The sequence below is a fragment of the Canis lupus genome, chromosome 5, assembly GCF_011100685.1.
Source record: "Canis lupus familiaris isolate Mischka breed German Shepherd chromosome 5, alternate assembly UU_Cfam_GSD_1.0, whole genome shotgun sequence".
Taxonomy (NCBI): domain Eukaryota; kingdom Metazoa; phylum Chordata; class Mammalia; order Carnivora; family Canidae; genus Canis; species Canis lupus.
Genome location: NC_049226.1, coordinates 68,210,249 through 68,353,212, shown reverse-complemented (window position 1 = coordinate 68,353,212; position 142,964 = coordinate 68,210,249). Strand labels below are relative to the sequence as shown.

The window sequence follows — 142,964 nt, the reverse complement described above, 5'->3', positions numbered from 1 at the left end:
ACACAGGCAGAGAGAGAAGCAGGCTCCATGCAGGGAGCCTGACGTGGGACTCGATCCCGAGTCTCCAGGATCATACCCTGGGCCAAAGGCAACACCAAACCGCTGAGCCACCCGAGCTGCCCTGGGGGAAGCATCTTCTATTGTGGATCTCGGCTAAAAGGAAAAGGAGCCTCAAAATTGCTAAAACTTGACACAGACAACAAATATATACTGAGTGTGACAAAAAAATAGGATACATGAGTTTTGCCTTCTCAAAGTTTATGGTGCAGTGTAGAATTTAAAATAAAGCTGCCTCAGTCACCTGGTGCCAGACACTCAGCTCAATGCTCACGGGTTTCTGTGTTCTCCATTAGAAGCCCATTGTTCAAACCAGGTTGTGTTCTTCCTGTACTCACCCGCTGCCTCCTCACCCCCAGCCTTTGTACCAGCTGTTTCCCCTGCCTGGGGTCCCCTCTCCTCCATCACCTGCCTACTGAGCCCCCACTTATCCTTGCAAATACCTCAGTTTGCTATGTGTCAATCCTCAATTGCTATGCGTCCTGAGCAGGCAAGCTTTATCTCAGGGGGGCCAGAAAAGTTTTTGTATTTGTACTTAGTATTTGAAAAAACAATTTTTTTAGTTCCTGAAATTTACCATGCCAACAGAGTGAAAAAAAAAAAATCTCCGGGGATCCTGAGATGATGTACGTGTGAGTGACAGTATCTGTGAACCAGTGTCTCACACTTACTACAGCACCCCAGGCACCATGCTCAGCCCTCCGCATGCAATAACCCACTAAACCCTAGGCTCTGTTGTCAACCCCATTTCACAGAGGAGAAAAGCAAGGCACAGAGAGTCTTGGTAATTTGCCCAAGGTCACACAGCTGGCAAATGGTAGACACAAGAGTTGAACTCCAAGGCTTATGCCAGGTATCATTACTACATGCTATGCTGAACAAATGATTGAATGGATCAACAAAACCAAAACGGCATAAGATCCAGAGAGAGAACAACCCTGCTGATGCAGGCAGGACCATCCAGGTCAGTATATGCAGGGGAGGACGGAGGGACAAGGACAGGCTGTTCAGAGGGTCTGGCTGGAGGCTGCAGTCCAGGATGTGCATCCCTGCCATGAAGGAACCCAGCATTCCTTCCTCCCCTGGGTCCCACAGCACAGGGCCACCTCCACCCTCCCCTTATCTTATCCACATTGCAGTTGCTTGCTCACATGTCTGTCTCTCCCACTTCAGATGCAGACTGGGTTTCACTCAGACCTTTTTTGGCCAGGACTTATTTGCCTTGCCTAGAAACAATCCACTTTTCTTGAACAATAAAGAGGAACAGGATTCGAGACCCCAGGAGCCCTGTGAGAACAAGGCCAGACCCCATTCGGGGAGGCAGTGAAGCAAGAGGCCCATTACTGGCAGGAGGTCAGAGGACCAGCTGCTCAGCTGACAAGGTAACAACCGGGCACCTGCTCTTTCTCCTAAGTAGGGGCAGGCCTGGGCCTGGAGTCTGAGCTTCAACAGGACATAAGGGGTCCCAGGATTGTGGGAGGCCAAAAGGCTTGTAGAAAAATGCAGAGACGATTTTTGAACAGGGTGATGTGAGTTCAGAGAGAATGTGTCTGAGAGTACTCCCTGATGCACTATTCCTAGGAATCCCATAGGAAAGTCTGGGCTCAGTGGAAAGTGTGCTGTGATCGATTAGCAATGTCTGCCATGGGTATAGGATAGGAGGTGGAGGTCTGACTGCTATGTATTTACCATCCCGGTTAGCAGGGCTGTGGGAGAAGGGAGCTGAGAAGATTACTAGTAATAAGAGCAACTTCCATCTATTAAGTGCTTAGAATGTGTCAGGAACCAGATAAAGTGTTTTTCCTGCTGTATTTCATTTGACTCTCAAACCAACTCCAGGAGGTAAGTGTTGTTTTGCCCCTCCTTTAGACGGTCAGTTGCAAGGGGTGCCTGGGAGCCTCAGTTGGTTGGGCCTCTGACTCTTGGTTTCTGCTCAGGTCATGATCTTGGGGTCATGGGATTGAGTGCCACATCTGCATCAGGTTTTGCTGCTGGGCATGGAGCTTGCTTGAGTCTCTCTCCCTCTGCCCCTCCCCCACTCTCTTCCTCTTTCTCTCTCTCAAAAAAAAAAAAAAAAGTTCCATGAGGGCCATGATTTTATTTATCTGTGTTGTTTAGTGCTGTATCCCCAGGCTCTGGAAGAGTACCAGGCAGGCACTCAATTAAGCATTTGCTGTTAAGTGGATTAACTCTCTTTGCAGATGAGAAGACTGAGGCCAGAGTGGTAAGTAACTTGCTCAAAGTCATGCAGCTAGTAAGTGTAACCTAGTAAGTCATGTGGCTAGGACAGTGTGCGTCTCTTGTAGAACTTTCTGTGATGATGGAAATGTCCTATAACCTCTGCGGTCTGTAACAACAGCCACGAAGGTGTGTGGCTGCGAGGTACTTCAAATGAGGCTCAAGCAACTAAGAAACGGAATTTTTAATTTTATGTAATCATAGCTAATTGAAATCGAAATGGCCACATGTGGCTGTCGGTGACCATTTTTGCACAACATTGCTCTAGAGCTTGAGGGCTTGCTCAACTGCCCTGGAATGATACCAGATGCCATATTCAGAACACGGTCCAGGTTCTCCACAGATGCGCAGAAATACACTGGGACAGTTTCAGCTATAATTCCATCAGGGAGGGCAGGAGTGTAACCAATGAGTGGACCTCCAAGCAGCTACATTTGTGCTCTTCCAGCAACAACAATTCCGGGAAGGCTTTTTTTCCTGTGTTGTCTAGTTTTACACATGAGAAAAGTCTGAAGATTCCAGAGGAGGACACGGCACACTCAGGGTTACCTGCTGGCCTTGGACCCAAACCAGGTTCATGAACCCCAAATACCAAGCATTTTGTTTTAATGGTTGGCAGAATGAGAAGGACATGGTCAGTCTGGCGTGCCATCGAGGAGTCAGGCTGTGGGCAGTCAGCTTAGTTAGGGGCCTCAGTGGTCAACGACAAGACCCACAACAGTTGGCTCCAGGTAAAACCATGACACATGAGGAGCTTCCTGTCCATCTTATCCGTGGCAACCGCTTCCCCTGTGGCCTTGCCCTACTTCTGTCCGGGGGCTCGTATCTTTCTTCACCTGTAATCACAGCATGATCTTGAGAAAGTGTCTGAAGCTGATGAACACTAAGGTGTACATGACTAATAGGAAGCGTCCACTTCCCGACAATTTCTATTTTGACAGGAAGCAGAGGCCAGCAGAGTGTCCGGCATCATCAGCAAAAGCTCTATGTATGCAGCTTTATGTGGCAGGCAGCAGAGGAAGTGGTGGTCATGTATGAAGTCATTTAACTCTGCTTCGCCACGCGAAAGGAACATGTGCCACCCCATTTGCAGATGGGGAAACCGAGGCACGCTGAAGTTAAGTAGCTGTCCAGTTCACAGCTGGCAGGTGGTGGGGAGGGCGAGGGGGAATAGCCAGGCCAGCTTCAGACCCAGGCAGAGCTGGGGAGAAAAGCATTGGGGATGAGAGGGAAGGAGGAAGCAGCAAGCACCAATTGTAGGGAGGCCTTTTTTCCTGCAATCTGAGATTAGGTTGTGACGACCCATGGGCTGGGCCCAGGCTCCTGCTGCACTCTACCCATTGGCTGGCCTGATCCTCCAGAGGCATCTGTTGCTTCTGGTCCTCTCTCTGGTCTAAATAGTTACAAACTTACAAGAGTGAGCTGGCCAAGAATTCTGCTTGAGGATGTGATCCAGGTCGGCCCCTGGGCCTGCTCTTTTATGCTGGCCTGCGATTTTTTGAGATTACTCAGCCTTTGGGATGGAAGCTGGGCCAAGGACAAACCCTTGGTGAGAAGAACAGACTGTTTAGGGAAAAGGCCCACCTCCTCCGCCCTCTCTCCTCCTCCAGGAGGCCAGAAGCCTTGCAAACCCCCTGCAGGGGGCAGGCCTGGTGGCAACCAGCAGCCCCCCCCCCCCCCAGTCTGCCACTGCCAAGTGCAGCTGTTCTTGGGGAGCCTGGCTGGCACCTCATGGACACCTTTCCCTGCCTCTCCTTCTTACTCGCTGTGACCTCCTGGGCACCAGAAGGTCAGAGCCAACTCAGCAGCTCGAAAGGAAAGCAGCTTGCAGCCCTTCCAGTGAACCTTCTAACGTGCTGGTTAACGTCAGGCACTGGCACACGGGAGGCACAGGTGCCTCGTCCTACGTCCTGCACTTACTAGTGTGAGATGAGCATGAGCTCCTTCAGAGCCTCTGCTTCCTCATCTGTAAAGTGGGCATAACACTAGCACGGACCCTGAAGGCTACCATGAGGATTACACAGGCCACTGCCAGTGTGTGGTGCAGGGCCTGTGCATCACCTGCCATTCACTTGGGCCTCACTTACCTATGCCCCTCCCCACTCACCCACCCCTACCCCATTTTTTGCCATTTTGTGTATTCAGATGACATGTTCTTTACAAGGGGCACTCTGCTGTGACGTGTTTTTGTAATGAAGCATTGAGAATAGAAATAACATGGGTCTTGCATGTCCCTCCTTGGTGACAATTCCACCTGCCCCATCTGGCCAGCAGTCTCACAGAGCTCCATGCTCAGGCCTCCCACTTGGGGGTTTAATGCCCTGAGATGGTTGTCTTAAAATCCTTAATAACTATTTTTTGGATTTGGATTATGCAAGCGAGGCTGAGTGGGACAATGGAGCATGTGCTAGTGGGCTTGGTTCACAGGTTTACATCACTTTTACTCAGTAGGGGCCTGGGCACAGGTGCAGGAAGGCTTAGAGCCAAACCTCTGGGCCCTGCCCACCAAATTACATGATCCCAGGGGCAGCGAGGCTCTGCACATGCCCCACAAGGGCTCAGGGCACACAGTACATAAAAAGCACCAGGACAGATCAAGAGAAACTGCAAAGAAAGGAAATTGTTTTTTTTTTCCTTTTTGAACAGGGAGCCCCATGTTTTCATTCTGCCCTAGACCCTGCAAATGATGTAGCTGGCCAAGATTCCATCTGGTGCCCAAGTCTCAGAAGTGTCAGGGTGCCGAGCCACTGCCAGGGGGCACCCACTAGGACAGCCTTTGAGGGGTTGATTAGAGCCTAACAAATATGTACTTCTCTGGCACAGCAACTCTGCTTTATTGTTAGAGATGTGCACAAAAGTGTGTGTGCAAGAATGTTCACCTGGCATTATTTATAACAGCAGAAACAGGCAGACGCCCAGCAGTGAAGGAGGGTCAAGCGCACAATCAGGATGGAGGGATCAGATGCCACTGGAGGAGCATATCATAGAGAATTCACTGGCATGAGAACTCATGATATTTGCAAAAGAGGGAAAAAGGCAGTTAGGGAAGGGCCTGTACCATGTGACTTCATTTGCATAGAAGCGTGGGGAATATATACATGGGGAACATACTGGGCCGATTTACACTTAAGTACTGACAGCTGTTCTCCTTGGGCGGGCAATTTTTTTCCCTTTCGTGGGTGTCTGTGTCTCCAACTTCCAACTCATTTTTACCATTGCATAGAGGCATGAGGGTGCAGAGGGTAAAGTTAGTTTAGGCCTATGGACCAGACTGCCTGGGTTCAAAACCCAGCTCTGCTCCCTACAAGCTCTGTGACCTTGGGCAAGTGATGTATCTTCCCTGGGCCTCAGCTTCCCCATCTGTAAGCAGAGAAAGTAATACTGCCTTCCTCAAAGAGACAAGGAGGGGAGATGAATTAGTGCAGAGAGCTCAGCAATGCCTAGCACACAGGGAGCTGTATGTGGTGTTGTTAGCATTATAAAGAAATTAAATGAGAAAAATCTGGAGACACAACAATATTAACAATGATTATTGTGGGATGATGTTGAAGTGAAGTGGTTTGTTTTTCCTTTCAGACTTTTCTGTCTTTCCCAAGTGAAGCATGAACGTTTATGATTTGAGAGAAAATATTAGAGGGGAAAAACCTGAAAAGGTGGTATACTAAGTGTTGGGGAAAACAGGATGAAGTCGGGTGAGCCATATCTGCATACTTTTCAGGCCAAGGTCAAAGGTGGATTCCAGGGCTTGTTCTAGGCCCTTATTCCAGGCCTACCATCAGGTTGTGTACCTTCTCATTCATAAAGGATCCAACACCTGATGGACAGATGTCAATGCCAAAGTGTAGGCTCTCACAATGAAATAGCTATGGCTAAATCTCTCAGAAATATATCCATATACACATAGAGATACGTACGATGTTGCTCACTATCTGTATTATATCTGTCCATCCATCTACTATATTTATGTGTATATATAGAGAAGGAATCTTTACAGCTATAAAAAAAAGAGTAGTTCCCACTCACAGTCCCCAAATATAAGCCTAACACTAGACTGGCCATGATATGGTAATTACTCATTTACTTATTTGCCTCCCTCCCTGAAACTCCTGAAAATGTCTTCTTTCTCTCCATAGCACATACCATGGTGTCTGGCACGTAGTAGAAGTCCCTAAAAGTCTGTTGAATGAATGAGTTCAAGTAATAACAGAGATTCACAAGTCAAGATACAGACATAGAATGAGATTTGGGATTAGCTTTTTGGGGGGTGGAGACGGGTCAAGGGAGGATCAAAAATGAGCAAGGAAGGCTCTAGAGTAAAGATGATGCCTGAATAAAGTATTGAAAGGTGACCGGGTGCTTGTCCCCACAGAAGAGGGGAGAGAGGTGAAGAGACAGTGAGCATAGCACTCAAAGGATCCTCCAGGTGGTTCCAGGGTTAGTTTTACCCTCATTCTCTTTAAATTAAAAAAGAACTTTCTGTACTTTTGTTTCTTAACAAACTAGTGACATTTAACACAAATCCCAATTACCAAAAGTAATTTTTAAAAAGATTGTATTTATTTCTTTGATTGAGACAGAGACAGCGACATAGATAGAGCAGGAATGGGAGAGGAGAGGGAGAAGCAGGCTCCCCACTGAGCAGGGAGCCCAATGCAGGACTAGGGACTCATCCCAGGACCCGTAGGAGATCATGACCTGAGTAGAAGTCAGATGCTCAACCAACTGAGCCACCCAGGCGCCTCCAAAAGCAATTTTTTTATAAGTCCCATAAATGTAATGCTTTTCAGAAAGAAGCAGGGTGTGAATGTGCAGTGGGCTGAACCAGGGAGGGAAGGGCAGGCTGGCTCTGCTCTCACTTGACCCCATTCACAGGTGAGGAAACAGACTCAGGATGTGACAGGCACTCAGGAGAAAGTGAGTTTACCCAGTCCATTCTGCCCCTCCTGTAGGCATGATTCCTGCAGTGCTCCTATCACTGCTGCACCCTTACTTTGCACCAGAGGTGAGTGAGGGCCACACACACCCCCACCCCAAGGGCAGGTAGCCTCTGGGGAAAGGTGCATGATGAGGGTGGGACAGCACCCTGGCCCAGGCTGCTCAGGGGCCACAGGATACCTTGCTGGGAATTATCTGATGGAAGGGGCCTCAGTCATTGTCACGTCTAACACAAAAAGAACAAAGACAAGCCTTGAGTATTTGCCTGGTCACACTCCCCATCCCTATTTTTCTTTTCTTTCCTGGCCCACCTTCAGTGGCTGTATGTACCCATGCTTTATGCAGCCCCAAAAGATGCTCTGAATCCTTTCCAGAGAAGGCAAGGAATAGAAAAACAAGGACAGGGTTTTTTCCCCCCTTCTTTGTTTGGTTTTGTTTTTTGTAACAGTTTTATTGAGATATAATTCACATACCATAAATTTGCCCTATTAAATTATAAAATCCAATGGTTTTTGGTATACTGAGTTGTGCAACCAGCAATATCATCTAATTTCAGACCATTTTTATCACCCAAGAAGAAAACCCTTATACTTTAAGTTACCCTGTATCCCCCCAAATCCCCAGACCTAGGCAACCACCAGTCTACTTTGTCTCCGTGGACCTGCCCGTTTTGGACACTTTGTATACCTAAAGTCATACAATATGTGTCCTTTTTGTGTCTATTTTCACTTAGCCTAATGCTTTCCAGGTCCATCCATGCTGTAGCATGAGATAAATCTGACAATTCACAGATTGCCAGGGGATTAAATTCATTTGTTCCACAAATACTCAATACTGAGCACCTACTATGTGCCAGTCCGGGGCCCAGCCTGGAATTAAACCGACTGTAAACTCTGTCCTGGAGGGTTTCTAGCGGGGGAGAGAGACAATAAGCCAAATGAATAAGAAAGTGGTTTGTAATATTCGAGGGTGCTAAGAGTAAGAGGTACAGAAGCGCAAAGCTGGAGGTGGGCAGAACGGGAGGGGGGGTGGCGTGACCCTACCTGGAAGGGCCGGCAGACGCCTCACCTGAGCGTGAGCGCAGCCTACGGCTGGGCTAAGACTGGGAGCGGGAGGGAGCCGGGAGGCCGCCGCGCGACCCCTCTCAGCACTCGGGTCAGTACCAGCGGGCGTTTCCAGGTGCAAGCCTGGGGGGCCCCGCGTGCCGGGGAGCCAGCTGGGTGACAGAAGGAGGCTGCGGCCCAGGGTGGGAGTCCTGCCGACCCCGCGCACGGCCCCCTCCCGCGCTGCCTCTCCCCCCGGCGCGCCGCCCCCCAGCTTCGGCCCGGCTCGCCGCTCCCCGCTCCCGGCCGCGCGCGCCGCCCCCTCCCACCGCGCACTCCCCTTCCTCCCTCCCTCCCCACGCACCGCTCCCGGCCCCCTCCCATCGCGCACTCCCCTCCCTCCCTCCCTCCCCACGCACCGCTCCGGGCCCCCACCCCCCGCGCCCTCCCCTCCCTCCCTCCCCACGCACCGCTCCCGGCCCCCTCCCACCACGCACTCCCCTCCCCACGCATCGCTCCGGGCCCCCTCCCACCGCGCACTCCTCTCCCCACGCATCGCTCCGGGCCCCCTCCCACCGCGCACTCCCCTCCCCACGCATCGCTCCGGGCCCCCTCCCACCACGCACTCCCCTCCCCACGCATCGCTCCGGGCCCCCTCCCACCACGCACTCCCCTCCCCACGCATCGCTCCGGGCCCCCTCCCACCGCGCACTCCTCTCCCTCCCTCCCCACGCACCGCTCCGGGCCCCCACCCCCCGCGCCCTCCCCTCCCCTCCCCGCCCTCCCGACGCACCGCCCCCGGCCCCCTCCCCCCGCTCCCCGGCGCCCCCCCCGGCGCACTCCCGCCGCCCCCGCCCCTCCCCCCGCGCCGGCTCCCGGCGGGCTCCCCGCCGCCTCCCCCTGCGCGGCCCCCCACCTCCGGAGCGCAGGCCCCGCCTCGGCGCCGCCTTGAGCCCACCTCCTCGCGGCAGCCGCCATTGGCCGCGCGCGCCGCCTCCGCCCTCGGCCTCGCACTTCCTGGCGAAGCCATGGCTGCGCAGCCGGCCGGTCCCGGGGCTCCGGCGACCCGGCCCCGCCGCCGCGCCCGCCCGGTGCCGCCGCCGCCGGGGCTCCCCGCGCCGCTCCCGTAGCGCGCCCTGCAGGTGGGGGCCTCCGCGCGCCGTCGGGTCGGGGCCGGGGGCTGGGCGGGCGCCTGGAGGGCCCCAACCCCGCGAGCGGCGACCCCGGCCGCGCCACCCGTACCCCCTCCGCGCCCCTGGGTGCGGGGGTCGCGCGGCGGGAGGGGGACCGCAGGTGAGCCAGGTGCGGCCTGCGCGGCCCGGCCCGCGCGGCCCAGGTGAGTGTCCCCGCGTCCCGCCGCGGACGCCGGCCCGGCCCGGCCGCGACCCGCCTCCGCCTCCCTCCGCCTCCCTCCGCCTCCCTCCGCCTCCTCGCTGCCGGCTCGAGCCTGCCCGGCGGCCGTTGTGCGGGCGGTTCGGCCCGGGGTGCGGGCGCGGGCGGCCGCGGCGGCCGCGAGACCCGCGGCTGGTGAGTGGCGGCGGGCGTCCGAGTCCCTTTCCCGGTCGCTGAGGTCCGCTGGGCTCAGGGTAGAAATCGGGAAGCAGCTCCGGGATCAGGCTCCCTGGGGACCCTCCGTCCGGACGTCTCCCCTGTTCCCCTGTTTACTAAAAGACCCTTTAACGCAGGGCTGGGGATCGCCCCTGCCCGTGCAGAGATGGCCCTGACCCCTGCGTCCGCCCCCAGGAAGCACCGGAGGCGGCTGACACCCAGCGCTCCTGTGCACCTTGGCCACAGACCACTTGCCCTGAGACAAAAGGGAGCTTCCACCAGGGGGAAACTCTCTCAAGAAATCTTGGCCTAGAAAAGAAAGCTTTTCAGCGCTGAGAGCAGACCTGAGCCCTGACTGGCTGCAGGGGTGGTGGAGAGAGGGGGACATGCTGCTTTCCGGAGTGTGACCTTGGGCAGGCCTGTCTACCACCTGAGCCTAGGCATCAGGGAGGATGGTGGCACCTGTCTCAGGCACTGCATGAATATGGGTCTCCTGCCCTTCCCTCCTGAACCCCCTAGCAGCCCCCAGGACAGTCAGAAGGAACAGGGGTAGCTCCAGCTGGTCTTTGTCACAAAGTTGCTAGTTTGTCAGAAATCTCGGTGATGTTCTTTCCTTTCCCCCAGGAGCTGGGCAGGATGGGTTGTGCCCAGAGTACTCCCGTGGGAACACTGGAGGCACTCCCCACCCCCGTGTGACACCCCGTATCATTGACACAGTGCTTATTTCTTGTGATACTGCTCTTTATTAGCCTGGGCTGTTTGTTCAGTAGGTAACAAATTGACTCTTCTCAACTCAACAGGGGAGGAAAGTTCCTCCTGAAACCCAGTATGTGACTGGTGCCCCCATAGCTAGCTAGTGTGGTCCTTCTTGGGTGCTCCCATCCTCCCAGGTTCCCTAAAGCCTGGCTCTGTGCTATTATTAGTGAGTTAGTTGGCATTTCAAAGCTGGAAGAAACTTTAACATTGCCTGATACACCAGCCCATTCCATAGATGTGATTACAAGGTCTAGGGAGGTGAACATAAGCATTCGTTTTTTTGTTTGTTTGTTTGTTTTTTAAGATTTTATTTATTCATGAGAGACACAGAGAAAGAGGCAGACACATAGGCAGAGAATAAGCAGGCTCCCTGAGAGCAGGGAGCCTGATGCGGGACTCGATACCAGGACCCCGGGATCACAACCTGAGCCAAAGGCAGAGGCTCAACCACTGAGCCACCCAGACATCTCTATTATTATTATTATTTTTTAATGACCAGGCATGGTAGCTTAGGGGTTGAAAGCAAGGAAGCCTTCCTGGATTACAGTCCTAACTCTGCTGCTCCTTCCTGATTGTGTGACGCTGGGCAAGTGACCACATCTGTATCTGCTTCCTCCTCTGTAAACTGAGCAGAAAGACAATGCTGGCCTCCTGGGGGTTTTGTGGAGACTAAATCAGTGAAGACATAGGAACGCACTTAAAGGAAAGCCGTGTCTAGAATGGTACTGTATTTTATACGTGGCAGTTGATCCCTGCATCACTTCCTTGCCTTCATCATGATATTTTAAAAGTAAGAAACCTTTACGTACTGAGCTACATTCAGCAGAGCTTCCTGGTAAAGGGCCAGCATCTGCCTCTTTGAAGCTGGATGGGCTCAGGTTTGATTCCCGGCCATTAACTAGCTCTGTGACCTGGATCCCAGCATCCTCATCTGTACAGTGGGATGTGACCCTAGCCTGGCTGTGCAGTTGCGGGGCTGAGATGAGATCGCATATGTGAATCCCTCAGCCAGGCTCCTGGGTCATAGTCTGGGCTTGGAAATAACTGTTGTAATTTTGATCTAGCCAAAGGCTTCAAAGAAGAAGACTTCCTTGGGATCAAACATCAAAAGGCAGATATTTATAGGAGGTGGACTGAAAGACATGATGTCAGGTTTTAGTTCACAAATGAACAGCGTTAGGTGTTCTGATTCTAAGCTGGTTTTTAAAATCCACATACGAGAGTTCTTGACAGTATACAGTCTTTTCTCCCTCTTTCCTTCACGTGACTGTTTTCATGCTGGTTGTCATTGATGTCTGCCAGCAGAGCTGTGATTCATGAATGGTCTAGGGTTTATTATTCACACACTCAGAGATCCTGTTCTTGTCTTAGGGCTGCGGTCTCTCTTATGATGGAGGGAAGCCGACAGACGCGAGTGTCACGGCCGTACAAGATCAGCGAATCATCCAAGGTCAGTGAGTGGTCGGTCACTCGCCACCTGTGTAGGTTGCCTGGGAGTGTGCTGTTTTTCTGATGAGTTGTTTTCCTAACGTACAGACTGCTTTTCTGTTCTTGGCGGTAGTGTTAACCTCCTTGATGAACGGAGAGGTAACACGGGCATGGAATGGAAGACATCCTCAACTCAGAGGGAGGGGCGACACCTTGGCTCATTTGTTCTCTGCCCTCAACTTGAGGAGGTGGATAGGAGGGAAGAAAAGCCACGGGATTTCTGTCCCCACTTGGGGACACGTCCGTTGACAAGCCAGTGGCTGACCTCATGGTGGGAGCAACGTGTTGCATACCTGGTTGTTTAAGGACCCAGAGTCATCCCCTAGTCGTGACTTTCTGGGACCGTAGGAGCAAGTGAGGGTGGGTTCCCCAGGGCTAGGCTGCCAAACTGTGCCTCACTGGTCACATCGGGATCACCCCGGGGGGGGGGGGGGTTCATAATTAGAAATGCATATGCTCCGCCCAGCCCCAGACCTGCTAAATTAAAATCTGAGAGCAGGACCTGGGAATCTATACCTTCAGCAGACTCTTCAGAGGACTCAGAGCAGCCTGTCGCCCAAGCTACTGGAAATAAGGACCGGGGAACCAATTTGCAGGACAGGCCCTGTTTACACCTGTCCATCTATAAATGTAAATAAATACTAATAACAGCCTGTTTTCCTTAAAAGTGGCCCTTTTGGAGATGAAATTTTATGGTTATCTTAGATCATGCATTTTCAATGGAGCCAGTATTGCCCCCTTGGGGCCAATACTGGTCTTGAGGGTACAGAAAGCCCTTTTTTGTGATGAGAGCATGGCTATACCTACAGTTCATGCACAGATATATGGAATATATGTGGTGTTAAAATTTCATGGGAACTCTTAGGAAAAAATATTTTAAGAGAAGATTGAAAAAAAAAAAAAAGATTAAGGAATACCACTGTAGATAAGGGGAGTTGTGAGCAGCCTGTAGATTTGAGGGGAGAGGAGGGACAGGTTCTACAGATGTGCATAAAGGAAACTGGGGTATAGTTTGCAAGAGAGGTTGGTTCTCCAGAGAAACGGGCTCCTGTTTCCATCTGAGTTACAGAGAAGGCGCTTGCCAAGCCCAGCTTTATCTGCTGTGAAAACCCAGAGAGGTCTAGCGGCTGTCTCAAAGAGGCTTTGTTTCGGACCCTGGCTGCAGAGACAGTGTAGCTTTCTCAGTGTGATAGCGCTAGAAATCTTTGTCCCTTACAGCAGCCGCACTCTGAGTTTGTTTCTGTCTGAACCTAGCCCTTGGTTAGATTGTATTTATGTTTCCACTTTTTTACCTTTTAAAAGCCCAAATGGTAAGCGTATCCTCGATTTCCTAGCTGTTAAATACATCCATATAGCCAGTACCAAGATTACAAAAGAATATTACCAGAACCCTGGCCCCAGGCTCCAGCTTCAGGACTGGAGTTTTGCCTGCCCTTGAACTTAATGTAAATGGGACCAGAGGTGGATACACCCATGTGCCTGGCTCCTCTCACCAATTAGTATGGTTGGTGTTCACTCCTGTTGGTGTGTGTAGTGGGAAGTAGTTCCTTCTCAGTGCACTAGAGTCTTCTATCGTGTAATGGCCACTCTTTGTTTATCTGCTCTGAAATGTCTTCATCCATTTTGATGGTGAATTTTTTTTTTTTTTTAATGAAATACGCCATAACTGTTGTATTCTGACTAAGGTTAGCTGCTGAGCGCCTGTGTTCCTTCACCCACCTTGCTTCGCCTCTGATGAAGGCACTAAAGTAGGAAATAAACGAATGAATAGGTTTAATACCATCAAAGAACGTTGGGGTTGGGGCTTCTAAATTATAGGAAATGCTGTGAGACTGTTAACTAATGTCCCTTTGAGAAATCACATTTGTCTAAGTTTTCACCTTTGCAGCTACACTGAAATAACCAGAAAAGGGTTATAATTAGAGCCCCAGGTGAAGACTGAAGCATGCGTACTTAGCATGGAGACCCAGTTTTAGAAAGAGTGGCTGCCCTTCTCCCTGCCCTGGCTCGCTGGAGCAGATGGTCCCCTCTGCAGCTGTCATCTGGGGCTGTCCCCACCCCTCACCCCCCCCCCCCCAGGGGTCTGTTTCTCTTTTTACACTGCAGATGAGGGTCCTGTGTACACCCATTTAAGTGGTGGTTCCACATTCTCCCCAGCTTAGAGCCAGCCAGGGGCCTAGGATTGGCAGATCACACACTAGGTGCCCCTCACTTCTCAGGACTTTGAACCTTTGCTATCGTAAGGTAGCCTGCTGCCGTACTGCTCTTATATCCCCTCCCTTCAGTCCACATGCCAGAGTGAGGGGCCCCAAGCCAGAGTGTGCTGGAGCCCAGACCATTTCTGCTTAATTAGAAGCCCAAACCAGGCCAGCCTGGCTCTCGCTGCCAGTAACCAGAATAGATGGAGAGATCCGTGTCAGGGACCTCTGAGAAACCATCCTGTAACATAAGAGCTGAAGAGCCTGGCTCTCAGCACTTGGAAGGGAAGGAAGCTTTGGGCACTATCTGTCTGGTGTCCTCATCAGAGTGTGAGAACGTTGCCTGCACTTGTGATCTAGATGAGGTGATTGGTGTTGGAAGTGGCCAGACCAGGGGGGACCAGAGGGAAATAAATACCACAATCACAAATGTGTTGGAGGCAGAAAGCAAAGAAGGTGATGTAACCCATGCAATAGGGCACAGGTGGAGAAGTGACCTGCAGGAACCCGGGGACCTACTGGGCTCTCAGCCCATCTCCCCCCACCTGCACCACTTCTTGCGGGCTTAGAGCCCAGCCAGCCCTTTCTTCAGACTTCTTCAAGTAGGCCAACAACCTCGTGGATGTGTTTGGACAGTCTCTGTCTCCCTGTGCTGAATTTCGTGGTGTTTCCAAGGCAGATAAATCAAGCAGCGTGCAGATCCTCAACGCCCAGAGCCTAATCTGTCTTCCAAGGATGAAGGAGCTGGTGTCTTGGTCTGGCAGGTCTTTGCATTCTCCAAAACACATGGCAGGTGTACAGCCCTCAATAAATGTCTCACCCAGCCTGAATTGCTTGAGTTGATCCTTTTAATTTTTCATATTAATTGATTTGTTAATTCCAGTGCTGTATGGCGATTAAAAGTTTCAGTTCTGGAATCAGACCTAGCTTTAAATTCCAGGCCTAGGGATCCCTGGGTGGCTCAGTGGTTTAGTGCCTGTCTTCGGCCCAGGGAGTGATCCTGGAGGCCTGGGATCGAGTCCCACATCGGGCTCCCTGCATGGAGCCTGCTTCTCCCTCTGCCTGTGTCTCTGCCTTTCTCTCTCTCTTTCTCTCTCTCTGTGCCTCTCATGAATAAATAAATAAAATCTATTTAAAAATATATAAGCATTACATTTAAAAAAATAAAAAATAAACTCCAGGCCTGCCACTTAGTCACTGTGGGACTTTGGGCAAGTTTCCTAGTCTCCAAACCTCAGTATTTGTCATCTGGGAAATGGGCATGGTAACAAACCTTCCCTTGAAGAGTCATTGTAACCCTTGAATGAGAGCGCATATCCAGTGCACAGTGCAGGATGCATGTAAGCCCTGCCCTGGGAAAAAGATCACGTTCCTGCGCATTTCGTGATTTCTTTCTTTTAATCTCAGCAATGACTAGGGAGGCCCTTTTTCTGAAAGTAGGAGCCCCAGAGCACCTTTGTCTAGATGAGTGCAGAGTGTCTGGGACCTGCCACATCCCTGGACCCATTGGTAGAAATGGGATCCTCTGTGGCATGGCTGGGGGCTGAGCACTTTCTGAGACCCAGAGAGAGCAGTGTGAGGCCTTGGAACTCCAGCTCTCCTGGGGCCAGCTCTGTGCCACATTCTGTCTCCTTAACCCCCTTCCTCAGTGGTAAATGCCCACATCCTCATTCATGAGGCCAGAGAAAGGGGGTTGAAAGGCTTCTTGTGGCTTTCCCAAGGTCACACAGCTAGTGAGTAGCAGCGCTGGGATTCAAACCAGATCCTGTGAGTGTAGAGGCTGCACCTGAGCAACTTCACCGTCCTGAAAGGATGGCAGTTTTTATTTTTATTTTTTATTTTTTTTTATTATTATTTATGATAGGCACACAGTGAGAGAGAGAGAGGCAGAGACACAGGCAGAGGGAGAAGCAGGCTCCATGCACCGGGAGCCCGATGTGGGATTTGATCCCGGGTCTCGAGGATCGCACCCTGGGCCAAAGGCAGGCGCCAAACCGCTGCGCCACCCAGGGATCCCGGATGGCAGTTTTTAAACCTATTTGCTCAGGACCCACAGTAAGAAAGAAAGGGAGCAGGGAGAGGAGAAAGAAAACTTTGAGCAATTCTATTCTAGAAAGAAGAGAGGAAGGAAGGATGAGAGGAAGAGAAAGTAAAAGTCTTTAGGAATTGTACTTAAAAGGAAGGAAAGTAGGGGTAGGTAGGAAGGGAGATGGTAAGTTAGATTTTCTTTTTAAAGGCTTTTTTTTTTTTTTTAAGCTCTACACCCACCTTGGGGCTCGAACCCACAACCCTGAGATCAAGAGTCTCAGGCTCCTCCATCTGAGCCAGCCAGGCGCTGCTTTAGGATTTGCATGTGAAAAGAAAGAAGGAAGCCTACAATACACACAGGAACACCCTTATTTCCTGCACTGCCATCTGACCCACTATCCCCTGCTATCCTCTGTTCTCTTTCGGTTGTATTGTATTTATGTGCTGGTGCTGGGGCAGGAGATTGACCCCAGGACCCTGCTGTGGGGCACAGGGCTGGGTGGGGGAGGGGGTTGGCATGCTTCAGCAGCCCTTGCCCCCCCACCCAGCCCTCTGTGAGCCAACCCCTGAGCCGTGCTCTCTGCCACAGGTGTACCGCTGGGCCGACCACTCGACCACGGTGCTGCAGCGGCTGAATGAGCAGCGCCTCCGTGGGCTTTTCTGTGACATTGTCCTGGTGGCAGACGAGCAGCGCGTGCCAGCCCACCGCAACCTACTGGCCGTGTGCAGCGACTACTTCAACTCCATGTTCACCATTGGCATGCGTGAGGCCTTCCAGAAGGAGGTGGAGCTGATTGGCGCCTCTTACATCGGGCTCAAGGCCGTGGTGGACTTCCTGTATGGCGGGGAGCTGGCGCTGGACGGCGGCAACATCGACTACATCCTGGAGACGGCCCACCTGCTGCAGATCTGGACGGCGGTGGACTTCTGCTGTGAGTACCTGGAGCAGGAGGTGAGCGAGGACAACTACCTGTACCTGCAGGAGCTGGCCTCCATCTATAGCCTCAAGCGGCTCGACGCCTTCATCGATGGTTTCATCCTGAGCCGCTTTGGCACGCTGTCCTTCACGCCCGACTTCCTGCAGAACATCTCCATGCAGAAGCTCTGCGTCTACCTGAGCAGCAGTGAGGTGCAGCGGGAATGCGAGCATGACCTTCTGCAGGCGGCTCTGCAGTGGCTGACGCAGCAGCCCGAGCGCGAGGCCCATGCCTACCAGGTGCTGGAGAACATCCACTTCCCGCTCATCCCCAAGAACGACCTGCTGCACCGCGTCAAGCCGGCCGTGTGCTCACTGCTGCCGCGGGAGGCCAACTGCGAGGGCTTCATCGAGGAGGCCGTGCGCTACCACAACAGCCTGGCAGCCCAGCCAGTCATGCAGACCAAGCGCACGGCGCTGCGCACCAACGAGGAGCGCCTGCTGTTTGTGGGTGGCGAGGTCTCCGAGCGGTGTCTGGAGCTTAGCGATGACACCTGCTACCTGGACGCCAAGAGCGAGCAGTGGGTCAAGGAGACGCCCCTGCCAGCCCGGCGGAGCCACCACTGTGTCGCTGTGCTGGGGGGCTTCATCTTCATCGCTGGTGGCAGCTTCTCACGGGACAATGGAGGGGATGCAGCGTCCAATCTTCTTTATAGGTATGACCCCCGCTGTAAACAGTGGATCAAGGTGAGATTAAAGCCAGATTATTTCTTTATTCTTGAGGACTTTTGGTCTCTTAGCCTAGCCCCAACTGCCCCCCTTCTCTCAGGCCTCAGCCGCTATCTTGCTTCTGCACAAGGTGTGACGATAAAGTTATGAGCCACGTGGTTCATGCCTGCACCCTGACCGGAGTGAGTGCAATAGAACTTTCCACGGCAGTAGAAATGTTGTACACCTGTGCTGTCTGCCATCCTAGCCTCCAGCCACGTGTGGTGATCAAGCACTTGAAATGTGGCCAGTGGCACTGAAATACTGAGTTCTCGATATTATTTCATCTTTACTAATTTATGTCCGAGTGTAAATGGCCACACGAGCTAATGGCTGCTGCTGGGTGGTGCCGGCCTAGAGATTTGATCCGGGTTAGACAGGGTTCAAACGCTGTTCCCCTGTCTCAGAGTCTCCCTGGAGCTCTCTTTTTTGGAAGGGTTTGGAGCTCGTTTACGGAGGTCACAAAGGCTCACACCTGGTGGTAGCTGTGGCCCTTTGGCAGGTGTGGCAAATTCTGGGAAGCGTGAGTCTTGGCGCCAGACCCGAGTCCACACCCGAGCTTGGCTAGGTTGGAGCTGGGGATTTCAGACTGCTTCCTTGCTCTCCAAGTTTTGGCTCCCGTCTCTAGAAACGGGGTGGGGAGGGTATTGACATTCTGAAGTGAGGGGATGTAGCTCATGGTGGTTGGCCGACACCTGGCATAGACAAGGTGGCTCTTTTCCTCACAAAAGCCTCCCCAGGCCACCACCCTAAAAAACCGGTCTGTCTTTATACTCACACCTCAGTGTTTTTACTTAACTTGATCAGGCTTTATTTTTTTGAGCACAAAACTCAGAATGGACTCCGATGACCTTTCTGTTTTATTCTCAAAAACTAAAAAGCGCCCTCAAAAGTGTAAGTCCCACCACTAGAAAGAGGCTCCCAGCTTTGGAGCTTTGTGGCTGTGGCAGCTAAAGGTATGGTCTCCTCCGGGACTGTGTTCATTTCTGTGTTCTGCCTGAATTATTTTTTAAAAACTGGGGGGGGGGGGGGGGGGAGTCTTCTGGTTTTTAGTTTCCCATTGATTGCTGTCCACACGATAGTGTTAATAGGGTCTGATGTGGGGAGGAGCGAAAGGAAGATGGATTTTTATTCCGGGAAACCACTAAACTGGCAATTCTGAACTGTACTGTGGAACTCGAGTCCACGAGGTCAGCCACATGGCCAGCCATGTGGCCAAACAAGTTAGGGGAACTATGTTCTCGATCCCCTTCTTGGGGACTTGCAACACCTCAAGGGTCTTGCAAGCTCTGAGAAGTCTCATCTCAAGAGCCCCTCTTTCTCTGAGTTTGACTTCCTTCTCCCAAACACACTTGGCCACTGCTTGACCTTCCTGGGCTGTGTGTTCCGGAGGATGCATTTGGGAACTCAGTGCTAGATGTTGATGTTGTCTGAGTATTGAGGAGGGAAGGTACAGGTGTCCCGCCTCCACAGGTGGCCTCCATGAACCAGCGCCGTGTGGATTTCTACCTGGCCTCCATTGAAGACATGCTGGTGGCCGTTGGTGGCCGGAATGAGAATGGAGCTCTTTCTTCGGTGGAGACTTACAGCCCCAAGACCGACTCCTGGTCCTATGTGGCCGGCTTGCCAAGGTGATTGGGGGTGGTTTGTCATGGACTCCTCAAATGTGATGACTTTGTTCACCTCATTTTCTAGATATTTTGGTCTCCAATTCCAGGGGGAAGAAAATCTCCTGGCTTGTAAATAACCATGGGTAGACCATGGGGGCAGAGGGCATGGTGATGACGAGTCAGGGCTCTGGTTTTAGACCATCCAGGCACAAGAGTCAGCTCTGCTGCTAAGGCAAATGTCCCCCAGTTTCTGAGCCTGTTTACTTCCAGAGTTTCAGGGAGAGAGTATTCAGCAGATAGTAAGGCTTTCCCTAGAAATGTCTCTGAGTGTGGGCCTGGGTTCAAGAGATGATGGATCTGTGAGCCGAGCCAGCATTTTCACTCTGCTCTCTTACTTCATCTGTATAGCAGACATGGTAACACTTGCCCTATAGGGCTGTCAGTGTGATATGTTCCTTAGGAGCACCCTCCCACCCACAGCACCCAACACCTGGGGAGTGCCCTGGTGCTCGGAGCTCCTCAGTCTCCCTGCATTGAGGTATGCACTTGGGACCACTGCTCATCATCCTGGATCTAGCAGAAGGTGCTTGCTGTTTATTTTGCTAGTCCCTCGATAGCTGAACCTGCAAGCACGCTTCGTGAACCAGTCTTATGGTGGAATGCAGGCAGCTGTCTTGCATGTGTCCCCAGGAGCTAGAAGGGCATGTGATGTAAGCATTAGATTGTGAATTCTGGTCCTGTTGCTACCCTCTTCGAGTAGAGGTTCCAGGAAGTGGATGGAGTAACATCTCTGACAATAGGCATAGTGGTTCCAAATGGCACGCACCATCCCTGGGCCAGGAGTGACGAGTCCCTTGAGGCTCACAGTGACCTGGTGGGGTGGAGGTAGGCTCCCATATAATTTGTCTCCCAAACCCGGATGGCAGTGAACAGGGAAGGTTGACAGTGTAAATACTGACCGTGTCATAGGCAGACCAAGACCTTTGATCTCCCTGGATTTAGTAGTGTTTTTTATCCTCCCATTTCGCAGATGGAGAAGGGAGCCTTAACGGTAGTGGTAAGAGTATCTGCTGCTCTTTCTCTGGGCCAGCTGGTGGGACTTCCATCCCTAAATACTCCTAACAACCCTGGTTTTATCTTTCTCAACGAGCCTGAGGTGTACAAGGTTGGAGTAAACATAGCCCGAAATGCTATGATCACCAGTGGGTGCATGAACCTGCAGCCTGACCTGAGAGCGGAGGCGCTACACGGTGCCTCCTGGCTCCCTGGGGCTGCCCTCCCAGACATTCCCCACCTGCAGCCACTGCCCACCTCCCCTGTGACCCGCTCTGCACTTAGGTTTTGTAATTTTCTTTTTTGTATTTATACAAACTGCACTTTTCAGAGAAAATTGAAAATCGAGCAGAAAGTATAAATTGTTCCTGTAGACCTTCTCAGAGCGTATTTCCCCCCATTGTTAACATCTCGAAGTAGCCACGCTATGTTTGTTACAACTGATGCACGCAAGTGGCCACGTTGCCCTAACGGAGGCCCAGGCTGAGGGCTCGCTGTCCGTGCTGTATGTTCTGTGGTTCGGGACAGATGTGTGGGGACGCTCATCCACCCTTCCTTACAGTGTCAGAGTAGTTCCACGGCCCTAAGAATCCCTTGTACTCCTCCTGTTCATCCCATCCTCACCACAGGCTCCGCCCACCCTGCACCCTTGAACATTTCACCATCCCTATAGTCTTTTCCAGAATGTGCACGGAGTTGGAATTGTACTTTGTTTCCTTCCCTTTGCTTTATAATTGGATCAGGTGCCTGTGTGTGCCTCAATCCCACAGTGTCCTTGTTTTCAGCTCTTATAGGAAGGATCAGCCCCACAGTCACTGCCACTCCCGAACTGGGGGAGAGTGGAGGTGGGGCTGGGCCCAGGCGGTGTGACTGCTGAGCTGCATACACGTTTACCGCACCCCCCACCCCAACCCCGACTCTGCCATTCTTACCAGCAACAGCTGCTGACCAGTGTGCATGTGGTCTCATCAGATCCCCCACAGCCCACAGCCTCCAAGATTGCAGGTTGTCTCCCTTTCACAGGGGAGAAGCACAAAGCCTCGGCGCCAGCCTGGCACGGCCTTGAGCTCCCTGTCTGTCTCTGTCTGTCCCGCCGTCTCCCCGCAGGTTCACCTACGGCCATGCAGGCACCATCTACAAAGACTTCGTGTACATCTCGGGAGGCCACGACTACCAGATTGGCCCCTACCGCAAGAACCTGCTATGCTACGACCACCGAACAGACGTGTGGGAGGAGCGGCGGCCCATGACCACGGCACGCGGCTGGCACAGCATGTGCAGCCTGGAAGACAGCATCTACTCCATTGGCGGCAGCGACGACAGCATCGAGTCCATGGAGCGCTTCGACGTGCTGGGTGTCGAGGCCTACAGCCCGCAGTGCAACCAGTGGACCCGCGTGGCACCGCTGCTGCATGCCAACAGCGAGTCAGGGGTGGCCGTGTGGGAGGGCCGCATCTACATCCTGGGCGGCTACAGCTGGGAGAACACAGCCTTCTCCAAGACGGTGCAGGTGTATGACCGTGAGAAAGACAAGTGGAGCAAGGGCGTCGACCTGCCCAAGGCCATTGCTGGTGTGTCTGCCTGCGTGTGTGCCCTGAGGCCACGGCTGGAGGACAAGAAGAAGAAGGGCAAGGGCAAGAGGCACCAGGACCGGGGCCAGTGACCGCCCTTCTCCCCCGCTTCCCCACAACCCCGTCCCGCCTGCACCTGCGCCTGGCTGGGCTCCGCTCCCTGCCCCCACCCACCGGAGCGTCTCCACCAGCCACGACTTCGCAGCATCCTGGAACCATGATGGACTTCTTAGCAGCTTTTTTTTTACTTTTATGATTCTTGGTCTTTCTATGATATCACAGTAACTGATTAAATATTCTATATAATTTTACATATCATCTTGCTTGAATAATTAAACCCGGGCCCAGGCAGGAAATATCCCCTTGTATCTGTGTGAGGCTTCCTCCCTCATTATGAGTCCCTGAGGGTGCCCCCGCAGCCGTCCTCCTGAGAGTCTCCAAGGGCAGAGGATATACAGAAAGTTTTGTAAGTAAAATGAGGGGGCTTGGTGGGACAGTTCCCATCCCCAGTTCCCGCCTCCCTCAACTTGGCTGATCTTTTAAACATACAGATTCCTGGGCCCCACCTCAGAATTATCCGTCCTAAAACTACCAGGAGCAGGGGCGGAGGGGGCGGTGCCTGGAAACTATAACCAGTTCCCAGGATGACAGCATGAGCCACCTTTGGCAATCCTGGGCAACGTCATGTGCTTTTGTGTTTATGTTTGGGGACACGGAGACCCCGGCAGGGTGAGTGGGTTGCCCACTCCCTGGACAGTCAGGCAAGACCTGAAACTTCTCACCAGAAGATGTTCCCACCAGGATTTCCTGAAACAGTGACTGTTGTTTCTGAGTAGTCCCATTTTCCTGATTGGTTATCTTCCTGAGTTCTGAAAGGGTCTAGATAATCAAGGAACTTAAAAAAAAAGGGGGGGGGGGGGACATGAAGCTCTTACATTTTTCTGTTATTTGTGCTCTTTTGTTGTTTTTTTTTTTTTCCCCGAACTTACTTCCTTATGCTACCGACATACTGAGCCCCCAAAAATCTATGTTTGTTTCTCAGGAAAGAAAAAGTGGGCATCCTAGAATTTGCCATTGTTTTCTTTGGCTTGGCTCCACAAAGCCCTCAAGAGCACCTCCATGAGCAAGCCGAGCACAATGTGCTCCTGAAGGAGGATGTCAGGTACCCCCGCCCCCCCGCCCAACTCAGCCGTCTGCTGCTAAGTCGTTTTGTCGTCTGCTGAGCAAATTCTTCACCAAGTCCTAGCTGTTCCTCACTCATTGAGCAGTTGGTCAAAGCCACTGCCTCCCAGGGCTCAGCGAGCTAATTCAGTACATATAAGCTATTAATGTGTGTTTGGCACCTCCTTTTGCCATGTGTGAGCGCCATGCGCTGATCTCTGTAGGAACCCCTAGTAGCATGTGCCCTCAGAGGCCAGCTGGGGACTCCTGCCCCAGCTGCTGTGGACACAGGGACGGGGGAGGTGTTCGTGATCTCCATTTCGACAAAGATCACATAGCAGAGAACGCTTCAAGATCTCTTGTTAACCTTGATGTTAGACTATGAATCCCAGTTAACTTATTTACTTTTTTTTTTTAAACTATCTCTTTACTTCTTTTTCTTTCCTTTAAGGGATTACTGTGATTTTGAGTGGAGGGGGCGTTGAAAGCTTCAGTACCTAAATCCTTGCCCTCTGTTGTCAGCGGAGCAAGGGTTCTGCTGACTGAGCTAGCTTGTGCACATGGAAGTCCCTAGAGGTTCTGCAAGGCATGCCAACAATCAAACCAAAAAGACTCTTGGAGCTCTACAATACTCGAGTGTATTAAAGGCTCTGAGAAGTCCTGCGGTAACTTAACAGTTAACCTTCTATCAATCCAGCATTTCCAAACTTCACTGAGCCTGAAACTTTTTTTATTTTTTGGTCTCATACCTTGTCCAGCCCTCCACAAACCATGTTTTGCAGAACTTCTGCCAACTTTGGTATAGCTTACCCTCTTCCTATTCCAGGAAAGATTTTATTATTAGAGGACCCTTTAGAAGGCATGGTACCTGTGATCTGTTCTAAGTCACAAAGAGGTGGTTGTTGAATCAGAGTCTGGGGCAGGTGGGGAAAAGCACACAGATTCCATGTGTGCTTTGGGGAGCAGGATGGCTTTGACCTCGGGAAGAGGAGAGCCTTCAGTTTTTAGCCGAAGCCAGCCATTGTATTTTTGACTACCGTGACCTATCCCCAGATACAGGTGCAGTGCTGGTTGCTATTCAAATTTTCTTGTGCCTTGTGAATTCCATACCATGTCCTGCACCTCATACTTTGTGGTGTCACTCCTGCCACTGTGAAGGCAGTTTGTCATTTATGTGGCTTGGAATCTAATATCGTTAGGGTTCTTTTAAAGGTAAGGTTGATGAGTTTCTTCTCATGGATGAGCCTCACGTAATTGGAGGTGGTTTCCCCATGCTAAGAAAGGTTTTTGAGCTTATCTGTGTTGATGGAAAGGAACATTGTGACTGGTGAGCCGCATTTGCACTGTGATGGGACCCATGATGGGTATCTGCTGCCCATGTTGTTAAGATGGCAATCACTCTGCTGTGCTGTCCAACTGAGGATGGAAGGAAATGCTTCTTAACCCAGATGGGCAGAACTTGGGGCTGTACTCTTGGAGGTGGCCATTTGAACTGAAGAATCCTGGTAGTGGTTTCCAAGCCCAGTGACAAAGATTGGGTTCTTACGGGCCATCATCTTGAGACGCAACAGCACCATTTTGCTGCCTTTGAGAACTTTGAGAACACCCAAATCGTTTCTTTTGATCTTTCAGAATAAGCAGAGTGGGCTTTCATTCAGGATTTATTTTTCTCTCACTTTTAAAGAACTAGAGTTGTAGCTTCGCATCCATTGTATGCTTGGAGTTTGATCGTCACCCAAGTTGGAACCCTGTTTGCTTAAGACATAAATGTAATACCAGAAGGGAGGAGACTAGAAAGCTGGGGAGTCCTTGTTACTTAGAGTGGTCTTCCTGCTAAATATACAGAGGTTGTCTTAGCAACTTGTGCGTATGGCTCAATCGGCATTTTTAACATCTTAGATGTCGAGTGTTAACATTTTAGCATTTTAGACTGCCAGGTAGGACTTTCAGATCTTGATCTGAGCAGAAAGGCTTGTGTGTGTAATTATGTTCTAAATGCCCCTTCACCTTGCTCTTTAACGATAAGGGGACCTCACGGTGACTTAGTAGAAACTCCAGAAGCTAACCCTAAGGGGTTTTCAGTTTTGGGTGGAAGCCCAAATGCCAAAGGGAATGGGGTCCCAGTCCCTGCTCTGAGGTCCAAGGTCCCAGGTCCCACGCTGTGAGCTCAGGTGTATTAACCTGCAGTTCACAATACCTGGCCCCAAAGCCAGGGTGACCTTTCAATGGTTTGCAGCAACGCCGGAAGTGAAAGACCTCCACCCCCACCCCCTTGTAGAGTTATCAGCCTTTATCTTTTCTGGTTCTCCATGGCATGTGGCTTAGCCAGCACCTGCCTAAGGAGTACCTCACGGGCTTTCTGTGTCTCAAAGCTTTTGGCTGGAATCTCAGACCACCACCCCCACCTCTGGAGGGCCAGCTCCATCCTTGGCATCTCCATGGATTCCAAGTATCTTCAGTGGAGTGAGGAGCAGAGGGGGCCGTGTTCTGGCCTCCAGAATAAACCTCTGGAGTGCAGGGCAACTCCCTGGGCACTTGGAGATCCCTCCCTATACGTCTGCCGAGCCTGGCAGTTTTTAAAGTTTTTTGAAATGTTTTGATACTTTTTGATACCATTTGCTAATAACAGTTTTGTAGGTTGCTGCCAGGGTTTTCCACTTCACCCCCCTGTCCCCCACTCCACCCCCTTGAACTTGCACTAGACAGCAGGTGCCCTGTGGGTCTCGCCCGCCTCCAGTGGCTTTGTCTTGGATCTCACTCCCTTCTGTGGCTGTGTTCTGATACAACTCTTAAATTTTGTAAGGTCATGCGTGGCCCCGCGTGGCCTGTGACTCTGACCGCCTTAGGCCCCCAACTGAGCAAGAGGCCACTGATTTGCCAAGATGACGTTCTCATTCCCTTAAGATACTCTGCTTTTCTCCCGAAGCTCCTACCTCAGCGGTGTGTATAGAGGTGAAACCATCCCTGAGGACTGACCCGTGTGTCACCTTTCTCATACAGGTCACTGCTCAACCCAGGGCTTGCCGGGGTCTTCATCCACTGCCATCCACCCCCTCTAGAGACATTTCAACACACACTCTGTAACAGTGAACCATCCCACACTTTACAGAATTCCTGCCCTCAGCTTGGAAGTTAATTCCTCTTTTTTAACAGGAATGGAATTTATGGCTTCTGAGGGTGTGTTGGGGTCTCAAGAAATTGTCTTTTGGTTGCCTTAGTTAAAAGAGGTAAACGAATGTGCAGATGTGGTGGTGGGGCAGGGCTGAGGGAATCAACCTTCCGGGTCAGTTTTCTTTGAGCAAAGGAACACTTTGCAAAGTGACTCGATGCCACCTTTACAGGTTTGCTAGCAGCGGAAGGAAGACTCAGATCCTTTGGGGTCAACTGAAGTTAATCATCACCACCAGCCCCCCACCCCCCTTTCAAAATCAGTAAGATATTTGACAAGTATGCAATTCACTGAGTATGTTCTGGCTACTAATGTTACCAAAACCTGTAATTGTGTGTGTGTATGTGTTTTAATTTGTTGCTTTTGTATTTGTAATTTTATGACACTCGAAGGTTTTCTGTGTCTTACCTCTTTTTAATTAATTTTCTGCACGTTGATTTTTTTTCTTTGTTTTTAATTCCATACAGAATATTCAATCCTCAAAACACATTAAAATGATTTGCCTGCTAGGGTATGGTTTATTTTATAATTACATTCCTAGTCTTGTGTGGTTATTGTAATGATCTTCAGGCCTGTTTTCTCTGCCCGAATGAAAAAGAACCCTTTGCATGTTGAGCCCAAATATAATTTGGAAATTAACCAGACTGCCTCTTAGTGCTGTGGGAGGCTGGGACATTTCGAGGCTGCTTTCATTGTGCTTCTAATTACTATATTTTGCCAGGAATTTCATTCAAATCCTTGATTGCAGCCCAAAGTTCTGTGACCTGAAATGAAGCTATTTGCTTAAATTTGTGTCAGTTGGGATAATTTGATTAGAGAAGAGACACAGAAACCAGGGGAAACTTAGCTTATGACAAGCAGTTTATGATCTTTATCAGAAAAACAGCATAACATTTCTATAAGAACAAAGTTGGCTCCATGTCCCATGGGGGCAAAGAAGTACATATGGCCCCACTGTGCCCTGCAGGGGTTTCACAGCGACCCCAGCAGACAAGCCTAGTCACAGTTGGGACACCTTTTCCCTATACCTTTAGCAGATCAGCATCGGGAGGACGATGGGCAGTTCCTGGCATGCCTATTGTGTGTGGAACCTGGACCAGAATTTGCCTCTGAGCCAATAGCTACCCCAAACAGGACCCTGGCTACCAGATGCTGAATTCAACAGGATTCTTTCAACTCTAGAAGCATCTTGGGTTAGAATTGGCAGTCTTCCCATTTTCTGAGTGAGGCATCCAAGGCTTGGGTTACATTATCTTCCCTAAGTTGAATTACCCTACCTACACAGCTGGTCAGTGCTTGTCTTGCTTGGGTTCTCTCAAACCCAGGGCTTTAGACAAGGCAGGTGATTTATATGGGGAGGTGGTCCCCAGGAAGCTGGAGTGAGACAGGAAGGAGGAAAGGCTGATGAGAAGCTTTATCTACAGCTGAGTAAGAAACCACTCCCAAGCAGTGGCTGTAAACGATAATAAGCAAGTTCGTGTTGATGAAGGTGACACATATTCACGAGGCTTCTGCCCTGAGCCCGCCAGGCACCACTGCAGGGGCCGGGAACACGGCGGTGCTCAAACCCCAAGGGCTTACATCCTAGTGGGGAAACAAGGACCAACAAACACGGGTCAGGTAGGGACACACAATCCGAATGTACTAATCGAACTCTACTCTTTAAAGGGGTCACTTTTAGGAGAGACGAATTCTATGTCAACAGAGCTCTGCATGTTTTGAGCTCTGCATAGGGAGTGTGCATGGCAGGTGATGGGAACCAAGGCCCTGAGCAAGGTAGGAGGTGGTGAGGTTTGGGAGCTGGGGCCTGCCCAGAGGGCTTGAACAGAGGAGGGAATTGACCTGACCCCTCTGTTTTCCAAGCAAAGCCTGGATGTGGTGGAGAGCAGGGCCACAGGGGGAAGGGGAGGAGGAGGAGCCAGCTGTCTGCCTGTGTGTGGACAGTGCTGGCTGGGGAGACTTCCTTGACAGACCTGCCCCCCTCACCTCCGTCCCAGTCCGCCCTAGGGAAGCACTGCGGCTGCCCTGTCATCTCACACCCTGAAACAAACGGCATGTAGACGTGGTGGCTCATGAGGACAAGTTAGTTGTGCCCTACAGCCCTGTGGGGCAGGAGGGTGGCCAAGGCCCACCGAGGATGTTCTACTGCTCCCCGCAGCGGCGTGGCCTTGGCCGGGGACTCTTGGGGACACGGCCTCACTCCACACCTGCTCTGGATGGGAGGCTGGCCTCTGCGGGGCCTGCCTACCACACCCCTGCCCTTTCCCACTCAGAGGTTTCACCTGGGGGCTCAGGCCAACCGTGTTCCGAGACGGGGAGTGGAAGGTGCCTCTGTTTTCTAAAAACTAACATACAGTAAGATGTACTCTGTGTATACAGTTCCACGAATCTTAAAACCAATCAATTATTTCCTGCAGCAATGAAAGCCCAGCCTTGGATGCAGCGATAAACAAAATGGGCTCTAACCATGCAATGAAATGTTACTCGGCTGTACGCAGGAATGAAGCTCTGATCCAGCCACAACACAGATGAACCTGGCCACCACCCGCTGAGTCACAGAAGGCAGACACAAGGGACCCCATCCTGTAGGGTCCCATTTACACACAAGGGCCAGAATAGGCAAATTTAGAGAGCCAGGAGGTAGATTTAAGGTTGCTTAGGGCTGGGGTGGGGATGACAGGGATAGGGAGCTGTAGCTAACAGGTACTGGCTTCCTCTTTGCATGATGAAAATGTCCTAAAATCGATTGTGATCATGGCTGTGCATACCTATGACCCTGAAAAATCGTTGAATTGTACACTTTAATGGGGCAAATTGTATGGAATGTGAATTATATCTTGATAGAGCTGGTTAAAATGTTAAAGCAATAATTCAGCCCATTTTCTGAGATCTGAGTTTTATCTCCAAGATAGCTATAGGCTGAGAGCTTTTCCCTCCTTGGGTTCTAAAATAGGGGACGAAATGATGAGAATAGAGGCAGCATTCATTCTAGGCCTGTGGTACAGCCACTCTGCATGGGAGGGGGGCCTCAGGGCAGCCTCCAAAAGTACCCTAGAGCATAGTCCTCAGACTGTGATCCCCATCACTATCCCAGGACACTTGCTCAGCATTCAGATTCTCAGGCCGCACCCCAGATCTGCTGAATCAGCTACTTCGGGCGTGGGGCCTGGCGATACATGTTCTTGCAAGCCCTCCTGGTGAGTGTAATGCATGCTACTTTGAGGATCACTGCTCTCTAGAGGTGCCTGTCTTCGGTCTCCTGTCTCCTGTCTCCTGCCCCAGGCCTTCCTGGGCTGTGACGTCTTGCCAAATCAGTGACAGTTGTGCCCGGTTGGCTCTGGCCAAAACCCGAACCATGGGGCTTCTCTCTGGTTAAGCACAACCCTGTCTAGGGGTAGCTGAGCTTCCAGCTTCAAAGCCTGGGAAAGATCTTAGAGCAAACTTTCTGCAGGGTCCCACACCTGCTGCATCCCAGAGAAGGGGACCTCCTCTTTGGGCTTCCTGCTGACGTGGGCAGGAAGCTCTGCTGTGGCCCAACCCTTTGAATGATCTCCAGCCTCTTCTGGCTCAACGGAATCATTTGACCAGGCACGCCACAGGAGTGACTCATCCTCCCCGGGGGCCACGGTCTCACTCCTGCAGCCATCTAAAGGCGCTAAAAATACAGAACTCGCATACGCAGCTCCAAACTTCTAAGCTCTAGGCCTTTTTTGTCTCAGGCCGAGGTTCAAGAGGTCTGGATTCTACTCCAGTGTCCATAACAAACGCACCTCAACCAAGGCTCTGCTCAGAATCTCCTGTTTGTAAAATGGGGACTAGATCACATCTCCATGATGTCCACAGAGCATGGGCTATGAGTCAGGAACAAGGATTTGAGCCTTAGGTTTGTCACATAGCCGCCGGACAAGGCACCTCATCTTAAATCTTCTTGGGCCATGAGAGGAGATGGTTGGAGGCAATTTGTGTCTCTCTGGTGTGACCTGCAACTCCCTAAAGGAGCTCTGTTTGCACAATTTTGAATTTTGCTAATGCTCCATGAAAAGGTCAGATCTATGAAGGTGACTAAAGTTACTCATGGGTTTTTAAAATGAATGAATGAATGAATGAATGAGTTCTGGAAAGGAAAAGTTTGGGAAATCCTGGAGATGATATCCACCTCTTGGAGATTCACACCAGGGTCTTCATTTGTATATCACAGCCTCTGAAAGTCCCATCAGATGCCCATCTAACTTTGCTCAAACCAGTATTTTCCAAGCTTGGTTGCCCCTGGCCCCCTCTACTAATAACGGCAGGGACTGTGTGTCAGCACGTCACCGTTTGGGAAATGGGAAACTGAAGGATTTCTGTGTCCCATTAACTCTGACAGTCAAAGATCAAGTGATTGTTTCATCACCCACGTTGGAAAGATGCCACGAAGATATCAAAGAGATGGTCAGCTGACTTTGTAAGACATATTCCTCCACGGGGGACAGGGGTTTGGTGTGGTTACTATGTTTTAAGGTCTGGCTTTCAATTTTGCAGGTCTAGAATCTTGATTTAGTTAACACATCTGTGCCAGTTAATTTTTATATGTAAACTCGGCTGAGCCACAGTGTCCGCGTATTTGGTCAAATGCTACTGAGAGTTTCCACAGGTGTGTTTTTGGATGAGATTAACACTTAAATTGGTGAGCAGTAAGTAAAGCAGATTGTCCATTGTGTGCATGGTCTTTGTCCAATCAAGTGAATGCCTTAATAGAACAAAGACTGAACTTCCTAGAGCAAGAAGGAATTCTCCAGTGGATTGTCTTCAGGCTTGAATTGTGTGACACCAGCCCATCCCCAGGGGTCCCAGCCTGCCAGCCATCCTGCGGATTTGGGACTTGCCAGCCTCCATAATCATGTGAACCCATTCCTTCAAATAAATGTCTGTCTCGGGGCATGGAAAGAAAAAAAAAAATTCTATCTCAGTATATACACACCCTATTGTCTCCTTTTCTCTGGAAAACCCTAATATAATGTGATAACTTGAAACGTAGAGACGAACTTAAGTGTGAAGACATTCACTAATATTCATAAGCATGAACGATTAAAGCAATACATATACAGGAAATGAGCATAGGACATAATACTGTACAATCACTTAAAATAATGTTTATGGTTTTTCTTTTCCTTTTTAATAAAATGGGGAAAGAGTTGCATGGGAACAGCCAGGATAAAAAATCAGATATCCAATAATAATAATGTTAACATTTATTTCCTGAACAGTCCTAAGTGTCAGGCACTATCTTGGATGTTTTCTATACACCTTTGAACTCAATGAAATTCTCACTATTATGTTAAAAAATATAAATATTTTTTAAGAGGTTTGGAGACTATGCACCAAAAAGCCAATAGCGTTTGTTTTTCTACTTAGCTTTACCCTGCTTATCACATCGAGCTTGAATTGCCTTTATGATTGGAAAGAAGTAGAACACACTGGATTTTTATTTTTATTTTATTTTTATTTTTTCACACTGGATTTTTAAAGGTAGGATGGAGTCTCAATCTCTCGGCTCTGGTTCTTCTTCCTGTTAATTTGAGGTCACGGCACAGCAACGGCAAGTCACAGGGACCCTTCTCCCTCTTCTGGGAGGCTACCATCCCCAGAATCTACCTATGAAGTTAAATCAAAATTATTGTATAACTAATGTACCAGTGCTAACAGGAGCAAAATTATCTTATATGCAAATCACTTTTATTTAATCCTATTAGCAAGCACAGCATAGTAATTACCCATTAAATGGTAATTATGCTTTTATTATTTTTTAAACTTCCATTTAAAAAAAAAAAAAGCATCTTAAATTGGAGAGGAACAATCCATGTCAGAAGCCGGTTAGTCAAAAAATGTTTGTCTGGAGCGCCTGGGTGGCTCAGTCGGCTAAGTGTCTGCCTTTGGCTCAGGTCACAATCCTGGGTCCTGGGATCGAGTCCCTCACCAGGCTCCCTGCTCAGTGGTGAGTCTGCTTCTCCCTCTGCCCCTTACCTCGCTCATGCTTGCTCTCTCTCTCAAATAAATAAATAAAATATTTTAAAAAAATGTCTATCTGCAATTCCCGGAATGATCATCATAACACCCAGCCTCTGAGGGGACACTTACCACATACCAGGCACCCGTGCAAAGCTGTTTGCATTCAATGCCTCAATATGTGTTCCTCACTGCTGGAGATTGATCTTGTTACCTCAAGATTATAGATGAAGAAGCAGGGCCTGAGTAAGTCAAATTGCTTGTTGTGGGGGCAGAGCTAGAATTTAAGCCCAGGAGCATTTAACTCAGAAGCGAGGCACTCTCAGCCACCATGCTGTTGCCAGTAGCGGTGTATTCTTAACTTCTGCTGCAATGTTCACAAAGCTTGTTGATGGAGATGAAGAGTAAGACAAGACGTGTATACAGTGACTTTGAGAGGAACACTGTCATTCCCCTGGCTTATGTTTCTCTCTCTTATCATTTTGAAAGCAACTAGAGAGGTTCTATATGCAGTTAAACACCTCTTCCTGGGCTGCCCCATATACCCACTCCAACAAATCAAAAATATGGCATTTGGATACCAGTGCCTAACTCTCACCTTGCACACCAGTCGTTGGACACCATTACCTCAGTATCTTCCAATTCTGTCCCCTATTCCCCAGCTTCTCCCCAGCATCCTATTCAAGATGGTTTAATTGGGAAGTCTATGAATTTTCCCTAGCTTCAGGTATGGCTGTACCCAGGAGTTCACAAAGTGACTCCAGCCTGGAATTTAGTTACAGGCTCTTAACTAGCTACAAGTCCTCTCACCTTTTTGTGTTCCTCTATTCTCACCCCCTTCCCACCCCTACCCCCACTGATTTTTTTTAAATTTTATTTATTTATGATAGTCACACAGAGAGAGAGAGAGAGGCAGAGACATAGGCAGAGGGAGAAGCAGGCTCCATGCACCGGGAGCCCGACGTGGGATTCGATCCCGGGTCTCCAGGATTGCGCCCTGGGCCAAAGGCAGGCGCCAAACCGCTGCGCCACCCAGGGATCCCCTACCCCCACTGATTTATATGATAATGCCTGAGTTATCTTTCTAAAATGAAAATTTAGTCACTATTCCTGTGTCAAAAGCCTTCAATGCAGGGTAATAGCTTAACTTCCTACCTTGGCACAATCTGCCATCTGCCTAGCTCCCCAGTCTTACCTCCCACCATTTTCCCCCATATGCTATTTAAAGAAAAATTATTCCTGGGGCACTTGGGTGGCACAGTCAGTTAAATGTCTGACTCTTGGCATCAGCTCAGGTCATGATCTCAGGGTCCTGGGATTGAGCCCTGCCTTAGGCTCTAGGCTCAGCAGAGTCTGCTTGAGATTCTCTCTCCCTCTCCTTCTGATCCTCCCACTTTGTGTTATTGTTCTTTCTCTCTTAAATACATAAATAAGCCTAAATCTTAAAAAATATTATTCTAAACTTGGAACACTGAATGCCCTTTAGATGTCATGTCAGACTACTAAAGCAACATCCTTAGTTCTACCCAAAGGTCACCTGATTCTCAAAGGTATTAGAATCTGGAGAGTCGGGGATCCCTGGGTGGCTCAGCGGTTTGGCGCCTTCGGCCCAGGGCGTGACCCTGGAGTCCCGGGATCGAGTCCCATGTCGGGCTCCCTGCTGGGAGCCTGCTTCTCCCTCTGCCTGTGTCTCTGCCCCTCTATCTCTCTGTGTCTCTCATGAATAAATAAATAAAATCTTAAAAAAAAAATCTGGAGTGTCTGCTTCTAGAGTTTTTGACTCAGTGGGTCTGTATCTGAATGAAGCTTGAGTATTTACATTTCTAATAGTACCCCACTATTGTTGCTAGTAGTTCAGGGACCACACTTTGACAACCATAGTTCTAGGCCAAGGGCCAGGAAACTTTCCTGGAAAAGATCAGATAGTAATGACTTTAGACTTGGGGTGCCTGGGTGGCTCAGTCAGTTAAGTGCCTTCGGTTCAGGCCATGATCTCAGGATTCTGGGATGGAGCCCCGCATTGGGCTCACTGCTTAGGGGGAAGAGTCTGTTTTTCCCTCTGTCCCCGCTCCCGCTCCTGGCTCCTGCTCCTGCTCTTGCACAGGCATGCATGCTCGCTCACTCTCTCTCAAATAAGTAAAATCTTAAAAAAAAAAAAAAAAAAAAAAAAAGATAGTGATTTTATGATTTTAGACTTTGTGGGTCAGAGTCTCTGTTGCAACTACTCAATTCTGCTGTTCCAATGGGAAAGCAGCCACATATAATATGTAAATGTGTGGGCATGACTGTGTTCTAATAAAAGTTTATTTATAAAAACAAGCAGGGACCTATTCGGTCCATATAAGCCATGGCAGTTTATTGCTCTAGGGAAATACACTAGACTCTGTTTGACTTACTGTTTACTCTTAGGGCCTCGACTCTTCGGGTGAGATGTTAACTTGTAGAGCATTAGTAGGTTACCAATGACTTTTGTCCCATAGAGATGAGAATGATTTACATCTGGAAGAATATGTAGCCCCACCTGTTTGCATCTTACTGTCTCATGGGGCGCTGACCATTTTGCACTGGCCGTTACCATTTTCCTTCCTTTCATAAACTTTATCTACTACACTTTCTTGTGTCCTCCCCTGAACCCACTTCCCATTCTACTGCTTCCCTCACTCACAGGCTAAATGAACCTCTGACCCTCCTCACCATGTATTTTTGCATGAGGTCACAGCTTTAACTTTCCAGAAATGATACTTGCACAATAGTAACAGCATATTTAGGGCATTCGCTTAGTGGCAAGTGACAAGATCCTGATCCAAAGTAGCAAAAGTTTAAAGATATGGGGTGGGAGGGTCTCAGTTGATATGGGAATCTGAGTTGTCTCCAGTTTCAGGTGGGGGTACGCGGGGGCTCTGGTAACATCATCAGGCCTGTCTTTGCCTCAGCCTCTTCCCTCCCTCCCCTCCTTCTCTTTCCCTCCCTCCCTTCCGTCTATCTCTCTGCCTCTCCCCATCTTTTGCCTCTGCTGACACCTGCTTGGCTTCTTCTAAAGCAGGTACCTAACACGACCACACTAGAAGCCTTGGCATTGAGCATGTGACCCAATTAGAGTGCTCACCTCTCTCAATGGCTCTGGTACATCCTGGGAGGAGTTTGACTGACCAGTTTGGACCAGGGGCCTCCATGCACTGAGCATGGAGCCCAGCTGATGAGAATCATCCTCTGATGAGCGGGGGCCCATGCCAGTGGAAGCCACCCACTGGAAGGAGCAAGATTATTCTGGAAAGGGGATGGGGTACAGGGCAGACCAGCATCTTCCTTCTGCTGTGACAGACTATTACTCATGTTTACTACTATGCCCACCACAGCGACAAGTACTCCTCCCTGGCACTATTTCTCTCTTGTGTTGATTGAGCTTATGCTAAGGACCCAGCACTGTGCCAGATGCTCGACACAAACAGCTCCACATAATACCCCCTGGCATTAGCTCCATTTCGTGGATGGAGACACTGAGGTTTGGAAAAGTGAAATACTTTACCCAAGTTCACGCAGTGAATAAGTGGCAGGGCTGTGACTCTCATCTACCTGAATCCAGAGCTTGTGTGGCTTCCAGCAATGCGGATGTTAGGATGCATGTGGTGAGTCAGTAGGAGTTTGCTAGCCTGGAGGGATTAGGGAAGGGTGTTTTAGACAGAGAGAAGGGCACTGCTAAGCTATAGAGCCGTGAGAGATCATGTTGCATCTAGGGCCCAGCTACCCGGTGAGGCAGCGTGGCAAGGCCAGAGGGCCCAGGCAGTGGTTCTCCATTCAGGCTGCCTGTTAGCACAGTGTGGGGTAGGATGAAGTTCATAAAACACCTCTGCCCAGGCCCACACCTGGGGACTTCGATCCATCTAGGATTGAGTCTGGCGTCAGCGTTTTAGAAATAAAGTAAAAACAAAAGGCAAAACTCTTTATGATGTTATTTATTTATTTATTTTCTCAGAAGTTTTTTTTTTAAGATTTTATTTATTTGTTTTATTTAGAGAGAGAGAGAGATAGAGAGTGTGAGTGGGAAGGGTGGAAGGAGAGGGAGAAAAGCATATTGATTGCCCGCTGAGTGCAAAGCCTGACATGGGGCTCGATCCCATGACCCTGAGATCATGACCTGAGCCGAAATCAAGATCATGACCTGAGCCGAAATCAAGATCATGACCTGAGCCAGTTGGACGTTTAACCTACCTGAACCACCCAGGCACCTGTTTTTGTTTTTAAGATTCTATGTATGTATGTATGTATGTATGTATGTATGTATGTATGTATTTATTTATTTGAGAGAGAGTGCAAGCATGAGTGGGGGAGGGAATCTCAAGCAGATTGTGAGCTGGGTGTGGAGCACAACTTGGGGCTCTGTCTCAGGACCCTGAGATCCTGACCCTAACTAAGATCATGACCCCAGCAGAAACCAAAAGTCAGACACTCAACTGACTGAGCCACCCCAACACCCCAGGAATATGTTTTTATATGCATTTTAAAGATTATTTGATGCTATGGACTGAATGTGCCCCACTCCCTACCCCAAACCTCTATGTTGAAATCCTAACCCCCAACAAGGTGGTACTAGGAGTTGGGCCCTTCAGGAGGTGATTACATCATGAGGGTGGAGCCTGATGAGTGGCAGCAGTGCCCTTATCAGAGAGACCTCCCCCCACAAGAGAGATCCCTTCCCCTCCATCTGTGAAGACCCAGAGTAAAGATGCCATCTATGAGCTGGGAAGCAGATCCTCCTGGGACACTGAATCTGTCAGTGTTTTAATATTGGACTTCTCAGACTCCAGCACTGTAAGAAATGCATTTCATTTTTTTTATAAGCCATCCAGATTATGGTATTCTGGTATAGCAGCCCCAACAAAGCAGAGCATTTTATTATTTATGACTGTGTAACAGATCACCTGAAATACAGTGGCTTAAAACAACCACCACGAATTATCTCTCACAATGTTGTGGGCTCAGCTGGGCCATTCTTTTCTATGTGTGGCAACAGCTGGGATTGCAGGCATCTGGGGTCTCAACCAGGTTGGGGGACATCCCAGGTGGCTCACACACGTGGCTGCCAGTAGATGTGGCTGTCGGCTGGAAGCCCAGCTCAGGGTGGGGGCAGGAACATCTCATCGTCCCCCACATGGCCTCTCCATGTCACTTGGGCTTTCTACACCACCGGAGGTAACACTCCAAGTACTGGAGAGAAAGGCTCAGCCTTAGAACTAAGACAGTGTCACTTCCACTATATTCTGTTGGTCAAATCAAGTCACATGGTCAAAAATTCAAGGGGAGGGAAGCAGGCTCCATTTCTCAATGCAGAGTGTCAAAGAATTGGCAGGCGTCTGTAATCTTCCACACAGATGGCTCTGGGGGTGTTAGCTCAGGAAGAAATCCCCAGGGTGACTTTGAGTGTGGTGGAACCAAAGGCCAGCATGCTTTGGAGCACATTTCAAATGAAAAAAAAAAAAAAAAATGTCTTGGAACCAACAGATGAGTAGTCAAAATCTTAGAGCTTCGGGGACATCTTCCATATGTCCCTGGAGAAGACCCCAGATGAAGAAAGTGACTTGTTGCAGCTCTCAGGAGACCCCATTTGGGTTCATTATCAAGCACTTAATTAAATCTGCACATATTTATGGAACGCTTACATGACAGGTGCTTGTCCTAGGCTCTAAAGATATTGGAATGAACAAAATATAAGTATCTCTGCATTCATGGAGCTTCCAGTTTAGGGGTCAAGACATACATTAAAGAAAACTTATTAAATATAGCCATGTGAGTGATATGACCTAAAGAGAAAAAAGAAACAAAAAAGAAGATAAGCAGGGTTTTTTTTGGGGGGTTCCACTTTATTGAGGGCAGCCAGAGAAGTCCTTGTGAGAGAGTGAGGGAGTAGCCATGGGCATGTGGGGAGGATATTCCAGGCAGATGGCTGAGCAAGTGCTAATGTCCTGGGGCAGGAGGAACAGAAGGGAGGCCAGTGTGTTGGAGCAGAGAGGTTTTCAGGGAAAGGAGGAGAAGATGGGGGAAGGCAGGACCAGATTGTAGAGGGCCTTGTAGGTCACTGTATGGACTTGTACTCAGAGTGATGGGGGCCAGTGGAGGGACAGGATTAAGTGTGAGTTTTAACAGGCTCTATGGCTGCTGTGTGGACAGTGGACTGAGGTGGCAGGATGGAGCGGGAGGATGTTGCATTAGTCGGGCATTGCTATCATCCAGGCAAGGTGTGAGGCGCTAATTTTTCTGTTTCTAACTAGCTGGGTCACCTTGTTATGTTTAGAAGACCTAGTTGATCATGAATCAGAAGAAAGAGAATCTCTACTCTGGAGAAAACGTGAGGGTGGGTTGAAAGTTCGAAGCTGTTGCCTCCCTATCCGGAGACTCTAGCTATGTATGGTTCGAATATTCTTAGGGCTCCATTTGTTCATTAATTCACTAAATATTAGTAGAACACTCACCACATGTCAGGGATTATGCCTAGTGTTGAGGTTCTAATGGGAAGCAAGGTGTGTGTGGATCTCACTTCCCCAGAGCAGACTCATAATCATTGGGGCAGAACGGGGAAACCTTGTGGCTTTGGCTGATCAGCGTGCAATAGGGCAAAAACAATCCAGCTCCTGCTCAGTGTCATCAGCTCAGTGACAGGATTCAGCTCTGGATTCAGCTCAGTGTCAGGAAGTGGCCTCCTTTATGGGGTGTCACACCTGCCAGGAAACCCTGGGTGATCCCCAGCTGGAATATATTCACCAGCCACCAAGTGATTGCTTATTCAATTAATAATCAAAAATAAAATCAGAAGGAAATGTAAGAAACCCACATTTCATGGCAGGGTTCTCAGTGACAGTGAAACGCTGGGAACAGCCTACAGGGACAATATGAGATGAGAACATGGGTGTATTGGGACATCTGGGCAGCTCAGCGGTTGAGTGTCCGCCTTCGACTCGGGGTGTGATCCCAGGGTCCTGGGATCGAGTCCCACATCAGTCTCCCTGCAGGGAGCCTGCTTCTCCCTCTGCCTATGTCTCTGCCTCTCTCTGTGTCTTTAATGAATAAATAAATAAAGTCTTAAAAAAAAAAGAACTTGCATGTATCTGTATATAGAGTTGGTAAATGGATACATTGTTGTCACTCTCCCTCCATCTCTAGCATCTAAATTAATACTTGCAAATGGTAGCCGCTCAATGCACTCTTGCCAAATGCATAAATACATGAATAAATGATGAGCTAATGCATATAAAAAATTTAATCCGAGTGCCTAGCACACAGCCCTCAGTACATGGTAGATGTCATCATATGGTATTATATACCACCCCCTTCCTGTTTTTCTCTGACATTCCCTCTGCCAAGACTCTCTGACAGTCCAGCTCCGTTTTCCAGGTACTGTGTAGACTCCTTTAGTTTTTCCTGGCCCGAACTCCTCCGCACCTGCTTATGCCCTAGCACAACCCTTACAGGGTCAGTTGGTATCGGCTGCTTGGGTGCTCCTCTCTCGGATCCTCAGTTTACCCCACTATAGCCGATTTATATGATTTCATTTAATTCCACTGACCATGCGAGAAAGGAAATAGAGGCTTCCAGCAGCCGGCTGGCTGAGCAGATAGCTGGGAGCTGAGCTTAGACCCTGGGGACTCCAAATCCACTCTGGAGAATCCCGCTCCACACATGTTAACCACAGATTTAGGAAGAAAAGAGAAAAAATATCTTTGTGTCAGAGTGCTGGGGTCATGGATTATTCCCCCCTGCCCCAAATCTCTCGATTTTGCTGTAATAATTAACCTCGCCTTTAGAGTAGAAAAGATACTTATTTTTATAGGCTACGGGAGATTGGAAGAATGTAGTTTTTTCTCTCCGAGCTGTCTGTCTGGCAGATAAGAAAAACCTAAGTTAGCTGAAAGTCCATGAAAAATAAGCAATTCTTGGCTGAGTGGGAAAAGGAAGGGAAAGCTTGTAAGGGGGACTGGACCGAGACAAATGAAAGGCATCAAATTGCAAAGTCTCCACTTCAACTTATTACTGATGCGAGTGCACTGCAGTTAATGACTCATTTTACGAACTGGAGTCGTGTTCGTGTCTCGGCTGGTCGTGGGATCCATCCTCTGAGGCTGCTGGACACGCGGCCTTCCCTCCTTACCCAGGACCCGAGCTAGAGAAAGTCAGCGGTTCCGCCGCGGTCTCAGGGTGGCTTGTGCTCAGCCCAGAAGATGCAGTCGAGACTAGCGGTGCTTCTCAGCCCGTCTTCACTGTCACTCCCCTGGCTGTGGGGGCGTCCTTGTCTGGAGCTGTGTCAGGCCCCGGCCTGGAGGTCAGGGATGAGGACATACGGACAAGGTGTGAGCGAGGAGCTGCGTTGGATGGGTACCTAAGACACTTCAACTCTAGGAGTCCCGCCACCAAACACAAGAGGGAGAGCAAGACAATGAGGAGCAATAAAAAGGTGAGTGGACTCGATCAGGATGTCACCGCCAGTGCACGGGGTGGGAGGTGGCAGTCTGGGTCCCCATGTGCTCCCAGGGCCTGTGGCCGAGTGTGGCCTGTTTAGCACCAAGCAGGTTTCACATAATGTGTCTTGCTGAGTAAGCTGCAATCGGGCTCAAGTGCACACTCTGAGGTTTCATGGGGCTCGGGATGAAAAGTCCTTGTTGTTGTTGTTTAGATTTTTTTTTTTTAGATTCTTTTTTTTTTTTTTTAAGTTCATGAGAGACACACAGAGAGAGGCAGAGACACAGGCAGAGGGAGAAGCAGTCTCCATGCAGGGAGCCCGATGTGGGACTCGATCCTGGGTCTCCAGGATCAGGCCCAGAGCTGAAGGTGGCGCTAAACTGCTGAGCCACCAGGGCTGCCCCTCCTTGTTGGTTTTATTAAGGGACTCAGAGAGAGTCCCAGAGCAGGAACCACGTGACATCAGAGGCAGAGATGGGAGCCATGCAGCCCCAATCCGAGGCGTGTCAACAACAGAGGCCGGAGAGATGCCTGGGGCAGATTCTCCCCAGAGTTTCCAGAAGCAGCCTCCACCTGCTGCTCACACCTTGATTCCAGACTCTGGCCTCCAGAGTTGTGAGAGGACAAATCCATGCCTTAAGCCCCTGGTCTGTGATACTTTGTTACAGCAGCCCTAGGATGCTCCTACTAGGCAGGTTCTTTCCTGAGAGACAGGGGACCCCTCTGATGGGAAATGTGGCTTAGGGGCTCCTGGATTGCCCCACAGAAACTTTCAAAGATGGTGAGGTAGTCAAAGACTACTCCTACCCAGTCCTCGTTGGTCCCCCTCTGCTCCCAGGGAACAGCCCCACAGCCCAGTCTGATGGCTCTCCCGCCTAGGCCAGCTCCCTCCCATTCCCTGGGCAGGAGGTTCCCTCCAGCACATCTTCATTCTAGCTTCTCAGAGGACCTGAACGGACACACCCACATCTCACAATCAACAGCTGCCAAAAGTTTGGCATGTTTGCCTCATCCTTCCCTTTCTTCTTTCTGTGTTTTCCTCAAATATTTTAAAGCATCATACATTGCATATTGCACCTCTACATACTTGAGCATACATCCCTTGAAACCAGAAGGGGTATTTCCCTTCCTTTCTTCCTTCCTTCCTTCCTTCCTTCCTTCCTTCCTTCCTTCCTTCCTTCCTTCCTTCCTTTCTTTCTTTCTTTCTTTCTTTCTTTCAGATTTTATTTATTTATTCATGAGAGACACAGAGAGAGAGGCAGAGACATAGGCAGAGGGAGAAGCAGGCTCCATGTAGGGAGCCTGATGTGGGACTCGATCCCAGGATGTGGGGATCACACTCTGAGCCGAAGGGAGACGTTCAACTACCGAGCCACCCAGGTGTCCCAGAAGGGGTATTTTCGAACATAACTGTGATGTCACTATCACACCTAACACATTTATCAATAAGTAATTCCATGGTATCCTCCAGGCCTTCCTTATATTCTCACATTGCCCCCAAAATGTCTCTTTATGGTACTTGGCTTGACTCAATTTCCAAATAACATCCCAATTCTGCATTTGACACACCCATGTTTTTCATCTCATTCTGCCCCACTTCTTAGAGGTGCAAGTTTAGGCAGGTCACTTCTTTTCGGTTTCCCCAGCCCTAACACGGGGAAGCCAATAGCATCCACCTCACTGGGGCTTGTGAGAATTAAATGAGACCATTTATTCATTCGTTCAACAAATATTTATTGAGAGGATGGAAAATGTCTGGAACTGTTATAGATGCTGGGAAAATATCAGGGAATGGGACCAAGCACTGGGCTTCTTGGAGCTTAGGCCCCTAGGGGAAGAAACAGATGATCACACATAAAGTAAAGATCCCACAGACTGGCAGCTAGTGGTAAGTGCTTTGGAGAAAAATAAAGCAGGATAACAGGTGGGAAGGTGGAGAGGGGGCTATTAGGGCCAGAGTGGCCAGAGACCTCCTTTCAGAAATGGTGGCCTTCAGAGACCTGAGTGAGCAAGGGGAAAGAAACTTCCAGCTAGATGAGCAAAGCAAAGAGGCAGCCTGCCTAGTGTTTGGGAGCTGTCACTCTCACACTTCCTTGCATTCTTCAGAATTATTGCTGACCTCAGAAAAAAGCCTTTGTTTTGTATGTTATGTCTTATTTACCACTTAGGAATAAACCCTGAGACATTTAAAAATAAGTGTAGTAATGTATTAATCACAAACACATTGTATGTCAACATAAAAATAACATTTTTAAGAGGTTTTGAGACATTGCACATCAACATAACATTAAAAAAAGATTTTTATTTATTTGAGAAAGAGAGAGAGCAGAAATAGGAGAAGCAGAGAGACAAGCAGACCCTCCACTGTGCAGGGAACCTGACTTGGGTTCAATCCCAGGACCTCGAGATCATGACCTAAGCCGAAGTCAGATGCTTAACTGACTGAGCTACCCAGGTGACCCATAACATTGTTTTTTTAATGAAAAATAACTATTTTCCAAAGCAAGTAATTTTGGTGAGAAGAGTGGCATTATGGTAGATTTTTTTTTTCTTAAGTAGATTCCACACTCAACATGGAGCCCAATGATAGAGCCCAATGCAGGGCTTGAACGTGTGACCCTGAGATCAAGACCAGGGCTGAGATTAAAAGTTGGATGCTTAATAGACTGAATCACCCAGACACCCCATATGGTGGATTTTTATAAAGCTCTCTAATGTCTGGCTTAAAGGAAAACAGCCGGGTTCTCACATCTCACATCTGTCACTAAATTCAATCTGTAGCGATACGTTGCTTTGATTGAGGTATATGAAGAAAATCCAGCTTTGTGGTTAGGAAAGGCAGTTAAAGTTTGCCAGGCACCATATTCCATGTCCTGAAGCATTACTTTATTTCTTCCTGACAGCATGCTTGCAAAATAGGGGATATTATGTCCTGTGTTAATTTCCTATTATTGCTGTAACAAATGACCTCAAATTTACTGATTTGCAAATGATAATTTTACAGCTTTGCATGTCAGAAGTTTTACTAAAGTCAAAGTGTGGGCAAGGCATGTTCCTTCTGGAAGAAGTAGGAGGAAATCTGTTTCCTTGTGTTTTCGAGCTTCTAGAGACTGCCTGCATTCCTTGGCTCCTGGCCCCATCCACTCTCCACTTTCGAAGTCAGCAGCACAGCATCTTCAGGGCAATCTCTCTGCCCCCCCACTCTGCTTCTGTTGCCACTTGTCCTTGTCTGATTGTTTGCCTCTCTGACCTCCTCCCTCTCTCCCTTATAAGGATCCTTGTGTTTACATGGGCCCACCCAGGTAATCTAGAATGGTCTCTTCATCTTGAGTTCTTTAATGTAATCCCCTCTGCAAAGTCCTGTCATATGAGGTCAGGTATTCATAGATTCCAGGCATTAGGACATGGATATTTTTGGGATGGGAGGAGGGCTGGTATTACTCTGACTGCCATGCCTCTTTTTTACAAAAGATTCACCGAAAGGTTAAGTAACCTGCCGACATTATATAACCAATGTGTGAAGGAGTCAAGATTTTAATTCAGGCCCATGTTGACTCTGGGTTCTTCAAATGCCCCTAAATATAGCAGGGCCTGCTCAGCACTGTGGGGCCTGTAGTACTTACTGATCTTTTCCCTTTACCATCTATCTCCTTGTATTGAAATCATGTATAAATATCTCTGTGATTGAAAATTTGAAAAACTAGGTCCTATTTAATTTTAATGTTTTGTTCAAGCACCATTATGATAAAAATTAGACATCAACCACCATAAGACACCAGTGGGTTTTCTTTTCTTTTATTTTTTTTAAAGATTTTATTTATTCATGAGAAACACAGAGAGGGGCAGAGACACAGGCAGAGAGAGAAGCAGGCTCCATGTAGGGAGCCTGATGTGAGACTCGATCCCAGGTCTCCAGGGTCACTCCCTGGGCCAAAGGCAGGTGCTCAACCACTGAGCCACCCAGGCGTCCCCAACACCAGTGGGTTTTCATATGCCTTTGTCTTCATCCACATGCAGATACAATTTTTCTGTTGTTGTAACCATAGCATGGATACAATATTATACTGTTTCCCAGCTTTTTGTTATATAGTTTTTAAACATACAGAAAAGTTGAGAGTATCACTTTGATTCAATTGTTAACATTTGCCTCATTTACTTTCTATGTAGAGTTGCCTGTCTTTATACACTTTTTTGTTGAACCATTAAAAAAAAGTTTCACAGGCATTATGACATTCATTCCTAAATTCTTCAGACATTCTAACAATAAGAACATTCTCTCACATGTGCACACTATCATTACAATGACCATTGTGTACCATTACAATGACCAATAACTCACTGAACTCACCTATGGCTTGGAGATTTCTCTGATTGTCAAAAACACACCCATCAAGATCCCATCAAGATTCACCATTATATTTGGTTACATTTTTAGCTCTTTTATTTTAGAGCAATTTCCTCCCTCCCCTTGATATTTTTTCATGGTGTCCTATTTTTGAAAAGACCAGGCCCCTTGTCTTACAGAATGTAGCAATGGATCTTACTGTTGACCTTTGCTGCTTAGCACAGGGTCTGGCAATAGTAGGCTCTCTGTGTAGGTTTTTTTGAACAAGTGAAACCAACGATAAGGGGTGTGACTAATAATCACAGTAGCTACATTTTTTCTTTCTTTCTTTCTTTCTTTCTTTCTTTCTTTCTTTCTTTCTTTCTTCTTTCTTTCTTTCTTTCTTTCTCTCTTTCTTTCTTTCTTTCTTTTTTCTTTTCTTTCTTTTCTTTCTTTCTTTCTTTCTTGGCTGGCTCTTTTGGCCAATTTGTTCACACTCATCTAACATCCCCACAGCAATCCTTTGAGCTGATACATTGCATTAGTCTCATTCGCAGGTGAGGAAAAGAAAGCTGAAGAAAGAGAAGTAACATGTCTGAAGTCACTCACCAGGAAAGGGGACCCAATCAGAAGGCAAACTGCGTGGTCAAGGAGGGAGCTCCGTGTTTCTGGGGTCAGTGACCGCAAAGTTGACCTGCCTGCATATGCGCAGGTAGGTGTGCAATAGGTGGCCCTTCCTGAGTGCTTGCTATTTGCCAGGCCCCCCTCGCCGAGCTCTCGACGCGTGTTTTATTGGAATTTTCTGCACCGCCTGGCGATAGGCGTGGCGCAGAGTGGGCGCGCAAGGTTTGTGGAATGAGGAGTGACTAAAGGAATGAATGGACGGAAGGGTGTTCGGCACCCACAGGGGAGGGCGCCCGGTGGCCTTCGGCGCTCCCCTGGGAGACCCGGGTGCAGAGAGACCCTGCGGCTCCCGCCCCGGGCGAGCTCAGGTGGCGCCTCCAGGCTCCGGACGGTCCCGCGTCTCGCCCAGCACCCGGGTGGCCTCCCGGCAGGTGAGAACCCCGGGCCGGCCGGGCGCTGCGCGGTTATCAGCGCCGTCCCAGCCCCTCCGCCGCCCGGGGCCCCGGGCCCGAGGCCCCCAGCGCCCCGCCCGCCCGCTCCGCCGCGGGGCGCGGACTCGGTCCTCCAGGCCGGCTCCCGCCGCGCACGCCCACCTGTCGGCCGCGCATGCGCAGCACGCGCCCGGCGCGCCCGGCCTCCCCGCGCCCCGCGGCGCGCGGCCAGTGCGCAGGCGCGGCGGCCGATGCGAGTGTGTATGTGCGGGCGAGAAGATGGCGGCGGCGGGGGAAGCAGCGTGAGGAGTCGGACGAGCGCCGAGGCTCATTGAAACGGGCCGCCATGGCCCTCCGCAACCCGCAGGTAGCCGGCGGCCCGCGGCCCGGGCGGGAGCAGCCCCGGGCGTCGGCGGGCGGCGCGGGGGCGGGCGGGCGCGCCCTGCCCGGAGCGAGCGTGTGGGAGTGGGGGAGGGCGCCGGGACACGCTGCCCCGGACTAGGCCCCGCCGCCCGCCGCCGCCCCGCCGCCCGCCGCCCCGCCGCCCCGCCGCCCCGCGCGGAGCCCCGGGCGCCCGGGCCGGGGGGAGCGGCGGGGGCGGGCGCCGGGCCGCCCGCGGGGGGCGCCAAGGGGTTAACCCCGGGGGACCGCGCGGGAGCCGGGGGCGCGGAGGGGTCCCCGGGCGCCCCCAGGGAGGCGGCGGCGGCGGCGGGGGGGGGGCGGCGGGGGGGCGGGGGGCAGGGCCGTGCGGGCGCGCGGCGGGACCCCGAGGCGTGGGCTGCCCCGGCCCCGGCCTCCGCCCCCGGCCCCCGCCCCGGCCGCGGGGGGCTGCCTGGCGGCCCTGGCGTGTGCGCCCCACTCGCCGAACAGCAGCCTTAGGTCACTGTTGCAGAGAGACCTGGAAATCGAGTCCCCGGGACGGTACTTTGACTCGCATCGGAGTGACATCTTTTGCACGAATCCATTTCAGCCCGGCTGACACCGAGGCGCCGAGTCACAGCCGCAGCTAAAGTTTAGGGGCCGATTCTAATAACGCCGTGGGGGGGAGCGCTGTCGGTGCGGACCTGAGCCCCCACCCCACCCCCCACCCCCCACCCCCGGTACAATTACTCAGGCGGTTATTATCTTTCTAGTTTGCACTACACCCCTGTTTTTTTTGTTTTTTGTTTTTTTGTTTTTTTTTTTTTTGACCGCTAATCCCTGGAAATGACTGCACTTCTTGCCCTCCTGGAGTGCTTTCGTGTTAAACATGGCAAAGTGAAACAAAGTAGCTCCTGGGAAACCTGGTGGCGGATACACACTAACCCTCCGTAAGCTGTTGGTTTTCCTCGCTCTTTTGGAAACGAAGTCGCTTTTAATAGCTGTTGTATGTAATTCATGTGTCGGGAAATGGTAAAACGCGAAAACCGTTTTTTTTTTTTTTCTCTTTTCTTTTCTTTAAATGAGATCCTACAGGAGGCTGGAATTTTGTGAGATATTGATACTGCATTCCGCAGTAGAAGTTTCCCCCTTTAACTTTCTGTTCGCTCTCGTGCATCTACTTTTGTGAGTGTTTAGTATGGTTCTTTGCACACGCAGAAAGGGGCTTCGTGTTTGAATGATCTCTACACATGTATAATCGAGTTTCTCTTCTTAAGAGACTTAGTATTTGCCGTTGAAGTATTAACGTGAATAGTTTGTTAAAATTAGTGAGAACGGCTACAAGATTCATTGTGGACTAACGTGTAATATATTCATAGTGATTTTGGGAAACGAAGAAAGCATGTTTAGGGATAACTCATTCAGTCCATTGTTTCTTTTTTCTTTTTTTCCCCAAGATTTTATTTTTGTAAGTAGCGTCTGCACCCACCGTGGGGCTCGAACTCACAACCCTGGGGTCAAGAGTTGCAGGCTCCACTGCCTGAGCCCGCCGGGCGCCCCCAATTCAGCGCTTTGTTATAAGCACCCGTAACAATGCCAATTGATTGAAATGATAATTAGCACCGATAATACGTAAATTTATTTGTGATTTCGTTTTTGTTCATTGTCCTGGTACTTAACGTTTTATACTACGATATTGCCTACACAAGTCTTTAGAAGTTCAGTGGCAGAAGTCAGCCAAACATAAATGTTAGCAACTCTTTGAGTTTATTCTTTTGTTGGGTTTGTTTTTTAAGAATGATTTAACTGCTTTTAAGTTTTAGCATGGAGAACGTGGCAGAGGATTAGTTTGATTTCTCATAAGTTTGTTTTTAAAAGAATAGTAATGAAAACAAGTAATGACATCATGTGACAGGCTTTCATGATTGTGTCCTCCTTGAGTCAGGCTGAGCATTTTAAGAAATTTGCATCATTCAGTTACCTTCTGTCCTAAGGGTCCTGCAGCATAAGTAGTCATTCATTCATTAATTCAACAAATAGTGATCACTTACCACCTGCTAAAGCACAGTGTTACAGGTATACTTGTTTACAATTGGGAGTAACAACCACAAATTAACAGTAAGGATTTTATATTAAAATTGATTTGTTACGGTTATAATTTTGAGAATTTATATAGAGTATATTCAGTTTCCATATTATTGATTGAACTCTGTTCCCTGGATTGAAGTGAACCAGTTCAGAACTTGGAAACATTTCTAATGCTGATAGCTTTCAACATTTTAACAGAGGATGAACTTTGACAATTGAAGTAAGTACATCTCTCATTTATGAATATATGTTGTCTGATGAAATGACTTGGGGTAATTAGTTTGAACTGAACGGTTCTTCCTTAAACCAGAAGAGATTTTTGTGGTCATTGAAGTTGTTTGTATAGTGAAATTTCCTCAACAGCGCCTCCTACCCGTCATTTGGCTCTCAGGTGGCTGCTCCTGTCCTGGTCCTCTGAAGCCAGCTCACTTCAGTCTTCATTACCTCGCAGTAGTGGAGCTCCTACATTTTATACTATGGAATTTCTTGGATCCAATTTACAGCATATGGCAAAGTGTTACTGTGTCGTTGAATATCTGTTTATAACTGACAGCTATATTAGTAATTCTCAAAAGATACATTTTTATCGGAGTCTCACATACTAAGCAGCTGAAGTAAATAAGATTATTTGAAATGCAGGATATTTGGAGATCTTGATTTTCCTTTGCATAGTAACAGCAAAATTCGAAACATGTCCTAAGACTAGATATGCCATTTAAAGTTTTGAGTTGATGGTCACCACAGTGTTTATAGAGGGTAGTGCAGATGAGGGGTATCTAGGGCCCTGCTCATGCTCTTGATCCCATCTTGTTGGGACCACTGTTTACTGAAATGACAGTGAATGCTGAGCGGACCTGCCTCACTCCAAATTCATCTCCAGAGCAAAAGTTAGGACATCCATTCCAGTGCACTTTTATTTGGAACCTGTGTGATTTCAATAGTGTTCATGTACGAAAACTGAAAGGAGGAAAGGATGACAAGGTTTAGTTATTATTTAAGGACAAACCTAGTGGCATTTACTTTGTGCCATGTTCACAGTGTAATATTCAGGTAAATGCGAAAGATGGTATCATCTCTACTTGAATTATTAATTACATCAAAGATCATTTTTGTGTTTTTACTGATTTCAAACGTGTGAGTATTTGCTCTTAGTGGATCTGGTTTTTCAAGTGGATTATTAAAGGTGGTAGCTGAGGACACTTCTTACTGATAATATACTACAGTATGAGAAATTGTAGGAAGAGCTTGCTTTTGGATTTGTAATTAGACTGTTATATTTCTATTTACTGCCTCCCATGCAAGAATCACAGTGGCACAAAACAGATAAATCTGTTTGCAATGGAATTTATTGGCCTTGGGCCATTGGATTACTGTCATTTGTCACTTTCATGCTACTTCAGCAGTGTAGATGTTCATTTCCAAAGACTTACATGTGCTTGGATTGCAGTTTGCCTGTTTATTGAAGTGATCTCCCCCAGAGGTCTTTATGTGACCATTTCTGTCACTACAGGCTGGATTAAGAACTAGTGTAGGCAACATAAAGGTAGCCCGTGGGGTATGTTCATAATATTTGTTTCCAGGATCAGACATTGTAGAGCCCATCGTAAACCTGAATGTGTATCTTCAAAATGTAGACTTTTCATGAGCTGGTGATTTTTCTATTTGGAAGCTCCTCGGTCGTGACCCCATTCCAGCAGAAGACCTTAGAAATCAGAAGCTGTTGGCCAGTAACTCCATTCTGCCCTTTGTCTTGACATACAGTTCTCCTGTTGTCCTCTCCTGGGAATAGAGTAGGTGAGGTGCAGAGAAGATAGAGGTATGGGTTAAGGCTGGGGGAGAGTAATGTAGTGCAGAGAGGATTAGAGCATATTTTCCCAGAGTTTCCTTTTCTGTCTTACTGGAAAATTGTTAGATGGTAGTGTGCATATAGTGTTAACCCAGTGCCTGCCACCAAGTGTCCACCCTCATGCTGACTACTCTTGTGATCCATTGGCCCCTCACTTTTGGTTGTCTGCAGTTTTATTGGTTGTCATTCTTCAGATTCTTAATTTATGTTTTTTTGGATCGGCCTGAGGGACATTACCTAAACCTACCCTGTCTGATTCAAGAGTCTCTTAACTGGTGTGCTACAGGTAAAAGTATGTCCTAGTAGAAAGGCCGGGTAACCCCACTCTTGTACATTTGGTACTTGATTTTTACATCTTTTTCCCCCTCCCTCCATCTTTTTTTTTTTTTCTTTCTTTCTTTCTTTCTTTCTTTCTTTCTTTCTTTCTTTCTTTCTTTCTTTCTTTCTTTCTTTCTTTCATTTATTTTTACATTTGTTTTATTTAAGTTTGATTTGCCAACATATAGTATAACATCAAGTGCCCTCCTCAGTGCCCGTCACGCAGTTTCCTCCCTCTTTCTTTCTCCCTTTCTTTCTTATCATCTATGATGGTAGCAGATTTTGTTTCCGCATTTGTCCCTGTTTTTTGAGAAAAAGTTTTTTGGGGTGCTTGGTGCAGTTGGTTAGACGTCTGACTTGAATTCAGCTCAGGTCATGATCTCAGGGTCATGAGAGCGTGTCCTGCATTTCCTCTTTCCGCATGGAGTCTGCTGGAAATTCTCTCTCTCCCTCTCCCACTCATGCTGTGTCTCTGTCTGTCTTTCAGAATCTTTGAAAAAGAAAAATTTTTCGTCTCTCTGTACTGTGTGCAGACAAATTGCTGATTGGGGTGGGAAGGGTGAAATGCCTTGAATGGTGCACCTCCTGGAGCTGTCCTTTCGAGATGAAACCTGCTGGTTGTGCTAGAATTGGTAGTGACAGCTTTCCAGACCATTTTCTCTATTTCGTTCTCCTCACTATCCACAAAAACAGTTTTGCACTAATCTGAGTACATGTCAAAAATACTGGTTTGTAAAATGTATCAAATAAAGCTAGATATCTTTATAAGTTACATTTGCAAGACATAGACCTTGTGAAATGAAACTGCTCAAGAGCATTTAAGATAACTCTGTGTAGAAAATTTTGATTTACCTTTTGGTCTGATGGGTTACAGTCTACATTGTTTACTTGTTCTCACATAAATATGACGTCTTTTGCCCTGGATATAATGAGTGCATTTTAAGTTTTATTATATTCATTTAAATTTAGTTAGGACCATATAACTTGTGAATTTATTTGGTATTCTAATAACTGTTAGGATTTCGAGTGTTTTTTTTTTTTTTTTTGAGTTTTCTTATTTGAGACATTTTATAACTGGAGGAGTGAAGCAGTGCTTCTCGAGAGACTTTTATGTCATTAAAGTACTCTCCTTGTTCTTTCTGAAAGTCTTATTTTTTTTTTTCCTTTTGATAGGACATGTTGAAGCTTTAAAGGAAATAGAAGAGTATTTGACAGTAAAAATTAATTCTAGAGGTGTTTTTTTTTTTTTTTTTTTTTTTCTTTTTAAGATTTTATTTATTTCAGGGCAGTCCCGGTGGCTTAGCGGTTTAGCGCCGCCTTCAGCCCGAGGTGGATCCTGGAGACCCGGGATCGAGTCCCACGTCGGGCTCCCTGCATGGAGCCTGCTTCTCCCTCTGCCTGTGTCTCTGCCTCTCTCTCTGTCTCCACGTCTCTCATGAATAAATAAATAAAATCTTTTTTTAATTTTTATTTTTTAATTTATTTCAGAGGGAGAGAGCCAGAGTGAGTGTGTGTGGGAGAGCACAAGAGCAGGGGCAGGGAGAAGCAAACTCCCTGCTGAGCAGGGAGCTACACGGGGTTTGATCCCAGGACGGTTCATGACCTGAGCCAAAGGCAGTTGCTTAACTGACTGAGCCACCCGGGCATCCCTATTCTGGAGTTTTTTGAGAATCTTGCCCAGTGTTGTAAAGTATGTCTCTCGATAGTTTAAGTAGTAATTCCACTTTAGATGGCTGCCAAGATGGGTATACTTATTTGAGACCTGAAATTAGGCTAAGTAGATCCCATAGTTGGACAAGGAAGAACATAATAATAAAACATTAAATCTTGCAATATTTAAGCATTTGAGAAATGTTGTGCAGTGCATAAGCTTCATGGTTTATAAAGTGCCGTAGCTTGTTTGATCCTTATGGCTACTATGCAGTATGTTATTGTCATCACCATTTTACGAATGAGTGAAGTGAGACCCTGGCAGCTTGTGACTTGAAGTCCCATGGCTGTTAAGTGCGTGATCAGGGGCTTGCAGGCAGGATGCTTTGTTTTTTTCTGCTTTGCCAAACTGCTTTTCTACAAGAGACTGGTAAAGGCATAGTGCTTCACATGGTGACTTTGCCGTAACACTTCCTCAATGAAGGTTTACGGAATGAGTGAATGCATGAAATAAAAATTGAACTGTTTGAAGATGTTCTTTATTTATTTTGAGAGAAAGAGAGAGGATGTATGCACACGAGTAGGGCGAGTGGTAGTGGAAGAAACAGACTTCATGCTTAGCATGGAGCCCAATGCCAGGTTTGATCCCAGGACCCTGAAATCATGACCTGAGTTGAAATCAAGAGCTGATGTTCAAAAGACTGAGCCACCCAGACGCGTGCCCCCCCACCCCCCATTGAAACATTTAAAGATTGCAATCTTACTAAGAGTTAAAAATATGTTACTCATTACTAAATTGTGTGTGTGGCGTGTCCTTGTTGATTTTTTTTTTTAAACACAAACTACAGGGGTGTTTGGATGGTGAAGTCAGGTAAGCATCTGATGGCTTGATTTTTGGCTCAGGTCATGATCCCTGGGTCCTGGGTTTGAGCTCCTTGTTGGTCTCTGCACTCAGTATGGAGTCTGCCTCTCCCTGTCACTCTGCCTTAATCTTCATTCATGCACTCTTCCTCTATCTCTCAAATAAAGAAATAAAAATAAGCACAAACTATAGGGGGCATCTGGGTGGCTCAGTGGTTGAGCATCTGCCTTTGGCTCCGGTTGAGTCCTGCATCGGGCTCTCTGCAGGGAGCCTGCTTCTCTCTCTGCCTCTATTTCTCTCATGAATAAATAATCTTTTTTTTTTTTTTAGGATTTTATTTATTTACAGAGAGAGGCACAGACCTAGGCAGAGGGAGACTCAGGCTTCAAGCAGGAAGCCCGATGTCGGACTCAGTCCTGGGACTCTGGGATCGTGCCCTGAGCTGAAGACAGACGCTCAATCAGTTGAGCCACCCAGGTGTCCCAAATAAAATCTTTTTTTTTTTTCCAAATAAAATCTTAAAAAAAAAAAAATAGACACAAACTACAGATGTGCTCTTTCTAAAACATATGAACAACCCAGAAGTATTGAAAGTAAAAAGTAGAAGTCATATTCTTTCTGGCCCTTAATGCTCAGTTTGATACATGTCTTTCATGCTTTTTTCTGCTGTGTGTTTTTGTTGTTATTCCATTGTATGATCTGTTTAATCAGCTCATTCAGGTCACTGAGCTGAACCTTTGGAGCAAATCTTGTTTTAAAATTATTGAAGGCATCTCTTCAAGCATACTGAGATTAATGAAACATATTTTGGAGGTTAAAATATACTGAGAACTGTGGAAGTGCCCTAGAAATTTCTGAGTAATAAAATGCCCACTTAAAAAAAAAAGATTATTTATTTGTTTGTTTGGAAGAGAGCACAAACAGGGGGAACAACAGAGGGAGAGGGAGAAGCAGGCTCCCTGCTGCATAGGGAGTCTGATGTGGGCAGGACTCTGGGATCATGACCTGAGCCAAAGGCAGATGCTTAACCCACTCAGCCACCCAGATGCCCCAAACACTTTAAAAAAAAAAAAAGTTATTTTGAAGAATTCAAACCCTCAGTTACAGCAGCCATGCCATCTAGTTTTTATATAGTAAATTGAGAGGATGAGTGAATAGTGGGGGAATTGGTGGTTAACTTGGGTTTTCCCCTATCTTCTACTAAAATCAGGTTTTCTTCTCTTTCCCTTTGTTTTAATCAAAGCACTACAATGGCAGAAAGTAAAACACTCCCATTGCCCACCTCAGGTCCCTCTCCCCAGAGACAACCACATTCAACCACTTCTGACTCTAATAAAATGCAGAATCAGGTCTTCCAAGGGTAGCACTCTGTATCATTTGGAATTAATTTGTAGGCTATCAGACACTTTTATTCAGAACCACATATAAAGGTCTTTGTATCTTTTGTGATTGTTCAAACAAAAATTTTTGGTGCCTGGGCATTAGGAATATGGAGCTGAAGGGAGTTGCTGTGCTTTAGAAAAAGTTCACAGAGTAGTAGAGGGGAGAGAGACAGGCTAATTGGTGAATCCTGATTTAGGGGGGTAGTTCCTGTAACAAGTGTGAAGAACATTGTCAAAACTTTCATTCATTCAGCAAATAGTTATTGAGTGGCTTCTGTGTACCAGGCACAGAGGACGGGGTGACAAGCAAAAACAGGCATTGTCCCTCCTACCAGGGAGCTTACTGTCTGGTGAGGGAGAGTTGCTGAACAGATAATCACAGTAATGCATGTGTCATTCCAAGCTGAGAAGCACGTCCCAAAGGAAGGGGACACGGTGTGTTGGCATGGCCTGGGGAAGTCAAGAAAGTATTTCCCTGGAAGTGGTGCCTTAGCAGAGATGGACAGTGTGAGACAGTGCAGACGGCCTGTGCACTGGCCCTGTGGCTACAGGGAGTTCAGAGCACTTAAGAGAACTCCAAGAAAGCCTATATATGCAGAGCTTAGTGCTGGAGAGGAGAGGCACACCTGGGTCTGTCCAGCCTGGTAGGCTTTCTTAGGTGATAATGTCTTTATCTTGAGAAAAACATGGAAGGAGGGAATCATGCAGTATGTAGGCATGGACCATATAATCACGTTGCAGTGTGTGCTCACTCTTTGACCGCCCTGTGCAGAATAGATTTGTTATAATGGGGTCACAGTGGCCATTGGAAGATCACATAGGAGGATTTCTGGATTTTGGTTTAGGGGAGAGTGCAGTGGAGAGAGTGCATGATTCAAGAGATGTTTAGATGTAAGATGGATTGAACAGGAGAATGTAACTGAGTGTCAGGGGAAGCTGGGAAGATATCTTCTTAAAGGGTGACATTTGGGCAGAGAAGCATGAGGACAAAGGCCTATGGGAGAGTGAGCGTGCAGAGGAAGAAGTCTCAAAATCTGAGGCACATTTGGGGACCCAGGAGAGGTTTGTGGCTGGAGTGATGTGTAGGGTGAAGTGGTGGGGCAGGAGTCAGGAGAGGTGAAGGGCCCTGAGAGAGTCCAAGGTGAAGACTGCCTTTAATCTTGTAAGCAGCTGGAGGTCTTTGGGAGCCCACAGTTTTTTTGTAATAAAACCACAGGTTTTAAAAAGTGGTAGTACCAGGTTGTGTTAGCATTGCTTGGTGGAGCTGGTTTCCAGGGGGCTAGTTGAGGTACTTCATGGGCTGTCAAAGGACTATATAACTCACTCTTTTGGCTGTCCTCCAGATCTGGGAATGTATTCTCTGTTCACTTCAGCACCCCAGGCATCTTAAACCCCAAAACTTTGAGGGAAAAAAGTAGGGGATTCTTTTGGGGACATCTGAGGTGGATTAATGCAAGGCAAGTAGCTCTTGACTGTCCTTAGTGATAATTGGATAGATTTGTTAGAAAAGGCCATTTGGGGCCACTAGTCCCTTTATTTTTTTGGGGGGGCGGGGGAGCAGGCACCTATAAGAACAAGTATTTGTTCCTTTGTTAAATCCTAGGAAATAAAATAGAAGAAAGACATGTCACCCATGGTGTCCCACAACCCCGAGGTGACTTCTGAGATTAATAATTTGAAAAGCTTCCCTTTGGTCCTTTTTATCACAGATATTAGAAATTTGGAATAATTTTATTTTACAGTATTTTCTTAGGTTGTGACCCTTGATCATAGTTTTGTCGTGTGGGAATCATCTTGCACCTTGATGGCCATCAAGACCTCCTGGGTATAGGGCTTCTTGTGGGTAGGCCCCCAGATCTGGGTTTTAGGCAGTTCTCCCTGGATACTGCAGCTACCCTCAGGTTTCAGAGCCACCACATGGCTTTATTTCCAGCTTGTTTCACTTAACCTGTTGAGCACTTTAACCATGATGAGGATTAACTAAATCATATTTTGGATACAAATTTTTAACTTGTCTAGGTTAGATGTGAACAATAACAAAGATACATGTATGTACCCTGCTGTGAGAGGCGCTATTACTTAACTTTAGCACTGAGTGGAATGAGTTGTGGGAAAAGAACCAGCATGAGCAGCCTGAAAATTTTACCCTTTAGAAGGTCTGTCACATTGGGTTTTCAGACTGAGATTTCTGATTAATTCCATTTCAGCAGCATTTGTCCAGCTCTTGCTGTATGCCGGTGCCTGTATTGGGGTTTGTACATTATAAAACACAGTTACAAAAAATATCTAAGTACAGATACATTCCCCAGAGCCATAGAGATGCCCTGTGTGTGGCCACTCTACTCTTGTGTTGCAGGTAGGACCTAGTGGTGGACAGTGTGGGAGCGGCCCAGACTTCAGCATGGCTCATTCGAATGTGACATGACCATTGATGTCCTAGAGAGCTGGGATGAAACTTTTTTTTTTCTTTTTTTAAAAACAGATTTTATTTATTTATGTATATAGAGAGTGTGCACAAAAGTGGGTGGAGGGGCAGAGAGAGAGGGAGAAACAGACTCCCCGTTGAACAGGGAGCCTGACTGGGAGCTTGATGCCAGAACTGTGGGATCATGACCTCAGCTGGAGGCAGACGCTTAACTCACTGAGCCACCCAGGCGCCCCTGGGATGAACTTTCTAATTCATCCTGAAGCCTGACTGTAGTCAGAGAAATGAGGTACAGTATTAAATCAATTTGTTTTTTAAAATTCTTGCCCTTAAAATAAATAAATAAATAAATAAATAAATAAATAAATAAATAAATAAATAAATAAATAAATAAAATTCTTGCCCTTTTTTGTTGCTGGTCATAGGTTTCTCAGTTTAGGAAATCCTTGCCCCCAGTTTTCACAAACATGTTCAAAAAATTATTTATTTATTTATTTATTTATTTATTTATTTATTTATTTGTTTATTTAATTTATTTTTTAAAAAGATTTTGTTTATTCATGAGAGACCCGGAGAGAGAGGCAGAGACATAGGCAGAAGGAGAAGCAGGCTCTTTTTTTCCCTCCCTTTAAGGTGTGCACTTTATTGAACTGGCCTCAAGTCAGTGTACTGGTAAGCCCTGGATGCCTCCATGCCTCAGCCCCACTCCCAGGGAGACCAAAAGCCTTCATAAATTGGGGGGACAAAAAACGGGGGCCGTGATGGCAGACCATTCAAAATAAAAAAGAACAACTATTAAGGCGAAGATTAAAAAAAATTGGACTACATAATTTACACAAAAGGAATTCTATCACCCTCCCCTGTGTGGACTCGGGTGAGGACAGGCCATTCTCTGCAGGGAGAAATGGGGTGGCTTTTGGGAAGGCAAAGGACTTCCTGTAACAAAACATCTCAGATATTTGGAATGACTATTAAAAAAAAAAAAAAAAAAAGAACAATGTACAATCAATGTCCTCGCCACATTGTAGAACTTTGGGGATGCTCGCTCCAACCCACTGCTGTCACCTTCACCATTCCAGTTTTGAAATCCTGAGTCAAGTGCCAAAACAAAACAAAACAAATAAAAATAAAAAATCCAAAAACAAAAATTAAAAAAAAAAAAAAAAAGCCATGCCAATCTCATCTTGGTTTCTGCGCAAGTTAGGTTTTGTCAAGAAAGGGTGTAACACAACTAAAGTAACAGTCTGCCTAGAAGCATTTGTGGTGGACGATGGAGGGGCTGGACTCGTCGTATTCCTGCTTGCTGATCCACATCTGCTGGAAGGTGGACAGTGAGGCCAGGATGGAGCCCCCAATCCACACAGAGTACTTGTGCTCAGGGGGTGCGATGATCTTGATCTTCATTGTGCTGGGTGCCAGGGCAGTGATCTGCACCCTGTCAGCGATGCCGGGGTACATGGTGGTCCCACCAGACAGCACTGTGTTGGCATAGAGGTCCTTGCGGATGTCGATGTCACACTTCATGATGGAGTTGAAGGTAGTTTCATGGATGCCACAGGATTCCATGCCCAGGAAGGAAGGCTGGAAGAGAGCCTCTGGGCAGCGGAACCGCTTGTTGCCAATAGTGATGACCTGCCTGTCGGGCAGCTCATAGCTCTTCTCCAGGGAGGAGCTGGAGGCTGCGGTGGCCATCTCCTGCTCGAAGTCCAGGGCCACATAACACAGCTTCTCCTTGATGTCACGCATGATTTCCACTCGGCAGTGGTGGTGAAGCTGTAGCCACACTCCATGAGGATCTTCATGAGGTCAGGTCCCAGCCAGCCAGGTCCAGATGCAAGATGGCATGGGGGAGGGGGCATACCCCTCATAGATGAGCACTGTGTGGGTGACCCCATCACTGGAGTCCATCACGATGCCAGTGGTGTGGCCAGAGGCATACAGGGACAGCACAGCCTGGATGGCCATGTACATGGCTGGGGTGTTGAAAGTCTTGAACATGATCTGGGTCATCTTCTCACAGTTGCTCTGGGGGTTCAGGGGGGCCTAGGTCAGCAGCACCGGATGCTCCTCGGGGGCCATGCGCAGCTCGTTGTAGAAGGTGTGGTGCCAGATCTTCTCCATGTCGTCCCAGTTGGTGACGATGCCATGCTCGATGGGATACTCAGGGTTAGGATGCCCCTCTTGCTCTGGGCCTCATCGCCCACGTAGGAGTCCTTCTGGCCCATGCCGACCATCATGCCCTAGTGCTGGGGGCGTCCCACAATGGAGGGGAAGACGGCCTGGGTGGGGAGCTCTTTGAGGGAAGCCTGATGTGGGGCTCAGGACCATGCCCCGAGCCAGAGGCAGACGCTCGACCACTGAGCCACCCAGGTGTCCCAATAATTACTTTTTAAAAAAAAGATTTTATTTATTCACTTATTTTAGAGAGAGACAGACAGACTGGCTGAGGAAGGGGCAGAGAGCAAGGGAGAGAATCTCAAGCAGACTACACACAGATGTTGGAGCCCAAAGCAGGACTTGATTGCAGGACCCCAAGATCATGACCTGGGCCAAAATCAAGACAGATACTCAACCAACTAAGCCACCCAGACATCCCTGAAGTAATTACTCTTGGTTCGGCCTTCTTATTGAACACTTGGTTTTCCTGTGCAGCAACTGTACATTATGGGTTAAGTGCCACAAATTTTAAATTTTAAAATTTAACTTGACTAGTGTTCAGTGAGAAAGATAAGAGAAAGGTGTTGTTTTGTTTGGATCAAGAAGCATTCTGTATAGTTATGGCTGAAAGCTTAGCTGACTATAACTTGAACTTCATACACAATGACACTGTAGCAATATCCTAGCAGTGACTAGTCTTGGACACAGAATTACCACAGCTGAGTTTGGAAAGAGTTGGCCTCTTATCCCATAGCACATGTTGAACAAATAGGCTTTCTTTCTAAGGTAGACAGAAAGTAAAATACATTGTCATTTTATCTCTTTGATATTGATTCTTTTGGCTGCAACATAGATCTGAATTAGTTTTGTTAATTAGTCCTTCACTTTCCTATGAAAAAGGAAAGGAATGCCCTGTGTGTAATGTGCGCAGTGAGCTTTGGGGCCCCTGTGAACTTTGATTCTGTAGATGCCCTCCCTGTCTTTCCTCTGAGAGTCAGCTATTGATGGAAGGAAGCCTGTAGCATTCTGGGCCCTCCATGGGCGCTGTGCCCAGAGAGGGCCCTGCCTGGTGGAGTGAACACCACACACATGGTTGTCTAACTAGAGCCCTGGTGGGTGTTTTTGAAGTAATCATAAGGATCCTGGGGGTGATCTGGTGGCCCAGGAAGTCTTTCTTGAGGTCTGGTCTTCTCCAGCACCTCCATTGTCAGCACAGCATCTTGCTTCCACAGTGTGTGCAGTGAATAAGTTAGTTGAGGGAGGGACCTGTTGGAGGAAACAATAAAGAAAATACTTGTTGTCATTCAGTTTGTTCAGGACCCGCATATGGGTTTGTTTTGGTGTTTCTCATTCTGGAAATGAAGATTAGGATCACAGTGTGCAGAACCCTGAGGGACAGATTTCATCCTCCGTAGAAATACCTTGTAGTAATGAGATCTGAATAAGAAAGATAGGCTGCCCATGAAGTATTCAGATTGATTATAATTTCTTCATTAAGAATGAGTGGGTGAGGGGCCCCTGGGTGGCTCAGTCGGTTGAGCATCTGCCTTTGGCTCAGGTGATCCCAGGGTCCTGGGATCGAGTGCCTCTGCATTGGGCTTTTTGCTCAGCAGGGAGCCTGACTTTGCCTCTGTTGCTCCCCCTGCTTGTGTGCACACACACTCTCTCTCTCTGTCAAGTAAATAAAATCTTTAAAAAAAGAAAGAAAGAAAGAAAGAAAAGAAAGAAAGAAAAGAAAAGAAAAGAAAAGAAAAGAAAAGAAAAGAAAAGAAAAGAAAGAAAACGAAGGAGTTGGTGGAGCACCTGGCTGTCTCATTGGTGGAGCCTCTGACTCAACCTCAGGGTTGTAAGTTCAAGCCTCATATTGGGTATAGAGTTTACTTTAAAACAAAACAAAACAAAAACAAAGAATGCATGGGTGACCTCTAAGCTTCTTTTAAGGTTTTTGATGTTCTCTGTTCTCTTTATCTCTGTTGTATATAGTTTCTTAAATCCAGGTGACTGACCTGTGTATCAGATAATAAGGTTTCATTTTCTGGGTTGTTTCTCAATAAATGTAATCCTGAGATCAGAGGACAGTTATTGACTCCAATACAGTGCTTTCAGCCTTCCTCTCCCATGCCCTGTTAGTAGGCCATGGCAGCCATCACTTGTTGACCTGGTCAGAGTAAATGCCTTTAATTCCCCCAATTCTCAAGAGCTAAAGAGCTGTCAGCCTTCCCAGGTAGAGAGCCTAATTGTATGTAAGAGATGAGGATAATCACTGATACACCCCCAGGGCCTAGAGCATGATCAGTGCTCAATAAGTATGTATTGATGAAAAAATTGGTGAAAGATACAGGACAGTCCATTTATTGAGCAAGTTCACAGTTGAACGTGGGAGAGACTAATCAACTGTTAAAATCCAGAGTAAATAATTCTTTTTTTTTTTAATTTTTATTTATTTATGATAGTCCCACAGAGAGAGAGAGAGAGAGAGAGAGAGAGAGAGAGAGAGGCAGAGACATAGGCAGAGGGAGAAGCAGGCTCCATGCACTGGGAGCCCGATGTGGGATTCGATCCCGGGTCTCCAGGATCGTGCCCTGGGCCAAAGGCAGGCGCCAAACCGCTGCGCCACCCAGGGATCCCAGAGTAAATAATTCTGCAGGTTTGTTGGGAAAATGGTTGGTAAAGTGACTGAGTTCTATGGTTTGAGAAATCAGCCAGCCAGAGAGAAGGCCACTGGTGCAAGAGACCCAGTGTGCACAGCTATGCAGAAGAGCGCAGAGAGCGCTGCGGCCTGGGCTGTTGATGGGAGGTCTTGGCTGATGAGTCTGGAAAGGTAGGTAAGTGCAAAACCCTGAGCTCTTATATGCTCTGCTGGAGCCTTTTCTTCTGAAGAGTTGTGGAAGGCTGTTCCTAAGGACCAAAATCACATTCCCATTTAATTTTAATTTCAATTTTTTAAAAGATTTTATTTATTCATTAGTGTGTGGGTGCACACGCCCAAGTTGGGGGTAGTGGCAGAGGAAGAGGGAGAAGCAGACTGCTCGTTGAGCAGAGAGCCCGAGGCAGGGCTCTATCCCAGGGCTCCAGGATCTTGATCTGAGGTGAAGGCAGATGCTTCACAACTTAGCCACCCAGGCACCTCTAATGTTTGGATTTTATTTTATTTATTTATTTTTTTTATTTTTTATTTTTTTAAAAGATTTTATTTTTTTAATTTTTATTTATTTATAATAGTCACACAGAGAGAGAGGCAGAGACACAGGCAGAGGGAGAAGCAGGCTCCATGCACCTGGAGCCCGACGTGGGATTCGATCCTGGGTCTTCAGGATCACACCCTGGGCCAAAGGCAGGCGCCAAACCGCTGCGCCACCCAGGGATCCCTAATGTTTGGATTTTAAAACTGCATACTGATTTGATCAGGGGCAAGTGGGAGTGATCTTACTTTCTATGAATCCCCTGGTTGCAGCTACTGAACTTGGAACAAGACTTTTATCTCCTTCATTGCTCACTTCATTCGTGTCTTAGGATGCCTTTGATAACATGTAAAAGAAAGGCCAGCCCTGACTGGCTTGCACCATACACGAGAGATGAGTAGTGGCTCATGGAACTAGAAATCCCAGAAGGAGGCCAGGCTTTAGGGATGGTCTGCTGAATCAGTGTCTTTGAGGACCTGGTTTCTTCTCACTTGTGTTGTGTCAGCATTTTCCTAAGGCTGGTTCTCCTCCAAATGACACAACGGTCACAGCAGTTGCAGGCTTCACAGTAGTGTCCAGCCTGCACCATGTCAACCAGAACAAGAGAGTATGTGTATGTTCCAGAGTTTTTGTGTCTTGGGGTTGGTGCCCTTTTGATCCACCCTTGAACCAAGCACTGGGGGCAGGGGTGGGTGGCATGCCAGGTCGGGCTCCTCTTTAGAGCTGGGAGTGGGTGTGTGTCAGTTTTCTGAGCTGGGTAACCACTCACCAACAGGGGAGGAGGAAAATGAACTTTCAGAGGATGGCTGCAGAGTCCTTTACAGTCCCATCCGGGAGCATCATTCTTTCCCACTCTCCTTTTCCAGGTTTGTCAGTTCCTCCTCTTCCTGGACTTCTGTGACTTTTTTCTTGGCAAGTCATCCTGTACAGTCTAATGGCATTCTACTGTATTTCAGTCTTCCTTTAATTTTATTGTACCATAACTGTTTAGGTAAATATCAATATATATTTACCAGATTCTAAGTATTGTGCTTAAACACTTAAGTGGTTAGGATCCAGAACTTGAAAAGACACAAGGAGATCATAATTCATTTCCAGAGACATAGAGGTGAATGAGCAATTACCATGAGATGTGATGTTGCTTTGACAGAAATAAGGAGTTGGGAATACTTCTCTGAGGAGGTGTTGCCTGTGTTGACCCTTGACAGGCAAGCAGTAGTCACAGCAGTGGGGGAAGAGGAAGCTGCTTGCGTGAAGGCATCAGGCCAGGAGAATAACTGGGGTTTTAGATGCACAACAAGATGAGGCTAGATTGTTTAGGCAAGGATGGCCATTATACCAGGCTAAAGAGTTTAGATTCCATCTCTATATACTGTACAATTAGAAATTGACCATACATCCTGGTTTTACACCTGTTGTTCCAGAATAATTAATGTGATTTTTAACAAATATTTTATTTATTTATTCACAAGAGATACACAGAGGTAGAGACATAGGCAGAGGGAGAATCAGGCTCCATCCAGGAAGCCTGATGTGGGACTCAATCCCAGTACTCTGGGATCACGTCCTGAGCCAAAGGCAGATGCTCAACCGCTGAGCCAATGCTGAGGCATCCCAATTAATGTGATTGTTTTACTTGAACTGTGCCTCCAGTTTGGATGATAAATGGTCACCTGACTTAAAGCAGTTGTTCAGAGCCATGTGATAGCAGTGTACAGGATGCAGTACTTATCTGGGATTACATGAAATATAGCATACTTCTCAAACCTAAATTACAGAAAAAATCAGCTGGGGATCTTTTTGATGGCACATTTAGCTGCAGTAGGTCTGGGGTGGGGGTTGAGAGCTGCATAAGCCCTTGAGTAGTGCCACTGTTGCTGGCCTGGGGATCACCCTTTGAGTAGGAGGGTAGTATAGGACATTAGGAGTGTCAGAGGGTCTCTGAGGTCCTTAGAATCATACGCCAAAATGTGGGTGTGTGCCTTCTTCAGGCTGTGGGCCTAATTTGCTTACATCAGATTCTCAGGGAATCTGCTACCACCCTAAAACAGTTAGAAGTCACTGCCTTTTAGAAATAATGTAATGATGAAATGACATCTATATATTAGATGTCTTTAATGAAGTGCCTACCTCGTGAGAGTAATTCAGAATGCATTCTTCCTTCCCTCCCACTTCTCCCCCGGCCAAGTTCTTTGAGGCAGGAAATGTTGCTTAAACATTTAAAACAACTTTTTAATATTTATTATACTGTTAGCGATCAAGAGACATCTATTTGGTTTGATGACGAACTCTGTTAGGACCGTTAGCCATTCTGACAGCATTTGAGGGTCCTCTTAGGTGTCAAGTATTTTATTAGGTATTTAGAGGTTGCTGTTTACTCTTGCAGATCGCCAGGCTTGGAGGGAGGGTCATCAGGGCTTAGGGTGGATAGTAAAAGAAAACGGCAGGATTGAGGGTGGCTCAGTCAGTAAAGCATCTGCCTTCAGGTCAAGTCATGGTCCTGGGGTCCTGGGATCAAGCCCTGCATTGGACTCCCTGCTCTGTGGGGAGTCTGCTTCTCCCTCTCCTTCTGCTACTCCCCCTGCTTGTACACTGTCGTGCTCTCTCTGTCAAATAAATAGATAAAATCTTAAAAAAAAAAAAGAGAGAAACAGCAGGATTGAAAAGATGAATCTATTTTTATAATAATATTATTGAGATATAATGTATGTTCAAAAAGTTCTCTTGCGTTTGATTCATTGAGATACTGTTCTCTGCGACTCAGTCGTGTGGGATATCAGTAGGCATCAATCAATTAGAATGCTTCTTTCACTTTATGTAGTTGCCATGTTTTTGCCAAATAGAGCTTTCTGAACATTTGATATTTTGTTGATGTGTCCCAGAAATTTGGGATGGAAACCGTACGTAATTTAAGATAATCTTCAAAGTTTCTCATCTAGGAGGTTGGCAGAACAATGAAGTGTGTTTTTTGGCATAAGCATAGAAGCTGGTTTTGAGAAAATAATGGACCTTTTGAGTTTAAGGTTAAACAAGAATATAAGAGTGAAAGTATTGTGGGGTTAGCAGCCTGAAAAATGGAGCTGGAATATGATTGAACAATTCACACTGAAGATGTGAATTTGGACTTCAAAACAGTTGAAGCTGAGAGAGCAGGAGAGCTTCTTGTGGGGGATATTGATGGGCCACCCCAAAGGAGAGGAGCAAGGGGTTTGAAGCAGAGTCCAGTCTTGCAGGGTGCAGGATCCACTGACAGAAAACGTGTGTGTGAGAGAGCTCTCGATTTTAACAGATTGATGGTTGATCTAGCTGGATGTATAAAAGGATGCTGGATTGGATGGGAGGTTATTTCTGAAAAAGAGTGTTGGAGGTGAGTGTTAGATTTCGGTTAGTTTAGAGCAAATGGGAAATGAGCTCAGTTATAAAGATTGTTTTTGTGGAAAAGACACGTCTAAAAAGTTGCATGGGGGGTGCTCCTGGGTGGGTCAGTTGGTTGAGCATTCATCTCTTGGTTTCAGTTCAGGTCTTGATCTCGGGTTCTTGAGATCAAGCCCCATGTAGGGCTCTGCACTTGACAAGGAGTCTGCTTGATTCCTCCTGATCATGTGTGCACTTGTGTGCGCGCATGCTCGCTCTCTCTCTCTCTCTCTCTCTCTTTCAGATAAATAAATAAAAATCTTTAGGAAGTTGCATGGGAGTGGAAGTTTTTTACCAAATTATTTCCAGTTGCATGATAGTTTTCTTCTGATTGACATTTAGGTTTGTTACCTTTAAGTTGTCTGTGGTTAGTAAACCTTTATAAGCACTAAAAGAGTCCCCATTTTATTATTTATTAATTAGCAATAACTGCGCCTCGGATAAACCTCATTGGCTATGATACTGCCACTGCGCAAAGCTTACTTAATTTTTAAAAATATTCGTGTGAGAGAGCATGAGCGGGGAGGTGGGCAGAGGGAGAGAGAGAAGCATACTCTCCTGAGCAGGGAGCCTGATGCAGGCCTCCATCCCAGGACCCTGGGATCATGACCTGAGCAGAAGGCAGACGCTTAACCTACTAAGCCCTTGAGGCTCCCCAAGAGTTCCCACTTTAAAAATATCTGCCCTGAATGTTGTTCATCAAGCAGTAGGTCCTTTTATAAAGTGAATAATAGTCTCAAATGGTTTCATAGTTGTTTCTGTCTGGCTTGGGAGCAGAACTGAGTATGAAGCAGTTCTGCTCACCTATCCTCCTGTTTGCTTTTCTCTCCCACCTCTTGATTGCCTATAGTGGTAGAGCTTTTTCTTAGGTCAAGGGAACACCCCTACACAGTGATTCTGAACCCTAAGTGCTCATCAGAATTACACAGGAAGCATTTAAAATGTTGCCTGAAGCCTTGGGATCCCCTTACCCCCATGAACCCTGAAAATTTTCAGGTATAGCCTGAGGATCCTCGGGTGGTTCTAGGGGTAGCAGGGGCTGAGAACCACTGCCATAGGCCATTAACCTGCCTCACTGACTCTGCTTCCCTGTTAGATGAGCCCCACCAGCGGTTGGTTTTCTGCTTCTATGGAGAACAGATTATTGTGAGCTCTTTGGGTGAAATACCTCTTTTCCAGGATACTCAAGTTTCAAGCTGCACATATTTACAACAAGGGGGACTTGCTGAAGCCTCAAGTTTAGTTTACTCTAATAAAAGATCTTTAGGGGCTGCTGGGTGGCTTGTTAAGTGTCCAGCTCTTGGTTTTGGCTCAGGTTGTGATTCCAGGGTCATAAGATCAAGCCCCACTTTGGGCACTATGCTCAGTGCAGAGTCTGCTTGCGATTTTTTTCTTCCACTCCCACTCATATGTGCTCTCTCTCTCAAATAAATAAATCTTTTAAAAAATATTTTAAATCATAACATGAACTTAAATACATAATTCGGTCTGTTGTTTCGGTTGGTAAAGTAAACCATTTCTGCATAGTTGCAGTCTTGTTTTCAGCAGATTAGGTGGAAGTAAAGCCGAAAAAGCAAGCAGTGGACTCGGCTGGCCTTAGCTGACAGCACCTATTCTTGTGTTCTTGTATTTTCAGCAGATCATAATTTAGCAGCTTTTACTGCTTGGACCAACTCTTCTAAGTAACTTGGTTGTCATTAACACAACCAAAACAACTCATTAAGGGGAGCATTCTGTATTTCCTCCCTCTGGATGTATGGGATACAGGGGGATACGTTAGGCAGTCCTAGATCTTACAAAATGCTTAAGAAACCATTGGCAATGGCTAGCAAATTAGAAGAAAATCATTTATGTAGTAACACTACTTTTTCCCAAATGTGTTTAAACTTGAAGCTCTGGTTTAGTGATGTACTTTCCTTTCTGGCAGGTGGCCTTCAGTAGCCGAGCTTCTGTTGGTTTAGTTCCAGCATATTTCATTAAGTAAAAAAATCCTGTAGAACAGATGCACTTACAAGTTTCTGCCCATGTAGCACTCTGTTTAATGAAACACTCCAGGTTTGACTCAGTGTTATTGGCAGTAATTGTCTGTGTATGGTGTGGGGTTTGAGTAGGTGGCTGGGGGATCTAGGCAGTAGAACGGCCAAGCCAGACCAGAACAATCTGAGGTATAGTGATGGAGGAACTACAAGAGTGGGCAGCAAAATACAGATGGGTGATGGTATATTTTCCCAGTAAGAGTCTTTGGACCAAGGAACATGAAATCTTTAAAAAAAATCCTGATGTGTGGATGTTTACAAAAGGAGTGTTTAAGAATTCTGCTTATGTAAGTGAAAGATTAATACTGTGGTCCCTGGTCTTCAGGAGCTGCTTTTATAGTACAGCTGCCTTATCCTCCTTAGTTGTAGATGTGCGCTGATTGTGCATTGATTTTAAAAAATCATTTTGAGGTGTAGTTTAATACAATAAGTGTACTCATTTTAAGTTTTCAGTTTGAGTTTTGATAAACACCTGCCGAGGGAACTACCAGCACAAACTGTTGCCCAGAAAGCTCCCTCGTGCCCCCTGCCAGGAGTCTTCACCCTGTCTGAGGGTGAACCGAGGCATTACTGATCTGCTTCCTGTCAGTCGAGGCTATTCTCCTTTTCTAGAATTTTATTTAGGTGCAGTTCTACGGGGTGTACTCTTCTCTCTGGCTTCTCTCACTCTGCATAACATTTTGAGATTCATCCGTCCTGAAAGAATTCTCTCCCTTTTGTTACGGAGTAGTATTTCATTATATGGATGTGCCAAGTTCTCTCTTTAGCTCTTGACGAATGTTTGCTGTTTGGGTGTTTGTGAGATTGAAGCTGTGGTCTTCAGTCATATGCAAGTCTTTGATGGACATGGTTTTTCACTTCATGTGGGTTAATAACTACCTGGAAGTGGAATTGTTGGGTCATGTGGTAAGTGTGTGTTTTATTTTATAGGAAACTACCAAGTTTCTTCAAAGTGGCTATGTTGTTGACACATGCATCAGCAATCATGAGAACGCCCCTTCCTCTGTATCTTCACCAGCACTTGGTGTTTATCAGTCTTGGTAATTTTATTGTGCATCAATTTTAAAAGGGAAGAATTTTTTGTCCACATTTATGACAGAAAAGGGACACTGCAGATAGGTCATTCTTAGTGAAATACATTTTTTTTTCTTAAAGTTTAAGCCAGAAAGAGAGAGGGACAGTAAAGACTGAGAGTCCCCTCTTCACACTGGACACAGGTGATTTATTTGGTAGGCAAGGATAGTAATACTGCCCTAATCCTTTCTGATCACGTCCATGGTGTGTTTTGGTGTGTTTTACCCTTTTTTTTTTTTCTTTCTGGATTTAAAATGGGAACGTTCATTTTTCTTTAGTTGGAGAGGCCACATGATAATTGTGAATGGTTTTCCTCTAGGTTAAAATATATGCCTTTAAAAAAAAAAGATTTATTCATTTATTCATCAGAGACAGAGAGAGAGAGGCAGAGACAGAGACATAAGCAGAGGAGAAGCAGGGTCCCTATAGGGAGCCTGATGCGGGACTCAATCCCTGGATCACACCCTGAGCCAAAGGCAGACGCCCAACCCCTGCGCCACCCAGGGGTCCCAAAATACATGCTCTTAATAAGTTTTCTCTAAAGCTTAATTCAGATTGTTTTGGTTGTTTAAATGTGTATTTTTTTTTAAATATTGTATCTTAAAATTAAAAGTTACACCTTGGTTATATTTAAAAGTGAAAATTGCACTTCTGGGTGGAGCATCTCTGATGATCTTAAAAACAGGAGAATAAAAAACCAGTCAGAGCAGCCAAGGTGATTTGTCAGCACTGACATGTGGGAAGTTCCCTGATGTGGAAGATGGAGAGGCTCTCATTCTTTATCCCTAGAATTTACATTTGTGATAGGGTTTTCCCTTTATCTTCCTCTTCCTTTTGGTTCAAGAAAGCTTTTTTTGAGCACCTGCTATTATGCCAAGTACTGCATTAACTGCTGGCGATACAAAGATGAATTTAACTTGGTTTTGTTCTTTTAAAAAAGACCTTTATGGGGGCATAATATATGTGCACTGAATTTCACCCTTTTAAAGTATATATGATGAATCTTGACAAATGCACACATTTGTGTAATCACCTCCATAGGTAATATACCTTTCAGCCCTTCCTGTGGTTCTCAGAACATCCCCATATGTCTCCTGCAGCCTGTCCTCTTATTCACCCTTGGCCCCAGCAAAAGTAGAGCTACTATTAATTTTTTGTTTATTGGAGTTCTGCGTGTTTTCCCTTATCTTTTTTTCCCCCTTTCTTCCCTCCCGCTCTCTCACCAAACCTTCCTTCCTAGATTAGCACATAGGTGATTGTAATGAATATTAAAGTAGGTGGAATCTTGAACTTCCTCTAGAGCTATCCCAGATTATATGCACTAAATTTATTCCCTAATAATTTATCATCTCTTTTCCATGTGATAAAAGTTCTAGATAGCACGTTAGTGTATAGTGAGGACTCTTTGATCTTGCTGTTTAGTATTAGTTGAGAGCAAAGCAAGTTAAAATTTAACTGCCTTTGTGGAAGTTAACTAATTCCACAATGTAGATGCAGAACTGAAAAGTTGGTAAAAAATGGATTTCTATTAGATGAATCATGTTTTCTAATTTGGAAATGCATTTGGTGGGGACAGGTTTTAGCTGAGAATCTCCATTACAGCACTTCGTATACAGCCAGTCTGTTACAGATCCTGCTTAGGAAGGTGAGAGGCAATCTTCTGATAGAACTTTAGTAGTCACATAAAATACACAAAACTAGACAGCACACCGCACTGTTCTGATGGTTGAATTGTAAGAAGAGGGTTATGCCTTTGGGAGTGGCTTTGTAACACAGTTTGTCCATTCTGTCCCCTTCTCAGGACCTCTCTGCCCCAAGAAAGTAAAACAGAGTTCTGCTCCAACCCAGTCCATTGAGGAGCAGGCCTTCCTCTGCCTCCGTCTTTGCTTTGCCCTTTGTAAAACTCACTGCAGCTTGCACTCCACTCATGCTGTGACAAAACTGTAAATGTGGTGTCCTGAACCCAGTGTCTGTTTTATTTAGTTTATTCTTATAATCTAGCACAACTCAGTGTGGATAGTTGGTGCTCAGTACATATGGTTAAATCAATGCAGTTCCTGCTGTGCATCAACTGCCTGTACAGTGTTATCGCCACATGTCCCCAAACCACCTACAGCACTTTGTAGAGTTGAAAGTGTGCTGTGAACTTTCAGTAGATGTCACTTAGTATTCATCAAGTAGCAGGCATGATCAATAAAGTTTAGTAAAGGGGTGCCTGGGTGGCTCAGTCGGTTAAGCATCTGCCTTCAATTCAGGTCATGATCCCCACGTCCTGGGATTGAGCCTCCTGTCAGGCTCCCTGCTCAGTGGGGAGTCTTTTTGCTCTGCTCCTTGCCCCACCCATTTTTTCTCTCTCTCTCTCAAAAAATCTTAAGAAAAAAGTATAGTGAAGAAATTAGACTTCTTATGCAAGCACTTTTCTTCTTTTACTTTGTTGAGATAAAATTTACATATTTAGAATTCACCTATTTGATAAGAGTACATTTCATTGATTTTTAGTGTGGTCACAGAGTTATACAACCATCACCAAGTCAATTTTAGAACATTTCGTCACTCTAAAAAGAACCCCTAGGTCCAATAGCTGTGATTTCCCATTTCCCCTTTCCCTGAACCCCTAACAACTACAATCTACTTTACACCTCTAGAGATTTGCCTCTTCCAGATATTTCACATGAATGGATGCTACAACTTGTGGCCCTTCGTTCTTTTACTCAGCATGATGTTTTCAGGCTTCATCCATGTGTAGCATGGATTTACCTGAGGATGTTTCCAGACCCTTGTTTTTTTTGTCCTTATTAGATCCAGGATCTACTTTTGGAGCCAGGGAGAGCTCTGGGGGTTTCTAGTTCAGCACACCCTCATGTTAAAGATAAACTTAAGGCTCACTTCACCGTCGGAACAGTTTGTTAGTCTTTCCTGTTTCATCATCTCTCCCAAATTCATCTTTCTTGGGTTGGGAAATGAGGGAGGAGGAGGCTTTGCGCCTCTTAGCCTCTTGTTTGCGGTGCCTGCTTCTGTCCCTGCGAGGCTCAGCTGGTGCCTGGGCGCAGGAGATGCTTCTGGGAGCTGGGCTCCAGTTGCCAGCCTCATCGCCGGCCTCAGGAGACTGAGGGGGTCCGTGGGTGTGCAGCCACACGTTCACTGCACTGCCTTTATCTGAAATTTTTCCTCTGAGGCCGATCTCCTATTTCCATGAGTCCCTTTGAAGGCAGAGAATATGCTTCGGTGGCACCCTACATACGTCTTTGTGCTTTTAGAGATGAGGTTTTGAAAGTTGGACTGGAGGCATGACATGCTGTGTTCCCGCGCCCCCTAGTGCTGCACTGGAGTGCTGGTGCCCTGTTTCTCCTGGCTGCCGCTTCTGGAGATCTGTGCACAGCCAGCTGTAGGTGGGGCGGCGGTGGGGCCTTCCTTGCCCTGACATTGCACCTTTGCTTTTCCTGTAGCGTGAACATGGTGTTTCCAGGTTTGCCCAACCCTTTCCCCAGGGTTTACGGAGCAAGACCCTCTAAGGGCCATGGCTTTGGGTCTCCAAACGATGAGACCCAGAGTAGCCACATCCTGGTGCTGCACTTCAGTGAGGTGTCTTGTGTTCATCCTGTGTTGTGGGCTTGCCCCCTTTTCTTGCAGCACTTCTATTTTTGTCATATCGTCTCTGAAAGGATAAAAAAATAATCAGACATGTGAACACTAGGAGTTCTGAAAGCCTGAGCTGGGGTTAGTTGGAAATAAGGGGAAGTCAGCTGTGTCCCTGGTAGTGGGCAAGAGTCTCTACACCTCACAGGCTTGTCTCTGTAAGACGGGAATGGAGAGGCTAAAAGCCCTTGGGGCGTGCCCTCTGACCACATGCCTTTCCTCTGGGCATGATGGCAGCTGGGAAGGGAGCATCCCATTTTGCTTTCTTGTTCCTTATGACTCCATTATTCATCCAACTCTGGTGGGGTTTGCTTAAAACCTAGAGGGAGGGATCCCTGGGTGGCGCAGCGGTTTAGCGCCTGCCTTTGGCCCAGGGCGTGATCCTGGAGACCCGGGATCGAATCCCACATCGGGCTCCCGGTGCATGGAGCCTGCTTCTCCCTCTGCCTATGTCTCTGCCTCTCTCTCTGTGTGATTATCATAAATAAATAAAAATGAAAAAAAAAAAGAAAAAAAAAAAAACCTAGAGGGAGTTTCCAGTTTTGCCTTATAGTATTTGTGATAGCTATTAGAAGAGTGAAATTCTAAATGACAATATAAATGTTTTTGTAAAAAAAATAAAAAAAATAAAAAAAAATAAATGTTTTTGTAATGCATTTGGGCCGAAAGAGGGCCTTCAGGCATCTTCTTATGTTTTATCCTCACCAAACCTGTGAATTGAGCATCTATGCTGGGCCCTGCACTGGGCTTTGGAAATGCAAGAAATAATGCACTTGTTCCTACTGTTTCTTCTCCCACGCAGACTCAGTTGCCCTGTTTTATCTTTTTTTTTTTTTTTTTGCTCTAATAGGACAAAACTAATTCATGCAGTCTGTGACATTTTCTTCCCCACTAAATTATAAATAATGTGAAATCAGGCAGAATCATTTTTATCTTTTTTAACCCAGGCTCCTATAATATTTTTTCCCTAAAAAAGACTTTACATTTTTTAAAAACAATTTATTTATTCATGAGAGACACAGAGAGACAGAGACACAGGCCGAGGGAGAAGCAGGCTCCATGCAGAGAGCCTGATGTGGGACTCGATCCTGGGATCCTGGGATCACGCCCTGAGCCGAAGGCAGATGCTCAACCAATGAGCCACCCAGGCATCCCAAGCCACTCAGGCATTCCCCTCTGGAGGATTATTAATACATGTAAAGTCTTGGGATGCCTGGGTGGCTCAGTGGTTGAGTGCCTGTCTGCCTTCGGCTCAGGTCGTGATCCTGGGATCCTAGGATCGAGTCCCGCATCAGGCTCCTCACAGGGAGCCTTGCTTCTCCCTCTGCCTGTGTCTCTCCCTCTCTCATGAATAAATAAATAAACAATTAAAAAAAAAAAAAACCTCCAGAGGAAGGAGAATGTCTTATACTCGGAAATAGTTTCAGATTTACAGAAGTTGCAAAACTAAAAGTAGTATGAAGAACCCCCCTCATTTACTCCTTTACCCAGATTGACCAGTTAAGATTTAACGCCCTTTGCTCCATCGTTGGCATGTGCTTGAGTTCTCTCTTCACATACACACATACTCCCAAACTCATGCACACATGCAGACACACACTTTTCCCTCTACCCTCAGATTTGAGAGATTATGCACCATGATCTTTTACCCCCATATGCTTGAATGTGTTTCCTAAGAATAGGAATATTCTCTTACGTAACCAGTAAGATAGTTTACTGCTTTCATAAGTCTACACTGGTGCAATACTTTTTATAACCTGTCCATATTCTAATTTTGTCAGTTGACCTAATAATCTTTATAGCATTTCCCTCCAGGATGGGATCCAGTCTGGGGTCAAGCACTGCATTTACTTGTCATGTCTCTTTAGCTTCTGTCATTCAGGACTTTTCCACAACCTTTCACAACACTGATTTTTTTTGAAGAAAACAATCCTGCCCTTCTCTGACCACATTCTTCATTTTGCCAAACACGTAGAATAATTTGTGATTGAAAATTAGGAAGGCCTTTGGAGAAGATACAGAACCTGAACACGTTAGTGGCATTTGGCCATTGTGAATTTCTGTGACAGACTCTTCAGCATCACAACGCTGTGTGGCTTCGACCTTTCGTCAAGCATATTAAGTTAAATACTTGTCAATAAAATGCAGGACAGTGTTCTCTGTCCATGCACTGGGATTGCTCTCGAATAAATATTTGACCTTTGTTTTTGTCGATTTTAACAGGACATTTAAAAATTACCTTTCTTCCTCCCAATGATTTATGTAAGGTTTTTTTTTTTTTTTTTTTTTTTAAAGATTTACTTATTTATTCATGATAGAGAGAGAGGCAGAGGCACAGGCAGAGGGAGAAGCAGGCTCCATGCCAGAACCCGACGTGGGATTCGATCCCGGGACTCCAGGATCACGCCCTGGGCCAAAGGCAGGCGCCAAACCGCTGAGCCACCCAGGGATCCCCATAAGCTAACTTTTATAAGCAACTCTCCTATTTGCCTTTCTGGAACAGTGTGAATAATAAATACTTATTCTTGGTAATGGTTCTTGTGGTAAGTTTTTAATGATGCAGGTGATTTTGTTAAACTCTGAAATGATGTCATAGCCTCAGAGTTTTTATGGGATATTTTGTTATATCGTTCCAAGTGAACATTTGAATGGTTACCAAAGAGGTATTTGTTACTGTACCTAGAAAGAAAGATTTGTCCTTTTTGTTGCATGCATTGTGAAGGGTGGGAATTCTCTTTTGGGAAACTTTCCCTTGCCTGAGACCCCAGTGGCTTGAACTCTGCTGATCTGAGAATGAACTCCCTCCTCTACTGCAGTCCTTCGTTACATTTGCATTTCTGGTTAAGCATAAGCAGTATGTGTACAGGCACAGAGGAAAAAGATCTGTGTCGTTTATGTGCTGTGGGCATATGGGGAATACTCACTCTGGAGGAAACGAATCCTAACCAGACTCCTTGGGGAGGTGAGCACTGTGCACAAGCGCTGCCATTTTTGGCACCAGCTTCCTAGCAGTCCCCTCTGTCATCTCAGTCACAGAACTGAAACGACCATTCTTTATATTGTGGAGGTGTAACTGCTCACTTTCAGACTGGTGCATTTGAAGGATTGAAAATTGGTCTGATTGTGTGACAGGAGGATGTGATTCACGGGTACTTTGATGGCGTTGTTTGTTGCCGCATGTGAGCCTGCGTTCAGGAAATCACAGTGGAGTAACACAGCTCCAGCTAGCCATTTGTTGAGTGCTAAGTGATATTTTAGTGTTGCATAGTTGATAGTTAGCAGTTGCTTATGACGGCTTTTTTGGATTAAATGTTCTCATCAAGTTCTAATCTGTTGTCAGTAAAATCTTGAACACAAGCGCAAATTTAGGTGCAAACTTGTAATTTCTTTGCAAAATGAGTGTATCTTTAATTGTATGGTGATTTCTGAATTGTTCATATTGACTTTTTGCAAGTAATTTTTTGAATAAAGAATTCAGAACTAAGAATTCTGACACAAGACACATTAGGAATCTGGTGCGGCTGCACTGCTTGCACGTGGCTTTCCCTCGGCTCCAGCTTTCCTTCCCTTTTGTTCCCAGAGTGTTCTCTTCCTTTAACAGTATCTTGGAGATTTTCTCCCCACCTGTACAGCAAGCTCTTCCTCATTTCTCCCCATTTAGATTTGTGACCAGGTTGAAGGTATGATCTGGTAGAGAAATTAGTAGCATGAAGTTGTAATAAAAATGCATTTAGGGGCATCTGGGTAGCTCTTTTGGTTTTGGCTGGTAGCATCTGGCTCTTGGTTTTGGCTTAGGTCATGATCTCAGGGTCCCAGGATTGAGCCTCTCTGACAGGCTCCTCACAGTGGGGAGTCCGCTTGAGGATTCTCTCTGCCCTCCCCCTGCGCTCTTTCTAAAATAAATAAATCTTAAGAAAAAAAAGTTTAAAAATCTATAAGAAAGTTTTTCAAATAATTATTATTATTTTAAGATTTTATGTATTTACTTGAGAGAAAGAGAGAGTGTGTGGGCACGCGCAAGAGGGAGCGCAGGGGGAGAGGGAGAAGCCGAGTCCTCGCTGAGCTGGGAGCCCAAAACTGAGGCTCTGTCCTAGGACCCTTGAGATCATGACCTCAGCTGAAAGCAGATGCTTAAACATCTGAGCCACCCAGCTGCTCCTCAAATAATACTTTAAAAATAAAGAAATTAGGGGTACGTGGGTGGCTCAGTCCGTTGAGTGTCTGACTTGATTTTGGCTCAGGTCAGATCGAGCCCTGCATTAATTGGGCTTTGTGCTGGGCATGGAGCCTGCTTGGGATTCTCTCTCCCTCTTGTAAAATAAATCAGCAAAAATGGTTAAATTGAAAGAAACAGAAGAGAAACTTTTTCCTTGGAACCTTTCTAAGCACTGCCATGGCTGGCAATGAGGCTGCTCCCAGCCGCCTGACATAGGAACATGGCACTTGCTGGTCACTCCCTCTCCCTCTTTACTGACATGGCATTAATAAATTGTCCGGAATTTTAGCTCTTTTATTGCACTACCCATATCTTTTTAAGACTTTAGATTGTATGTAAACCAAAATAAAAATGCCTGCTTAGAAATGTGATTCCTGATGCAGACCAAGGAAGAAAATCTGACTCAAGAAAATAACCTAACAATCCTGTCAAGCCTTCCAGTTCTCATCTTTATATGTCCTCTCCACATTCTGAAATAAAATAGGAGTCCTTCTTTCTTTCTTGTAAGAGAAGATAGAATGGATGTTTTTGCTATTTATATTAAATTAAGCACCAGGAATACGGTTTCTGCATCAGACTTCACAGCTGCTGTATCAGCAGTTTCTTGGGTCTTGCTTCTTTGTTTACAACTCTTGTATCTCTTGAATTCATTTTTTGGAATTCTTAAACACCCCTTCCTCAACAGAGGGGTGTGTGGATGTAAGATAATTTTTTTCTTTTTTGCATTTGAGGAGTAATCTTAAAATGTAGAATAGAATTCTATGAAAACAAAATGCCTTGGAATTCTAGAGACATAATACCTTTTTCTTGGAAATTTAAAACCATTACTTCATTGCTTTATAGTCTTATTGATGATTCTGCTATTACGACCTTCTGCTGAGTTTTTAAATTTAGTAATTTAAGTTTAATAACTTTCTGATGTGCATGAACAAGACATTGTTCTCTGATGGCACACCCCTCTCCCCTTTTTAATTAAGTAGGCTCTGTGCCCAACACAGGCTCATGACCTGAACTCACAACCCTGAGGTCAAGGTAGCATGCTCTTCTGACTGAGGCAGCCAGGTGCCTCTACTTGCTCCTTTGTGATGACTATCTGGATTTCTTTCATCTGTCAGAATCTCTGTAAGGATACAGATTAGAATTTCTTTGCTTTCTCTTCATTTTTGTCCTCACATGTCCTGTGATTCTTTGTTGTCCACTTCTGTTTGGAGACTGAAATCATTAATGTTTTAGTGGATTGTGTGTTTCCTTGGCAATTAGGATGGTTACTGCTTTTCCAACAGGCTCTCCTGTGAAAATTTCCTTACCCCCAAAAGTTCCTGTGTGCCTCTTTGTAATCAGCCCTTTACAGCCACTGATCTGTTTTCTGGCCTTATAGTTTTGCCTTAGAATGTTACATAAATGTAATCATATCACATGTAGCTTTTTAAGTTGGACTTCTTTCCCTTAGCATGATGCTTTTGAGAGCTGTTGAATAGCTTTTCATTTTATAGATGTACCACGTTCACCTTTTGATGGACATTTGGTTATTTTTAGTGATGATGAATAGAGCTGCTGGAAACATCAGCATACTTTTTTATTTATTTTTTTCTTTTTTGGTGGACAGAGGTCTTCATTTCCCTGGGATAAGTGAGTAGGTGTGGGATAACTTGGTAAGAAACTTCCAAACTTTTTTCCAGAGCGGCCGTATCATTCTGAGTCTGTGTAAGCCATGTAGAAAGTTCCAGTCATTCCTTATCCTCATCAGCATTTGGTATTTTGGGGACTATCTTTTCCCAGTTTATGGCTTGCCTTTTCATTTCCTGCTGAGTAAATTTTGAGGTTTTATATCTAGACTTAAAAGATCTCTATCCGGAGTGGGCCTGTAAAGGGATGCCAGTCAGCAGTGTCATTTCTTCACCTCCACCCTTTCTGCCACTTCCTTTTCTCTTGGAAGATACCTTTCCCTTCCATTGCTTGTTTTACACCTGGCTGCAATTAATACACGCTTTTTTCCCCTGGTGTTTGAGATGATAAGGGGGGTCTGAGTTCACAGTGAAAGTATTGCAGATGATGATTTCTAAATTGTTTTGGGACTCTGCTTATTTTTACCATAACTATTAATGCACAATTTTTTTGTGGATCTTTTTTGAGTATGTGTGAATATTATGTGATGATGTTCTTGTTTTTAATACGTATTTATGGTTTTGGTAGCTATTGCCAAAGAGCCCTCCAGGAGTATTCTCTCGAGAAATATCGGTACACTTGGGCGCCTGGGCAGCTGTGTCAGTTGAGGGTCTGACTCTTGGCTTTGGCTCATGACCTGAGGGTTGTGAGATAGAGCCCCAGTCAGGCTCTACGCCCATCAACTCTGCGCTCACTGGGGAGTTGGCTTGAGATTCTTTCCTTCCCCTCTCTGCTCCTCCCCCCAGCTGACACACAGTCTTTCTAAAATAAATTTTAAAAATCTTAAATATCAGAGCATTCTTTTTTTAAAAAAAATATTTATTTGAGAGAAAGAGAGCATGTGTGCATGCGTGTGCAGAGGAGCAGGAGGTGCAGAGGGAGAGGGAGAATCCCAAGCTGACTTCCCTCTGAACTTGGAGCTCTGTATGGGGCTGGATCTTAGGACCCTGAGATCATGACCTGAGCTGAAATCAGGAGCTGGCCACTTAACTGACTATACCACCCAGGTGCACCTTGGTGCAATCTTATTAACAGGCAATGAGAGTTGTCATTTACTTACATTTATGATAATAATGGGCATTATCCATTTACATAATATGTAGTTATTAGTTATTTTTGAATCACATGCTTGGAAATTTCCCTGCAGGTTACTCAGCTCCATTAGAGCAGAGGAACCACAATTCTGCTTACCATTTTATCCCCAATACTGATTATCATGCATGGCGTTAGTAGGCTCTAAATAATCATTGATTAGATGAATGATTTAGTGAGTGATTGGTTCTTTGTTGTAGAAAATCAAGTCATTCTGATTCTTGTCAGTGACTTAGTTTTAAAGCTCCAGGGAGAATATGAACTGCTAGGCACTTACCAAACTTGCTTCCATTCATTTGAACCAGTTGTTTTTCCAGAAAGTTACACTCAGAATTCTGTGAAGTGAGGGTTCACAACTAGACTTGCATCTGTTCAGTAATTTATTCATCATGTTAAAATGAAATTTCAGGATGAAGAGGTACATATATATATCTTAAAGATCATTCATCAGGATCATTACCATTTTCCTTTTTTTTTGATTTCCTTACCTTCCTCTGAGAACCAAGTTTTCTATTCTCCATTAGCTCATAGCCCAGAACACTGACGTGGAGGTAGTGAAATGAGTCAGCAGAAAGGTGAAGGGGATATACCTGGAAGTGTCTGTGAGCCAGAAAGTTCTCCTTCAGGCAGGACTCTGCTTCCACGTTTGGTGTACACAGTTGGCCTCTTTCTAAATAAGCTTTATCGATTTCAGAGTGTTCTTTGACAATTTATGGAAAAGGCTAAATATTTTCTTGTTAATTGGAAATCTCTGCTTTGCAGGCCCTTGATTTGCAGAGCTCAAGAAAGGATCTTGGGGCTCCTGGACTATGATTATACAATCTTAGATTGTATAATATGTAGCGTTTTTTCTGAAAGTGTATAAGTTGTATATTTTATGTGATCAGGGCCTGTTTTCTCTTTTCCAGTATATTTTTGGAGATTTTAGCCCTGATGAATTCAATCAGTTCTTTGTGACTCCTCGCTCTTCAGTTGAGGTAAGACCAAACATTTTCTTGACTATATATGTAAGTATAATTAATGGTTATGTTTTAGTTTTGATTTTTAAATTTATGCTCTTTTGATAAATCCAATGTACAGAAAAGGACAGAGACTAGTAGGAGAAATGCCCAAACCCACCAGCCAGATTTTACTGATATTAATAACATTTTGCTATACTTACATATAGCAAAACACAGATACAGTTGAAGCCTCCCTGTACCCCCTCCCCTCTGCCAGAAGTAACAGCTCTGCTGAATTGGTATTGTTTACTCTGATTTTCAGCTTTTACTACATACATGGGTATCAACAGATAGTAATATCTTATTGTTTTATGTGATTTAAATGGTAAGTGGTGTCATACTACAGTTGACTCTTGAACAACACAGGGGTTAGGAGCACCAGCCCTAGTTGATTTGAAAATCTGTGTATACCTTGTGATTCCCCCAAAACTTAACTACTCATAGCCTACTGATGAACAGAAACCTTCGTGCTAACATTAACAATGAACACATTTTGTGTTATAAGTATTACGTATTTATTCTTAGAATAAAATAAGCTAGAGAAAAGAAAATGTTAGGAAAATAATAAGGAAAATACATTTATAGTACTGTACGGTATTTGTAGAAAATAATCTGCCTGTAAAGTGGACCTGCACAGTTCAAACCCATGTTGTACAAGGGTCAACTGTATATTCATCATTTTGAGGTTTATTTTAGACTAACATATTCTTTATATTTATATCTGCTGATTTTTTGTTCTTTTTTTTTTTAATTTTAATTGCTCATTACCATAGATTCAACAGCTCTCACAGCTCACTAACCTTTTTCCTTTTGAGGACCATTTAGGTCTTCTGTTCTTACATTGTTACAAAAATGTTGCAGTAAACATATTTTACATGTCCCCTCATGCTTCTTGGTGGGGTTTCTCCAAGATACAGGTCCTAGGAATGGAATAGGTCAGTCTGCAATGAGTAATTGGCTGTACTTTTACTGGAGACTGCTGATCTGCTTTCGAAGTAGTTTAGCAGTCTGGATGGATCCCCATCAGCAGTGCATGAGCATTCTTACCATCTCATTTAAAGAAAAAATTCTTGCTTATTCTCAGTATAGGCATACTTAAAATTTTTGTTAATCTGATGGGTATGAATGGATTCTCATTGTTTTAATTTATAATTCCCGGATGACAGTCAAAAACTGCTGCATCATTTTCATGTGCCTATTGACAACACAGATTTCCACTTCTGTGACTTAACCCTATCTCCCTTGTCCACGTTTTTTGTTAAGTGGCTTGTATTTTTCTTATTGCTTATAGGATTAAGAATCCCTGGCTTTGCATGTTACAGGTACCTTTTCTAGCATGAGGGCTTTTAAACTTCATATATGATGCGCTTTTTTTTTGTTGTTGTTGTTATGCAAGGGAAGTAGGTTTTTAACTCCAATGTCAAATGTATTGGGTTTTTTCCTCATGGTTTGTAAGTGTCTTTAAGAAATACTTCCAGGGGCAGCCCCGGTGTCGCAGCAGTTTAGCGCCACCTGCAGCCTGGGGTGTGATCCTGGAGACCTGGGATCCAGTCCCACGTCAGGCTTCCTGTATGGAGCCTGCTTCTCCCTCTGCCTGTGTCTCTGCCTCTCTCTCTGTGTCTCTATGAATAAAATCTTTAAAAAAACAAAAAACAAAAAATACTTCCCTTCCCTGAGGTAATAAAGATACTGGTTTTCTTCTAAAAGTTTTAAGGTTTTGTTTTCACTGTAGTGTATACTACAGTTGAAATGGACTTTGATGTGCATGTGAAGTGGGACTGTAATTCGTCTTCTCCCATGGCAGTAGTGAGTTGTCCCAATGTCATTCACTGAGCACTAGGTCATTAGTTGTAGTGCCCTTTGGCTGAGGCCCTCCTTTTATCTCTGTATTATTACCATTCGTTTTAATTGCTGCGACTGTATAATCCATATTCTGGGAGGGTACACACCCTCTTATATTTATTTAGAAGTATTTGATACTCCTTCATCCTTACTCTTCCTTAGGAATTTATGAGCAGCATGTCAAGCTCCATAAAAAAATCCTATTGAAATTTCTGTTGGAATTGTGTTAAAATTGTGGGTTAACTTATATAAGAATTAACATCTTTATGATAGTTTTCCTAAACACATTTTTGGTGTATTTCTCCATTCAGGTCGTCTTTTATGTCCATTCTTAATGTGAGTAATGGTGTCTGTTTTAGTTTAATAAAAGCTTACTGGGAACATTTTTTCATATTCATATTGTAAATATAAAAACTGTTGAAATTCCATTGAAGAGGAGAAAGGGTGGGGGGGGGGGGTGGGGAGTAGGTAGGAGTCAAGTAGAACTACTTAACTTTAATAAGACCTAGCCAGCCACTTCGATTCCTTAATAAACATCCATGGTAGGTTTGCACACATGTGAAGTGTTTTTGCATGGAGTTCTTTTATTTGGCAAAGTGGAGCAGGGGAGGCTGACTCCTTAGAATTGGAGCCACAGGCCAGTGTTGCTTGTGGCCTTGGCTGGTCCTTCCCGCTTCTTCACCTTGGCTTCTGGAACTCTAAGCTCTTTCTGGAGCTATAGAGGAAGGATTAAATGACAGCATGTTGAAAGTGTTATTTCAGCTGCACAGATGAGAGAAAGATTTATTGGTTTATCCTCTTTCATTTTAGGAAAAGGGAAGAAATCAAAGAAGACAGCGCTTATATCAGGTTTTATTTTAGAACATGAATAAATCCAATTCCCTGCCATCTCTCTCTGCTTTGTGTTCATTGATGGTAATAGGATTTTAAGGAACATAAGGATACAATTTAGTGAAACTAAGTTGTATTTCCTAAGTCAGTAAAATGTATCTGTGCATTTTAGATTCTGTAGAATAAGACTTTAAGTTTAGTGTTTCCTGACAAAAAAGATAATAATTAGGCAAAACATAACCAGATCCCATATTTCCCAAACATTAGTATTAACTGAGGTTCTACTCTATATACTTTGTTAATGGTTTGAATTTTAAATCATTTTCTGTCTTTGAATCATGGTAAGATTTGGGGCACCTGCCAGGAATAGGACTGTCTGTGCTCTTTGCAGTTACGGTTTTAAAAAACAATAAAGCCTAACATGTGTTTTACAAAAGCTTTTCTCAAGTGTGTGCATTTATGTGGGTTTGTGAGGGCTTGTTTGCAAGTAAGGGTCAGAATAAAAACTTGGGTTTTCATGTGATGTGAAAGTGGAAACTGTACCATATTTCAGGGCTGAAGAAGCTGGGCTCCACCCTCCCTTTGCTATGTAAGCAGGCTGGCCAGTCTTGGACAGTTTCTTCCATATCATTGTGCTTTCTTAAGTGGGAAAATGGAGAATGTCTACTTACCTCATAAAAATATTGGGAAATCGTTAGTATGTGGTGAAATACCTAGTGGGTAACAAATGTTAGCAGATAAGGATGTTGGTGGTAAAATTATGTCAAACTTCTAATTGCAGAAATAATGGCTCTGTCTTATCAGAATGAATTATAACCAGAAATCTTAGTAAGTCTGGCTTATTTGGGGATCTTCTGTGTTTCTGCTTTTGAGTATGCATTAACAGATGTTGTCTGTCAAAATCACATATAGTCAATCCAGTAACCGGCAAAAGGGAAATGCAGGCTAATTAACGTGACTGGGCCAAGCTATCTTTCTCACTATTTTAATTATAATTCAGGAGTCTGGAGTATACTAATAATATAATCACATGGGGGACAGACTGTTTCATGGGGTGATGTGTGGCTGGATTAGTGGGTGCGGGAGTGATGTTCTCTTCCTGGCACTGCGATATTGCTGGCTGGGCCTTTTATCTTGTGCTGAGAACCACTGCAGCCCCTATCAGCACTGCTCCTGCGCTGTGCCTTTGGAGGGAACTAAAACCCCGCCCTGGTTTTCATATACTTCTTTGGCTGTTAGGAACTTGATAAAACATTGCTGTCTACTTGGGGCCAAGAACCGATAAAACAAAATTTGAGAAACAGAAGGTGTTAAAATGTAAAAACATTCTACCTTTCTGCTAAAGCACTGATCCTTTCAGCTGAGTTTTGGACTCTGTTTTAGGTTGCCTGTTTGAAAGCTTGCCACTCATTGGCCAGATAGGGTGGGTATCAGCTTAATAGAATCTGAAGACACAAACAACTGACTTCTGTAATGGGATCCTAAATATTAGTATAAATTTAAAGGTAACATGTCTTTTCTAAAGCTGTGCTCTAATTTATAAGCCATCATGATTTAAAAATGAATTTCTCAGGGCGCCTGGGTGGCTCAGTCAGTTAGGTGTCTGCCTTCAGCTCGTGTCATGATCTCAGGGTCCTGGGATGGAGCCCTACATCAGGCTCCTTGCTCAGCCAGGAGCTTGCTTCTCTCTCTGCCTCTCCCCTTCCCCCTGCGCACACGCTCGTGCACGCTCTCTCTCTCTCTCTCTCTGTCAAATAAATAAAATCTTTAAAATTTTTTTTTTAAAAATGAGTTTCTCTAACTGGAAAAAATATAATTTATTGAATAAGCATGATTTGAACCCTAGTCATAATCACATCATTAGTATTCAGAAATGAACAGCATGCTCTTTGTTCTTCAGACTTCCAGCATTTCAACGTTTGAGGCAACACATACACACTTGAATGTGCTACTGAACCATGACAAGCGCAGGAGAGCATAGTTCAGCAGCAGGTGCCCATTATTCTCAGTGGTTTGATGTATCTGTGGGATTTCAGAGGAGAGATTTAAGGTTCATGAGGGTCTTTAAGACAGCAGAATAAATAGTTGGTAGTCCCAAAAAGATTTTAAAACATTTTATTTTATGAAATCTAACTGACATATTAAATTGGGCAAGTTTAAGATATAGGCCATGTTGATTTGATACATTTCTATTGAAGCTTGCTATTGTAGCTTAGCTGTATTGTGTCACATAATTACCATTTCTTTTAGTGGTGGGAACAATTAAAATCTGGCTTCTTAAACAGGCTTAAAGTTTATAATAAGGTTTGTTGTCTGTAATCCCTGTACCATGTATTAGACTCCCAGGATGGTTTATCTCCTGGATGCAAGTGTAAGCCCTGACACAGTGGCTCTCCCATCACCTGCTTCAGCCTTTACTAGTGCCATGCGATTCTTTTGTTTTCTTGATTTGAGTTTTTGTGTTTTGTGGGGTGTTTTTTTTTAGATTCCAAAGATGAGGGAGATATCATACAGTATTTGTTTGAAACATTACCTTCCTAATCACTGCCCTAGTACTGACTTCACAAGATGATAGTGTTTTCAGACAGTTGATTTGACTTTGTATCTGATGTAAATAGATTTCAGTTTTTTTACATTGCTCACTTTGCATATATGTGTGAGATTTTATTTTTGCTTTGATTTTATACTTTTGTATATATATATTATATAGTAGCTATATAGTTAAAGAGGGAACTTTGAGGAATTCTTAAAATTTCATTCTGTTTGGGATAAACACACATTTGCCACAGATTAGAGGGCATCTTATAAATGGTAGAGGTGTGTTGAATTAAAGGGACCATATGCCTATAGTGTAAAAAAGATACATACACACACACATACCCCTCTTCTGTGCCTGAACTCATTCCAGCACCAATTGCCACAGTTGGACTCTTACCAGCTTAGTAACTTAGAATAAGTGTTGTAAACATTAGCAAAATGTCAAGGGATGCCTGAGTGGCTCAGTCAGTGAAGCGTCTGCCTTCACCTCAGGTCATGATCCTGGGTCCTGCGATCAAGCTGCAAGTGATCCGCAAGAGACACAGGCAGAGAGAGAAGCAGGCTCCATGCAGGGAGCCCGATGCGGGATTCAGTCCTGGGACTTCAGGATCACACCCTGGGCCGAAGGCAGGAGCCACCCAGAGTTCCCCCGAATAAAGAAAATCTTAAAAAGAAAATTTCAGTATTACCCTGGAGTCTGTTTTCAGGTCTGGCATCTACCACTTAATATATTTTTGTGTGAATGTAGCATGATTAAATAAACAAGCACTTAGTCCCTCACAATTGTATATGTTTCCATCAGCAGGGGGCACCCTTGTGTCACTGTTAGAACAAGGGGAGGCATTCTGCATCTGGGAGTTTGCTAAACTTTTGTGACTGCAGGGGAACATGAACCTGCTTGCTTGTTAGATGCACCTTTCTTGCTCCGTGTATCCGTGCCAGCGGTAAATGCTGGAGCACTGCGTGCAAGTGTCTGCCCTTTGTGCTGCAGGTCCAAGGCCAAGTGTCATCCTTGGTAGTCCCCGAACTGGTTCTTCTCTTGTGTCGGCCGTTTGAACACCGGGCGCCCCCCAGTGGACTTACATGCAGCTCTCAGGCCCTGCCTGCGTTCTATTCAATTCAGTTCCTTTGTTTCCTTAGGTTCATTCACTCCCTGGTGGAGACAGCTTGGTTACCACAATCACTGAATCCACGTGCTCAGAGTTAATTGGAGAAATCTGCTGAGGAGGACCCTTGCACAGCAGTTCTCAGGCAGGGGCAGGCAGGAGACTCTCTGGGGCCCATTCAGGAACCCTGGGCATCCCGGGGAAGGGGGGGGGGTGCACTTGGAGAGTTGTTGTGTTAGGGTGTCATTCCTTGTTCTTTTGTTCTCTAAGTACACTTACCTTAGTCCTTCCGTCCTAACTTTCTCATCCTGAATGTATCCGTTTGAAACATTTCAAATTCTTTATTATTATGGGATGGCTAAAAAGAAGAAATATTTGGAATTTTTTTACAAAGAGGTCAGATACTTGCCATTTTGCTGTCTTCCAAACAAGAAATGTGGTTTCCAGTCATTAATTGAGTTACTTAAGACACTGTGTTAAAAAGGGAGCCGTGGTTCCCAGACTTCTCTGTGGGCTCTCTGGACTCTGCCTGGGGGTCTGGGCCTGACCTGCCCTGGCTGTGTGGACATGCAGGGATGGCGAGCATGAAAGCCACATGGTCACTAGCAGTCATCTTTGCTAGTGGCCCAGGACAAGTGGCTGTGGTATCTGTGGGTAATCTCTAACATCCTATGAAATGAAGGGTTTGTCATGGCATTTTATTGTAGTCGACTTTCATGTCCATTGGAATCCATTTTTATATATTTTTTGCCTCATTTCTGGATCTTAATGACAATATTTAAGACCATTCCTACAGTATTTTTTTTTCTTAAATGAAGGTGATTTAATTTTACTGTCTCAGTGTATGTTATTTGGTAAAGAAAAAATGTTATGAGAAGAAGTTGAATGGATAAAGAGTTTTAATGAAAAAAATATGTTGGGTTTTAACATTTCGTTGAATTAAAATTTGTTTTCTAATTCCCTTTGCAGCTTCCCCCATACAATGGAGCAGTGCTGTGTGGCACACAAGCTACAGATGAGCTACCTGATGGTACGTTGGTTCTCTCCTTTATCTCCCTGACGTGCATTCTGGCCCTCTGTGCTGGGTGGGCAGGCTATTTGGAAATCATGTTTTCCTGTAGGTTCATACTTTCAAATAAACATTCCCTTACAGCTTGATGTGTTTGTTGTAAACTATAACATATTTCATCTCTGAACCATTTTCATTAGTGAGGTAAAGTATAGTCTGTGCTTCTGAGTGGCAGTTCAAGGTTTAGGTAAGGAAATAGTTGTTTCTGTTTTTCCTTGATCATTCTCAGTGACCCACATATGTTCTTTATAGCCAGAGCTTTTTGTAAAAGTTCTTAGGTGGCCTTCCGTCTGGTTGTAGAGGCTGATGGGCCAGATCTGGTGATTATCTAAGAATGTACTCTTTGCATGGCTCACTGATGGCTCAGATCTGTTCTGTGGGTTACATTTACATCCCTGTTTGTCACTTAACGCTTTTGGGAATTCAGATGACCTTTGCACCTCCTGGTCTGTTCCTTTTTTGGTCTCTGTCACAGATACAGAGCTAATTACTGGAGACAGTTCTTCTTGAGAGGTGGTGATTCTGTGTGCTGGAGTAATAGCAGATGGTTCGGTTGCTGTGGGCTCCCAGTGTGTAGGTCCAGTCTGTGTGGACTAGTGTACCGTTTGACTCCCCGAAGGCCCTTGCTGGCCTTGGAGAAGTGAACACGGAGCCTTTGCTCTGAGAGCCAGGGGTCTAGTTCCCTGTTTCTTTAGCATGGTCAGACCTGTGAATGGGGTTTTCATTATAATTTAAATATAAACCTTGAAGAGCCTGTCTAGATTTTTTATGTACAGTAAAATCAGAGCACTAGTTTCTAACATTTTTAGCAGTTTTGTAAGAAACTGTGATCCGGGAGACTGAGGGAAAGAGCTGTTCTAGTCGCGGCTCAGGATGAGAGTGAGGTGGAGCTGGGGGGACATGCCCTGCCCAGCCTCCGGAGTGGCTGTTTGCTGAATCTGTCAGATTTCTGTCTCCACGCACTATGCACATAGTAAGTATGCTGCAGATGTCTGCTCAGTGCTTTCAAGTGTTTCGTTCTTTTCCCTTCTGTGTTACTCCTTTCCTGATCAGCACATGGCCCCCCGGGGGGCCCAGGCTGTAGATAGGAGGCTCCACCAGCTCTTCTCCCTCACACCACACCCCTGCTTCCAGGCTGTCCTCCCTGCTCAGTTCCTGCTTCTTGGCTCCTTTTCTCCATTGTCTCTTCTCTCAAGTCTATCTTTTAATTTGACAAAAACACCGCATGGGATCTTGTCACCTGCTCATGCTGTTAGTGACAGGCCAGCTTAACGGCCCCTGTTCCTCTGGGGTCTTTTCTGTTCTCTTGTGACATGAGATTGACATTATTTCTTTTATGACATTTATTTGTTTTATGATGCCTGTCCCACTGTCCAGTAATGAATCTGCCTCCTTCTTTAGACTGAGTTAGGCTGTGGGTCTCGGGGATCATAATCATCCATTTCTGTGTGCTCAGCAGCTATGCACTGTAGTATCTGGAATGGTGTAGACTTTCAGTATGTTTCTGGATGAATGATTTAGGATGATTTGTTCTACCTCCCAGCATATGCAGCTACAGCAAACTCTTTGCAGGGTCTCCTTATCACCATGTGCCTATTTATTTATTTATTTTCTTTTTTTTTTTTTTAATTTTTATTTATTTATGATAGTCACAGAGAGAGAGAGAGAAAGGCAGAGACACAGGCAGAGGGAGAAGCAGGCTCCATGCACCGGGAGCCTGACGTGGGATTCGATCCCGGGTCTCCAGGATCGCGCCCTGGGCCAAAGGCAGGCGCTAAACCGCTGTGCCACCCAGGGATTCCCCCATGTGCCTTTTATACCTCTGCTTTTTTTTAGTCTGATCCTACAGCTGGAAATAGCCTCTACTCTTCCCACCCCTCCACCCAGCTATCCTGCCACTTCTGACTTCTCCGTAGCTTCTGATTGAGCTTGGTCATTCCTTCCTGTATCTAGAAACATTCTTTCTGTAAAGCTGTTGAGGCCTTATCTTGCCCTTCCTCTGCACTGTCAGCTTTAGTCCAAGGTGTTTTTCTACCAGCGAATGTCACTGCCTGAGGCAGGGACTTTGCCTTACTAATCTCTGTGGTAATAAGCACTTTACTATATAGCTAGGTATCTATTAATTGAAGAAATCAGCTGAGGAAGCCACTGAAGCAGCAGTTCTTAGGCAGTGGTGGGCATCACAGTCTTTGGGGGCCCCTAAGCATTGCAAACTATGGGGCCCATGCAGCACTCTGGGCACCGCAAGGAGCACACTTGGCAGAATGATGTGTAAGGATGGTGTTATTTTATTTGAGCGGGTTTTCCTTCCCCCAACCACCCACTGTCTGCGTGGCCTGAGCACGGAGTCCCCATTTACCCCGTACATCGACTGTGTTGTTTAAAGCCCAGGGTTGCAGGCTTTCACCACTCCTTCAGCCCACACAGATTGGGCTTCGTGCTGACTCCTCTGCCGTGCAGTGCAGTGCACGCGTGTGTCCATGAAACGTGTTGTGGAGAAGAACTGTTCTGGGTAGGATACTCTGCCTTTAAGTGGTACAGTCACACCCTATACAGGGTAAATATTTTGGTAATAACTGTAGCATATTGAAATGGAACCATGTCCTATCACGTTCTACAATATTCTGTGATACGATAAGATTAAGGATTGAGATGTGGAAGGCACTGTGTCTATTGAAATAATTAAAATCTTGTACAAGCTGCATGCCACAACGCATACTAATGTCTGTTTTGATTTCACAATGCACACCATAGTCTCCAGAAGGTCGCCTCCCCATGTGGAGTGTTACTCATTTCCTCAAGTACGTCCACGTAGTCCATGTAGCAGCATTGCACCCTCGAAGCATCGTGGGATAGGTGATGCCTGAAAGCACAATGGACAGTTTACTTTTAGGTATAATGATAGAGAAATTAATTTCTCTTTGGTGACTCTTTTCAAAATAAGAAGAAAAAAAAAACAGTGCTCAGAGGCCAAAGGATTCAAATAGTCATATTGGTGATTTTATATGAAAATGTGCTTTTAGATATAGCCATCATTAGTATTCCTTTTTCAGGAACTTCTTGTAGTTGGGAAGGTGTCCTATTGCACACACACACACACACACACACACACCCGCGTATGATCACAAAACAGATGAAGAATTGGGAGACTGATGGCATCCCTTCCGCAGCTACCTTGCACATAATGGTCCCCTCTAGGGGGCTGCTTTTTAAAAGACTTCCAAAGTGAAAAACACTCAGTTATTTGTAATAGAGCACAGTTCTTTTGGTAGTATGAATTTTTTTTTTCTCTTAAGTATTTGCCATTAAAAGAAGTCAGCCTCTTGTGCTAGACTCAGGGAGATCTTCAGTTATGCATTACAGATAATGAAAAGGCATGTGTCCTTTGCTTCAGAATTTTAACTGTTTCATCAGATATCAGATGACACTGATGCTTGACGTCTCTTGAAAGATGCAGCTGATTCTATAACTTAATCAAATTTTAGAAATGTGAACCAGGAAAAAAATGTACATTTTGTAACGGGTGGAATGTGTAGATTGTCTGTACTCCCAATAGCCAGTTGGCAGTAGCCAGTACCGAAGTATTCCAAAGAGAATTTTCAGAGGTTGCAGTCCTAATTGTCTTGGTATTTTTGAAAGTATTTTCACTACCCATGGAATTGACCCACTGTGAACTCATTAATGTACATTGACATGCACTTACGTCAGGCCCTCTTCAGACTTTAGGGAGGGTTGTCAGTGGAGAAGATCAGGAGATGGAGGGTTCCAGAGAGTGCCTCTGAAGAACACCTTTATAGAGAGGGGAATTCTTGGTGTAGTGCATACTTTCTGCATGACTCAATCACTAGTTAGAGAAGCCATAAATAGAGTAATAACTTTAAATGCCTAAGGTATTAGTAATGATTTTCTTTTTAAATTGTCCAAAATACATATACCCTAGTTTCAGTCAGAAAATAAGCCAGTAAAATCAGATTTCATTGAGGGGTGTTTTTAGGCAGAATATGACGTGCTTTTTATTATTTCATTTACGTTTTGACCTCTTGAAAGTCTCCCTTAGCCACTCTAAGAGCGAAAAATGAATACAGTCTTCTGGTTTTCTAGCTCTAAAATTAAATATGGTTTTATAGTTACTGTTTATTTTTGGCAAATTATTTGCCACAGAAATGAACTGTCCTAGCTGTGTTAATTAGAAGACTTTAAGGATTTAGTTTCAGAAAGAAAATAATTATTGAGACTTTTATAGTTTGTGTAGCTGTGTTTGTAACTAATGGCATATTGACTGATCATTTTTTTTTCTAAACAGGACAAGAATATCAGAGAATTGAATTTGGTGTTAATGAAGTAATTGAACCCAATGACACTTTGCCGAGAACTCCCAACTACAGTATTTCAAGCACATTGAATCCTCAGGCCCCTGAATTTATTCTCAGTTGCACAACTTCCAAAAAACCCCCTGATGACCTAGATAAAGAAGCTACCTACAGCTCAGTTGACTGCCAGTACCCAGGCTCTGCCCTTGCCCTGGATGGCAGTTCTAGCGCGGAGGTTGAAGTTTTAGAAAGTGATGGTGTTTCGGGTGGTCTTGGACAAAGGGAGCGTAAAAAGAAGAAAAAACGTCCCCCAGGATATTACAGTTACTTGAAAGATGGTGGTGAGGGTAGTATTCCCACGGAAGCCCTGGTCAATGGCCACGCCAATTCGGCAGTCCCAAACATCGTAGGCTCAGAGGATGCAGAGTTAGTGGGTGAGGTGCCCCCATCGGGGACGCCCAGGACTTGTAGCAGCCCTCAGGATTCCACGGACTTCGTCAGTGACGCTGTGCCTGGTGGGCCTTTCCCTGGAGCCCTCGATGGTGATACCAGGACTGCAGGGCAGCCTGAGGGCTGCCACGGGGCTGACTTGGAACAGTCCTGCCTCTCTACGGAGGCTGGCAGGGACAGCCTGTTGAGGACAGCTGTGGCTCAGCCTTACATGGGAACTCATACTACTGAAAACCTTGGAGTTGCTAACGGACAAATACTTGAATCCTCCGGTGAGGGCTCAGCTGCCAACGGAGTCGAGTTGCACACTGTGGAGAGCACGGACTCGGACCCAGCTAAGGCCGAGAGCACTTCCCCTGCTGCCGACACCCCGGCCTCTGTGGCGGGCACTGCTCCCACCAGCCAGCCTAAGTCATGGGCCAGCCTTTTTCATGATTCTAAGCCCTCTTCCTCTTCACCTGTGGCTTCTGTGGAAACTAAGTATTCCCCTCCTGCCACATCTCCCCTGGTCTCTGAAAAGCAGATTGAAGTCAAAGAAGGGCTTGTTCCAGTTTCAGAGGATCCTGTAGCCATAAAGATTGCAGGTATAGTTCAAAAGATACAGGTCGGAAGTGAAGATGGGCGCAGATCTGAGGCTGTCTGGGCTGATAATTTGTGCTAGATTGTTACCCAAAGCAGCAGTCGGTGTGTTCATAGGAATTTCTCAAGAATGTCTGTATCTTAAATGCTATCTGTCTAGAAGGAAAAGGATGTCTAAGTATAGTGTGGGTCGGGGTGGGGTGGGGTTGGGTGCAGTTCCTACCTTTATGTTAGGTGAACAGTCCATGTCTATTACCATCAGTCCTTCTCTGTTGACAGAGTGCTTTTGATCCAGTAATTTTGCTCCAGCAGGTGACTGAATGTACTTGTCCTGTGTTAACACCTTCGTGTACATTTGCTATGTAATCCTTGATTTAGACTCCTTTCGCACTGTTTCTTTTCTGTATTTCTTAGATGTAAGAAAGCATTCGGGCTTTTTTCTTATTATTGTCTATTTTGGATTGAGTTAATGGATTTTATTACTCAGTTGTAGAACACCAAGGTCAGCCCTTGACAGGAGAAGAAAAACTGCAACAACCTGGGCCAATATTTTAACCTCAATATGAGAAATGCATTAGTGGGATGCTTTTAAAAATTTGCCTTCTAAAGTCAAAGTTATGAAGGTGTTCTACTTTTGTTCCTAAAAATTATTTCACAAAAGAAAAAAACCTCCGATTTCTGGGAAATTTTCTCAGTATTCATTTAAAATAAGAAAAAATTCATTTTAAATGTTTTGAAATATTTTTAGTCCTGTAACTTTAAATGTGGTTTGACGCCTAGTCTGCTATCTTGTATGTTTGTTAAAATCTAACCTGCTGAAATCTGTTAACGTGCAGGTAAACTGCTCTGGAGGGCTCTCAGTTAATTGTATTGGGGGAGAGCACCACCAGGCATAGTCTCAAGTATTTTTGAATTGAGATGGTGCTCCCAGCAGGTTGATTTCCTTAATCCTAGTTTGATTGGTCCAGTTAAGAAGATGTTTTAATTATCCGAGCAAAAGTGTAGTTTTTAAAAAATACTTCATTCTTTTGAGCCTTTTTATGGAACCTTAGGAATATGGAACGTAACTGCTGACAGTTTTGAGTGTTGCTTCCTGTAAAACCACGCACCAGAGGCCCTGGCTAAATGACTTTTGGGATCACACACAGCTTAGGTGAAGTAGTACTGCTTGGGATTTTTCCTCTTTGTCATATTCTCCTACATAGAGGTTTAATTTATAAAAGTGATGAATAGTATTCAGTTTGTTATAAATAAGATTCACTACAAACTTCCCTTGAATGAGCATGCTTGTAAGCATAGGCCCACTTGTTTTAAACTGCATTTAACTGTGTGAGATTCTAGTTCCATTAAAAGATCTGTTGATTGACATTTGTTATCGTAGAATTAGCCTTAGGATCTAACTGGTTCTACTAGAAGAGTAATTTTTATGTTTATTATTACATTTATTAACTTTGGGGAAAGAGGCAGAAGGGAGCAGTTTAGTCATCAAGTTTATTCTTTTTTGAATTTTTAGAATAATGTCAGTATCCACAGTTGATCCCTTTTTTTTTTTTTTTTTGAAGCCCAGGTTCGTTTAATTTGGACGTCCATATTTCTGGATTCTTTGCCCTATCATTAAGTCTGTGCTTCATAAATGCCAGCTAATTTTTGTATAACCACCAGTGAAATACAAATTTGGGGGACAGACCAGCTATAAATAAAGATGAGAACACCATATAAGGCATTTTGAACAGAAATACAGCCATCTTGTGATTACTTGTAACTGTTTATCCTGTTACTTTAGCAGGTTCTGCTTTCACCTTCCTGGTGTAGATTGTCAACATTTCGTTCCCTTGGCTGTTTCTTCTTAAGTGTGAACTCTGATTTAAGGGATTGGAAGGGAAGAGCACTTATCCCAACGCACTGTGTGCCTTCCACAGCCCTGCAGGAGATGGGCACCTACACAGAAGCCTACCTGGGCGTGCAGAGGGGTCTGGGTTTCAATGAGTAGTTATTGTTAGCCTGAGAGGAAGTATTTGCCACTTTGTAGTAGGAACAGCTGGACCAGGAGGTAAGAAAAAGAAATTTCAAAATCTTAGTAGCTTATGTTTGAAAGTGGTTGCAAAAGATTAGATGTGGCCACATTCAAGAGTAAGTGTGATGAACACAAATAGCCTGGGGGTCATTGGTGCCTATGCTCTTTTGGCCCATGTGATCTTCACAATACAGCGTTTGCATCCTTGTGAACGTTTAACTTTTCCTGGGTTTTTACTGAGAAACATTTGTCATATCCCAAACTTAAATTGTATCAAATGCTTTTGAATTACAAATAGAGCTGTTTTGTATTTTATGTTTTTCTTTTAATATCTTGCATCAATGTATTTTGTTTTAAAGGAATATTAATCAATGGTGGGCAAGGAGAAGGACTGAGCTAAAAGCCCAAATAAAATGAATTAAAATTCCAGTGGAAAGAGATGAAGTAAACAGGTCTTTGACAGCTCTGAGAAAATCTGAGGAAATTAAAGTACCTGCTCATACCATTTATTATGGATGGATTTTAGTCAAAACCTATTTGATATATGATTTTGCACTGTAGTTACATACCTAACATTTATTCCTGGAGAGAGCAACAAAATTATTACGAGTTGGATCTGCTCAGAAAAATGAATTCCCGTATCCATATTTATTTTAAATGTAAAGAAATATATACCTTGTGATTGATCACTTTTTGGTAGCTTATAAATCATATTTATACTTCCCTCTTTCTTGGGAGATGACTTTTTAAATCTTTTGCATTTCCTTTTCAGAATGTCCAAAGTAGCAGTGGTAGTGATAGTGTAGCATACCGTAAGCTGAAAAGACACAGCACCTGTTTGTAGGAATCCATGCCTGTGGGTGGGGAGTTCAGTCCATATCTGACTCAGTGTGTATATGTTCTTGTTAGTATTTCTAGTGTCTCTACTTCTAGAACTAATTGAGAACCCTCCACCTATAGAGCATATGTTGATCTACAGCCAGTGGACAGTGGTACATTTTGGTCACTTTGCTGTCTTCCACTTGACTAGGTAACCAAGCTAGCACGTGTTCTTTCAAAGTAATATAACAAGGAAAACAAAAACACAGGATGTTGTGGATAGTTGAGGAAGATGCTGGAAGAGCAAGTCAGCAGCATCAGAATGTCAATTACACGCCAGTTCTTGGGCCTTAAGTATTAAGGAAAGTTCTGTACCTTGTATTTTCATACATTTTAAATGGTAATACAACCTCTATATCCTAATTTTAGGAAAACAAAATTTGATGCATAAAATACTCTTACCTTATATTGACTTAAAAGTTCCACTGAGTTTGTAAATCATTTCAGTGGAATGATTTGTGGCAGTATATGTTAGCAACATGAGTATGTCTTGAAATACAAGAAAGACTGTTAACCAACTCAGGTTTTTTTATACACTGGCAGATTTCATAAGAAAGTTGAATTTTAACTCAGCCACTTAATGCGTAAGCTGTTTCAAAAGTGAAGACAGCAGTATCAGTTTTGTACCTTTCATGTGATATGGAGTCATTCTGGCTTACCGTGCCTTTCCCGTTATATTGTTATGAGAAGGGTGGATTGAGGAGGCCATCCTCCTGAGGTTGCTGTCTCAGTGGGTCTGAGTGGTAAATTACACTGACAGTAATGAATTGGAAAGAAGGTCTCTGGAGGAGAAGTCTGTTGTTACAATCAGCTTCTGATTATTTGCCCTAAAAGAAGGTAAAATAGAGAACCAGCAGTGATGACTGCAGCACAGATCTGTCTTCAGACTTCAAGCTCAGGATGTACCTTGTCTTTTCTCCTTTGGCATCACCCTGCTCACTTTAAATTCTTTTGACCTCAGTAATTACAATGCTTATTGAACTTTAAGATAATACAATGGTAGATGGAACCGGAGGCAAGAGTTTACCAAAACATTAAAAGTTTTCATATTGGCTTGTCTGCAAATCCAGAATGATCCACTTGAATTATAGTAGCAGGATTCATTCATTTTATCAGGGTTCAGTAATAGTGACAAGTGATTATGGAAAAGGGTTAGGATTATCTGTGTGTGCGCGTGTTTCACTAGGTAGGAAAAGAGGAACACGCTGACAGATTTTGTCGAGTATTGATGTCTGGCTCAGTTTATGGTTATTGAAATTCTTTAGGAGGAAAGGCCTATAATGTATACTATGTTACAAAACCAAAACTTTACATTGTTTGGATATTTGTTTCTTAAGAGAAAATCCTAGACAAGATATTTAATCTTTTTTTTTTTTTTAAGATTTTATTTATTTATTCATGAGTGAGAGAGAGGGGCAGAGACATAGGCAGAGGGAGAAGCAGGCTCCATGCAGAGAGCCTGACGTGGGACTCTATCCCGGGTCTCCAGGATCACGACCTGAGCCAAGGTAGACGCTCAACCACTGAGCCACCCAGGCGTCCCTTTCAAGCTTTTGTATCTTTTGAAATGGAACCGTATATATTCACAAAATGTTCAATACTTAATTTTAAGTAATTTAACTTCTTAGAGTACTGAAAGTTGTTGATTCACTCAAAGTTTTCCATAAATTTCCTTTTTCTTTCTCTTCCTATCTGCATCAGTTCTTTTTTAAAAATTTATTAATTGGGATGCCTGGGGTCCTGGGATGGAGTCCCACATCGGGCTTCCTGTAGGGAGCCTACTTCTCCTTCTGCCTATGTCTCTGCCTCTCTCTGTGTCTCTCATGAATAAATCTTTTTAAAAGAAAGATTTATTTAGACAGCAAGCAGTAGTGGGGGGGGGGAGTAGAGGGGGAGGGAGAGAAACCCTTAAGCAGACTCTGTGCTGATGCAGTGCCCAACGGGGGGTTTGATGTGGGGCTTCATCCTAGGACCCTGAGATTAAGACCGGAGCTGAAATCAAGAGCTGGACACTTAACTGAGCCACCAGGTGTCCCAGTTCTTCATTTTCTAATAAGGATTATCAGCACCTATAACAAGCTGGCCATCCTGTTCGGTGTTCTCTGTACACTTCTTGCATTATCTTGTGTCTTTGCTGCAGCCATGCATGGTACAGCTTGTTGGCTCTGTTACAAGGGAGGAGCCACATCTTCTGTTCCAGGTTGCAAAATGAATGAAGTGGCAGAGCCAGGCTTTGAACCCTGATTGTCTGGTTTGTCTTTCTGGGTTCCTGCCTTGAGTCTCCTTCACAGGGGCACCTGGAGGCTCTCTGAACAATGTGATAGAATGACCATCAGAGTCCACTGGGTCATTTACCATAACCAACAACTTTAGTCTCCAGATGTTTAATTCATCCCCAGTGCTCTTAATAAATTCTTTGTGTAGGCCACCCACTGTCTCAGTCAGTGAGTAATGATTGGCCTTGTTATGAGTGTTGTCTAAGGAATAAGATAGAAAAGGAACAGATGTCTACAGAAAGAGCAGTGATTTTTGCAGAGGGTGTTGTGGGCCAAGGGCCAGTAGGAGAGCCACTAGAACCAATAGGGATGGCAGGATGAAGCTGGGACAAAGAAGGCCTGAAGTTTGTTTCTTGGACAGAGAGGACTCAGCAGAGCAGTGGGCAGTGTGAGGGAGTTGTCTGGAAGGAGGAGATGCCTCTGATAGAGGGTGGAGTCCATGGTGCCTGCTGCCACAGAGAGATGCCATGTCCTTCTCTAGGTGCCTTCAGGGAAGGTTGTTCCATTCCAGCCAGTCCGTCTTAACCTTGAGAGTAGTGTTGAGGCTCCTTTTAAGACCCTAATGACAGAGCAATAATCTATTTTATTTTATGCCAGTGTAGAGAAAGGTTTTCTAGAATAGCAGCATAATGATTAGGGAAAATTTAGATTGTTCAGTGTTTCTTCATATGTTCTGAGTCTATAAAGATACTAATCTACAAACTTATAAATATTGTACAAGAAACTCTTTTTTTTTTTTTTAAGATTTATTTATGTGAGAGAGAGAGAGAGCAGGGGAAAGAGCAGAGGGAGAGAGAGCATCTCAAGCAGACTCCTCACCGAGTGCAAAGTCAAGGGGGGCTCGATCCTGGGACCCCAAGATCATGACTTGAGCTAAAATCGAGTTGGCTGCTCAACTGACTGTGCCACCAGGCTCCCCTGTACCAGAGGCTCTTTATTTTAAAGACTTAAAGCTAGTTCAGTACATTCTCTAGTAAATGTCCCGAGTGTCCTTTTGTTCTACATTAAGTGAGTTTTGCTATGTTCATTTTGTGGATGGTTGGCTATTTGGAATGTTCTGTTACTTGTAGTTACTGAACAAACCACTGGGTGATGCTGAGAGACTTGAGTTTAAGATTGTAGAAGCTAATCTGAAATGGCTTTTTTCCTGCCTGTTCCTTAAAATAAGTGAACCGAAATCAATGGCCAGAAGCTGGCATTGCTTCAAGGGAAGGGTTGATGTAGAAACTAAAGCTTTCTGTCCAACCAATACACAGTGCTTCTCAGTTCAGCGTTGGAAAGAAGTCAGCTAATAGTCAACTTTAAATTGGGTATCTTCTCTGATTCTATAGGGCTCGAGTATCTCAGCCTGCAGGTGTGCACATTACTCTGGGCATGTAGCTCAGTACAAACCTAAGAGGACATGCGTTTTCCAGTGGAGCTTAGAGCAGTTCTGGATATTTTTGCACCTGTTTCCCTCTTGAGAGTGGAGTTGGCCTTGTCATAAGTGATTTTTTAAAAAATTTAACAAGATTCAAAGTACTTTTGACTAACTATAAACATGGTTTTGAGTCTGTTGAGACAGTTAACAAGAGAGGGAAGTTTCAGATCTTTTATTTCAGTCCCTGGTCATTTTCTTTCCATTTTCCATCAGTGTCTGTACTGAACAGGGATTACTGTCACTAAGCCACCCCACATCTTTCTTTGCTCTTGCACCCACCTTAAGAGATGTTGCCTCCTTCCTTTTCATCTGAAATGGAGGTTGCTGTTTCCTGTCTTTCCCCACTATAAACTGTGGTGAGTCTGCCCTTCCCTAGCCCTCTCCCTCCCACAATCCTGTGAGCCTCTTAGTGACCCCATCCTGCCTCAGGCAGGCGCAACTTCCCTCCTTGGGGCCCGAGAACCTGCTTCTGCCTCCACTGTGAACACAAACTGCCCTGTCCTTCTAGATGATGGTTACAGCTGCTTCGTGGCTTGCCACTCAGACACGGGTAGTGCTTAGCGCTCCACTCCTGACACATCACTCCTCTTGAGGTGTATGGGTTGTCAGGATGTACACTGCCAGCCCCCAGCTATGGGACTCTGTGTGTGAGTGTGTATAATCTGGGTACCTCTTATCAGTGCCTCCCAAACTGAACTTGTGATCTCACCATTGTACAAAAACAAAAAGAAACCTACTCCACTGCGTGGAAGACACTATCACCCCAGCCAGGGATCTTATGGTATCAGCTACGGTTTGCTGTCATTGGGTCCTGGCTGCCTCAGGGTTTCTCCAGTCTGTGCATTTGGCTGAGAGCATCTCCTCCACTGATCCCCCTTCAGCTTAGCATGCACTGGGTTTCCCCTTCTTCACCCCTCTACAGGCTCTCCTGCAGCAGGGCCATCTCTTAGCCACCTCTGTGCTTCCAGGACCTGGTGCCCAGGCAGGGCTCAGCGAATGGCAGCATGTCGTTGTGGAGGGCAGTTGATTTTGAGTCTTAACAGTTATGTGAAAACTTGATATTGCTGTCTGTACCTATAAAAGTGCTATGGCGGGATCCCCGGGTGGCGCAGCAGTTTAGCGCCTGCCTTTGGCCCAGGGCGCGATCCTGGAGACCCGGGATTGAATCCCACGTCGGGCTCCCGGTGCATGGAGCCTGCTTCTCCCTCTGCCTATGTCCTCTCTCTCTCTCTCTCTCTCTCTCTCTCTATCATAAATAAATAAAAATTAAAAAAATAAATAAATAAAAGTGCTATGGCAAAGATTCATGGGGTCATGCTAGAGTTTTGGGATTGGTGCTTATTTGAAAATGCACAGAATTTTTTATTCAGAATAATTGCCAATCTGTGGCACACACTGGAGAGTATGGACTGTTGTGACAACATGCCCCAAAGACAAATGTACCACTCCATTGTAAGTAGGAGGTCTCAAGTCCACGGGGCATGTTAGTACGGAAACCTTTGAGTGAAAGGGTTGTAGAGTGGAGCCTGTTAACTATTGAGAGGAAAAGCAAACCAGGTCACATGTCTGCTCAGGTGCACAACCTGTACCAGTTCCATAACTCTCTGGACCTGTGTTTTCTCACCTCTTGTAAAGTGAGGAGGGTAACAGTGTCTCCTTAACAGGGTTGTGAGGATGATTATGAACAGTGCAGATGATGCCCCCAGCACAGTGTCCACTACATACCTGGTGCTGTCTGCACTGGGGGCTCTCAAATGGAGCTTATAGTTCAGTTCTGTAAGTGACGTGGTCCTCCCTGTGGCCGACTACTGTGCCCCGTAGTAGGAGAGAGATGACAAGAGCTTTTTAAGTCCAGACTGACTGAATAGATCCCATTGGGTTTTCTTGAGCCTGTAATGCTTTACTTTTTATAAATGGGAAAATTATTTTCTGTGCTTCCTTAGAGGAAAGGGGGCATTTACTCTCAGAGGGCATTACTCTCAGGGAGTGTGTGCATGTGGATGTTAGAATTTTGCAAAGTAATTCCTTGAGTTAACGCTGAAGTCTGAGACCTGCCAGTCCAGCTGTATTTTATAAATGAAAAACTGCTTTTGTTTCAATTGTGCCTTGAATGGATACTGGCATTATATATACACTTACTTTTTCTTTTCTGGTACACAATTTAAAAGTAAAGGGAAGCAGTGTGGAATGGCCACAGATCACAGATTTCAGGTGCTGGCTGTGCTGCATATCTCCTGAGTGATCCCAGGCAAGCTAGTTAACATTTCAGAGATTCTGTTTCCTTAATGGTAGTTCTTCTGGATTAGTAGGGATTAGGTGTAGCCACATAGCAAGTATAAGTTGTAAAGCACTTGCTGAATGTGGAAGATGTTCATAAGTTGTGGCTGTCACTGGTACAAGACTCATAATGGGACACATCGAAGCTTTGCCTTGTTTTAAAGCATTTCTGAACAAAAATATTTAAAGCATCTAATTAAAGTATTAAAGCATTATATGAAGATGGCATTCACATCTGAATGCAGAGAAGACCGTAGAGAAGAGGGATGTCAGAGGATGCATCTGAGGATAAATGTATTTCTCAATGGAGTAAGGGCATTCTGGCACACAAAACATTCCACAAATTGGAATTCTAATGAAAAATACAATTTAGTTAGTATGAGACAGTTGTCCCAGAAAGGTGTATTGTCCCTCACTGCACAGAGATCACTGTGATATGTTAGGTGCCATGGTGGGTGCTGGGAGTATGCACTAGTTGAGGGCTCGGGTCCTGCCCGTGAACTCCTTCCTCCATAGCTGGTGTCTGATGACCTGCGCTGTTTGCAAGGCCTGCCTCGCCAGCAGTGTGCAGGGGGGAAGCCTGTGTCTCTCATGTCTCTGTCACCTGTGTTACCAACATATCTCAGCCTTTTCTGTTTCTTGTTAAAGTAGTTCTTGTGCTCCCCAGTTACATTCCTATGGAAAGATAAGTAAATGTTGATGTTTGGGGGGATGGTGGGGGGACAGAACATTAAAACATTTTTAATCCTTAAATATTGTACACAGTGTTGGACAGCACGCAGCTTCAATACAGTGTGCCTTTTCTTTGAATATGTGCTCTCTCAAAGGGTTTTGTGGTTTTTTTTTTTTTTTTTTTTAGCACTCCCACAGAGTATAAGAGTTTACTTCCATGTTATTCACTAGATGTCATTAACTTCTTAAATATGCTTCTTCACTCTTTCAGAGTTACTGGAGAATGTAACCCTAATACATAAACCAGTGTCATTGCAACCCCGTGGGCTGATCAATAAAGGAAACTGGTGCTACATTAATGCTGTATCCTTCTCAAGTGCTGTCCCCAAGGCCGGCTGGCTGCACCTTCCCCTTTCTCCAGTGCATTTGACTTCATTCAGCTGCCCTGGAGTTTGAGTCCAAAGACTTGCTTCCTTATTTAGTCTGCCTACCTTATAAACAGAGTTATTCCTGACCCAAATAAAGATGAATTGTTGACTGGTGAGTGACAGAATCAGGTGACTTTTATTTGCATTAGAATGGCCCTGACTAGTAGGGCAGCATGTCCATTTACAGTTGGAAATACTTTAATTGATTTATCTTGGTCCAATCAAGTTTCCGTATGTAAATGCTGATTGCAGAGTAAACCCCTATGTCGAAATCACAAGACAGTTATCCTCGTGGTTGTTAGGTTTATTCCTTTCTGTGTTTACATCTGTCAGTCTTTCAGTGTCTTTGGTTTATGTAGTTTTATATGCGTTGGGTTTAATGCGTCTTTCAGAAATTTGGAGTGTGTTTCATTTCCTTTACACTTCCTTACTGCCAATACTTAGACGCTGCAGGCACTGGTTGCTTGCCCTCCGATGTATCACCTGATGAAGTTCATTCCTCTGTATTCAAAAGTGCAAAGGCCTTGTACATCGACACCCATGATAGATAGCTTGTAAGTAAGGTGCTTCCAAATGTATTAGGGGGCTGGGTTTTTTTTGCCTCTGATAATTCGAATTCAAATAGTTAAGCAAATGGGTCCTATAATTTTATTTTTTTTTTAAACGTACTGTTCATGCTTTTATTGGAGGTTAACCAGAAATGGAACTGGAGCATTGTTTATTTGTATTCTTCAAATTTAGTTACATAAATGTAGTGTTTACCAGTGTATATTACTCACAATATACCAAAACCTTATGTAGAAAAGATTTAAGAACTCATTATTATAGCATCGGTTACTTAAAATTCTCCATCTTCATACTAACAGTCTACTTAGCTATTGAGGCTCTTTAGTAAAAGATCTTTTTAAAAGAATGTACTAAACTTTTTTTCCCCCCGTATTTATAGTGTTCGGCTAATGAATGAGTTTACTAATATGCCAGTACCTCCAAAACCCAGACAAGGTGAGTGAAAATGAGGTCTTCTGATGCCCATTACATATGGACAGCAGGGGGTCAGGTGACTGAATGTCATGAATTCAGTCTTGTTGGGAAAAAAGGTTTCTAAAATGCAAGGTGCTACACTATTCTCAGATTGTGTGGGGGTGGAGGGGGAGTCCCAATCCTGCTGCTTTTCGTTTTAAGACTTCATTTTATGAAAATCTGTGTTCTGTTTCCATTGCAGCTCTTGGGGATAAAATCGTGAGAGATATCCGCCCTGGAGCTGCTTTTGAACCTACGTATATTTACAGACTTCTGACAGTTATCAAGTCGAGCCTGTCGGAAAAGGTTTGCCACTGCTCTCATGCAGCCAGTAGAAAATTCGCCTCTCGCTCCAATCTCTGCCTGCACTGTTGCATGATCAGCGCTCATCCTGCACTTTCAGGCCTGGGATTTGCTGGGTGTTCAGTAGATCTAGGCTTGTTATGGAGTCAATTGCTTGAATGAATATTAAAAATATGATAATTATCATAATCAGAGCCAGTTCATTCCTCATTTACTGTGCAGCAGCAAGTACTCTTATAAAAGTGCTTTCCATCCATTAGTTTACTTAACCCTGTGAGTAAGGTATGATTGTCTCCTTGTTACATTTAAGAAAAGTGAGATCCTTGTCCAAGGTCACACAGCTCATAAGTGCAAGGCCTGGGTCATGTCAGCGTTCAGGAAAGCTAGATTTTCATTGTACTCACATGTTTTAGCAGTACCTTGGCTTTCTTTTTAAATTTTATTTTATTTATTTATTCACGAGAGACACAGAGCACATGCGAGAGAGACAGAGACACAGGCAGAGGGAGAAGCAGGCTCTATGCAGGGATCCTGACGTGGGACTCGATCCCGAGTCTCCAGGATCACAACCTGGGCTGAAAGGTTAAACTGCTGAGCCATCCAGGCTGCCCTCCTTGGCTTTCTTCTATGCACCTTTGGTCATACATTTTGCTTCTGAAGGCATGGGACCAAGGGCTAAGGAGGGTCTTCTGCAGACTTTATGATGAGTCAGTATAAGCAATTGAATGGTGCTTAGGGAAATTACTTAGAGATGATTTGGAAATCATAAAAACAATTCCGCTGAAGCTAAATAAAGTAATATCCAAGCTCCTTGTTTTGAAGAAGGGTAAATGGCCAGGGCAGTGTAGTAAGATACCACCAGGGATGCTTTACTGGGCATGTTGTAGCTGTCAGTGCTTAGCTCAAAATTTACATTTCGCAGGTAATAAGTAATGTAGAGAATGTTAGGAATGCATTCTGCCCTCAAAAAGCTCACTTGTCCAATAGGGGAATTAGATATGTAATCTAAGAAGACAGACAGCAAGAGAAGTACTAAAATAGATGTGTACACCGATGCTTTAGAAGCTAGAGGAGGGTCACCCAGCTCAGGTGGAGGCAGGGGTGAAGGAGTGAAGGTCAGGGTCATCCTGTGGTTGAACCCCGCTGAGATCCTGCCTAGTAGTTATGTTCATGGACAGAGGTGTCTTTCAAAGTTACGTGAATATTGGCTGTGTTGGGTCCCCCACACCACCTTCAGGTTTGGTGATTCAGTGGAAGGACTCACAAGACACAGAAGCTGTTATCCTCACAGTTAGGATTTAGTACAGTGCAGGATGCGAAGCGAGGTCAGACGTCCACTGGGAACCTTGAAGCTCCTCTCCCAGGACACCACAGAGAACACATTAATTCCTCAGTATCATCAGCATGTGACAGCACATGTGAAGATGCTGTCTGCTACAGAAGCACATTGAAGACTCAGTGCCCAGGGGATTTACCAAGGGCTGGTCATACAGGCATCCTCTGCCTGGCGCAAACCAAAATTCCAGACGTGCAGAGGGAAAGCAGATGTGCACCATAAACCACACTGCATGATTTCGGCACAGTCCCTTTTCACTTCTTGGAATGGGGGGAACCCTCCCCAAAGCCAAGTTCCCAGATGCCAACCAGGGACCAGCCCAGCAAGCAGGCCTTTCCAAGAACAGTAGCACTCTTCATGCTTCTTGAGCCAGTTTCTGCTGTTTTCCACACATGCAGATCATGCTCAGCACCAAACAGCTGCTGTGTGGAGCAAACAGACATACCTGGAGACTGCAAGAAGAATTTGAAAATCCTTGGAACATAAGGTTATTCTCCAAAGAATGAAATAGGAACTAATCCCGAGATTATGAGACAAATAACTGATTATGAGACAAATAACTGATCTGTAAATGATTTTGCTAATGTGTGTGTATATCAAACTGTTAGCTAAATCTATGAATCAGTAGAGCTTTTCACTTATAATTTAGGTCCTTCCCCCTATAATAGTTGCCCATCATCCAAAATAGGAGGCACACAGGGCTGCTGTTCACAACTCCCAGGGTGACCATTACCCCTGGGGTTGTGCGGTGAGGGCCTCAACCTTTAGTTCCTGTTCTTTTTCATGTTAACAAGAGAACAACTGTTAACTTTTTTATCATAAAAATAATGTGTATATATATATATTGTAGAAAATCTCTAAAATCCAGAAAAAAATAAAAATTCCTACTCTACCTTCCTACATAAAGGTGTAATGGGTCCCTCCCCCATACTCCTCCCGCCTCAAGCCACCCATTTCAGTGATCAAAGGAGAGCTCATGTGATTTCCAGAAACATTTTACATTAAATCTTGTTGAAAGTTTAAGGGAGTCCTAGTCTGAATATGCAGGTACAGCATTCATTCCCTGCAGGCCTCGCATGGTGATCACTACAATTAACATGCTTGCGTCTGGCCTTTTCAGGGTCGACAAGAAGATGCTGAGGAGTACTTAGGCTTCATTCTAAATGGACTTCATGAGGAAATGCTCAGCCTAAAGAAGCTCCTGTCACCGAACAATGAAAGTAGGTTGTACTCTATTTGCCACACTGTGTGAGGACCTTTCCTTCGGAATTACTTTTGAACCGATGTCACCTGCTCACGTAGTATGTTGCTTTTCCCCAGGTCATTGACTCTTTGTGTCCCTTCCTCACTAGGGCGACTCTGGATATCTTTGTATTGCTTATTTTATAGACCATTGAGAATGTTCTACTTGGATAAATCAAAATATATCCAGAACCTCTGCCTTTTTTTTTTTTTTTCCCCTTCAGCTTTTAATTAGAAAAATGATCAAACATCCTGAAAAGCTGGGAGAATAGTTTGGTGAAACCTGTATTAGTACTAGATTCTGCAGCAGCTCACTTGTTGCCATGCTGTTTCTTTCTGTTCCCACACGCAGTTTCCTGAGTGACACAAATTAAGTTGCAGATAATAGTTTAGCTCACCCCTAAATGCCAAAGCCTGCATTTCCTGAGGATGAAGATGCTGTCATGCAGGACCAGAGCCCTTTCCCGAATTAGGAAAACTGGCTGTGGTTGCACAGTACCGCCCCCTTTCCCGTCCACCTTCAGATTTCTCAGTTGCCCCAAGCACACCATCTTTGGTGGTTCGCTCAAGTAGGGCTCTGGTGGACGTACAAGTTGCATTTGTTCTTAATGCAGGATGCATCCTGACTTCAGTTTTAAAAGCTGACTCTGCAGGTGGTTTATGTAGAACCTTTCTTTAAAAATTTATTTTGCTGCTGTTGTTGCCAATGGCAAGCCTAAGCAGACTGTCTCCTTTTCAGAACTCACTATTTCCAATGGACCCAAAAGTCACTCGGTGACTGAAGACGACCAGGAAGAACCAGGCGAAGGAAGTGAGGACGAATGGGAGCAAGTGGGCCCCAGAAATAAGACTTCAGTCACTCGCCAGGCGGAGTTTGTTCAGACCCCAATCACTGGCATTTTTGGTGGACACATCAGGTTTATGCTTTTCTGGAATACTTTAGTGTTTGCCTTTTTCAGGATTTTGCTGTTTTGCAGAAGGGGGAGGGTATAAGATGTGTCTGAGAAATTTCGGACCTGATGGCTAGCCTTCACGCATTTGTGCCCACTTTGTCCCTGGGCTTCCCTGTGTTGTTTCTGGCTAGTGCTTTGACTACTCCCAGCCCACCCTGCATGGCCCCTCGGCTCAGGGTGCTGCACCCCCAGGGCTGGGCGGCCACGGTGAGCCCTGCTTCCTCAGCCCATCTCACCCTCACTCCATCGGCACTACATCCCTTCAGTCAGCTTATAGCTAGGTAGGAAGAAAAGGACTCGTTAAATTAAATCCATGTTTTGTTAAGAGAAGAAAGTCTTGTGTCTGGCTAGAAAAATATTAGGGGCCAGAACCGAGTGAGCCGGAAAGGTAAGGCAGTGTGGAAGTGGATCCTTTTGAATAAAGGGGCACATGGGGCCTCCTGGAGCTCTTCTCTGCTCCCATTCCTGTCAGCCAGCTGCTCATTGCTTCTTCATGATGTCCTTCTAGAAGGATTTTATTTTATTGCATTAGCGCTATTCAGGACCACCGTGATATGGGACTCAGGAGCCCTGGGGCCGTCTCCAAGGAATGTTCAGTCACCCAGAGGGCCTCATTAGAGCAGGATTTCCTCTCAGAAGGCCTTGCGTTGTATCCTACAAAGGTGGTGTTCTGGTGAGACGGCCTTTGCTTATCCCAAGTGCTGTGTGTGCAGAAGAAGTAACACCCTTTTCAAGGCATGGAAAATTCGGCCTCTCTGCTCTGATACAGCTTAGGTTGAGCCCCGTTCAGTAGGTGAATAAACCTCAGGACGTCCACTAGCTCCTCCACAAGCCATCAGCACTGCTCTGTTGGACAGGATTCAGAAGCCAGTCGTGCTACCTTGAACAAGTCATTTCTGTGCTCTTCACTGTGAGCTAGAGCCTGTGGGCCCCTTTCTATTCTGGAGTCTTTCCACACCAGCCCTGTGGTCAGGTGTGCTCTGGGGAACACCCAGCCCCAGACCGCGGCCTCTGTAACTTGTTTTTGCCAGATGCAATTCCTTGGGCTGGGCTGTTTTGGGAAGGGAAGAGGGATCTAGGTCAGGCGACAGCAGGGAGAGAAGGCTGTCTTACACCTTTAGCTCTGCATTAGACCTCTGATGTTAGCATTCTTGAGCCAACCCCTTAGGGACAGGAGAGCGGATGAAGGAATATATATATGGGTATAACAGCAGCGCCATACCTGTGCATAGGTGGAATATCAAAATTGCAAGGCCCCTGAGGCCAGCATTCCCAAAGAGTCCACACTTAGTTTGTGAATAACCAGTGGGGGAAAACCAGAATCCACTTGGGAGAAATTTCTAGCTTGGCTTGCATGGCTCTGCCAGGCCTCTAGCCTCGGTGGGCTTTTTATTTTGAAATTGATTGTTGATATTTTTGAGAAATGATAAAGCAAAGATAGGAATTATTTTTTATGATTTAGGAAACTTCTTTCCTGTGTGCAGTAGCCATCATTAAGCACATACCCTTATACAGACGGCCAGAGGTTTTTCTTTTTAAAATTCACCCTTATTGCATTGGCTGGGTTTTCACTTCCCCCAGAAAAACCAGCACCTTTCTTCACCTTTCCCCTCAGGCCAGGTGAATAAAAGTCAGGCTATTGGAGCCAAGAGGACACTTCTTGATTCCATTACCAGTTTTAATCACTGCTGCTGGCACTGCTATTCTTGGAACCTGGGGAATGGCCTGTTGCTCCCAAGTTTGTACACTCAAAGGAAGGGAACATGAAGATGGGTCTTTATACCACATTTTAGGAAAGCAGCATGTGGACACAAAGCCCTAGGCAGAAAGCTTTTTGCTCTTCACGGCATCTTCTCTATAAAGGCTGTGGATACCGATGCACATCCATTGATTCCAGTCGTAAACTAGGTCACTCAGACTGCAGAAATGGAATTCCTTGTTGAGCTCCTGGAATGTTTCCTTGCTGGGCCTAAATGAAAGATGGGCCGAGCACACAAGTTTTACTCAGAAAAACTTAGAAAAAGAAAAATGAAATGAAAAACCAGCTAAGAAAACAAGGGTGAATTGGCATCCTTCTTGAGGGTGGTAGGTAGCCTTGTTTCCTGGAATGTTAACTTATTTTTTATTACACATCCTGCTCCTCTTCTTTTGTAAGTCATTTTTGTAGGGGGGAAAATGCCGTTAAAAATACTCTGTTTACCTTGGGGTTTCCTCTGTTTTATTAGAACAGGCTCTGATACTCTGAGAAAGTGGAGTGTCAGCATTTTGAGGCCATGGCAGGATAGATGCATTTATTAACTGGTGTGTTAAAAGTGTGGAGTGGAAGTGAAGGAATCTGGAAGATGAAGTCTGTTTTATTCTAGTGTGCTTGTGCTGGGAAAACTATCAACTGGTGGATAGTTGCTAGAAATACTTAGGAGGTGGTATTTGGCAGGATTATTTTTAAGTTCAGTATATTTTTGGCTTTTCTGTTCTCTCTGGTCTTCTGAAAATGATTCTGAGCAATCTCATTTTCAGTGTTAATGCCTCTTCTGCTGCTGGATCATCTTAAGGGAGAGTGGGAAGGAGTGGTCTCTGACGGTTGTCTGTTTTTGTCTCTGCCTCTCAGGTCTGTGGTTTACCAGCAGAGTTCAAAGGAGTCGGCCACTTTGCAGCCATTCTTCACCTTGCAGCTGGACATCCAGTCTGACAGGATCCGTACGGTCCAGGATGCATTGGAGAGCTTGGTGGCAAGAGAATCTGTCCAGGGTTATACCACGAAAACCAAACAAGAGGTACACTCATAGCTGATCGTGAGCATTTGTGCTAATGCACCACGGTCTGCCTCTTAAGCCTGTTGCCTGTTTTAGACAGAGGGTTTCCATGTTTTTAGAATGAAATGGTTGAAGCAGATGCTCCCAGCCAACCTCCTTTACCTCTAAATCATGTAACCCAAGATAACGATCGCTTGGATTATTTATCCTGAGCTGCATTTAATTTTCTGGTAGTCTAATCATGATGTGATAACATCAGTACTACCTCTGACAGAGGCCACATAGCTTCTCTTTACAGCCCTGATGTCAGAGCACAGTTTGATGAGATTAGTTGGGATAGAAAAGAGATTCCAAATGTATCTATTTTGCATTTGATTATGGGGTTTCAGGGACATCGAAAAATAGAAAGCTGTTTTCATGCCTGTTAGTCTTTAATTTGATCTGAAAAAGATAAAAGTCTTTGAGTCTTTTAGTGTTCAGGAGTGAGGGGAAGCAGATAGCTTCATGGGGTGTGCTTGTCAGCCAAGTCAGGAGAGAGGGAGAACACTCTGCTTTTGGAGAGCTTCCTGGTTCCTGGGATCCAGATGTGCCAACTGACACCCATTTTCCACTCCATGGTCGAAGGGGTCTTCTCCTTTGTCAAGACCGTGCGGGCAAATGCAGGCTAAGGTATGGGTAGCACTTGTTTGAACAGTTCTAGCATCCCTGGGGAGCCTGATGTGAATAGGCAGGGTGTGGCAGCTGAAGGGGCACGAGGAGTAGAGAGTGCCAGCACCTTACGGTGTGAGCTACCCTGGTCGGGCAGCTTGTGCCAGGAGAGCAGAGCAGAGGAGGACGTGGAGACGTTCAGTTCATCTGGGGCCTCCTGCATGGCTGATCTCCCTCTTGGGAGATCCACACATAATTACGCCCAGTCCTTCACCGTGTTTTCTGACTTGCTCCCCATGGGCAATTTTGTTTAAAACATAAAAGTGGTAGGAATGAGAGACAGATTCTTGGCACTTGGCTTAAGGGAATAAGCGCAGTCTGGTGGTGGAACTTAATGAGCGAGAAAGTGGGTATTTGTTTTCGGGGAGGTTGGTTGGTGTGGCTGAGTTGTGTACTTGGCTCATTCTGTGGCAGCAGTGGCTCTGAAGGTGGAGTCGTTGTCCTGGCCCCTGTGCCACTCTCCTTGCTCACTCTCCTGTGGCCACTCATAGGGGTTGGTAAGCACTTAACCTTGCAGGGCAGCTCTCCACCTTTCTCCAGGCTGTGAGAAAGCCAGCTCACTTGCCAGTTTTTCTTTCTTGTTCCTGCTGCAGTTAGCTGTGGACTCTGGGGAGGGCACAGATCAGATAGCTGGGGAGAGTGTGAAGATGAGGATGTGGATTAGGTGGCTCGTTTTGGATAGCAGGTGGAGGAAGGATGCAGGAGAGAAGAAGCATTTTGGTGGAGCCTTGAAGAAAATGAAACACTCCATGATGAGGGTGGTGTGTTACCAGATTAAGAGCGAAAACACTCAGAAAAGCAGATGTTTGAGAGAGGAAGATTTTGGACAGCTTGTATGGGGTGGGAATATCTGGAAAGAGCAAGTATCACGTTTTCTGGAATGTGAATTCTTTTAAATTTACTTTCTAAAATACTGAGTTTAATGTTCCTGTATTTTAAGGTCATAAGGTTTTTTTTTTCCTGTGGGAGAATGATGAAGGTGCATGGGAAAATATTATGTAAAATACTTACTGTATAGAAAAGGTCTGGTTTTCTTGGGCGAAGAAAAGTGTCTCAGTTTGTCTGGAAACCGAAAACACACAGAAGAATTTCAGATTAGCCACTTAATTAATTGCCTGAAAGCTTGAGGTCAGAATCTTGGGTTGCCAGTCCTGAGAAGCATCCTAGAGACACGTTTGTCCAACTCTCGATTCACAAATGAGGGAGCTGGAGATCACTTGTCAGAATCCCGGTTTTTAACTGTTGAGCTGTAGCCACACTTCTTCATTGTTCACATGTTCTTGTTGGCTATGGAGACCCCAGGTTGCAGACACAGGATAGGAATCTGGAGACATGTTGGGTGGTCCCACCCTTGGGATCGGAATCTGGGTAGGAAGCCAGGTGCCCATTAAGATCCCTCCATCCAGATGTGTATGTGGTCTTCTGAAAGCTTTCTTGGTTTCTTATCTCTTTTGGATTGTGACTGAAACAAATATTTCTACCAAAAGTATCCTTCATATAAATACAGGAAGCATCAAAGTGTTTATAAGTACAAGGAGCATGGGCAGCCCTGATGGCTCAGCAGTTTAGCGCCACCTTCAGCCTGGGGTGTGATCTGGAGACCCGAGATCGAGTTCCATGTCGGGCTTTCTGCATGGAGCCTGCTTCTCCCTCTGCCTGTGTCTCAGCCTCTCTGTCTGTCTGTTATGAATAAATAAATAAAATCTTAAAAAAAAATAAGTACAAGGAGCAGTAGGATAGTAAACAAGGGGAATAAGAATTGTTTGCAAGGATGTGTTTTAATGAAAAGCAGCATTCATTAGACCTGTGAAAACATGTAAGGAGCATATAAGTTGATAAAACTGAAACTTATAAAAACTAATGGCTAGAATTGATAGCTTTTTGGTTATTAAGAACACCCATTTCGAGCTCTGGCCTTAGTTTGATTAATGCTATGGGACTTACTAAAGAAAGCATGTTAATACATACATAATGCAAAATACTGCTGCTAAGTTCGTTTTTAAATTTTTGTGCCAGTTCATGAATGTCATAAAACAAAGGTTCTGAACATGGAGTTCACCCACAGGCTCAGGGATCCATGGGATCTTCTGCAATTGTGTTTATAGGGATGTATCCTTTTTTCTCAGAGGAATGTCAGTAGCTCTCAAAAGGCCCTTGAGCAGAATGTTAGATTATCAGAAGCTCCCTGAACCCAGCAAGGGTTGAGCAGTGCTGCCCTGGAACCTCAGGCCATGGGCCCTCAGAGGGGGGCCTTGTGTGACAGGTATGCATCTGCTGCATGAAGTGTGTAAAGTGAGGTGTGTCCTGTCCTGCTCTGCCTTGTGCCTCAGGTGGAGATAAGCCGACGAGTAACTCTGGAGAAGCTCCCTCCTGTTCTTGTGCTGCACCTGAAACGGTTTGTTTACGAGAAGACTGGTGGATGCCAGAAGCTCATAAAAAATATTGAATATCCTGTGGACTTGGAAATCAGTAAAGGTAACACACGTGGGGAGCGAAAGCATTCATGGTGACAGTTCTCCTGGGAATCAGTGAGCATGGCTCTTAGCGTTTCTCTGTAATGTCGAGAGTAAGGAAGTTCTCTGTCATGACTTGTTGGTTTTAAATTTCTCAACTTACAACAGACCTTGGTATTAAAATTGGCACCAAAGTAGCTCTTGAAAAATAAAGGCAAAAATGAATAAACCATATAATCCTACTAAGTTAGAAAAAGGAGATTTTTGTTCATCAAAGTGAGCACCATTTTCCTAGAAATGTTTTATGGGTTAGTGGTACAAAACAATTTTCTTTTTACTAAGTGTTAACTGCCTAGAACAGCCTGGTGAAATGAACTTTTTCAGTGAAGTGAGAGAATGTTGCCCATAGGCCACTGGGGGTCCCTCCAACCTCACATTGCAGTGACACTGGGTCAGATCAGTGGCATTCTCTCTGCCACAAGCATCTGTCAGGTACTCAGAGCTCAGCAGCATCAATGATTTTCACCAAAGCCTCAAGTTCAGGTTGTCTTGGTGAAAGCACAGCTTAAAGAGGAAAACTTTCCTTGAAAGCTTCAGGATTCGTGAAAAAGATGCTGTGTGGTTCTGGGCTTGATTGGGAACAAACTAGAGGCTTGTTCTAGTCAACTGGGAAACAGGAAAGAGATTGTGGGAATGTCATCTCTGGGTTTTGCAGAGGAACAAAGCTGTTGCCTTCCCCTCGTCTTCCATCCCTGCCACACAGTATTGCCACATTCCACTCCTTCCCAAGCCTGCTGACCAGAATCCCAGACAGAGGAGCTGCATTTCCATAGCCAGTCTTCAGCTGCTAGCTCTGACTCCTGTCCCAGGGTATTGTCCCATCCACCTTCACACTTTGAACTGCTTCATTCAAAGGCAGCACATTTTCCTGATCCCATTTGAGAACCAAAGGAGAAGGAATGCCAGCTGAGAATCATATACTGGGTCGTCCATGCTGTTGTGCCTTGGCTGTCAGGGAATGAGGAGCACAGGCTGAGCCCAACAGGGCAGCCTGTGCCCTGTACTCCTGCAGCTTCCCTCACGCCCAGATTACCTGTCTGGACTGACTAGATGGATTTTATGTTTATATCTTTTCTTGTTAGATGTATTTTTAGATCACCTGCTACCTTAAATGCTTTCTAGAAAGAGAAATGAGTTAAGGGAGGACCAGAGACCCTACCCTGGTGTGGGTTGTGGGTGGGGGATGGGAGGGACCAGCCACTCATGGCTGTGACAAGGGTCCATCTGCAGAGGGACCGGGGGCCCCCGAGGACAGGGCTGCCCACCTGCCCAGCTGATGGGCCATTGCCTCTCTGGTGAGATCGTCGGACTGTCACACAGTGCAAGTTTTGTGGTCTTATGTGTAAAACATTTCGTTCTTAGGTTTCCTGGGGCTGTTTTATTTCTAAGCGGGCAGCTTTCTTCTTTTCCAAATATCTGCTTTTAAGGGGTTTCTAGCATGAGCTCCTTGGGACCGGTATATTCTTTCTGAACGGACTGGTTGCTGGTTATGTGCATTGCTGTACCATGAGGCTGGTCCCCCACCCCCCACCACAGGCAGGGCTTGTGCACGTGAGGGGATACAGTGGGGTTGGTTTTCCTGGTCTGCCAGGTGGCGGATGTGAATGGGGACCATTGTCATCTCTTTGCTCTGTCATTCTGAGACTTTCTTTAAGTGCTTTTATAGATTGCAGCTGTTGGTATTTTGTTTTTCAGAACTGCTTTCTCCAGGGGTTAAAAATAAGAATTTTAAATGCCACAGAACCTATAGGCTATTTGCAGGTAAGTAAATTTGTATATTATTTCCTTATTAAAGTAGTGATAAAATGCCACCTAACAGAGAGAATAGACTCCTCTACTGGTGTCCCCATGGACTTGATAATTCAGTAAATCTTTGGAAATATGTTTGTCTTGACATTCGATGTTTGGAATAGGACAGAATTTTTGGCTCTAAGCAGGATCCAGTCCTCATTCGGCATCATTACTGTCTTTGAGTTAGACGTGTGAATGTGAGGCCACTGTGCTGGGTGGTTGGAGGTGTGACCCTTCCTGCCTCAGTCATTCTCCCTGTGGGGGATGGTGAGCGAGTCTGTGCTGTTGCTCCGCCACATGGCTTTCCACACTGCGCTGGCTCGCCCCCGGCTCCTGGGCTGCTGCACACTGGCTTGGAGCTCTCTGAGGGGGGACGATGGCACCCCCAGCCCCAGGACAGGGACCCTGACACCCCTTATCTCTTGGCCCAGCACTTCCCCTGGCACCTTCTGTCCTTCCCTCCATCCTCCTTCCTTTTTTATAGCCTGAGTCTTCTGGGCCTTTGAGGTTTTGTATCTCTTGGTAGTCATTGCTTGTAACAATCACATGTGCTTTCTATTCTTTTAGAATTTTCTAGCTTCTTTTGTGTTGGCTTTGGTGAGCCTATTTGTAATTTAAAATAACATTACCGTTTATTGACCCTCACACATTTATTGAAACTTTCTACTAGCTGTGGCCACAGGCCTGGAGCGGGCTGGCCCCTACCTAGGGGGGACCCCAGGCACCAGAGCCCAGTGACATTCCCACCAGCCAAGTATTGTGGCTCTCCAGTCACCTGTCTTTTTTGCCTGTGGTGGTGGCCCATAGTTTGCCTGGCCACATTGCCGGCCCCCGGATGTTTCCCTCACCCAGGCTCCTGTTTGCTGCCTGCGTCTCTCAGCCCTCCTCCTCACAGAGGGGAAGACACAGCCTTTGGTGTCTTTAGATGACTTCACTGGATTTTCCAATGATTGTTTTAGGCCTTTGCCTAAGGCTTCTTGATTGAATTACAGAATTTTTTAAATTTTTATTTATTTGTTTCTTAAAGATTTTATTTATTCATGAGAGACACAGAGAGGGAGAGAGGCAGAGACACAGGCAGAGGGAGAAGCAGGCTCCATGCAGAGAGCCCAGCATGGGACTCGATCCTGGGTTTCCAGGATCAGGCCCTGGGCTGAAGGCAGCGCTAAACTGCTGAGCCACCTGGGCTGCCCCAGAATTTTTTTTAAGTAAATAACAGGTGATATTTTTTATTATTATTCTGGCATTATTTGTTAATAACAAACATAGAAAATTAGCACTTTTTTCAAATGGAAAAGGGGTGATGACTAGGGCCTTGTCAGTGGGACTGCTGCACACACTGCCCACATCACAGCCCTGCTATTTATCCCTCCTGTGGCCAGTGCGGTCACTCATTGTGATGAGAGTCACAGAAAACCTAGAGTTCTTGTGTTTTCATGTTTTTTTCACAAGCCTATTCCCACATCCCCTACTCTTTTTGCTCTGCCCATCTTATTGTGATATGACCCACTAATTATTCCTTCTAGTGCGAGTGTTTAGGTTTTTCTGTTTTTTCACCAGTATGACATCTTTGAGATTTACATGATCTTTTAAGAGCAGTATAGAAGTGGGATTGGCTAGATCAAAGGCATGAGCCTTTTAGGTCTCTGGGTGACATTTCTGGAGGTTAGTCAGTGTGCGTTGCTGGCAGCTCTGTGGGTCTTTTGTACTACGTCCCCATGTACTCTCTTCAGCGATGGATATGAAATGGTGGGCAGCCCCTCACCTGAGAGGCTGGCATGTAGGACAGCCCCACTGAACTGGCATCTCTTTTGTTTGTGAGGCATTAAACATTTTAAACATGTCATTAATACACACATGTGACTTTTTCTTGTAAATTGTGCAGGATTTTTGATTATATGACATTCCCTTGTGTAGTGACATCTCTGTCCCACCTGCCTCAATAAAGTGTGTCACATACAATGGCTTTGGCGGGGTGGAGGGGAGGTTGTCAGGTGGGTGCTCCCAGCTGCTGGTGTGCAGTTCTCTCACCAGGGCGCCTGTGGGCCCTCTCTCGCAGTGGTCTACCACCATGGCAGCAGTGCGACGGGTGGCCACTACACCACAGACGTCTTCCAGATTGGCCTCAACGGCTGGCTGCGCATCGATGACCAGGCGGTCAAGGTGATCAACCAGTACCAAGTGGTGAAGCCCACTGCGGAGCGCACAGCCTACCTCCTGTATTACCGCCGTGTGGACCTGCTGTAGCCGCCTGTGCGCTGTGTGCCCAATGCCCGCTTGCAGACACTGATTCCCTCTGACTTCCTCCCTCTCTTTAGCGGCTCTCTAGAGAGAAACTCTTTCTCCTTTGCAGAAATGGGCTAGAATGGAAAGCAGACGCCTCGAGGTTTGTGCGCAACAGTTCACATTGACGTCTACCTTCCAAATCAAAATCATTCGGTTCAAACAGACTGTCGCTTGATTTAAGAAAATACACAAAACCCATGTTTCTGAAATAATGCTGATTCCTGAGTAAGAAGGGGGACTTGCATTTGATTCCCAGTCTAATTGCTTAGTAGAATAAATCCTGCACCAGCAACACTTGTAAATTTGTGAAAATGAATTTTATCTTTCCTTAAAAAATAAATTTTTTAATCCATCACACTTTCCTTCCCACCCTTTAGTTTTTGATAATGATAAAAATGAGCCAGTTATCAAAGAAGAAATAGTTCTTACTTCAAAAGAAACATAAATACAAAAAATAAGTTGCTGGTTCCTAACAGGAAAAATACATTTTAATAATTGTGCGATGAGAAGCTGCTTACGTACACATTGCAGATCAGATATTTGGAGTTAAGATGTTAGTCCACATAGATGGGTGATTGTAAACTTTATTGCCATTAAAAGATTTCAAATTGCATTCATGCTTCTGTGTACACGTAATGAAAAATGGGCAAAATAATGAAGATTGATATTTCCCTAAGTCGCTCTGTTTAATTCTGCTGTCTACTCTTCTATAATGCTGCGTCTCTAATTGTACACAGTTTAGTGATCTCTAGGAGTACAGAAGTTGTCGCCCATCAATAAAAATCACAAAGTTGGTTTAAAGCTGTACGTGGTGTTTCTTTGACTGTAGATGCCTCTTCCAGTCGCTGGAGTTTCGGTGAGCACCAGGACACCTCCAGAATTACAGCAAGCCCTCCAACCACATGAACCAAGACTTGGGTTGTGTGCTTGTTTAGTATCTCTAACATTAATTACTAGTTATTTGGGGAAATGGGGTTTTTTTAATCTTCTAGTAGCAGAACGGGAGGTAAAGTGTCCCTGTGCTGTTCTGTCCCCAGTGTGGTCAGCATCACCAGAGTAGTGGCTTTCGATTGTGGCTGAACATTGTGCTGCTGGGGCACCTTAGCAGCGACTCGGATGCCACCCTTGGGTTGTAGAAAGGAAGCCTTCCCAGAGAGGAGAGAGGCCATGTGTGGGTTGCCATGGTGCCCCTGCCTCCAGCCTATGCAGACAGTTCATGGTAATGTACTGGGATCCCCAGAGAAGCAAGTTTACCTGTTTGGAGCCTTTTCACTAAGCTCTTTTAGTAGCTTGTGTTCTTAATCATAGCCTTGTGCCACACACATTGAGAGATCACTCAAGTCACAGTGCTATCATCTACTGGTCATCCTACTCTGATTTGCTTGGCTGACTTGCCAAGTTATAGTTAGGTTCTCATTAAAATAACGTACAGTTCTTAGGAACACGTGGTGTGTGGAGTCCAAATTCACTCTGGGGTAAGCAACCCCTCACCTGCCAAAATGGAAGAAAGCCCTGTTGTAGAGTACTTCATTGAGTTCTGGGTTGTGATACTGGGATCCAGGGCATGTCCCTGGCTGTGTGAATGGCTTAGCTGTCCAGAAACACATCTAGCCTCTGTAACCTGTGCTGGTCATTCACCCCTAGCAGATAAGAGGCTCTGTTGCTGGCCTGTCTGTCCCCTGTAAGGCAGACTAGTGCCCTCTCCAGAATAAGGCCCTCTGACCTGAGAATGCCTTTTCCCAGGAATCGGGAACAAGAGGTAAAAGAACATTTTTGTTGGTACCTGCTTCCAAGTCTCAGAACACATCCTGTGTGTTTAGCTGAGAAAATGTCCCTTCAGGTATCATTCATGGGTATGTAATCTTCAGGCTCCTAAGGTATGTATTTCATCTAGGCCAAAATCCCTTGGAAATGACTGAGGTATTGAGAAACTGTAAAAGATCTCCAGTCTCTCGAGTTGTAGAGATGAGTCAGTCCAGTAGGGCCTTAGGCGTCTTGGTCAGTGTACAGTGTATAGCAGTACTGCATCCACTCTTGAGGTTGCTATCTGCTGTGGGACAGTGGACTTTTCAGCCATTTGGTTGCCAGTGAAGGGCTCCTCTGTTACCCTTTGTGTGCATATGTCATTGGTTTGGAAGATGTGGGCAGCTTTGCTTGAAAGAGGAGGCGTGTGGAACCCTCCACCACCTACCTCCAATCGTGTGTGTATGTGACAGAGGTGGAGCTTCCCTATTGTGTTTCCTCAGATCAGCACACCCAGCCACAGACAGAAGGGCAAACTTGCAAAGGGACAGGATATGTGTAGCAAGGGGAAGCCTGCCAGCCTGGAATCAAGAGTTCTCATTTTGTCCCTGGAGTGAGTAATGGACCCCTGGAGAGAGAATAAGGTCATTCTAGTGAACCCAACATTTTCTAGGGTACCAGGTGAATTGTTATTTATGTGTTATCTGCTCTTGAGGGTTTGAACTCAGTATTTTATGCTGCAATATTCAGTATTTTTGTAAGTTTCATAGTTGGGTCATTTACACTGAGCACTTGAATCGTTAAACTTGGTGTTAGGGATACAGATTCAATGATTTCCCTTCAGTAGACCCTGACATGTATTTACAGGCATCTTTGAAACCAGTACGAATGCTAGGGGACTGTTGAAAGTGAATTACAGGGAGGTTTTTCCTTAGTGTGTCAATGATGACTAACAAGACTTGGAAGTTCTCCTACAGGGAAGGATGTCATGAAGCTTATCTGGTTGGTATGTTTGCCCAGTAGCCAAGAGAGTGCACCATGTACTGTGAGTTCCATTCAGAATGACACATGGCGTTCATCTCATTGTCCTATTTGTAACAAACAGTTCGGTTGCCCGAGGGGCTTATGGAAGCATTCTGCTTTCATTTCTCAGCACATTCAGTCACATCCTCATGGTCTGATTCATGGGCAACACAAGCAAGAACTTTGTGATTGGCAGATGTGCCATCTTCTGTCTTTCCCTCCCTCAGTGGAAGTTTCTATTTATTGCTCTCATAGGCTGCTTGCACTTGACAAAGCCAACTAGTTAGGAAGCTAAGATTGCAATCGAAATGGGATGCTTCGGATTAAGCAAATAAACCAGTGGGTTTACTACTGCACAGCCGTCAAACAAATGTGCATTATCAGTAAGGTGTGCCAGCTTGGGTACACCGATCTGATGGTCTGTTCAGTCCCTCGGGACGGATGGAAGAGCCAAGGCTTTCCTGTTAACTGTTCTGGCTCTTTGTCCTTAGTGAAGACCATGCCCGTTTCACCAGTTTCTTGACTGTCATTGGAGTTGGAAAACATTTAAAAAAATGGGACTTTTAAAAATAGCTGATGACCAGCAAGATCACCTGTTTACAGCCAACTGTGCATGTGACGTCGTGTTTTTCATTTAAAACCAGTCCAGTACATTGCTAAGCAGGTGTGGCTTTCCTTCAGCAAGCCTTTTCTCTTGCTTCCTAGGGTGTGTGTGTGTGTGTGTGTGTGTGTGTGTGTTAAGTGTTGCTATTCATCTTCTGGACTGACCATTCCCATCTTATTTATATCTTTTGGGGAAAAGTTTATTTGCTTGGAAAATGAAATTGACCTTCTAGCCTGGCTTCACTCTGTGGTAATGTTTGTTCTGAATTTTGAGGAGTAAACAATGAACCAGTTCACAAGCGCTCCATCCCCTTCATGTACTTGTCTGCTCTCTGCCCCCATGGGAAGGGCACCCTGTTGTAGGTGGTGAGTGGGGGGCTTCCTCACTTCCAGAAGTTGTTACACATGGTTCTCCCCCAGTTGCATACACCTTCTGCTTCACAGACCTGGTTGCGTCTCTTGCTGTACACTGATCATAATTGGGATCATTTGCTGATTTGCTGAATGCAAGAACATTTTGTCAAGTGATCTTTCCTTGGAAACAACTGGCATGCAAGCTTTTAAATCCCTGTGTTTGCATTAAAGGAAATGTTCTCAGTCTTGGCGGCTGTGGTATTTGTGAAGTGCCTTTGTTTCGTCGACTCCAGGACTCCACACCAGGACTCTACACCGACAGAGGGTCTTAAAGATATTCTTGTTTGTTTATAAACTCCACTTTTCTCTGAGATTCCCATTTAAGTGCTTGCCCTTTGTCTTGTTTGTCATTTGTTGGAAAAGTTTACTGTTTATTTTCTAACAAGTAAAATATTAGGGGAGCTTCATTTATTCTGTATGAAACACACTAAATAAACGTGTGTGCATCTGAAGAGTTCCTGGACAGACTTTGAGGAATGCCTACATTGCTCTCGGCACATTTGGGAACTAGAGAAGCCTCAACACTGTTTTTTTGTTTTGTCTTTTTTTTTTTTTTTTTTTTTTGCGTGTGTGTGTGTGTGTGTGTGTTTTGTTTTGTTTTGTTTTAGCATTTTAATGCATCCAGAAGGTGTCTTAGTCTCCGCTGTCGGCCTTCTGTGAGGTTTTCAGGGTCCGGGGTCACCCAGGGATTATGGGATTGGGTCTGGTGAACTGATCTTGGGTTTTCTACTTGTCCTTTAAAGAAAGCAAACCACTTTACATATTTTCTGAGAATTTGGGGATTTTTAGTGATTATTCCTCTGCTCTTTAAAAAAAAAAAAGATTGAAAACCTCTCATGTAAGATGTGGATTCACTGCTGATCTGAGAATTGACTCTGCCCTCAGTCAGTCCTCGTTTACATCCATGGAGCCTGGCTCTGGACCTCCGCACCATCTGATCTGCGTGTCTGTCTTTGCACAGGTAATCAGTCATTGATGGCTGTCTGAGTAGCTTCTGACACTTTTAGAGCTGAGCTTGCTTTTCTGCTTATTTTGCTTCATGCAGCTTAAAGTGGCATACTCCTGTGTGCACTGGTGAACAAGTTGGTGGCTTAACTTCCCAGCAGATACCCACCCTTACATCTGAGGCCAGCAGGTGAGTCCTCCTAGCAGGTGATGGCAGTGACAAGAAATGTGTTCTAATTTTGGAAAGTGTAAATTACCTTGGCAAATGAGTGACATTTGCTTTCTAGGATGATATCCTATTTCCTATGGCTTCAAATCCACTCTGCCAACTGGGTCACACCTCCTAGTACGGGAAGCACAGTCAGATGGAGCCGCCCACCTGGGCTGCTGATAGTGACCCCTGGGTACCGGGACTAGCAAATCCCTGGAGTGTCCTCTGTGGTCACCCTGGGGTGCTCCTGCTTACCGCCACCTCAGCACCTCTCTGCAGCTACCCCGCCTCCCCTCCCCTCTCAGGCGTTGATTCTCTTATGGCTTGGGGCTTGGTTTTGTTTCTTTTTAAGATGTTCATGGTAGCTTAGACTTGTTAGGGACCAGCCCTGCTTCTGAGCTCTTACAGACATTTTGGCCCCCTGGCGACCCCTCAAGTGCTTTTTGTATCTGTATCATGCAGCCAGGGAGTTGGCACCAGCTGGGCTGGCTCCAGAGTCTGTGCTGTGCGCGGGTGCTCCCCGCTTCGGCCTGCCCTGCTTTACTGAGCTCAGCCCTGGGGAGTAAGCAGGAATGGCAGAAGCCAGTGGATATATATGGCCTTGAAATGGAAGGGAACACGTGCATGAGCTCTCAATGCTTGTAGCATTAAAAAAAAAAAAAGAATAATGATTACCGAAGCTGCCCAGCCTGCTTTCCAAACTACCCCTGTACTAACCACTTACGGGACCTTGGGGTGGTGGCCCAGCATCTGGTCTGTGAAATGGCCAGGGGTGGCACTGGGGCTCAGTGAGCCCAGGACACTGGCGGCCCTCCTAGGGTCACTACAGGGCTTGTGGCCAGGATCTTGTGGCTCACAACTCACATTTGAACTTCTGCCTTTGACCTGCCTCCGGCTTTGACTCTTTCCTCGTTCCCTCATTTCAGTTTTGCTATCTTGTCAGTTCTGGGTGCTTCTGTTCCAGCTCAGACAGCTGGGCAGTGTCTCCTGCCTGGTCAGAGCCCACCAGGGTAGAGAGACGTTTGCTGCTGGCTAGATTTCCACTAAAAAATAGTGTGAGTGGGTGGTGGGCAACCGCATCACAGGCTGCCTCGGGGAAGTCATCCTGAACAGCTCCGTAGACGGTTTATTGTTCCCACTGCCTTCCTTGGGTTCAGATGCAGAGGCAAGGGCTGGCTGCACACACGCCTCGTGTGTTGGTTTTTTTTTTTTTTTCCTTTTCTTTTCTTTTTTTATGTCTAGTCTTCTTTAAAGTTTTAATGGGACTTTAAAAAAAGCAAGTCACTAGAGCACAGGAAAAATAAACCAAAGACTAGTCCAACCTAAGATGTGGAGCAACCAAAGATTTGTTTTCAAATAAACAAAGATCTTCAACTTATGCTTACAAGAAGAAAGCACGCATTTCACTCTATAAACAAAGCACACACTTTAAAATGTGCTTTAACTCTGTGTTGGGACCAATTATGGGCACAGAAAGGCTGAGGCTGTGGGAAGGGAGGAGGAGATGCAGGAGAGGAGAGGAATACGAGCAAGGAGGCTGGGAGGGGCATGGGCCCAGGGGCCCTGGGGTGGCTGGGTCCTCTGTGAGGCAGTGTTGACCATGGCCCACAGGTCAGAGCTCTGGCCTGTTAATGGTTGCCACCAGCCACAGAAACCAGCTTCGTTAACCCTAACCCCCTAATCTCTGCAGGGAAGAGCCTCATCACTATTTCTCCTGGAGGTAGCTTCCGTGAATTCTGAAAATCTCCGTATCTGAAGTATGGTTTGCATTTTAGAAACTCATTTTTGCAATTTGGAGGTGTCCATCTACTTGGCCTGAAAGCACGTTCCTTGTTCACAAGCAAGTGGTTGCTGGTTTTCTCTTATTGGGGCATTGGGTGGTTTATGTCCATGGTGCCCAAAGAAACCCACGTGTCCTCTTGAGTCCTGAGTGTTTTTCTCCCACCACCAAACCTTTCTCCGCGTGGTACTGTTAGTCTTAATGGTGAAAGTGTAGAGCATGAATCAAAGGGAAAATAAAATTCATTGGGAAAAAATATGAATAAATGGGACCAATGGCTCCTCTGCCTTTTGGGTCAGTGCCTCAGCACTCTCTTCCTGGAGCAGTGGCCACAGCAGGACCTCCTTGTCGGGTCTGGCAGGCACATCGCTGGCCCCCTTTTGCCCAGGACTGGATGGGATTAAGTCCTGGCTCAGAACTCGAGCTGCAAGCTGGCTCTTCTGAAGTGACCCCTCCCCAGCCCATGGAGCAAATGACCCACACTGGGTCTTTCAACAACACCACCCCCCCCCCCCCCAAGCGTGGACACCCCTGAGCAGGTTTGCGTCTGTTTCAGCAGAAATGGAGAGAGGCAGGCCTTCCTTTCACGGAAATGATGAGCTCTCTCAGGCAATGGTGCCAGAGCAATAAAATCTTGGGGAGGGGGGAGGGGGGAGCGTCAACTCCAGACGCTTCTGTGCTTTACTTGTTGCGACGGCGGTGGTTTGGAAAGTATTGAGAAACAGAACGAAGTGGCTACCGTGAGTCTGCATGTTCATATGGTTCGTGTTTGCCTTGGAATACCCCAAAACCCAGCCCTTTAATTTCACTTGAGTAAAAGTGATACATTGACTGAAATGTCCCGTCCTACTTAAGTGGGGGCGACAGCCAGGCTGTGCTGCGCTGGAGAGGGAGGGAGGCAGGGCTCACAAACACCCGAGCAAGCAAGGGAGGGAGCAAGCGCATAGCTTGGAAATGTGCCGCTTGGTGGCTTGTTGCGAATTTACACACCCATGTGACTATGTAGAGTTTCCCAGCTACCCAGGGCCCCTGGGTTTCTGACGCTTCATGGCACTGTGGTCATTCTGTGGTTGGCCCATCCCATGCATTGCAGGGGGCTTAGCATTCTGGCTTCCACACCCCCTCCCCCAGGTGTGACAACCCAGTATGTCCCCCTGCATGGCCCAAGTCACCCCTGGTTGAGGACTGCTGCCAGAGACCATTTTGTCTGTTTGGGACTTCATACAAATGCCATTATGTAGTATGCACTCTTCATGTCTTCTTTTACTTGGTGTTATTTCTCTAAAGTTAACCCACATTTATTCTAGTAGCTTGCCCCTTTGCACTGCTGAGTAGTCCACTGTATGACTGGACCTCAGTGTATTGCTGCATCTGCTGTAGATGGAGGGACTGAATAAAGCTCTGCAGATTCTCCTGTTTGTCTTTGGTACACACGTGTGCTTGTTTCTCTGGGGTGCGCACTCAGGAGGGGAAGTGCAGGGCCTGGCGTGGGCCAGTGTTGAGCATTAGTGGACACTGCCACACAGTTTTCCGAAACACTTGTACCGATTTCCACACCTACCAGCTGTGAGAGAGGATGCCAGTCATGGGGCTCTGGTCACAATTTTTTTTTAAAGATTTATTTATTTATTTTTATTTATGATAGACAGAGAGAGAGAGAGAGGCAGAGACACAGGAGGAGGGAGAAGCAGGCTCCATGCTGGGAGCCCGACGTGGGACTCCAGGATCACACCCTGGGACAAAGGCAGGCGCCAAACCACTGAGCCACCCAAGGATCCCCTCCGGTCACGATTTTAAATGCACTGCAGGGCCAGTGCAATCCTTTTTATATGCTCCAAGTCACATTGTGTTGAAATTCACGGTAGGAGGAGTTAAGCTCACAGAAATCGACCAGAGTGCGCCAGTTTTAATAATGCTGTATCTGCCACTGGGTTATTCTCAAAGCGATAAACTCTCATAGTTCAGAACAATATAAAACCCTTTTCTTCCTGTTGGCCATTTATTGAAGGCATGCTACGTAATCCAATGCTAGGCTAAACAGGTAACACTGAGTCTTCACGCACATCTTCCTAATCCGCACATCTTCCTAATCCGAGGGGGCGGTGGGGCAGGATTAGTCCTGTTTGAAAACAAGGAAAATGAAGCTTAGCTAGTGCTGCTTTGCAGAGCCTCACATTGTGTCCACCGTGGCGTAACTCCTCTCTTGTCTGGTTTCCTCCTACTCTGATGTCACAGCCTCTGTGGAACGGGCAGAGTGATGTCCACTTTTTGTGGATGAAGTTCGCCTGAGTGACAAGGCTGGCCCCCTCTCCATCCCGGCTGCCCACCAGGAGGGCAGCCCCACCCGCGTCCTGTGCCTGCAGCTTTCCCTTTCCCGGAGGGGCCACCACCGATGCCCTTACAGCTCCACCACACCTTTCAGTGACACATTTGCCACCTTGAGAGCCAATTCCCAAAGCCCGGGGCAAAACCCTGAAAGCAAATACCCTCATCTAAAAGCATCACCAGTGGTTGTCTTTGTAGGTTGCTTTTAAAAATCTATCTGTATATGTATTCCGAGTTTTCTACAATGGGTCTTTTTTACTTTCTAAGTTTAAAAATACTTTGTGCTCCTGTGTCTCCAAGCTTGAGTTGCCAGCCCAGGATGGCTGGAGCCCCTCCTGTCCTCCACTTCCTGAAGACCAAGGGTCCTGGTTCCCCAAGACCTGCAGTTTGGTTTTGTTGCAACCCAAGGGGCTTATTTTGATTCCAGTAATTCGGGAACACATCTGCCAAGTCTACACCCTCTTGGAATTCATGTACTGGTTTGTGAAGGACCATGGGATTCACTGCGTGCGTCTGAAGCGCAAGTGTCTAATTGCACGTTTCAAATATGGGGTGTGCGAGCCTTTGGGCATCGTGTGCCGTTCCATTGGGATGAGCTCAGCACAAACAAAGACTAAACCTAAGGATTAAATTCTCCTTTAAATACTTAGGGGTTTCCAACTTCTAGGGAAAGTATGCCTGGGAAAAATATCTTTGAGGTTTCATCAAACACTTGGAAAATAATCTGAAAAATTTTCCAAACCCTGGATGGTTCCAGCCTGAATCCTAATTGATACTTAATAACTATAGGGGCTTCGCCAGTCTATTCTTAGTACCCTAAATGGCTAAGGAGTCATCTGTACTGAGAATTTGTACTGGTGCAGATGAGGTATGGGGGTCATGCTGCTCTGACCAGTCTCTCCACCATCACAAACCTGTTTTCTTCCCCTCCTCTCTCCCCACCCCAAATATTTGCCCCACAGCCACTATTAAGCATTATCAGGATCAGATCTTGAATCAGTTTCAAGTGTATTTATTCACTCTTCAGACCATCAGTTGAGGCACCAATTCAGTGGCAGGTTTGATTTGTAGTTATGGGGAGATCAGAAGTGAAAGGAGGTGAGAATTTGAACCAACTCTGAATTTTGACCATTTTGATGAGTTCACAGTCAGTGATAGGAAGCTGGGCCCAGGGAATAGGAGGGATGTAGTGTGAGTGCTTGGGTTACAGAACAAGACCTGTGGGTGGGGGAGCCCAGAGGAAGGGCAGACTGGGCGGGGTGAGTTCAGTCTTCTTTCTCAGAATTATTTTCTGTCTTTCTTTGCTTTCTACGTTGATTTTACTTTTAGCTTGCTTCTGTCTACAAATAGTGTGCTGGAATTTTTTTTTAAAAGATTTTATTTATTCATGAAGGACACAGAAAGAGAGAGAGAGAGAGAGAGAGGCAGAGACACAGGCAGAGAGAGAAGCCGGCTCCATGCAGGGAGCCCGATGTGGGACTCGATCCCGGGACTCCAGGATCAGGCCCTGGACTGAAGGCAGTCACTAAGCTGCTGAGCCACCCAGGGATCCCCAGTGTGCTGGAATTTTGTTTGGAAATGTATCAAGACCTAGAAATCAACTTGGGGAGAATGTGCAACTTAATTACATTGAGTCTTTTTTTTTTTTTTTTAAGATTTTATTTATTTATTCATAGAGAGAGAGAGAGACACACAGGCAGAGGGAGAACAGGCTCCATGCAGGGAGCCCGACGTGGGACTCAATCCAGGGTCTCCAGGATCACGCCCCGGGCTGCAGGCGGTGCTAAACCACTGCGCCACCGGGGCTGCCCCACATTGAGTCTTCTTAATCCATAAAACACAGTATCCCTCTCATTTTGTTTAGGCCTTATTTTTTTTTTTAATTTCTTTCATTGGCGCTTTGATGAGACCTAGAAGTAATATACAAGTTTAGTTAGATTTATACTTAAGTGTTTCACTTTGAGGAATAATTGAAAATGGTATTATTTTCAGGATTTCTGTTATTGCCTATTGCTAGGAATATAGAAATATGATTGTATTTTGTTTGTTGACCTCATATCCTGTGACCTTGTTAAACTCATTATTTCTATTGTTCTTTCATAGGTTCCATAAAAGTCTCTATATAGACGATGATGTATGCAAATGCGGATAGTTAGGTTTCTTCTTTTCTAACCTGTATGCCAGTGATTTCTTTTTCTTGCAATCTCTCTCTGGTTAGACCTTCCAGTAAAATGTAGCATAGGAATATGGTAAGAATATATGTATTTGCTTTGTTTCCAATCTTAAGGGAGGTCATTTGACCTTTCCTCATCAGTTATAAGGCTAGGTAAGGAATTTTTAAAATGTCCATTGTCAGATTGACGGAGTTCCCTTCTCTCTCAGGTTTCTGAGCATTTTTATTTATTTATTTATTTTTTAATTTTTATTTATTTATGATAGTCACAGAGAGAGAGAGAGAGAGAGAGAGAGGCAGAGACACAGGCAGAGGCAGAAGCAGGCTCCATGCACCGGGAGCCCAACATGGGACTCGATCCCGGGTCTCCAGGATCACGCCCTGGGCCAAAGGCAGGCGCTAAACCGCTGCACCACCCAGGGATCCCTGAGCATTTTTATCATGAAAGGATATCATGAGTTTTTTTTTTTTTTTATCATGAAAGGATGTCACATTTTTTCTGCACCAATTTTGATAGTGATTTCTTCTTTAGTTTATTAATATGGAGGATGCTGATTGATTAAATACTTTTTTAAAAATACTTCACCAGCCATGCAATCCTGGGATAAACATCATTTGGTCATGGTGTGTTGTATTCTTTATATATTGCTGGATTCAATTTCCTACTATCTGTTGAAGATTTTTGTGTCTGTGTTCCTGATGCACACTGGCCACTTTGCTTTTCTTGTATGTCTTCATATGGCTTGGGTATCAGAATAGTACTGCTCTCAGAAAATGAGTTGATAAAGATTCCTTCCTCTTTTATTTTCAGGGAGACACTGTGTTGTTTCTTCTTGAAACATTTCGTAGGATTCACCAGTAAAACCATCTGGGCCTAAGGATTTCTTGTTTGGAAGGTTTTTTAATTTTAATTTTTTATTTTTCAACTCGGGATGGCATGAACTCATGACCCTGAGTTTGAGACGTTGAGCTGAGATCAAGAGTCAGATGCCTAACTGACTGAGCCTCCAGGCACCCCTGGAAGGTTTTTAACTATGAGTTCAATTTCTTTAATAGATGTAGGGACTCTCCAATTCTCCAATGGTCTGTTTCACCTTGCAAGAGTTCTGGTAATCTGTGGTTTGTCAGGAATCTTTCCCATTCGTCTGTGTTGTTGAGTTTAAGAAGTGCTTAAGCACAGAGGTGCTTAAACTATTATTTCATTAGCCTTTTAGTGTCTGTGTGGTCTAGTGATAGCTCCTTTTTATTCTGGATGTTGGTCCTGTTTCTTTCCCTCTTCTCTTTCTCTCTCTTTTCTTTATTTTTAATTTTATTTTATGGTCAGTTGTGCTAGAAGTCTGTCAAATTTTACTGGTCTTTTTGAAGTACCAGTTTCTGGTTTCATTGCTTTCTTCTATTTTTCTGCTTTCAGTGTCATTGATTTTTGCCTTTCATCTTTATTATTTCCTTCCTTCTGCTTGCTAACAGAGTGTGAGTCATCCAGGGAGCAAATGCACTTGGGTCAAGCACGCACAGCCGGGAATCTCTTATTTTTAATATTAATAGTAAGCGCTATCACTCATTAAACACGTAGTTGCACACTCACCCTTATGCACTTAGCAGTTACTAAACACTTCATAATTCTCTCATTTATCTGCCCAGCATCCCTGGAGGTGAGTCAGGGTTACCATCCTCATTTACAGGCAAGAGGAGTGAGGCCCAGAGGAGGGAAGTGATTTTCCCAAGGACCCACAGCAAGGAAGTGTTCTGGTAAAGATTCAAGCACACTCCCTTTTTTTATGGTGCCTTGTAGCCAGGATAAATTAAAAAATAAAGTTCTGAAGCCTTCCAGGTATAGCTTACCTTCTGCTGATTAGTTGCAGAATTTCAATATGTGACTGATCTACCCTCCTCTCCTGAATAATCGACCCATCAGCCTCCCTATCAGCAGGTGCTCCACAGAGACCTCGGGTGGAAGCCAAGTTGCCAGTGCTCTCTCAGATGACTTCAGTTTACTGGTGGGAAATGTCATAAAGAACAGTTAACTTCGGAAAGTTTGTACATTTATGGCGTTCTGTTTTGATGAAGGTTTCTGGGAAGCTAGAGACCTCTTTCTGTGTAGAAAGCTGCCATTTCCCCACCAGTGTTGGCTCTTTCTACAGATGGAGCAAGCTCACGTCATTCATGGGAACTTCTTAACCTTCCCTTCCGCTGACCCGTCCAGTCTTGGTCAGCAGCACTGACTCAGAGAGGTCCGATTCTAAGGAGTTGGAGCCAGAAATTTCCCCGACTCCGTCATATTGATGAATCTCTGGAACAGGTCCGGGGAAATAGGGGGGCTACCCCAAGACCTTGCTGAGGCTGTGGGTGTGCACCAGAGGTGCTTCATCTGCTGCTCACACACTTGCACGGCTGCAGGAGGTAGACTTGATTGCTGTTCATAGTTAGCATGCTTCCGTCTGCCCTCGGTTCATAACGAGCAGGGACTCTGCAGCTATAGGTGCGGGCTGTTGAGCGAATAGGTTTCGTCTGCTCCAGGCTCACAGGCTGCCTCGTCCTGGCAAGTCACCTGGCAGCCATCACCCTATGTTTAACAATGTCCTGACGGGGTGTTGGGGGGGGGGCCTCCTGGCTTGCAAGTGCCCCGCTAACCATTCCCTCCTCTGTCCACCCCGCGAGATTCCCACCATGTGTTTTTCTTCGCTCCCTCTCTCTTCCTCTTTTTCTTCTTGTGCTTTTTTTTTTCTCCTCTTCCCTCCCACTCACTTTTCTTTCATTTTCTGGTTTTGCATTTTTCCCTCTGAAGTAACACGTGCTCTCTGTGAACATTTTTGCTAGGCATGGAACGAAAAAAAAAAAGAACTACCCCATAATCTCATCATCCACATGAGTGATTTTTTTTTTTTAAGATTTATTTTTTAGACACAGTGAGAGCACATGAGGGGGGAGAAGGAGGGGCAGAAGGAGAGGGTGAACCCTCAAGCATACTCCCACTGAGCACAGAGCCAATCTCAGGACCCCCAAGATCATGACCCAATCTGAAACCAAGAGTTGGATGCTCAACTGACCGAATTCCCTAGGCACCCCTGAGTGCATATTTTCTTTTGGCCTTCTTATATTCCTTTTTTAAAAAAAGATTTATTTATTCATGAGAGACACAGGCAGAGACATAGGCAGACATAGGCAGACATAGCAGGCTCCATGCAAGGAGACCTATGGGGGATTCGATCCAGGACCCCAGGATCACGCCCTGAACCGAAGGCAGACGCTCAACCACTGAGCCACCCAGTCACCCCTATTCCTTTTATATATTTAGGATTTCTTTCTTTCTTTTCTTTCTTTCTTCTTTCTTTCTTTCTTTCTTTCTTTGTTTCTTTGTTTCTTTCTTCTCTTCTCGTCTCTTTTCTTTTCTTTTCTTTTCTTTTCTTTTCTTTTCTTTCTCTTCTTTCCTTCCATTCAGATTTATTAGAGTGTGTGAGCAGGGGGAGGGGCAGAAAGAGAAGAAGAGAGAATCCTCAAGCAGTCTCCCCACTAAGCAAGGAGACTGAGGTGGGGCTTGATCTCAGAACCCCTGAGATCGTGACCTGAGCCAAAATCAAGAGTTGGCTGCTTAACCAACTGAGCCACCCAGAGCACCCCTATATTAAGAATTTATATATTTAGGATTATACCCTTGGTATGACGCTGCTGTCCTGTATTTTTGCCTAGTGTATTTTCATAAACTTTTCCTCTGGGGCCATGGAAAGAACCATAATTTTTTTCTGGTTGTTCTAGGGATCCTGGTGTGCATCTTTAACTTTTTTGCAACCTAGTTAAGGTTACTATTGAATTACTCCAGAAAGATGCAGGACCCTGGCAATAGTGTATTTCCGTTTATCCCTCCCCCTGACTTTGGGCTCTTGTAGTCTGCACACTGTAAGCCCAGCAAGGCAGTATTACAGTACTTGATTTAAACAATCCAGTTTATCGAGATGCTTGGGTGGCTCAGTGGTTGAGCATCTGCCTTCGGCTCGAGGTGTAATCCTGGGGTCCTGGGATCGAGTCCCACATCAGTCTCCCCGCATGGAGCCTGCTTTCTCCCTCTGCCTGTGTCTCTGCCCCTCTCTGTGTCTTTCATGAATGAATAAATAAAATCTTCTAAAAAATCCAGTTTATCGATCTGTTCTTTTATTTATTGTGTTTTTGATATTGTATCTAAGACATCCTTGCCTAACCACAAGATCACAAAGACTTTCTCCTGTGTTTTCTTCTAGAAGTTTAATTGTTTTAGGTTTTACATTTAGGTCTAAGATTGGATGCAGTTAACTTTTGCATGTGGTATGAGGTGTAGATCAAGGTTAATTTTCTGCATGTGGCAGTTTTTCCAGCACCTTTTGTTAAAAATACTCTTCTTCCCCTATCAAATGTGTCTTTCACCTTTGCAAAAACTTGACCATTTATGTGTGGGTCTGTTTCTAGACTCTGTTCTGTTCTGTTGACCTCTTTATCTCTCTTGATGCCAGTACCACACAGCCTTGCTTTCTGTCCTATATCAGAGTCTAGAGCAGCAGTGTAAATCTAACTTTGGGCTTTTCTCAAGTTGTTTTGACTACTTTATGTTCATTGTATTTCCATATGTACTTTCGGATGTGCTCATTAATTTCTTTTTTCTTTAAAACAAATTTATTTTTGCTCATTAATTTCTACTAAAAAACAACTTGCTGGGATTTTGATTGGAATTGCATATAATGTATAGATCAATTTAAGTTCTTCAAATCCTGATCCATGAGCGAGCATAGTGTATTTCTCCATTTATTTAGGTCATTAATTTCTCTTAGCTCAGGTTTTGGTATATAGATCTTTTTTTTTTTTTTAAGATTTTATTTATTTATTCATGAGAGAGAGAGAGAGAGCGAGGCAGAGGGAGAAGCAGTCTCCATGCAGGGAGCCCGACATGGGACTCGATCCCGGGTCTTCAGGATCAGGCCCTGGGCTGAAGGCGGCGCTAAACTGCTGAGCCACCCAGGCTGCCCTAGTATATAGATCTTTTTTTTTTTTTAATTTTTATTTATTTATGATAGTCACAGAGAGAGAGAGAGAGGCAGAGACACAGGCAGAAGGAGAAGCAGGCTCCATGCACCGGGAGCCCAATGTGGGATTCGATCCCGGGTCTCCAGGATCGCGCCCTGGGCCAAAGGCAGGAGCCAAACCGCTGCGCCACCCAGGGATCCCCTAGTATATAGATCTTGATCATCTTTTGTGGGATTTAGACTTAAGTGTTTTGTATTTCATAAAATATAATAAATAATAATTTGGAAATTTCTGTTTCCAACTGTGATTTGATTTGTTCCTTTCAGTTCTATAAGTTTCTGCTTTTTGTATTTTAAGCTCTATTATAGAATAGGGATTTTATTTTTAATGAATTGGCCTTATTAATCATTGTAATGAATTTCTCTTCATCCCTGGAAATATTCCTTGTTCCGAGGTCTGCTTCGATACTAATACCACCACTCTGCTTTCTTTCAGCGAGTTTATTTCGGTGGGTTTACTTTTTTCCATCCCTTTCACCTGTTTGTAGCTTTGTATCTAAAGTTGGTTTCTTACAGGCAACATATGTTGTGCCCTGCCTTTTTGTACAATCTGATAACCTCTGCACTTCAATTTTTTAGACCACTTACATTTAATATAAACTTTAGCAAAGTTGAAGTGAAACCTGCCATCTTGCTCCTTGTTTTCAATTTGTTTCATCTCTTCTTTGTTACTTTTGCCTCATCTTTCCTGCCTTCTTTTAGATCAATTGCATGGGTTATCTGATTCCAATTTACCTTTATTATTTGCTTACAGAAATTTAAAAAGTTGAAAGTTCATTAGGGACATATAGAAAGTAGAGGTTTTCCCTATAATAATGAGACCAATTTCAAGACCATTGGCTAAGGAAAAGGTTAACGGTAAGGATGCACATTTGGATTTGCTGCCTCTGGTTACATGAGGACACAGAATACATCTAACACCAGAAACATTTTATTCCTTAAGCTCACAGTTGTGGTATCTATGGTTGGAATCATCAAAGGAGCAAAGTGGAGAGTTCTGGAAATTTGGGAGAGACTAGATAATGGGCCCAAAGCCCAGCCATCATGAATACCATGCTCACCTCTGTTCCCCTTCCTTGCCGTTCTTCCTTCCCTCGTGCTAAGGCAGGAGGCTGCATAGTCCATGCTCCAAAACTGCCCTGGCCAAAGGATATTTCTCTTAACTAGTATTTTCCAGTTCTTACCATCATTAAGTGCAGTTCTTGGGTTAGTTTGCATGTCTCTGCCATATCAATTTTAGCATTTTGGGGGCTGATGACGTACTAGGCACTATATCCAGAGTTTTACCTGCACTAATTCATCTCCATCTCCCGACAACAGTCCTGGGTTCACCCTGTTATCAGCTCTACTTGAGGTCCAAGCCTTTAGGGAAGCTACTGGGATTTAAGCCTGGGGTGTCCACTGATCAGAACCCGTGGTCTTAACCCCTAGCTTTCCCAGGGGGGGTTCCATCTTGCTTAGATCTCCTAGTTCTATCTTTCCTTCCCAGTGGCTGAAATGAGCGATACGTAACTTCACAAAGCCTTCTAAAACATCTGCCCCTTCAACTGTGAGCCCTGTGCTGTGCTGGGGAGGCAGAGGGAATGAGACGCAGTCTCTATCCTACACGTGCTTGTCATAAAAAGAGGTGAGAGAACAGGTAGCTATTGCACAGTGATGCTGTGTAATGAGGCACCTGTAACTCTATGCCTCTGTCCTGCTCCCATATCTGCAGGTCAACGGAGAGCAAGGGCAGTGGAGTCACCTGGTCTAGGCCGGGCTCAGCTGGGCTTGCCTCCAAGCTGTAGATTTGATCCAGTTCTACTCCATACATCTTTGTTCTGTGCTTGGTTCTCCAAGGGTCACCTGGCACTGTCCCCTTGTGGCCATGGGAGAAGCCCATTGGTCAAAACAAATCACACAGCTAAACTCAAAGTCAAGAGGTGAGGAGTGCTCTCTGCGCTCCAGAAGGCCGTGGTAAGCTCCAAGGCAATGGGGCCATAGAACAGTCTTCTAGCAGGGTAAAGAATTGGGCCCGGTAACTCAGTTTAACTTATACACCTGTGTAAAGTAATTTGCATGATAAATGGGGAAAGGGAGGAAGCTCTCGATGCTGAGGAACACAGTTGTCAGTAGCTGCCACGCCAGCCACATACCTTCACAGGGCAGGTCGTGTTTGTGCTGGGTCTTCCCAGGTGGGGATGGCATTCCTCAGGGACAGGGGTAGAGCACATGCAAAGGCCCAGGGACACAGAAGGCCCCTGTGGGTTCAGAGGGCGAGAGAAAGTTGGGTGTAAGCATCTGCAGGTGGGGCACGGGGTCGGGTGCAGGAGAGGGGGATGACCCCAGAAAGCTGCCAGTAATGGAGCCAACTGGGGTCTGTAAGTGCTGCAGGTGTCTTAGTCAGGCGTGGGTTTGCCCATGATGCTTCTGGCTGCAAAGTGGGCAGAGAGTGGGCACAATAATGACTCTCATTTATGAGCTTTTAAGTGTCAGGTACTTCATACACCTCATCACATCTGAATCTCATAAACAACCTAGTGAAATAGTTTTGTGTGTGTGTGTGTGTTTTTTTTAACACACAAATCAGTGAATCTTTACTTACGTTAAAATCTTTCCTCATTGGACAAGCTTGCTGAGCTGGAGGCTTGAATGTGCTCTCTTGTAGGGGAAGGGAAAGGTCAAGAGCAGCTCTTAACATGCCATATGATTCCATTTATTTGACATTCTACACCTGGCAGAGCCAGGACGGGTGGGAGGTAGGGGGGGGTCGACTCGGGAGGGCCACGAGGCAGTGGACACATCCAGTGTTGTGTTGTAGTTACGTGGGTGGAGAGGTTTGTCAGAACTCCTTAGGCGGTGTGTGCTGTACTGTAGAGGTGACCTCCCTTAGGGGTTGACCTCTCTTGTAGGGGTGATTTAAAACCCACATCTGAGGCCTCCTGCTGGTGAGAAGGGGGGTCAGAAGAAGGGGATCAGGTCTTCAGAACACATGGATTGTGCCTTCCTCTTGTATCTCGGGGTACATGGCCCTTTCCCCTCCCAGCTGAGGCTCCCGTCTGCCTCGAGGGTGGGGAGGGACGACTGGGCTTGCTTAGCAGGAGCTCAGCAAGAGACTGAGGAGTGTGGGTTTTGCTTTTATGTCCTTATCGAGATGGTAGCCCTGAAAGCTAAAGTGGGTAGAAGACAAAAGAGTTTCCTAAGTCCCTTTGGCTCCCTTCCCACTTAGGCATCAGGAGTCAGGCCTGTTGAACTTGACTGACAAGCTAATTACCCAGAGGGAAGATAAAATCCAGGGCTTCATGAAAGAGGCATCCTGTGGCACAAGAAGGTGGGAAATCGTTCCCTCCAGGTTCCAGCTAGGGAGAGGGAAGATGATAAAGAGATAGAGGCAGTGGAGGTGAGAGCCACCTTGAAGTGTGATGTGGAGGGGAGACCTCTGTGCGCTGTGGCCCAGCTCCAACGAGGCAAGGGGATGGGCGTTGCAAGCCAGCTGCAGCTGCTGGTGTGGCCTGGTTAGCGGTGACCAGCCAGAGGTGAGCCCAGGCTTGCTATAGTGGATTGAGTGGGGCCACTGATAAGATATATCCAAGTGCTAATTCCCAGAACCTGCAAATGGGACCATGTTTGGGAAGAGTCTGCAGATGTGAGCAAGCAGCAGCTCCCAAACTGAGTTCGTCCTGGATCACCTGGGTGGCCCCTAAATGCAATGTTGAACGTTGTTGTAGGAAGAGAAGGCTACGTGAGGACAGGGAGCAGCGGTTGGGGTGATGTTGCCACAGGGGAACATCTGGAGCCACCAGAAGCTGGAGAAGGCAGGAAGGATTTTCCCCTAGGTCCTTTGGAGGGTGCATGGCCCCTCTGACACCTAGATTTTGGACTTCTGGCCTCCAGAACTGGGAGAGAGTAAATTCCAGTTGTCTTAAGCACCCTCAGTTTGTGGTTATTTGTTATGGCAGCCCCAGGAAACTAATCTTGCCTCCTATGTCTTGTAAATGGGTCTGGAGGGTTGGGGATGGGCGGTCCCCATCAAAACCACAAGGACCCCAAACCCTGTCCCAGGAAGGGCATCTCAGGAAGGTGAAAGCTGAGGGAGACACAGCAGTGAGAGGCTCCAGATGGCACATCCGTGGACCTGTGACCAGAGCCTTTCAGATGAACAAAGAGGAGATCAAATGAGAAACCGAGATGTGCTAAACGTCCAGTTTAAATTAAGTACTGCCCCCTGCACTACCCTCCTCACCCTTTGCTTCTGAGCATCTGCCCCATCTTGGGGAGGTGGGAAACGTGTGGAGGATGGCAGCTCGGGGAGACACCGAGGGTGCGCTGGGCTCTCTGCCCACGGCCTCGGCCCCTTGCCAGTCCAGCCAGGTCAGGGCTTCTGCAGGAGCGTCCAGGTTCCCTGCGTGTGGCAAGCCGGCTACTGCCCCCGGACAGTGCAGGCGCTCAAGGGCTGTGGGGGTGCTGTGCAGCCCTAAGGGCTAAGGAGCCCACGGGAGTGGCTTGTGCGCACCTCCCAGGCCACGCACAATCTAAGACTGGTCACTGTCCAGTTTGCATCTGGAAAGTGTTAACTCTGATCACTAGAAAAATAATCAGGGCAAACCCAGGGCATTTCTGGTAAAGAGGCTGTAAGGAGGCGCCTGTTGGAGCCCGATGACTCAGGGCTATGCGGAGCGCTGTGTGGTCTGCGAGCCCGGCAGCCTTGCCTGCCACAGCGCTCGCCTGGGAAGCGGCTTTGCTGCGCTCTGCTGATTCATGGTGGTTTCCCCTTGAGGGGCGGTGCAGGGGCCCCTGGCCCAGCTCAGCAGCCACCCGAGGCCCTTTACAGATGCAGCCAATCATGGGTCTGTGCCAGTGTCCCATGGCTGCTGTGACAAGTGACCCCAACCTTAGAGGCTGAAAACAACATAAATTTACCATCTCAAGTTCTGCAGGTCTAAAGTCCAAAATGGGTCTCACAGGTCTCAAGTCTAGGTGTGTCCAGGGCTGGTTCCTTCTTGGACTCCTGGGGAGAATCTGCTTCCTGGCCTTCCGGGGCTTCCAGAGGCACCCATGTCCCTTGGCCCGTGGCCCCTTCTCCACCTTCAGTGCATGTCATTCCCACTTCTCCTGTCACCCCATCACCTTCTCTGACCTCTGACTCCCCTGCTTCCCTCTTATAAGGACCTCTGTGATCACATTGGACCCTTGAGGGAATGCAGGATAGTGTCCTCCTTAATCACATCTGCAAAATCCCTTTCACCCTGAGTGGTGGGTGGAGCAGTATCCCCCTTCCCACAACATTCCTGTCCTCTTGGACCCTCCAAATGTGACCTTATCGGAAAGTAGGTTCTGCACACGTATGAGGTCAGACTGGATTAGGACTTGCCCCGATCCAGGCACCGGCGTCTTGGGAAGGGAAGGGGAAGGTGACCAGGATGCACAGGAAACACGGCCACGTGAAGACGGAGGCAGAAATGGAGGCAGAGGAGACTTGGAAAGCCAGCGGTTGCCCACGACCAGCAGGAGCTGAGAGCAAGGGACATTGACTCCTTGATTTTGGACTTCTGGCCTCCAGAACTGGGGGAGCACATGTTTCTGTTGCTTTACCGCCTTTATGTACTCCCCCTTTGTGGCTTTTCATCACAAGGGGCAAGGGGATAACATGTATACATAACATATATTCATTCATGTGACATAACATTCATGGGGGCCCAGAGTAGGAGGGGACATCTTTGGGGGTCATTATTTAGCAGTGCTGGAGACTGGCCTGGAGGCTCTGGGGTTCACAGCCTCAGCTGTGCACACATGAGCAGGTTGGGCAGCCCCTCTAGGCCTCGGTTCCTTTATGTGAGAGAGGAGATAGCAGCACATGCCCTGCAGTAAGCATGAGGACTGCCCAGCAGGCTCCGTGGGCCGTATTAAAAAATCTTATTCCACAAGTATGGAGTGGGGCACCTGAGCGTTTGGGGCTCAGGGCTGAAGGCAGTTGGGCCCTTGGAGAAAGGTAACGGTTTCCTGTCCAATGATGACCCAGCAGCGACTGAGCCAAGGGCAACGCAAATTTCCAACTCAAAGGTCAGCAGGGAGGCAGGACCTCGGCCTGAGCTGCATAACAACTTGTATTGGTTTGTTGCCATAACAAAGTATGGCCGACTGGGGGCTTAGACAACAGAAATTTATCTGAGGCCAGTCATGAGAATGACCTCATTTTACTTTAATTACCTTTTTTTAAAAAATCGTAATTTTTGAGTAATCTCTACACCCAATGCAGGGCTTGAACCTGGAACCCTGAGATCAAGAGACGGACGCTCCACCAACTGAGCCAGCCAGATGCCCCTCCTTAATTACCTTTTTAAAGACCTATCTCCAAATACAGTGTCACTCTCAGGTACTAGGGGCTAGGACTTCAACACGTGAATTTGAGGGTGAGGGGGGGGCACAATTCGGACTATATCAGAAATACAGAATATTCCCTGGGTTTTTTTTTTTGTTTTTTTTTTTTTTTTTTTACTGGACAAGTGGCTATTTTGGAGGGGAAATGTTTGACCTTCAGAATAATCTCTCCTTGACAATGTTTGTCATTCCAGGACATGATCTGTTAGTGTTGGCTGCATAACAGAGTACCCCAAACTGTAAGGGCTTCAAACAGTGACAGTGTATTATTCTCATGTTCTGTAGGGTGGCAATCTGATGGTGCTTCTGTGCTCTTGCTGGGCTTACTCCTGCAGCTACAAGTGGCTGACAGCTTGAGTGGGGCTGAAAGTCCAAGGTCACTCATACAAAAGCCAGGCAGTTGGTGCTGGCTGTCAGCACAGGTGCCTGGCTTTGCCTCCATGTGGCCTCTCATCCTCCAGGAGGCTGGACTGGGCTTCTATAGGGCACAGCTGTCCATGGGTCTGAGAGATGAGAGCAGAGGCTGCAGACCCCTGAAGTCCTAAGCTTGGAACAGGTACTCTCACTTCTGCCATAATCTGTTGGCCAAAGTCAATCACATGGCCAGCTCACGCACAAGGGAAATGGACTCCACCTCTTGAGGAGACAAGGGGCAGGACACAGGGAGGTGTGGGGTTCACTGGGAACTTTCATGATAATGATCTATAATGATTCACATGGGCATTTCTCTTTTTGAGAGACAGTCTCAGTTTTGGCTTGGGATGAAAGCAAGACCTAATGAGCACCAGCTCCCAGTCAATGAGCTGATGGCAGTGATCTGAAATACCTGCACACAGTCACTCTTACGTGTGTCCCCAGGTTGAAGCACCTGCTAGGACTTGCACGTCTGCAGGACTTATGAATTCAATTACCCAGCGAAAGCTGACCACTGGCCATGGAAGGTCTGTCCTCCATCAGGGGCCAGTATGGCCTATTTAATAGGAGTGCTGAAGCCGCCCCATCATTTGGAAATAAAAGTCTCAGTTTACTGCGGTCTAGGTGAGAAGGAAGATGGACCTGGCACATTCTATTTATTAATGGCTTCAGTTGTTGCCAGTGCCAACTAGTTTCTCAAGAGTCAGAGAGGGTTCTGTTCTACTCAGCAAACACCGGTGAGCATCTGCTGTGTGGTGAGGGCACTGCATTCATCCTTCCTATTCTTTTTTTTTTTTTTTAAGATTTTATTTATTTATTCATGAGAGACACACACAGAGAGAGGCAGAGACACAGGCAGAGGGAGAAGCAGGCTCCATGCAGGGAGCCTGATGTAGGACTTGATTCTGGGTCTCCAGGATCACACCCTGGGCCGAAGGCGACGCTAAACCGCTGAGCCACCTGGGGTTCCCCATCCTTCCTATTCTTTTGTCTGTTGCTGCACAAGAAGCTATCCCAGCACCTGGTGGCTTGGAGCACAACAGTCACTCATTTTGCTCACATGTCCACTGGATCTGGAGTACCCATTCCAAGATGGCACACTCATACCTGCACATTGGTACTGACTATTGGCTCCTTTTAAGAAGAGGAGACATCGGGCAGCCCCTGTGGCTTAGCCATTTGGCACCGCCTTCAGCCAGGGTGTGATCCTGGAGACCCGGGATCGAGTCCTGTGTCGGGCTCCCTGCATGGAGCCTGCTTCTCCCTCTGCCTGTGTCTCTGCCTCTCTGTCTCCGTGTCTCTCATGAATAAATAAATAAAATCTTAAAAAAAAAGGAGACATGAACAGAGCAGAAGCTGGAAGAGGCAAGAATCCTTCCATTCCAGCTCCAGATGGAACACAGCCCCACCAACACTTTGATTTCAGACTCTGGGTTCTGGGAGAAAACAAATTCCTGTTGTTTCTGTCCCCTCTTGGTGGTCATTTGTTACCAGCTTCAGGAAGCCAGTGCAGTGCATTCATGTACCCTGCTTTTCAAACTTTGGTCACAGACTACTTGTTTCTTGGGGTGGGTGTG

At 45.8% G+C, this 142,964-nt stretch overlaps 2 protein-coding genes and 2 pseudogenes across 4 annotated transcripts; 2 read left to right on the top strand and 2 right to left on the bottom strand.

Moving 5' to 3' along the window:
- Positions 1 to 1,237: 1,237 nt before the first annotated feature.
- On the top strand, positions 1,238 to 27,071 carry KLHL36 (kelch like family member 36). 3 transcript variants are annotated; one of them, XM_038538137.1, is made up of 5 exons: positions 1,238 to 1,439; positions 11,949 to 12,027; positions 16,881 to 17,954; positions 19,449 to 19,606; positions 21,746 to 27,071. In XM_038538137.1, exons 2-5 carry the CDS (start codon positions 11,965 to 11,967, stop codon positions 22,299 to 22,301), a joined length of 1,851 nt encoding a protein of 616 aa, XP_038394065.1. In that variant the 5' UTR covers positions 1,238 to 1,439; positions 11,949 to 11,964; the 3' UTR covers positions 22,302 to 27,071. The 3 variants fall into 3 exon arrangements, with proteins under 3 accessions (XP_038394065.1, XP_038394066.1, XP_038394067.1); XM_038538138.1 differs by lacking the exon at positions 1,238 to 1,439 and adding an exon at positions 9,366 to 9,415; XM_038538139.1 differs by lacking the exon at positions 1,238 to 1,439 and adding an exon at positions 9,551 to 9,609.
- Positions 27,072 to 46,573: 19,502 nt separating this feature from the next.
- On the top strand, positions 46,574 to 119,152 carry USP10 (ubiquitin specific peptidase 10). The gene is made up of 14 exons (XM_038538136.1): positions 46,574 to 46,718; positions 80,663 to 80,731; positions 88,042 to 88,102; positions 92,445 to 93,485; positions 103,290 to 103,381; positions 103,891 to 104,000; positions 104,393 to 104,448; positions 104,669 to 104,772; positions 107,226 to 107,325; positions 108,087 to 108,264; positions 110,909 to 111,074; positions 114,092 to 114,236; positions 115,970 to 116,035; positions 118,125 to 119,152. The coding sequence occupies exons 1-14, from the start codon at positions 46,698 to 46,700 to the stop codon at positions 118,310 to 118,312; spliced, it is 2,397 nt and encodes a 798-aa protein (XP_038394064.1). The 5' UTR covers positions 46,574 to 46,697; the 3' UTR covers positions 118,313 to 119,152.
- LOC119876279 lies at positions 58,428 to 60,644 on the bottom strand (annotated as a pseudogene).
- LOC119872089 lies at positions 66,402 to 66,515 on the bottom strand (annotated as a pseudogene).
- Positions 119,153 to 142,964: the final 23,812 nt, after the last annotated feature.

Bases quoted from the DNA above. Each gene is read 5' to 3' on its own strand.
- KLHL36 (XM_038538137.1), top strand. From the start codon at position 11,965: ATGATGGAGGGAAGCCGACAGACGCGAGTGTCACGGCCGTACAAGATC. The intron at 12,028-16,880 runs GTCAGTGAGTGG...TCTCTGCCACAG, and splicing joins AGATCAGCGAATCATCCAAG to GTGTACCGCTGGGCCGACCA. The intron at 19,607-21,745 runs GTGATTGGGGGT...GTCTCCCCGCAG, and splicing joins TATGTGGCCGGCTTGCCAAG to GTTCACCTACGGCCATGCAG.
- USP10 (XM_038538136.1), top strand. From the start codon at position 46,698: ATGGCCCTCCGCAACCCGCAG. The intron at 103,382-103,890 runs GTATCCTTCTCA...GCCAATACTTAG, and splicing joins ACTGGTGCTACATTAATGCT to ACGCTGCAGGCACTGGTTGC. The intron at 104,773-107,225 runs GTTTGCCACTGC...TGGCCTTTTCAG, and splicing joins AGTCGAGCCTGTCGGAAAAG to GGTCGACAAGAAGATGCTGA.